Below are 121,896 nucleotides of genomic sequence, written 5' to 3'. Positions count from 1 at the left end.
TGTATTTGAACTGTGGGTGGGCCCTGGCTATTTGCAAACTTTGCATTAGATTAAGAACAGGTAAAAGAGAAACTGGAGCAAGGTGAAAGAATAAAACACAAAACGTGTGTGTAAATTGCTACTACTGAGGGAAGCGTTAAAAAAGGCTGTTGCGGGCTTTAGCATTTAATTCCCTTAGGCTAGTTTTGCCTTCTAGAAACCCAGCTAAACCCTCAGGGGCTAGAAGGCTCCAGCGTGTGCTTACATAGAACTAAAAGAGCCAGCTGTACCTCTGAAAAAGAATACATTTGTTCCCGATTCATGTGCCACCTGCTGGCAATGTAGAGCAGTGTCCAGCAATCCGCACAGCATTAAAGCCCCTAATCAGAATATACAGAATATCCCACACCCTCACAGGACTTGTCCAGGCCCAGGCACCAAAGGAGGTGGGCCTTCCTACACAAAGAGCTGATCCAGGGGTCCCTCAGCTGCCATGTGACATTTGTTCAACTTTAGAGTATTGCCAGCGGAAAAAGACTTGAATAAATTCAATCACTGCCAAAGAACCTACATTTTGCACACTCTAAATCAAGAGACAGATATCCACGATGAGAAGTATGTGACAACACCAGCTGCTACTGCTGTGACAACACAGTGACCCTTGAAAATGGATTTTTAGTTTATTTTTAAAGGGATAAGTAATACACACGAACAGGAGTTACGTTACTATTGGAGCTTCAAGCTAGACAGGAGTTAGATAGTAGGTGCACTGATAAGGTGTAACGTATCAGCCCTCAGCCAACATAGAGAAACTTCCAACTTCCCTGAATTCACATGGAACATAGAGGGATTACTGCCTCCTCTTGCGTTCCCTGAATACTGAAGGCAGAGAGAAGCTTCATGAGTTTATTTTCCACACAGACAGTTAAAAATACATTTTAGTAACGTTTCTCATAGAAATCGTATCAACATCGCAGTAGTGAAATCAGTGCAACCAAATTAAAAGGACAGGAAGGGTTATTTACAGTCATATGGTATTGTATTAAAGTTGCAAGATCAGAAATTCTAAAGTGCAAAGGTGACTATACCCTACACAGATACAGGTATCTGTTCTCTTGCTTATACTATGAACCAGCACCATCATTACAGACACACTACTTAATCATGCTGAACCATCAGGTGAACAAATATCACCCCTAGGCTGACAGGCAAAACTCCTCTATTGAATTCAGTTGGAGGTGGGCATCAGCATCTGAGGGCCAAATGCAGTCCTTCAGTTTTAGGAGTCTCACATGCTGGGTGGAGATTAACTACTCTCAACCCAAAAACATGGAAGAAGCATATTAGAGGTATTTAAATATAAGTCTTACAAATAGCTTAGCAGTTTGATTTATAGAAGATTAAAGACCATCAATACATTCTAAAAGGGTGAAGTAGAGGGCCCAGCACTCAGTATGTTATTCAGCTGCAGTTCTGTCCTATCTCAGACGGAGCGCAAGTTTGTAAAGACTATTTACACCAACATCGTTTGAAGGCTTAACCAGCAGAGCTTCTAAGCCAGAGAGCAGCCACATAAAGAGGCTCTTGCAGCAAAAGAGTATTAAAAAGTCATCTTTCAAAATACCTCACTCTTAAAAACTACGAAAGGAAATCATAATTGAAGGAACACAGCTGCTAAGCTTCTAAATTTCCTGAAACTCTCAGTCACAGAATCACAGAATCACAGAATGACCCGGGTTGGAAGGGACCTCAAGGATCATGTAGTTCCAACCCCCCTGCCTAGCAGGGCCACCAAACATACGCCTATACTAGATCAGGTTGCCCAGAGCCCCGTCCAACCTGGTCTTGAACACCTCCAAGGACGGGGCATCCACAACCTCCCTGGGCAGCCTGTTCCAGTCAATTCACCTATATCCTTGAGCACATTCAACAGGCAATCTATGTATTATTTACAGTAATTCTTGCCATCATCCAACAAAATCAAAGAGAGAACTGCTCACTGACTGACCACACTCTGCACACGAAGCAGTCTCCAGTTACTTATTCTTGGGCAAAACTATCCAATGTTCACCATAGGATTTTAACTACAAGTAAACAAAGCTTGTCTTGAAAAGCAACACATGTTAAGTGAATTAGTTTGTTCCATTAGCCTATTTTTAAGCTACTGCATCATATTTACCAAAACAGCTATGGCATAAGAAGCTACACGGCTCGGCTTAAGTAATGCCATAATCTGACACAACCCACTTGGTTATGCCCTGAACTATTTACAGTGAACTTGAATCAAACAAACCACTTGGTTGAAGAAAAAGTCCAAAGAATTAAGAATTACAAGGCCTTAAAATAATCCTCCCTAAGCATTTGTTTGGGAATGATTTAGTCATGATTTAGTCATGACTTGTTCATTTTAAGAGATTTATACACTGAAATACACCCATGGTCAAAGGCTCACTGGAAATGAGTCCTGGCATCTACATGTGCAATAGCAGACCAAGGTAAATCTGTGCCACAGAGCGTAGCAGATGGAGAAGGAGGGGAGAAGGAACAAACGGAATGCAGTATGTCTAAAAAGAAAACTGACTGGGTTGGGACACGTCAATATTGACACACACAGACTTCTTATGAACAATGAGCAACTGCAAAAATTCACTGTTCTGAAATGGAGTTTACTGCATCTTGAGCCTTAGCAGGAGCAGGTTAGGAAAACGCAGATGACTACAGCTGTAATAAGCTTTGTAGAAGGATTAAAAATCTGTTTTGGCAAAATTTGTTTTTAAACAACGCAAGATATCTGGAAACCTCAGCCAATCAGTCACAAACAGATCTGAATAACTCTTCATAAAATATACTCCCATTACTTCTACAGCATCGGAAGAAAACAGACCTATTTTGGACATAAATTCTTCTTGATAGTTATTATCTCTACCCACATAAGCCCTTAAAGAATAGAAACTTCTTCCAAAGAAGCAACTCGGTTGATTTTATGCATATTTTTGTGTACAGACCCGGCTGAAAGAAAAATCCATCACTGGAAGGTGCAAGTTCTGCATTTGATTCACCACGATAGCCAGTATTAGATCCTCTTTGCCTTTTACAGCAATGAATTCTGCGCTTTGGTCCAGTACCTTGGGAAGAGTCTTGAGGCTCATATTAATCCCATCACAAGGTTGTAGTTCCACAGGCCTTCAAGGAGCTATGCTCCAGCCCTATAAACTAAATAAGTTACACCGGTCCAATGGAATGTTGGAAATAAAATACTGAATTACACCACAGTGGAAAGAGAACCAATCCAGACAGTACAATGCAAAGAACATTTTTACAGCATACATCACCTGAATTGCACATGCCATCATGTTTTCCTGAAATGGGAACATTCTCAAGCTTAATTTCCTTCCCAGGTAGAGTTAAATGCAGTAACTAGTACCTAGAGACTGCAAGGCTCTCACTTCAATACATGCACTGTATTTCCCTCTCCCCCCCCTTACAACAAATTGGAAAGTTACAGTTTTGTTGACATGGGTGGTGTTGAGTGCTCAGTACTAAAGAATGCTTTCACATTTTCCACAGTAGGCAGATACAGAAAAAGCAAGTTCTGCAAAATACTTTCTCAGTCTTGACTGAGCTCGGTTTCAGCAAGACCTCTTCAAAAGGAGCTGATTTCAGAGCACTACTGCAAAAGCTGAGATATAGCAGTTTTCAAACAGCATTAAGGAAATCTAGAGCTTGGTCTCACTGTTGTTCTTTCAGCAATTTATCTAATCTCACCTGTTACCCTAACAGCTTCTTTTAGACATTACTTAGACAGAAACACAGCATCTTAGTTACCATTCTACTGCCTTATGCATTACAACTTCATATATTCAAACTGAGCTTTTCTAGTGTCAGGAGATTTCAAATATCTGCTGCTTTCAAAGTTACCAGCTCTTTAAAATTCCAAAAGCTATGAATGAATGATGTTGCAATGCATCACTTTCAAGCATTTCCTTATTACTTGCTGCATTACTTCCACGTACAATGTGCTAGTATAGGATTTTAATTTAAGGACAGACAAGCTAAAGTGCCTCACCACAAATTCTTATACAAGAACCTTAATCTAGAGAGGAAAGAACGGAGGCCCATAGTTTCAGAAGAATATACATTGTGCTCCAATTATGCAAAACTTAAGGTTTTCCAAGTCCTGTGAAATACCACCGGATACCAACCTACACTTTCTTCACTCACTACAATTAAGTGAATTATAACGCGTCAAGATGCTAAGCCTGTATGACAAACCCTTTATAAATATAACCCCTCGTGCAAACTTCCGTTTGCAGAACGTGACGTTAAATAGCATATATTATAATGGAAAATCCTCAAGCATAACAATCATGATATTTCCTTTGCTACTTGTGGGTAGAAACCCACAAAAAGAAACTCTCTAGAGGCACAATAGGAACATTTAAGCTCATTCATTCTATGATACCCCACCAAAACCAAAATAAGTCAGATATAAATAAACTGCTAGAAATGTGTCACATCCTTAAGCAATACAGATGCATACTAACAAAAGTAAGCTATCATAGTCTTCTAAATTAAAAAAGAAGAACCAGAAAAAGGGAGATCGGGAATAAAAGCCCCGGAGTCCAATTAATACAGTTTTAACGTGAATTCAAAGCACCTATGGCACTTAAGAAATCTGGCATCCACTGTCTTTTTGAGGCTTTATATCTGGCTCCTTCAGAGGCTTTACTTCTTCATCTGGTTTTGGTTTAGCCTGCGAACAAGAAAAAAAGAAATTAAATACCACAAGTACAAACCACTGGGCCTCCACTGCATTCAAGCAGCGCTAACTTACATATCCTCATCTAACAGCTCTCCCTCTTTTCAAGGCTAAGGACTTTGAGCAAGGACAAGGGAAAAAAGCCAAATGCTGACTATTTCAATAATACATTTTCTTAAGAGGATCTTTCTATAGCATTCTGTCCCGTATCATCTCAGTGTCTTATATGCATTCAAGAATTTCTTCTTATTCAGGATTTAGAAAAATATAACCCCTATTCTCCAGTCGCTGATAGTACAGCAGAGGGATTAACCAACTTGTCTCCTTGCACAGGGGAAACGTGAGCTCAGGAGGTAGCTGCACATCTAAGTCTCTTTCTACTGACAAGGGAAACATTATACAAGACTAAAATACTAATTCATTATAGATAGAATAACGTTAACAGGAAAGAAAAATATATAAGATTTTCTTACAGTGTCATCCTTTGGTCTCTTGGAGAGATCAAATGCAGCAAGCGCTTCAGGAGTCCAGTGTGCATTCAAGGCAGGAAATTCAAAAGGAACAGGCTCCACTAAGCCATAGTTTGCTTTCAGTTCCAGCTGGGGAGCCTCCGTGGGCACCTTCTGAAAATAGCTGTGGTAGAATACAGTAACAAATTGAAAACAACACACTCTCTCTGGAAGTTTCATTTGCAATTCTAAAGAAAACCAATCCAGGTTTTCACAGCACTACACTCATTCTGCTTCACGAAGGCACCATCCAGCATGCATTCTGTCAGCAAGATCTGCAACACAAGCAGTTCCTACTTGGTATTGTTCAACCCCAAAGAGCCAGGTGGATTCTTTCCTGCTTTGCACCCATCATTCCCAGTACCTCAATGAGAAGAACACCTTTGTCCAGAAAAATATATATCTGAAAACACTTCCCAGGAAAAATGAAGAGGGCAGCTCTTTTTCCTCCACTATTGCAAGACCAACCTTCATGTGCCAGACTGCATATTAGCAGCAACACTCACAAAGACTTGATACAACATAAAGCCTGAATGAGGGTATAAAACTCCCCTAGGCAAACTAACAATAGTTGAAAACTGACTATTACTAATACATACTACCTTAGTTCCTGTGCTGTGACAGAGCTCTGTGGCAGGCATATCACCCCCAGCAGCCTCCTGATTATCTAGTTTCCTTTTCTGTTTGCTTGGCATACTTGACAATCCTTTTCATTTAGTCAATTCCCCTACCACACTGGTGTTCAAATACTGTAAAAAGGAGAACAATCCCACTGTAGAACACCATGTTTATAAAAGCAGAGAAAAGGAGAAAGAAGTCATCAAGAGAATTCTAAAGTCAAACTTCTTGCTATTTTAAACCACTACCAAACTCTTTCTTGGAAGGAGCATGAGCTGACAGTCTTTAGAGTTCTAAAGCTCCTAATATCTTAAGTATATTCTTCATGGAAGACAGGACTGTTTCGTCTTCCATCTGTTTTCTTCTACTAGATACCATCACAAGGGAAAAGGGTACTAAAGCAACACAGCAACTGCTGCACGAGTTTCTCCAGCGTAGAAGACAAAGGAACAAAGTGGCTGTGGCACAAAGGAAGGAAACAGCTTAACCTCTCCACTATCAGTCCAACCTATACAGAGAGAGTGGTAGCACAGACTCATACGAGTCCAGTCAGAGGAAAAAAAAACACCTGCAATTCTGTAAACTATATCTTACGCTCTATCACAGTGTAAGAATTAGTAAATGTTATTTTCCATCTCATCCTGAAAAACAACAGCAAAAAAAAAACCAACAACAAAAAACCCAGCAGATAGGATACTAACAGGCTATACAGAGTCTTGTACCAATCCCAAATTACTTACATGAATCCATTCTCTCTCTGGCATTTTTCAAGTGTGTTCTTAATCAAACTTCCCAATTTCCTAAAGAAGAGATGCCCAGAAGGTTTGGCAGTAGTCCCAGGCCCTTTGGTTTCTCCATATTCTTTGCACAATGCCTCAGCCTTAGCAAAAACTGCAAGAAAGAAATGTAATAAAAGTCAATTAAACAAGTCTGTTAAGTGACAGTTCTGATCTACACTGCTTGAGCTTTAAGAGACATCAGGCTCTCTTCAGTCGTCTAACTTCTCAGAAACAAAAATAAACTAAAAGGCAGCACTTCCAGCCAAGATTTACTGCATCCAAAAAATGACTAAGAACAGAAAAATAAAGAAGTTTTTTGAGTAGAGAGAAAGGGAAATATTCTTAATTTTGGGGCAAAATGCAACGGTAAGCTTGAAAACTGTGCAACACCGTAGAGAACGAGAATAGAAATGAAGGTATCCATGCAGAGCTGCCATTCAAAAATAAACAATACTTAATATGGAGTTGGAAAAGAAGCACTCATCTCTAAACAGCAGGCACAATAAAAAACACAGTATCTGTTTTACCACAAGTAATCCAATACAGTTTGCTCTTACTCTTCTTTCTTTTTTTTACTATTTTTAAAAGTCTTTAATTGGATTATTTGAGCATTTTTACACGTTGTGGTAAAGTTGAGCAGTACAGGCTGCTGGGATACAAAAGAAAAAGCCACCTGTCTCTACACAATACAGTATGAACAGTAACTCTGTTTTTGTGTGCCGGATTTTAACCAGGTAAAGAATAAAAGCTTAAGTTAAGAAGCAAAACCACCCGCAATATAGCAAAATAAAGAGGGCATGCCATCAGATCCTATGATCCAGTCTCAGTCACACTTACATTTTTCTGATTCTTGGAGAGATCTAATCGCTTCCCCACACTTATCACTGGCCAATAAAGTTTGACCGTGGTAACAGTATGCCTAATGAGAGGACAAAATCGTTATCAGCATCACCAGGCACTTCCCAAATCAATTCACTTCTGTCCTTCCTTACATTAGTTGGCTGTCTTTGAAGCTGCCATCCCCTGCAGACAGCTGACAGTTTGGGAACGCAAGACAAAGCAGCACTCGCTGATGACTAAGTACATTTACTTTAACCAACACAGTTCAGCACAAAAAAATGAGCTGGGTCTAAAGCAAGATGTCTCACATCTAGCCATGAGCATCCTGGAGCTTCATGAAGGCTTTCAAATCACAAGTAGCAGTATACAGTCTAGTTCAGATCTGTTTCGCTGTATCAACATGCAGTATTAAACCCCACCCCAGAGTGAGCAGGAACTCCAGGAAGTTTACAGAGACTCTCAGAACTTTTGACTCCAACTCTACATCCAGATCAATGGCTGTGATAGGCTACAGGAAGTAACTGACACATTGAGCAGCTGAGGACCTGAGTGCTACTATAATAGCAGATAGTCACGTCAAAGAGGACAGCACTTGGAACGGCATTTAACATTCGATGCAGTTTCCTTCAGGACTTTCAGAAAAGATGAGCAGCTCTGAATTATGCCTAGAACCAGATTTTGATACATATAATGGAAAATGAGTACTACGCTCAACCTGATTCAAGCTCCACACTGAGGAAATTCCACCAGGCTCGGCAGAAACACTTCAAACGTGACCAACACTGCAGAGTGTCTTCACAGCAAGGAAATAAAGTCAAGGCAATACGTAAATCCCACTCTCAATCCAGCCCACAGACACACTAAAAACTGCGAGTTAGATCAACGAAGTACTTACATAAGCCATATAGAAACAGGACTTCAAGTTTAAGTACTTCCTCCATTTACCTGCATAGGTTGGATCCAAACTGGATAATGTTTGATCTGAAAATATGTAGGTAAAGTTAGAGTTTAAAACATTAAAAAGGAAATACCCCCTAATTCCACTCAAAGATCAACACTCATAAACTTAGCAACAGATCCTAACCACAAAGTAGCTGGAAATCAATGACATAAATAATTCCTGCAGAAGCACAGAGAAGCTATGAGAAAAATAGAAGCACGCAGTTTACTGAGCTATCGTGCAATTATTCCTAGGATCCCTGAAAGAGCTGTCCACTGAGCTTGGAAGGTTAATTTTACTAAGAACCTTTAGGCAGCACTTCAAAGTTGGCACCCAGCTCAATTCTAAGGAGTGACCTACAGGTACATTACAGTATTCTCCCTCTCATATCAGCTTACACTTCTGTACTTTTGCCAGCCACCCTCGCAAGGCCACAGGTCAGCTTGCTCATCTGAATGGATGTACACAATTATTCCACTACAGGGTTGACTGTCAGCATCATACTTCGCTGCCCAAAGACAGCTGAGCTCAGCTCACTTCCATCAACCATTTGTTTGCTGTTACTGCATATTGTCACCATTCTGTCTTCTCTCCACTCACCAGTATATCCCCACCACTGGCTACAGAAAAACACTCCCCCCAAAATAAAAGGTCTTATCAGAATGCATTTGTTACAGCACTACCTGAATCCATTGATGCACTGAATAGAAAACCAAATACGCAAAGCATATCCACTGAGAAATAGCATTGATTTTGCAATTAACAAGAGGTTGAGGCATGTCTGCTGGCAATAACACACACACACACCAGGTCACTAAGGATACAAAACAAGACACTTACCAGCTTTTTGGTAGAAGTTAGCCGTCTCATAAGCAAGGGCAGCTATTAGGCCTGGATTGTGCTTCAGCTCAATAGCCCGAGCAATTGTCACTGAAAAAAGAATCCCACACTATGGTATAAAGCCTAATTGAAAACATCACTCCATGTTAGTGGATGCATTCAGCATTTCAAAACCCCTATACGAGCAGAAAACAAATATTACGTTCAAGCTGCAGGATGAAGATGGCCTGTTTCTTGAGCAGATCAGCTTCAAAAACTATTAGTCTAAAGACTAACCAGTGAGCTACAAATATTTTGAAGAAAAAGGACAAGGAATTCATGTTAGACAAGCACAGAAGAGACCACATGAAAGATGAGAAAAAGAAGGAAGCAATGTTGCATGTAAGTTCCACCAAATTAGTTAAACTTGTAGTATCAAACTGATTTGGGGCATTTCCGCCTATAATTGTAACTCATGCTCCATTAAAAGCGAGCCTCCTCATTAAGCCAAAGAGCTTCAGTAGAAGGAAAAAAACAGCACTGCTGCAAAACAGACCTTGCATGACATCACAGAAACCCACAGACAAAGGCTGTCACTTCCCACCCCAATAAGAATATATTTGAAGATACCTTCTTGAGCTTCGGCTTGGCACTGGATGATGTAAGAATCTATAAGTCGAGCTTCCAAATCTCTTCCTTTTTCTACAGGTGTAATCAATTTTGGAATATGACATTCCTAAGTACAAAGCAAGCCTCTAAGTCAGTTTAGGCTCAATATCATTGTTGTCAATACAAAACACATCCTTTATTCCTAGAACAACAGATCACTCAGTGAAGGCCCCAAACCAGCTGGCTGCACTGTTGTAGGTACTAGTGGGTAGACAGACTGACTACTCTTCCATTGGGAAGGAAGGGATTGAACGACAGCAGAATATATTAACATGCTTCTCTTCCCTGAATCATTCAGGCAGCCCTAGGTATTTGCTTACTCTGTAACTGCATCAGAAAAGCAAAGACTTTTCTAAGACGAAACGTACTCAGAGACAAAGAATGGACAACAACCACAGTCATTCTACCTTCAAATGCTTAAAAATCCCAGCTGCTATCTTCAGGCTTCTGTGAACATCTTTTGCTTCATCTTCTGTTATGCTAAGAAAGGACAAAATATAGAACAAATCACTCACATTTTAGTTGGAAAGAACCTAAGTGTCATTTAGTGCCACCTCCAGCTTTTGAATTGGACTATGGCCAACAGTTGATTAGGTCAGTTATGGCTTTGTCTAGCTGAATCTGGAAACTGGCATGGAAAGCACCCTGCTTCTCTGAGTAACTTGCTCCAGTGCTGTGATGCTCTCATACCAAAAAGCTCTGTATAGCATTCAAACATTACAAAAACAAATAGAACTCACTTGAAAAAAAGAAAAAAAAAGAAAAAAAAAGAAAAAGAAAGAAAAAGAAAGATATGACTTGTAAGTAGAAGGGAGCCTTAATGTTAAAAGACAAAGCATTTAAAACCTGTGGGGCTGAGAGTCAGCAGAGCTATGATTTTAATAACCTGAACTTCATACGTAGGTATCTAGAGCAGCAAGGATGAAGGGCTTACACAGAATTTACACTTTCTCTACACCATGGTGTATGATATTAACACTATTTGTTCATCAACAGAAGAAGAGCATTTTGATGTTAAAAGCATGTGAATGAAGATGAACTATCTTCTTGAACTCCTCTTGTCTCCACTGCACATGCACTACAGCAGTCTAAATTCTGAACCTGCTGAGACTTCTGGAATATTGCTGCAATACAATTACTAAGAAAAGAAAACCACTTACTCTTCTTTTCCAGCAAGTCTTGATGCATATTTTGTGTACCACAATGCTACATTAAAACCCATGGAAACCAGTTCAAATACTGCATCCTGCTGGGCACTACAGAAAGAGAGAAAAATAAAAAGAATAACCCCCTCAAACAATGTAATGCTTTCCATTTTGTTCTGACAAACTCTCTCTCTCTCCTGATAATTTGCAGCAGAGGTAGGCATTTCTCTCCAACAAGCCAACAATTCCCAATTCAGACATTTCTACTTGCTGAACTGCCTAGAAGACACTTCAGCTTTTACTTATTCCCTCTAAGAGTTCATAGTTCTAACTTTCCATGTCCAGATGCCTACCAGTACCACATGGGAACTTTTATTTTTAAACAGTAACTTGAGATTTGTTTAGTTTTGGGTGTGGCTGACATTTTTTCTTTTTTTTCTTTTTTTTTTTTTTTAATTGCACATTTTGTGGAAAGTTCTGGAATGTCTACTTTAAAAGTTGTAACTGCTAAGTTAATAAGTCAGAGTCTATTACATCTCTTTCCAGTGAGTATGCTATTGCAAGTACTTATATAACTGCAGTCAACTGGCATGCACAACTAACAGGAAGTTTCTAAAGCTAAAAACACAGAATCATAGAATCACAGAATGGTTTGGGACCTTTAAGGCCACCTCATTCCAACCCCTCTGCTGTAGGCAGGGACACCTCCCTCTAGACCAGGTTGCTCACAGCCCCATCCAGCCTGGCCTTGAATTCCTCCAGGGAAGGGACATTCAAAACACCTCTGGGCAACCTGTGCCAGTGTCTCACCACCCTCAACGTGGCCTTTGAAAAGACTGCGACCTGCAGTCCTAAATTCAATACAGTTTAGGCATTAAAAAGAAAGGTGTGAGGGTGGGGAGAATAATACTGGCACCAGAACAAATGCTTACATCCATGACAAAACCATGACCAGCAGAGTATCTCTCAAGGGCAATGGAAGCTTTGGGGAAGTAAAGCACAACTTTTAATAAAGCATGACAGATTTGTAAGCGTGGCTAAACAACTTGATTGCCTACGACACCAAGAGGTGATTGAGTAATCCAGGGGGCTCTCTCCAGATCTACATTCCTACTTAAAACAGCTGCTTTGTTTGTTTGCACTAGGAATATATATACTAGGAGTTTCAGAAGAAAAGATCAAGTCAGTCCTTGATCATCATCCGGACTTCAATAAAAAAATTTAGAAGACAGCAGTGCCAAATGAAAAAGTTTGATATTGCAGTAAACTACGCTTTCATACTGAAGCTCTTTTTTGCACTGCATTAGCCAACTGCAGATATAGTCTGTAAACAAACTAAAGCACTGTAGGGTCTTTCATCATTAACAAGCACTACCATGCCTCTACATAAAGCCAACAGATGCTGCAGAACACTTACTACAGCATGGCAATTAAGAAAAAATGCAAAGCAACACGTTGTTGGAAACTACTTTATGTTCAAAATTCTGTTACATGTTCAAAGTTTAATACATCCGTGCTGTCATATGTGCACACATGTAATGGACAAAAAGGAAATAACTGCATACCACGCAATCACAAAAGCATACACACCATGGCACATGTCCCTGTAATGTGTCTGTCCACTTGAAGTTCTGGATATATCGCAGTTTGCATTCTTGGGAAGAGTCATCCAGTGAAAGGATAAAACCTGTAGAATAAAAGAAGATAATTAAAAGAAAAAACCAAAGCAGCACTGACAGCCAATTTCAATAAAGAACAGAAAGAAGGAACGAAGGAACAAGAATTGGTGAGAACGCAGATAAAGGAATATTTGTTACTGTCCTGCTCAAAACATGTTACCTCCTGAGACTTTTATTCTTCACCATCTTGAGAATAAGACTTGAAAAACACAAACTGGCTACCAGGAGAAAATCTTTCCACACCATGTTACCAGCTTATAGAATTAGGAAATGTTTGGGTTGGAGATCTTCAAAATATCACCTTGTCCAGTCCCATACTGTGAGCAAGGGCATCTTTCATTAGCTCAGTTTGTAGGTCTGCAAGCCTTCATTAGCTCAGGAAAAGCCTGGCATGTACCACATGATGACCAGCTGGGAATTTGACCCAACTAGGTACAAGACGCTTATGGCTGCTCCCTGTTACTGTAACATTGGTAAGTCAAGTCCAGGAAAAGCTGTCTGGTCAACAGGGAGAGAGAAAAGGACTTACAAGCATGGATTTACCTAATTACCAGCTACCCTGTCTCCCAGGCTACAAGAAATTGTTTCTTTGTGCCCACAACTGCCCAGAGATGGACCTTGTAGCAATGGGACAGAACAATACAACAGAAAAGGCATTACAACAAAGGTGTGATGACAAAAGGACTGCTACAATAGAGAGGTGCTATAAGGGAAGGGAAGAAGACTGCTCACTCATATCTGAAGATTCCAGGTCTGCAGGGCAAAGTTTAACCGAGGAGGGATCTCCAGAAAGAGATACTTCCCCTGAAAGCAGCCCTTAAATGGGATCTCAGAGAGGTGCAGCCAAGCTCCACACCTTTCACTCACACAGCTGAACTGCCTTCACCTGTACTGCCAGGACTGACCGTGTCCTTTCCCAGTGGTTCAGGCTGTGACTGAACATGCCAACTACTGAAAATAAGAACCTAGGGATATACCTAAGATAAAGAGCAGAAGCATAAGTCTGCAACAAGTTCTATTGCCTAGTAATAGATAAACCAGGAGTTTACACTGAAGAGTGACCCTTATTAACTAAGGCATAGATTCAATTTATGCTTCAGGAGCAACTCACTGGTGTAAGAAATGACACTTTCTCCTCTAACAGAAAGCACAATGAGGGTATGAGCAACAGGATAAGACAGCCAGTGCTTTCTACTGAGGGTGAAACAGGACATGGAAACATGCACAGAAGGCAAGTGTCTGTGACTGGCATTAAGCACAGAACCCACAAAAATACTCTCCTTCCTGAGAAGTGCAGAGTTTCATATAGGATTAGTTCAACACATGTTCAGAGAAGCATTATTAAAACACAAACTACATACTTGATTTATTAGCCATTCTGTACATTCCTACCTTGCAAGAGTGAAAAGTACAAGTCAGCTGCATTCTTCATCATCTCTGGGTTACAGCTCAAGTCTGTAAAGAGCTCCAGCAGTCGTGTTCGAGATAATCTCAAGTCACTGCATGGGGAAGAGAAAAAGAATAAGAAAACTAAGAAGCTTTACCTAAGAGCATGCTGTTGAATCCACCTACGTTACCACCATTCTATGGGCTAAGGAAGTTAAAATCAGCGTTCGATTCAGCTACCCTAACATAAGGAAGGTACACTGAAAGGAAGATGCCAAATAAACACAGAAAAATCTTCCTTTCATCTCTGGATACATAAGGTTGATTTTCTTTGTTAAAAGCACAATATGTTATGGATAGATAACAATGATTAACAGGAAATAAATTAACGGTTATCTATAGATTTTATAACAGACTAAAATGAATATTCATTTATCTACCACAGGATAGGTGCAGGTAGAGGAAAGAGCAGTAAGAAGCAGGAGCATTCATCAGCGTAAGAATGGGGTGAGCATACGAAGAGATAAGAACAGATCTGAAAATAAAGCGTGGTCTCTCTTCGTTATATATCTGACTACAATAAAACATTTACGTCTTACTCACTTACAGAGTAACCTTTTGCAGAGGAATGCACAGTCACCAGAAAGACAAAGAAATGTTTAGTCTTTGGCCTCTGTATTATTACAATAGGTCTTACTTTACACTAAGAAACTTGAAAACTGGATAATTCATTCTTTGTAACTAAGCATTCAGCGCTATCAGCATTTCATTGTCTCTCAGCCTACACACTTCTAGTTATCTTCAAAACAAAATCAGAAGAATAGCCATCACTTTTAACAGCATCCTCCAAACAGAGACAGGCTGAAGTTGATTACAAGCACACTCACTTGCAAATCTTCGATGAAGCTGGAGTGGTAGCTACTCCATAATAATTGAATTGAACAGGAGCTGTAGCCTTCAAAGGGTTGCGATGAAACCAGTGAGTCATTTTCCTCCCGTAATATTGTTTACACCAAATCTGAAGCGTGGAAAGAAATGAGCAGCTGTAAGAACACAAACAGCTGAGGCGCTTCTCCGTTCGCATATTAAAATAATTTGAAAAGTCACATATATTATTATGCTAACTGTATTTTTCTCTCTTTGAAACACTAAGCCTTCACCACCCATACGCTTAGTTTTAGAATTTCCTTCTCTTGCAGTACCTATTTGCTATGTTGCAACTATTTCTATGAGAGCAAAAAAACGCTATGCCTGTGTTATATATTACTGCATACTGTTCTACTTAAAACAGTTTTTACCTCCTGTGCAAGCTTAAATATTTCCCACGTCATTTACAGGTTGCATGGTAACTGTTGAGTCACGGCCTGAACCACAGATTGAGTACCTGGCAAAAAGACCCAGTCAGCCCTGGGAACACAGGTGAAGGTGTGACTGGAAGGCGTGGAGCCTGGCCGCACCTCTCTTAGACCCCATTTACTAAGGAATGATATCTGGTTGGAGATTCCTTCCTTGTGGAGTTTTTCCTGAAGGCCTGAATTTTTAGAGGTGGCTGAATGCTTTTCCTTTGTAACACTTTTCATTGCACTGGTCCCTTTGCCATTACATCTCCTGTATCACCATTCTGCTGTGTTGATCTTTCTAGTCGTTACGCAGATGTATCTCAATTCACTGATGTCACTATATTGGAGGTGTTAAAGAGACAGGGATGCATTACACTGAAGGACATGGGTTATAGGTTTTCAAGATCTCAGGAGGTTTTCAGGACCTAGCAGGCTGAAGCCCTGAGCACCCTACTCTGACCCTACAGCCGATGTTGGACTGGAAACACCCTCAGAACCCCTCCAACCTGAACCCCCTATGATGAAGCAACTTCTTACTGTGCCTGCTAGAGCCCAGGCCTTATGGAATCACCAGGAAGTTCCTTGTCCGCGACCTGCTTGTTGGTTACCTCGGCCCCCACCTCGGGGGTCACCCAACCCCACAGCGGCCGTTCCAGCGCAGTCAGGCCGTGCGCGCTGCCCAGCCCCTCACCAGGTGCTCTCGGTCAGAAACGCGCTCTGGGCACCAACCCCGCTCCTCAGACGCACGGCGGCCCGCCGGTAGAACTCCGTTGATTGTTCACCGCCCCAACGCTACCAGAGGCGTAGGGCCGGCCAGGCCGCACGCTCCGGCAGCAGGCCCGCGCCGTGACAGCCCCACCGCCGCATCCGCTAGAGTCTGTCGAAGGGCGGGAGACCTACGGGAGCCCCGCTACTCACCCGGAACGCTTCTGCCGGGAGCGGCGGGGCCCACAGGAGAGGATCGATCCCCGCCGGGCGCTACAGCCGAGTCTCAGCTGCGGCGGCGCCCTGCCCGAGCACGTGACCGCCGCCATGACACGTAGAGAGGCGGAAGCGGCCTCAGGCGGAGCTCCCGTGCCTCGGTAGCGATGGCGCGGGCGGGCGCGGCCGGCGCAGCCTCCCTCGCTGGGCGGCGCTGGCGGGAGGCGGCCGCCGCGTTTGGTTGTCGCGGCGGCTGGGCTGGGCTGGGCTGGGCCGGCGGCGGGCGTGGGGCTGGCGGGAGCGGCTGCCCGGCGCGGTGCCCCGGCCCGGGGTGAGCATGGTGCCCTAGTGCTGGGGCTATGTCGGAGGCGGCCCGGAGCCTCCTGCAGCGCTGGGGCGCCAGCTTCAGGAAAGGCACCGACTTCGACTCCTGGGGGCAACTGGTGGAGGCGATCGACGAGTACCAGATGTGAGTGCGGGCCCAGAGAAGGCGCGGAGACACGGGCGGGCGGCTCCCCGCAATGCTTCCCTACCGCCCGGCACGGCCTCGCCGGGCAGCCCGGGGCGGGGCGGGGCGGTTGGCTGCAGGGCCTATAGGCCGCGGCCCCCCCGGCCTTGCCGTCGGTGCCGTTATGTAACGCGGGACCGCCACGAGAGGCGAGGCGGGATGCGGGACCCCGGCTGAGGGGCAGCCCCCTGGGATACGGGTGGGCGCACGCTGCGGGGATCCCCTGAGCGTTGGTGGGAACCTGAGCGAGTACCTGAGAGCTGTGGGGTGAGCGCGGTCCGTGTGGGCTGGGCGCTCCAGGCTGAGGTTCTTGTGGCGGGCGTCTGGAAGAAGTCCCGAGCGTTCTCCCCTAGTAGAATATCAGCCGAAGGGGCAACGCCGGAGAAGTCTTCTACAGCTGCTCAGGGCTGGAGGTGCCGCTGCCCTGGCTCCTAGCTGAGTGCCGTTACCGGGTGGACGCTGCATCATGAGGTGCTCATCTCCTCAGTGCGGTCCCTCAGCGGGTAGGATGATGTACAGTCAGTTATCTGCTGTTTGCTGGTGGGCTGCAGCTCAGGAAAAGCTGTTACTACGCACGTCCATGAGGAGGGCACTATGACCCTAACGCTGCAATCCCCATAGGCAGTATTCGGGGTTAGTTTCCTTCAAGGAATTCCCCTCAGAACAGGAAGTCTTCAGTCTTCTCCTTCAGAGCTTGCTTTGCTGAGAAGCTCACTTAATGACTGCAGCCAGAATGGTGGAAGAGCTGAGGCATGATTTTCATTCCCTTTCTTTTGTGTCTAATAATAACTGAGGTGATCTTGGTGCCTGTGCTTTATTCCGACTTAACAGCAGCATGATATATTTGTAAGAAAGCTCTTCTGGGTAGCACCATTGTGAGGTACCCTTGTAAGCTTTACCACTGAGCCTCTGAATAGAGGAGCAGTCAGCAGATGAGCTCTGTGGCCCCAGGAGGGAGAAGATCAAAGGATGACAGGGATTTCCTGGGGAGGAGCAGAACCTTTTCAGTCTGCTTATCCACTTCCCTTAGATGTAGCAGGTAGACCAACAACAGCTTTGATCCATAGGATAGAAACAGGAGTTAAGAAGCATAGGGTGACATACCAGCCTCTAACACTGGAGAAACATCCCATCATGACTTCATGCTACTTGCTGCCTTTTTAAATGGAAGTTTGATCACGCTGGTGCAGCTGGTTTAGATGCTGTTAGCAACTGACCAGGTCTGTACAGATCAGTGTAGGAAGAATGGTAATAAACTATGGTGAGCTTGCTTACACTGAGAAAGATCTTTCTAGTCTATGTGAGTTCAATTCAGGGTTTGAATGGCTCCTGGCACAACTGCTCGCCTCCCTTATCCGGGGGCTTACATCTGCTCAGGTCTTTGTGTTGCTCCTGGAAGTTTCATGCCAAGACTGACCCATGCTGGTGTGTGAGCCCTCAGCCACCAGCAGCACCTCCCACACTGGACAATGCCACCTGTAGGACTTGGCCTGGTCCAACCTTGCACAGGCATCGGGTGGAACACCCGATTTGGTGCTGGATTATTTGGATTAGAGTGCTTTTTGGTGGTTGTTTTGTATTAGTGACAAAAGCAAAGAGCATTGTCGCTGTTGCTCACAGAGGTGTTAATGCTAAGATGCTGTCTGCTGTGGGCAGTGTATTGCTGCTGTGATTACTTGTTTTCTGAAATTGCTTTTTAAATGCCCAAGTGATGTATATACGCAGCTTTCTGTTTATCACTTGTGCTGTACCACTGGGGAAGGGGTGACCATATGTTTGGGTTCAAGTGTCTGTGCTTTTGGCTTTTACTGCCACCATTTTCTCCCATTACAAGGGAGGATGATGTAACTAAGCTGTTGCTATCGTGTCCTGTTGGGTTGGTTCTTTGCTGCTTAGAGCTGATAGCTATAGTGGCTTCAATCCTTGTGCCTTATTAATTGCTCTTATTTTAGGAGGAGCAAAGGAACATTCGAGTTCTACAGTTTGCTCCTTTCACAGGCTTTGGCTGTTAAATCTTTCTGTCACTGTGTCTGGTTTCACTCCCTCAGGAATAAAAGCAGGCTCGTGCCCATGCACCCACGGCAAGAAGCTTGATTCCTTTAAGAGCACAAAACTACAAAGAGATTGTGCTGAGGTGTCCACAGTGCTGTTGTTGTCTTAGGTTTTCCCCTCAACCCCTCTCTCTACTGCCCTTAAATATGTGTATATATTCATAGAGAACGGCAGCAATTGCGGTTTCCAATCGCATGGTTTCTCTTGTTTAATTTTCTCCTTCCTCCCTAGACAGAAACTGTAACTCTTCCCATAGATTCCCTTTAGCTTCCTTTCGCTTTCATGAGCTGTTTGCTTGCTGTTACTTCCCAAACCCCTTGACACTGGTCTCCGTGGTGGTAATGGGTGGAGCTGCAGCTCTGTGTATGATGCTGACAGGCGCAAATGGGAACTGCTGCACCCTGGGCGCCTCAGCCACAATGTCCCCATCTCCCTCAGTGGAAGAGTGTGTGGCCATTCCCTGGGCTACCTGCTGCTCGTCTGTCTGCACCCATTACTCTTGGCAATCAGATTCCCCATGAGAAACATAGCGCTTGGATCTCAGTGGGTCCTTTCTGCAGGCAGTGTGATTTATGATAGTTTGATTAAAAAAAATAAATAAAAATGGATGGGGAACGAAAAAAGGTCAGTGCTTATAGGAGGGGCTGTTGGCTAGAAGGACCTTCATACCTATTCTGACACACTATAGGTAGCTTTTCCTGCATAATACTTCTGTTTGTTTGTATTTGGTGTGGCCTACTGTGGCTATAGAAGTATTTGTGAAGAAGCAGCTGCTTGGAGCAGCAGTCTGTGGTATGTTTTCTGGAGACTGTGGCAGTGGTGATGGGGTTCTGCATTGTCCTCTCACTGTAGAATTTTCTCCCCTTCTCCTCCAGATTAGCGAGACATCTCCAAAAAGAAGCACAGTCTCAGCACAACAACTCAGAATTCACAGAAGATCAAAAGGTGAGCATTGCTGCTGGTGTAGTCAAGGAATGTGTCTCACAGATGTTGTTCTTGTGTCTGGCAGACCGGAGCTTTATGATACCTCTTTTCCTCTCTCAATATGCAATAACAGAAGCAGAGCCCAGTGTGGCTGAAACTGCTACTGTCATTAGATGTGACAGATGCTCTGCTGTGTAATATGTCTAATCTCTTACATGCTGGTCAGAGTCCTTCATAATTTGAGTGTTTCTTTTTTTCTGGGTAACCTTTTAATAACTTGCTTTATACAACATTAGCATGATTTATGTTATGAAGACTGAATACAAAATGTCTTGAGCTGTAAATGCCTAGGGTGAGTGTGGAGGACCTTAGCCTAATATGTAATGCCTGACTGGAAAGGATCATAGCTGCATATTCCTTACTAGTTTCAATGTTATTTATTTATAGCCCTTCAAACTACTGAGCTGTCTTTACTCTTTCCTCCCTTCTCTCAGCTGAAAAGTCTGTATTTTGTCTGAGTATTGTTGCAATTCTGTGACATGTTTTAGGAGGAGTATGTGTGTTGAAGTCCAACACACGCAAGCATCTTCAGCAGAACACAAGATCTGGGATATGAGGTCTTGCCATTTTGTAGTACCTTGCATAAAGTATAGGCATACTATATTAGAGAAAAGCTGTATTTCCAGACTAGTAAATCATGAGATCCCTTGTTTGAGCAGTGACATTTCCTATCTTAGAATCCTGTATATGCTCAAAGGGTGCTAGAGTAACAGAGTCTATGTTTGTTAACGTCAGTCCTGAAAACAAGCTCTGGCTACAGAAATTGGAGATGAACTCGATCATTTATCACTAAGAAATACACCTCTATATGCAATCTGACAGTGGTCTGAAAATGTTTTCTTGCCATCAAAAAGAGCAAAGAACTGGCCTTTTCTATTGCCCTTCTGTGAAGTAGAGGATAAGGCTTATAATAGTCTTAAACTGAGTCAGAATCTTGGAGTGGGGCTGGGACTACCTTTCCTGAGCTGGAGGATCCTTGTTAACATTGGACAGATGCTTATTCATTCATTACTTCTGCTCTCTATCCCTTCCTGATATCTTTCTCCATAGTTCTCAGCTATTATCATTTTTACTGTACATTTCTCCTCTGTGGAGACTTTTGAAAATAGGATTGGTGAGTATCATTCACTCAGTGTACAGGAGCAGAGTTTAGTGCACTTCTGGGTTTTCAGTCAGTTTAGTTAACTAGAAGTATATCTTCTCTCTTGCTACCTCTCAAAAATGCCCATAGCTGAGCAGCTAGTTTTACTGAAGTACGTTCCTGTCAAGGCATCCACCCTGCTCTTTCATCTCACGTCTGGGAAGTTACTCATTTCCTAATTTCTTGTCTTTTCTAGTTACTATTTTTTTATGTAAGAACAACTTGTTTATCTGAATTCATATTTGTTTGTTTGCTTATCTGATGCCGTGGTCCAAGCTGTGCATAAAATTTCATTGACCAGAAAAGGCAAGTTTGTGAAACTAATTATGATTTCCAGTTGCTTGGTCTGCCCTTCTTCCAGTCTTTGTCTGGATTTACAGCTAGCTGTTTTCTAAAGGACCACAAATAGTACTGAGAATTACAGTGGGATTGTCACCGTTTCTTACTTGACATACCATGTGGAACAGATGGATTTCAGCAATGGTTCCTCTGTACCAAGGAAGTAGTACTGGAACTACTGGCTTTGCAACCACAGGGAAGGAACGCTGCTAAGTTAAAGTTCTCGACCCCAACTGTGTGTATAAACTTAACATGTTTGGGCTTATTTCATGCATCACAGGTGGTGTTACAGTCCAGATGTGGCCACATCATAACTGATGGTGTGCCACTTGCTAATATAATTGTACAGTCCTGTCATTTAACAACACTTTGTAGATACCACCAGTTTCTTTCATAGATGTAGTGTGAGCAGTTATCATTTACCTGCTAATGAAGATAGAAAGTTAGGTAAGAATTCAGACATTTCAATATTCATACACCTTGCCTTTTTGCTAGTGATCTGGAGCGTGTTTTGGAGGATGTCATGTGTCTTCATTTGATAGGAAAAATCAGTCTCTAGAATTCATAGTTCGCCGGGTTTTCTGTCTTCCATTGGCTGCTGCATGTCATTCGGGAGTTTCAGTACTTATATAAAGCCTCTGTCTTGATTTGCAAAAATGATGGTGCTGTAATACTCATTAATGATTATGGATTTTGTTGAAAACTAAGATGTTTAATTGCTTTGCAGCAGTCTTAAGGAGGCTGTGCAGCAGTTTTGTCACTTAGAAGCTGTGAATGTTGGATATCATCAGCTGTTGTCTGATGGGCTGACCTCGCTCTTAACATCTGCATTCTGCTGTTGGCTTTTACTTTCTCTAAAACTCTGTCTTTGTTCGTGGTCAACTGCTACGTTTTGCTGAGCTGATCCAGTTGGGTTTGGCTGTAACTGTCAGTTTTCCTCCAGCTATGGCTACTTGCTCAGTTCTCCATGCAGTCAATTTGACCTTTAAAGCCCTCTGCTGACCTCAGTTGTTGTTTCTCGTGTGCCTTTATTACTGCAGTTTTGGAAAACCATGCTTTTTGTGCAGTGGTAGCTTACTGCAGTAAGAGCACTGTCACACAGTCATAGCATGATTCATTAAACTAGTGGTCTCCTAACAGCCTAGGCTCCTCTTTAAAGCCAAACTGCTCTGGCTCTGTATTTATGCAAACATCTTTGACTGCTTTACAGTTAGCACAGTCATTACTCACACAACTGCACTGAAGAAACCTTGACTACGAGATCAACTGACTTTATTCCCTTTCTAATCACTAGTTTACATAAAACTGCAACTTCACAACTTTAAACTAGCAAAATTAATAATGACTTCAGGCTTTTTAATGAGATGCAGAATGTTTTCCCTGCTGCAAAAGTGAGTCTTTGCATGGGATAGTTGCAGCTGAAAATGATAGCAGTGTTTAGCTGCATTTTTAACTTTTGGGTTGGGTGTGGTCCCTTAAAAAAATAGTTATGAATAATGCCTGCTGGGAGCTTGCCATGTTTCAATAGATTCCATATAAAACCTATTCTTTACTATGTTAAGAATCCCAAACTCTCTTCAATTAATCTGTTTCTAGAGGCACTTTTGCCCTTCAGCCCCCAGGAGCCAGAGGGCATGCATTTGAAAGCTGTTTATCCTGCTACAAGGTCTCTAGTTCAGGCAGTGTTAAGAATAAAGTATCTGTGGGATTGGAAATGGTGGCGTTGCTGAGCTTCTCAGTGAATCAGTGATGCTGAGCTATCTCTGTGAGATAGGAGAGAGATGAGCAGCGTTTCTTGAGACCTAAATTATGGTGTGGGCTTTGTGCTCTGTACACAAGACAGTGAGAAGAGCCACATGTAAATCCATTCACAAGTTTTGATTCCATAGTGGAGGCTGTGAGCTGGCACTCTGCAAAGTCACTTGTAACTCTTTTTCTGGTGCAGTTGGAGGATGTTTGATCTAATGTGGAGCTGGCATGCTCTTTGCTCAGAGATTTCCTTTCCTTGGGGAATCTATGCATTCCTGTCTTTTATCCTTTATTTCACACCTTTCTCTTCTTTGAGATTCTGCCCGTGCAAACGTATCTTTCCAGATGTTCTCTTAGAAAAAGGAATTCCATGTGTTATGCTGCAGCTGTAGTGTGTTCTTTCCCTGGGGAGCGGAATCTGCTTCAGTAGCACTACCTGATCTCTTCTCGCCCAATCTGTGTATGTAAATCCATAGAACCTGAATGTGGGACTGAATGTGTTAAAATGAACCCAGGATTGTGTGTGCTCCTTTCCAGTCCAGAAATGTCTTTCCCATCTCTGCTGGAGAAGCAGCTGTGAATCTCTGTTAAATAACATAATTTGTTTTGGGGAGGTAGAAGTGTGTTGACTGAACCTACGCTGTGAGATGGACCTCCACAGAAACGATGGTATTTGAATTCTGCCATGTTGCATGCAAATATACTGTCGAGTTTGGGAGTTACGATACAGAGCAGCAGCACAGTGCTGCATGTGCTGCAGGTCCAAGAGAGCTGAGAACTGTGCAGATAAACTTGAGTTTTTCTATACTAAAACATTTTTGTTAATTAACGAAACTGTGGTGGTCAAAAAGAATACAAATAAACCATGCAGGTACGCCCGCTTGACATACTACACAAGTCTGAATTGCTCTTGATGCTGTTCAGCTGGTAGTAATAGTAACAACTGTAATGGCTGCTCCTGCTTCTTATTTTGTGAGGCGTAAAAGTTTCAGTAGTGCTGTCCTAAAAGTACAGCTGCTAGTGGAGGGCCGTTTTGAAGCTCTTCCCTTCTGTGTTTTAAAATCAGAATGGTAAATTATTAGTGGTTTTGCTTGGGGATATTTTAGGCAGCTGGCAGGTTTGAATCAAATCAAATCTGTTTCACACTTCTCTCCGACTTGAAATGCGTTAGCAAATTACAGAAATTAGAATAGGTGAAAACCAGAAATTTGATCTACCCTTGTGCTTCTTCTGATGGTTTTGGAGGGAGATGATGAACCACAATTTGTCTGAGCTGACGTTCTAGGCATCTGATGTCTGAGGAGGGCTGGCTTGGTCTGCTGAGACTAAGCTAAAGCAAATGTAAGCATGGCTCCCAAGAGGGGCACATTGCAGCAAACCACCCAAGTTCTCAGAAGGTACAAACATTGCTTGTTTGGATTGCCTTTTTTTTTTTGGCTCTCTCCTATCACTTCAGAATAGTTGAGTTTATAAACAGTCTGTGATGTGGGAGGCATTGTGACAGTTTCTGCTAAGTGAACGACCCCCATCTGTACTGATGAGCTGTGGAAGAGAAGGTAAATGGCAGATGTTTCATGTATTGCGCTTTGAGAAAATCTTGCTTGTGTACTGAAGAGCTTTTGATGCTGGATGATCTGATACTGAGGAGTAGATCTGAACTCTTTGTAACTACTGTTAACGTGCTTTTAATATAAATAAGAACATGGATTAATGCAGTTTCAATACTTACTTATTTACGCTTTTATTTTCAGAAAACCCTAGCTAAAATTGCAACATGCTTGGAACTGAGAAGTGCAGCTTTACAGGTACCGTTCTCTTTTCCATGTGATTTTGTACTTGGTGGTAGGCAGCTTTAATGCTGTCTTCAGACATAGCCAAAACTTTTGGAAGCAGAATGAATAGCTCCTTGAACACTTGGACTTTCCAGGTCGTCAGTGTGATGCCCCAGGCAGCTCCCTAAGACCCTTTAACTGCTTGTGTGAGAATGTATTAGGATTTTTACAGGGGTTTAACTTCAGGTTGTGTCTCTGGTTGCTTGCCTCGTTTGCAACCTGCGTGTGAGGGTAAAGAGACCCTCAGAGTCACCCTTGCAATAAGCTGTCCGCTTTATAGATCATAATGGAGTAGGGAGGGATGAACTGGTAAATTGGGTAATTTGAGTTATTGGATTAACTGTTTCCCAGTCAAGAGTGGTGACAGGGAATTTTTGCGTCAAGTTACTAATAGCAGCACTTCTGAATGCTTCATGTTGGTGTAAATAGTGCAGCAGTGCCTTTGTGCTGCCTTCAGCTCTCTGAGAGCTTTCAATACATTGCAAATTCAGTCAGTACGGCATTCTGGAGCTGAGAATGAGAGTGAGGTGTGAGCAGACTAGTCCAGATGCTAGGCAGCACTCAGAATTATTTCATTAGCTCTCCTGTCTTTCTGTTTTGATCCTACCTGGGCTGTTTGAACAGCATTGTGTTTGTTATGTGTCACAGTGATTTTGTGATAAGGGCACGTGTGTTACTTTGTAGGTTGGTTTCATAGGTCAAATCACTTCTCAGAACAGAAGATACAGAAATGTGAGTGGCTGTTGAACTGAAGGGAGGATGTCTTGCAAGAATAGTTTTCCTTGCAGTTGGTTCTTCAGCAGTAATTCCAGGATTTCAGAACCTAGTGAGAGGATACTGCAACTTCTCACCTACTTGCTTCAGAGTGTATTTCACATGCTGCAGTTTTGTTGCCATTTCTTAGTGGAGAATAATGAGCATGGCCATCAGCTCTTCTCCAGACAGTCTGGTTATAGCAGCTTTACTGTCTTTCTGCAGACTTCTTAGGTCCCTGCTTATGCTTGAGCAAGAAAACCATGACAATGATCAGGCCTTAAGGAAACATTGAAATGATGGGTAATCTTAACAGATACCTTGAGTGCAGTGACACAGTAGTTAAGATCTGATTCTCTACCTAAAAGGGGTTGTCCAATGTCAATCCTCTTACTTAACTTTTCTTTTATTAACTCTGTCACATAACTCAGAAGTTGCTAGTTCAGCTTGACAAACTGAACTAACTTGGAATAAAAGAAATAAGGAAAAACTTCTCTGAGTTAGTAAGTGAATCAGCTTGCTGAGAGAAGCAGATGTGCTACAAGCCAGGTGAAGAAGCCGTATTATCACAGTTGGAGAAAGAGATGAGAATCCCTGTGGCGAGCTCTTAGGTCAGCTGAGTTGTTTTGTCAAGCTCATTCGGTAATTTCTGCCAGTGTTATAATGCTCCAAGGATGTCTTGAACTGTGTGGGCTCCTTTTGGAGCATTGCTTTACAGTTTTAGAGGTGATCTTGCTTCAGTACAACTTGACCGGGGAAGAATTAAAACAAGTCTCTTTGTCCTAATGTGCCTGTTTGTGATGGGAATGAAAGCTTGATGAGCTGCTTGTAATCTCTTTATCATATGTTGGAACATGGGTACATTTTCTGTCAACAAATGATAAGATGCCTATTTTCTGCCTCGTCTATGAATGTAGCCTTCAGTCAAGGAGTTTTGTGGAGCTTTTTGTTTAAGACATAGTTTAGAAGTAACAGTGTACTCGAAGAAAGGAACACCTCACATGCTTACTTTGAAATGTATTAGCTTTGTCTGAGGGGAAGATACAGACAAGATTAATTCTTTCTTTAATTCCTAGTCCACTCAGTCACAGGATGAATTTAAGCTTGAGGATCTGAAGAAGTTGGAACCAAGTAAGTAATATCTTTGTACTATAAGTGACTTTCATAATTGCAGTGAAAAAATATACCAGCAACACGAATGCTGATCACTGTGTGGTTTGACCGCGCTATTGTTTTTAGGTAGCTCTTTCAGATGTCTGTTACCACGTAAACAAAAGGTGATGTGTATTAAGGAATGTAATGGGGGTAATTTTGAAGTGTAGCAGCCCTATAATGTTTCAGATGATGCATTAAGCTTTTTTTTTCCTAGTGCTTTGGATACTGCTAACTTTGCACAGAACAGTGACATGAGCTATCGGCAGTGCATTATATATTCAGCTGGAAAATTTACCTGCACGTAACTTATTTAAATAGAATTCTAGAACTTCCTGCCTGTAGTATTGAATGTGTTTTTCTTCTGAAATATTTAACTTGTGCTTATGGTAGCCAGTCACTTGCCACTGTAATGCTGTGAGACTAATGAAGTTGAAGCCTTGGAAGGGTTCTGCATGCTGTTGCTTTTCCCCACCTGATCCTGGGTCAGTTTTTGGTATGTTTATCCAGGAAATAAACACTGTTTTTCATTTAGGAATTACTTTTTTATCTGCTACATATTCCTTTCAATAGCACTGACTGACTTATTCTCAAAGCATCTTTCCGATCAGAGCTTCCATATCTAAGCAATATCATCATCAATGCCAACATTTCTGTTACTCTTGGAGAACAGGAGGTATGGAAGGTCTGTTTTCAGGAGGTGGGGGGGAAATGGGTTGGGTTTGTTCTTTTCACATCTCTATCATTTAGGGAGATACTGAGGATAATTGTGATGGGCACGCAGTGTTGCCACTTTGAGTAAGTTGAATTTCTCTACATTATGGCTCTCTAAGTGACTAGCACAGCATCATACAGAAAAGGTGGTGGGGAAGGAGGATGTGGAGCTGAGGTCCAAGTGCTTTTAATGGAGGTACTTTACGAGACTGCTAGGTCTGTGAGGACCATACACACAGGAAAGGCTTTAACTCTGTGTTAAAACTGTTAGGTCTCTCTTGCTCTGCATGCTGCACGTCTTGCCTCTGCATCCTCTGGTTTGGTATTATTTCATACAGATACTCCTGCTGTCTATTTACAAAGTATTTAAAGTGCTGGAGTGGTTTAGTGACTGCAGATCTTAGACTCCATTAGGTAATGACTGATGAGTGACTAGCTGGTAGAAGAGGAGTCCTGTTTTAATTGATCACACTGTTCTACAAATCAAAGGAAGTGAATACTGAAGGTTAAAACTTCCATTGAGATGCCTGCTTTTCTAAAAAGCCCACATTTCAATTGCAGCGTTGTGGCTTATCTTGCCCTTCTGAGAATTGATTTCTATCTGTCAAAACACAGTTCAGCAGCGTGAAGCCCATTCAACCCACACTTCATACAAATGACTATATTAAAGCTGGGGGGTGATTGTGTGACCATCAGTCTTCAAAGACACTGAGTTATTTTCCTTGGAAGAGAATGGTTGCTTCTGCAGCAACAATTGAACGCTGATGTTCTCGATGTTGCTGTCTGATTCGGATTGTTCTGGTCTTTTTCTATGTGAATTGTGTCTTTGTTGTGGGTTTTTGGGTGTATCTTGAATAGGGTAAATCTGAATTAGGCCAACACTGGCTGTTTCATAAAATACACCACTAAGTGGTTTAATTTGTCTGCTGTTAATTTTCTCTTTTTTCCCATCAGAAAAGGTTAAAAATTAAATAAAAATGGTCAGGCAATGGAAATAAGCAGTTCCTTTGTCAGGCTAAGCAGTGTTGTTAGGGTGAAATGAAAGTAGCTGTTACCTGACGCTGTCAAAACGGGTGGCAAATCTTGAATGTGTTTTTTTTTACACAATCCTTAGATTCAGCGTTGTTGTTTTTACCTGTGCTGTCAATTTCTCCCTCCTCTTACTTGTTATGCCCGTATTTCACACTGAGGAAGATGACTGGTTTTCTTTCTTTGTGGGATTTCTCACTGAATCTCTTGTGCTGGGATAACACGCAGGAGGGTCTGTACATACAGATGGTGGTTTTGAGACTATGCTGTGTGAAATCACTGCTCACACACTGGAACTTGCAAATTCTCTTTGTGAGAGCTCATACCAGTGTTACAGTACACTGTAGAAGCGGATGGGCTGTGTGCATGTGCTGCCATTTGTGCATAGATGAGATGAAGCGGATCAGGAAATGTTCTGGCTGAAAACCAGTGGCTTTTGGTGGGTTGGTTTGGTGACCTCCTGAGGTGTGTGGTCAATATACCTGATGTTATAACTGAAGTTATTTACTGTTGGTGATTAGGCAGAATTGAATGCATTTTAAAAACTTGGTTTCAAAACTGCTGTGCTGTAAAAGCAAGAGAGTTTGGGTGGTATTTCCAGAAACGTTTCTGATCCGAGCATTCTGTGTATCATTTCTCTTACTAACACTGCCAGGATTTTGGAGAGGAATAAACTGTCATAAGCAGGGCTGATACCAACTTGTACACATGAAGATATGGCTCTGTGGCAGAAGTGTGTATCCTTAACTCCGCATTTGGGCTGCATCAAGGTTTCAGATGCTGTAAAGCTGTTCACCTCTTCCTTACAGTGCTGGTATCACTGGAGTTACTTTATGCCCTCTAGTGATAACTGAGGTTATTTGCAAGAAGGCTTTTCCAGGGGATCTTCTTGCGGGAGAAACCAGTTACTGGGAAGAGGGAAAAATCTCACACACACCAAACTTGGGAAAAAGGAGGGAGAACAACTGCAGGGTTGTTTTTCTGCTTCTGCTTAATGTGCGCATGATCAGAACGAGATTCTACTTCATTGGGGTTTTGCTGTTTGGGGCAGTTTCACTTTCTATCTCATTATGATGCTTCTCTCCAAGAGTAAGAGAACTCTTTTCCTGAACCTCAGCTGTGCTGGAAGGCTGCCCAGCCTGGGTTCCTCACTGCCTGTCTCTGAAAGCTTTCTTCTCCTTGTAGGCCTGTTAGCCATCATGAAATGTTTGTTTATATGCTTCTGGAAATACCTACTCTTACTAGTTAAGGTACCATTGCCCCAGGGGCCTGTCACTATTCCTTATGATGCTTTTGTCACTGTGTTTAATACCCCCATCTAGATAAATACGTGGTGATGAAGTTCTACAGTCACAGTTGCAAGTCTGAAAGTTGTAGTGATATGCCTTTCATCAGGACTGTATTCATGTTTAAAGTATGAGCTTGGCAGGTTTTTTTGTTATTATTTTTTACTCTAATCTTAAAGTGTTACATGCTTCTTTATGGATAGAGATTCTTACTGGCTTTGCTTTTTTTCCTTCTCTGCAGTCTTAAAGAATATCCTCACTTACAATAAGGAGTTCCCCTTTGATGTTCAGCCTGTCCCACTCAGGTAAGAGAGAGAACTGCATCACTGTATGGCGTGCATCTGAGACATGAGAATATCTTAGAGCTGCCTACTTGCTGCCTTGCATTGGATAAGAAGGTGGGAAAAAAAAGAAGTTTTGAAATCTAGCTTTCCAGTTACTGCTAAAATTGAAGTAAAATGTTGGTAAAATCAGTAATTGGGAGGTCCTACATCTCTGTAGATCTCCTGGTTTTAGACTCCGCTATATGTAGTAGGAAGCTTTCTACAGTAGTAGCTAATCAGAAAAGTGAAATGACATTGAAATATGGTGCTCCTGCTTTATACTCAGATGCTGCTGTGCAAGTTGAAAATCAGAGAGGATGAATGATGTTTGGTCACAGTCATCTTTTTGGCATTTACAGGAAGATATTAGCACCAGGAGAAGAGGAACATTTGGAGTTTGAGGAGGATGATGAGGAAGGAGGAGCTGGAGCAGGGTCTCCAGACTCTTTTCCTGCTAGAGTTCCAGGTAGGAACACCAGCTTTCCATTACCAACCTATACAGTGTGTGTAAATTCTGTCTCCGAGAAGCCCTTTTCTCCATCTTGATTTTAAAAATTTGGATGAAGAGCAGCAATCTGTATTGGAAATTCTAGTATTGTCCTGTCTTGCTAGAGACGTGAGGAGCTATTGCTCATTAATCCTTTGTTGCATCAGCTTGTAAAACAGTAAAGCCAAGCTGGAGGAGAAGAGGGGTAGCTTTGTCTGTACTAGCTGAAGTCCTTGTCCACATAAAGGCATTTTAGGAATGGATATACCTGCAGATTTGACGGAGCACTGGAACAGGCTGCCGGGGGGGTTGTGGAGTCTCATTCTCTGGAGATATTCAAGACCCTCCTGGACGTCTACCTGTGCAACCTGGTGTAGGGAACCTGCTTTGGCAGAGGGTTGGACTCGATGATCTCTGGAGGTCCCTTCCAACCCCTGTGATTCTGAGATTCTAGAGGTCTTCCTTCAACCTCAACTTTTGAGAGTTTAGCAGTAAAGGAATAAAATGTTTCCAATAGAGGGATTTGAGGTGTTGTTTGTTTGTTTTTTCTTTCCTTCATGATGTAGTTTCTTTGAAGAAGAAACAAGTTCGTAGCTTTGGGGCAGAGTGGAAAACTTCCTATTTCAAGGAGATAATAAATAGGGGAACTAGAACTGGAATTAAGGTTGAAAGAGCTGAGAAGTTTCAATATTTAGGCAACAATAATTATATGAGTAATAACTGGCTGTTGTTTAGGAAGAAAATGTTTCTGTCATTGGGTTCAAGACTGTGTGCTACTGAACGTAGTCCCTGCAACTTGTATTAGTGTAGACACACACAGTCCAGTCTATAGCTGTTTATGCTAGGCATGCAGACAGGCTATAATGTATGGGCATATTGTTTTGCTGACATACTGCTGTCTTGATCTTTGCTATCCACTGTGATAAATCTGTTTATTAAGATAGAATGTATCTATTTTAAGTGCGACAATCTATCACAAGATTCATTTAAGCTTCCTCTGGGTGTGTATATGGTACATATCAATCTCAGGTTTCTTTTGGATTGTGTAAACGTACTCAATTCTAGATTTTCTGAGTGGTTTAAGTATTCTGCTCTTTGACGTCTCCGGGTAACTAGAGAAATGTCAAGTTTAAGTAAGAGGGATACTTCTGGGTTTGTTTTGTTTATACCTTTCAGCGCACTGTTTATGCATGGTTTAAGCTGAGGAAAGAAGTGAGAGACACTTGGAGTAAGTAACTCTTGGTGTGCTGGCGAACCAAGAAGTTATAACTATTACTGTAGTTCTCTGTGCAAGCTAATGGAGCGTCTACATACAGTCGGCAGAGAAACTGTTCATGTGCTTAAGAAAGAATCTAAGCTGACTGTAAGAAGGTTGTGTTTACAGCTAAATCATTCAGAATAATTCAGAAAGAAGAATTGAGAAAGAAGAGAGCTGAGGGGCATGTACCTTCTTACACATTTACTTCTTTGTAAAATGTTGCTGTTTGAGAAGTTGCTCACACCTCTGTTTCTTACTGATGTTTTCCATTGTCATCTACTCCACAGTCTATCTGACTTTTTGGAAACTTCTGTATTAAGTTAAACCTCCTTGTATATTAATCTGAAGCCCTAAGGTGGTTCTGTGTGACTGGAGCACAGGCTCTTGTTTTCCCGTTGAATTTGTGTGGTGTTTCTGACCTGTTTGGATGTTAATTGGTTGCTCTCTCTGTGGGCAGAGAGGCTTACGCAAATGCAGTTCGCAGCCTTTTAAGTGGACTTTCCATGCTGAATTAAGAGTACTTCGTGTCCATTTTTGGGCCCCCCAGTTCAAGAAAGATAGGGAACATCTAGAGAGAGTCCAGCAGAGGGCAATGAAGATGATGAGGGCCTGGAGCATCTCCTGAATGAGGAAAGGCTGAGGGGAGAGGAGGGGGCTGTTCAGACTGGAGGAGAGGAGACTGAGTGGGGATCGTAGCAAAGCTTATAAGTATCTAATGGGTGGGAGCCAAATGGATGGGGCCCGGCTCATTTTGGTGGTGATGCCCAGTGACAGGTCAAGGAGCAATGGACATAAACTGGAACATGGGCAGTTCCATACAAATGTGAGGAAGAACTTCTCTAGTTTGAGAGTGGTAGAGCCCTGGAACAGGCTTCTTAGAATGGTTGTCTCCTCCAGAGATACTTGCAACTTGCCTGGACACTTTCCTGTGCAACCTGCTATAGGGAACCTGCTTTAGCAGAGGGGTTGGACCAGGTGGTCTCTAGAGGTCCCTTCCAACCACCACTATTCTTTGTTTCTGTAATTGTGTTGCACTCTGCTTTTAGTATGCCTTTGATCCATAGTGCATAATTGTATTGTCTAACTGTCTTGTCTTCTACATGCATGGCTTCATCATTATCACAATGCACCATTCATCTAATCCAGGAGCCAGTGAAGGTATGATAACATTTTAGTATATACTGTTATTTCTCTGATCTTGGTCCTGTAACTGTGATGTTCATCATTCAGCTCTTAGTTCCAAAGCTCAAATCTTGGGGGTAATGATCACATTACTCGGTGTCAGGGTGGTTAGTCTTAATTTCCCTTCAGCACCAGAAACGGAGGAAGTCCTATTTGGTGTCACATGTAGCTCTCTAGAAGTCTTAATGTGCTCCTCAAGATGTGCTGACTTGCAGTGTAGCCAAAGGTAGTATTTTCTTTTGTGGAATGCACATTCAAAGAGGAAATCTTGCATTACAAGTATGCTTGTAGTTATACTTCCGGGCTGCGTGAAGATGATCTGAGCAATGACTTGCAGTCTCTTAACTTCAAAGGTTTCCTCTCTGCCTTTCTCCTGTTTATAGTACCTCTATTAGAGTTCTGTGCTGGCAGTAGGTCCTTCTGTCATCTATTTTGGTTTTGAACCCAGCAGGAGACCTGTTGCTTTCTCTTTGAATTGGGAGCTAGGGATGGAGTGACTGGGCACCCTGTCCTGGTGTTAGTGAGCCTTTAGGTTGCTTCACTCCTGTATAGTATATCTGACATGCACACTAAGAATGCATTTGTGGATGTTCTCCTCCATCTCTGGGAATGACTCCTTTCAGTTGTGTTGGAAACAGCTGATATTTTTCCCATGAAAAGCCTTACTAGAGACTGATAAAGGTTCATGGGTCCAAGCTATAGCACTGCAGTGGCCAGCCCTAGTAATGTTATACCTTAAGCTACTGTTAGGTAATGGCCTCAGTGTGAAGTGACTACAGTAAAAGACCTGCCTGGATGATTGTGGCTTGTATGGGACAGGTCGGCCAGCTGCTTTAGCCAGTCTGTGGTGTGACTAGTCCTTCAGCTGTGGCAGCAGTGAGACCCTGTTCCTTAGGGACCATCTGTCTACTATCCTCTTACCTGCTGGAAGTGAGCCCAACTTTCCTGTTTGTCATAATTCCATGACTTCATATATTCTGGAAAGCATTTTTCAAGAGCAGAAAGCTTTTCTAAAGCCAGAATGTTTATACTAAGTACTGGAGTCTGACGTATTTCATAGGTGATTCTTGTGTGTTGGGTATACTGTCATTTAGAGAAAGATAGGGAAAATGAAGTTACAGTTGTTCTTGACAAGGCATGTTCCTTTTTGGAGACAACTGAATCAGAGTTTTGTGCCCAAGAGAAGAAAGGTTTTGATTTACGTTCCTTTAGATTGGAATAAAAAGTGGCTTCAAACATCTCTTCAGGAGGTAGCAGCAAGATGAACTAGAGTGTGGATGCTTCTTGATAGAAATAAATGCTTTCTAATCAATTGAAACATTCTTTCTGTTATGATCAGAAGCACATCCCATTGCTTCAGATGTGTGGGTCAGATACTACCATGATATGTTGCCAGGCGTGCTGTATGTCTGGGACGTGGCTCTGCCAGGACAGGAAGGTACAGATGTGAATTCAGGCCTTGCTGATCCTTGCCCTGAAAGAGGGGACTGGGTGTGGGAATGCCATGAAATCTCACTGTAGTTCTGCAGCAGAACACACGGCTCCCTCTTATAGAGCTAGTCCCTCCAACATGACAAAAACACCTCAGATCTCCAACTCTTCAAGGGGATCAAAGGAAAAAAGGGATGAAGGAAAACCCAGCTGGAACTTGCCAAAGGAAACTAATACTTTATTTACATTTCAAGCCTAGGAATAACTTTCTTTTTACTAGAAAACCAAAACTTGAATTTAAACTTGCTTGTGAGTCTAAGCATTTTCTGCCTTCATGCTTATTCATCTAATATGGGATACAGAGTTGAAGCCTGACAGTTTTCTTTAAAATCAGCATGAAGAAACCTACCCTGTTGTTGGTTACAGACCCTCACAGATGTTACCAAGTTTGGACAGTTTGGGTTTCCTGTCAGATGTGTCTTTCTCGGCTCTCCACAGATTTACCTACATTTTGTCCACAGTGTGTGGCCACAAATTCCCCAACTCTGAACTTCCTTCATGCAGAGCTAGGAACTCCTTCCTTAATGCTCTCATTTAAGTACAGACCCGTAGAACTCAGAAAGTTAAGAGTCTCTCTTCTGGTTCCCCTGCATCCAGTGGGATTTGCAACAATGCCACTTTCCTCCTTGTTTTCCCAGCTTTAAGTGTTCAGCATGAAGCCAAGTCATGTTCGGTGGGGTGGGTGCTCCCGATGAAGTGCCTGAACTTCCTGCAGCTGCAGATTGAATCCAGCTTCCCAAATTTAATCCTTAAAAACTATATAAATGGAATTCCACGCATGAGTTACTCTGCATGAGGGCAAGAAAGAACGCTTTAAACAAAGCTCTTCTCTGTTCTTAGGACATCAGTGGGTTTGGTTTTTCATATGAATTCATTTGTCTTGAAGCAATCCTGGATTTCTTGGTGCAGACTTTGAGATCTGTCAAACTGTGCGTGGCTGTGCATGCGTTCCTGTAGCGCTGTGTGCTGTTGGGTTAAGATCTGTGGGTTCGGATCTCCCGTTGGAGAGCGCCCTTCTCCAGAGGTGTTGGGATGCACGTGGCCTCTGCTGGAAGGTGACTCAAAGGGTTAACAATGTGCTTTACTCTTTTCAGGTACTTTATTACCCAGATTGCCATCTGAACCCGGGATGACGTTACTCACCATCAACATAGAGAAAATTGGTCTGAAAGATGCTGGGCAGTGCATTGATCCTTACATCACAGTCAGTGTGAAGGGTAATGATTTCTGTTCCTGGCTCCTCGTATCCAGTTTGGGAAAAGCATGTGTTTCCTGAAAGCTGTATGGATTTTATTGTTATATTCTGTCTGCAGGGAATAGCATTTGTTCTTATGGGCATTTTACGTTGTGGACTTCAGGCTGATTCAAGGGTGGCAAAGATCTGTATTTAGGAGACAGTGGGAGGCAAATCACTGCACTGAGGGATGCTGCCCCTGAGCTGCGAGCTGAGTAACAGTGACTTGGCTGGCTGCTCTTATCTATTTCAGCTTCTTTAGCTGATTCTTAAGTGTAAGTGCTTGGATTCCTTGTACTCCCCAACACTTACTGGTCTCTGGGCTTCCTGGAGACAGTAAACCACAGCTCAATGGCTCCATTCTTGCCCTATCATTAAACCAATTATTTCTGTAGAACAAAGATCTTCTTACTAAGGTTTGAGCTTTTAGAGGAATGAATATGAAGCTGGGAAGGAATGGTTGAAAGCGAAACAAAACATATATTTAGCTTTGGCACTAAAATGCTTCAGCTGGCCTGGTGGGCTGACTGCCCCTTCTTGGAGAGTTATTGTGAGTCTGAAAGAATCAATGCCTCTGTCAGCTGCAGATACACAGTTTTTAGATAATAACATGGTTGATGGCTTATGTTTGAGAGCAAGATTTTTGGTATTCAGAGCCTCATGAGCAGGAGCATCTGCCCCTTTCCTATCCATCAGCAGGAAGCAATCGCTTACCTTTAACTCACCCTGTTTGACTTCTGCTCGTCTTCACAATTATTGGAAGCAAATGATTTTTCTTTATCAGATGAAAGCTGGTAGTTGAGCCAAAAGCCTCTGCTCAGCTGTGGGAGTGACTTGTGTTTGTCCTTTAGATGTGCTCTTAGATTCCAAAGGTAGTGCTGAAGTACTTATTAGGTGTATGATCGGGCTGCTTCATCTCCTGGCAGAGTTCTCTGACAGGCACAAGGGACACAGTACTAAATGTCAGTCAGATCCCAGGATGTTCTCGAATGTTACTTGTCAAAACATACAGGCAGAAAGCTTTATCTAACCCTGCTTTGTCTGATGGTTTTTCAGCGGTGAAGCTGAAATGTGACTGACAGAAGGAAGGCGAGACTCTTAAAAACATGCAGTACTTGTGTTTTCAGCATTGCAGCATTATTTTTAGCCTGTGTAACTATTCTTCAAGGCTGCATTTCTCCAGTCATTGTGGATCTTTCTTTGCTTCCTGAATGCCAGCAAGCTGAGGGATGGGTTCCTTCAGTGGTGGGGCTAACTGGATGGATGTGGTTTAATCAAAGTCTGTTCTTTCCTGCTGAGTTTCTCTTGGCCAACAGGAAAACAGCAGCACTAACAGAGTTCTCAGATCAAATCCTGGCAAAGAATTTGTAAAGCAGAGATTTGTTGTTCCTTCCCCTCGGTGTTTGCCTTTCTTAAATTATTGCATGTTGTTAAAACTTGCTTGCCTTCAGAGCTGGCTTTCGTTTCCTTTCTGGAGCTGAGGAAGACTGTATATTTCTAGGCTCGCATCTCCAACAAGGCTTTGTGTTGACATGATGCTCTGCTTGCAAGCTGAGAGGTTGTGATGTAGCACAGGTGGTCAGAAAGTGTATGTGGGACGGGCCTATCCCCTGCTCAACTGATTGTGATTCAATTCTTCATTCCTCAAGATTTTTTGGGAGCAGAAGCTTCGTGAGAAATGCTGTCTGTGGTGGCTGGTGCTGATAGCTGGAGTCCAGCCCAGGTCCATCTGAAGATCCAGCAGAGATAACACACTCTGCATCTGGGCAGCAAAGCAGGGCCTGCAGGCAGCACCTCTCCCATTCTCATGCTATTTCTTTCTCACAGATTTGAATGGAATAGATCTGACTCCTGTGCAAGATACTCCCGTGGCTTTGAGGAAAGAGGACACGTATGTCCATTTTAATGTGGACATTGAGATTCAGAAACATGTTGAAAAACTAACTAAAGGTATGTGGTAGCAGATAGCAGAAATGGGGTTGGGGAGCTTGGAAAATGTAGACACGGGTTGCTCCTGATCTAACAAACAGGCTGAGCCTGAGTTGCTGCTGCAGGGCTGAAGTTCCAGATGAAGGTTAAAAATAATACCTCTGCATCGTGTTGTTTTCAAATCAGTCATTGCAGTGAGTTGAAGGTGGGCGAGGAATGAATGAAACCAAATAAGAAGCAGCAGTCTGCTCTGCTACGTGGGGGGTGTTTCTTTGCGACCTTCCCAGTGGCTGGACAGTTCCCTGGATGTGAATCTTGAGTGAAGAGTACAAACTCTTGTGAGTGCAATGAGAGTTGTGAGAACACGGTGTCTCTTGGAAGTAAATTACCGAAGTGTTGGAGATGACTCCATCCAGCTTGCACAGAGCATATTAATGGCACTTAAACTTTCTGATGAGCGTTGGCCATAATTGCTAATGTTTCTCTTCTCCCATTTTCCACTCTAGGTGCAGCTATTTTCTTTGAATTCAAACACTACAAGCCTAAGAAAAGGTTTACTAGCACCAAGTGCTTTGCTTTCATGGAGATGGATGAAATTAAACCTGGGGCAATTGTTATAGAACTGTAAGTTGCTGACAATTACAGAGGAAATGAATTATACTTCAGTTAGAATGCGTAGATTGTTGTGTCGTGGAAGGTTCCATAAACTCATTGCACTGAGTTTCATAAGGAATATTCTATTTTTAATAGGAAGGGACGATAACATGCTTTTAGACAGATGAAATGGCTGGAGACCCTTCTCAAAAGCGAGACTATTTCCAGCGGAAATGCTGGTGTTTGAACTGAATTTTATGTGAAGCTGATATGAACAAGATCTACAGGGAAGACTTTTGTTTTGCCAGCAGCTTGATCAGCTGCATTTAAAAAATGAATGTGATCTCCCACGATCTCCTGGTCCAGGACTGCTGTAAAGAAAATCTGAGGCCAATTTGAAATATCTTTATGAGCATTTCAAAGCTTTGTTAGGTGATAGTAGTGCTTCTTGTTTGTTTTTCTCTCTGTCTGCTTTGAATCGATCGGCCTGTTACTCTGCAGTGCTTATGATGCGAGTTTTAATGCTACTGTGTGGATGAAGGACTATTGAGCGAGGGATTTTGAGGTTTTCTTTCAGGAAGAAAGTGAGCCTTGCAGTTCTCTTCTGTGGGAAGGGTGCTGAACTGGATCTGTGCTAGCTGGGGTTCTTTTTTTGTTTCTTCCTGTAAATCTATTCATTATTGTTCCAGTCAATCTTATCTGTTGTATTTAAAAGATGATGGTAATAGGATCTGGATGGGACAAGCTTTCTAGCATGCTTTCATCTTTCTCATGGCCTTTAGCGCTTGCATTAACTCACTTTCTTGTGGTTACAGGTACAAAAAGCCCACTGACTTTAAAAGGAAGAAATTGCAACTGTTGACCAAGAAACCACTTTACCTTCACCTCCATCAAACATTGCACAAGGAATGACCCTATTTGTGAGACTTCTGTGAACTGAACCTCAAGTCATGGTAGCTGTGTGTAGTAGCCTTAGGCTTCGAAGGGCAGGAAAATGACTGTATTCATGCCAGTAGGTCAAACGGGACCATCACACACTGCACAGCACTACTTCAGGGTCAGAGGCAAGCCTACCATCCAAGTGCAAAATTTTTCAGTACCTTCCAGATGCAGGTTTTTCTGAGAGCCCTGAAATATTTTGACTGCTTTTCCTAATTTTGCTGTTCATCACCTTTATCTTAACCATTATTATCCTTTTGCCTCTAACTCCACCAAAGGTCGGAGACTGCCCTTTTGCCAGACCTGTAGCAATAAAGATGTGGCAGGCCTACTAACCTGTTTACACTTGCTGTGCTATTGTAGTTCCTCTCATCTGCATTTCAGAGTCCTGGGTAGCAGGCTGGGTGGCAGAAGAGCAGGAGGAAGAGAAGGTGGGGTGGGAAGGAGCTTGAGCTGCTGGAAGCGATGGTGAAGCGAGTGGGAGGAGGATGGGTCGAGTGAGGTGGCCACAGAAGAGCTCTTCGGCCAGCTGTTGTGCTTTGCTTGGGCCAGGAAGAGGGTGACTGCAGATGAGAAAGCTGAACTATGATTTTAACAGCTGAGTCTTAGTTCTTAGCTTTGCCTGATCCACTCTTACCAAGTTTTGGATGCAGTACGTATCACAGTCCTTTAAATCACAGCTACTCCCTGGAGCTGATTAATCTGTATGTTGTCACAGAATGATTTGTGAAGATGGGTGGGGGAAGGAGGAAAGCTTTCTTTGAGGCTTCATCCTCATGGTAGTGGGTATTTCTCCGTTACAGTGGTAGCAGGACGGGCCCCTCAGTGTTCAACAGTCAGTTTTTCAGAGCTATTTTGAAGTAGATCTGGCTAGCGGGTTGGACCCCCCCCTCCTTTTACAAGAAACTGCTGTTCTTATGGAAACTGATCGTATGCAGTTTTCTGCATGTTTTGTGCAAGTCTGGAAACTTACTCCAAAAACTCCCTTTTTATGTTAGTAGATAGGATTACCATTTATTTTCTGTATTTTTGGTTCAGTGTGTGATAAGCTGCAGGACATTGGCTTATGATGACACACTTGCATTCACCTTTTGACCTAATAAAGGGACAGAAGTAGACCCCAGTCAAGTCTTTCATATATTTAATACAGTACGTTAATGTTTGATATACTTCTTATGTATCTAACTAGTGCCTAACTACTCTGCTATGCTAACAAAAGACCCAGCTCCCCAGCTAGTGCCAAACACAAGCTTTATTTCAGACAGTCTGGATGCAGGTGTCCCACCAGTTTCTTTTCTCTGTCCCATAGCCCCGATGTTGCAGTTTGCTTTACAGGGACGGGGTGTTACTTTTCCTTGTCTGTCTGTATCGATGTATTATGAGGATAAGAAGCTATTTTTGAATGTGCCGATTTTTTTTCTCACCTTCCCTCGGTTCTGGCTCAAGTAGGGATAAATTTCCCTCAGTTTTCCTCACTGAATAACTGGTGAGCTATTACTAGAAAAGCCAGCAGTGCTTCTTCAGATACTACCAGTAGTTGGAGGTCGTTGGTTTTTTCTCTTAAAGGAAGAACAAGTGCAATTGAATTTTCCTGTTTACGGGTCTCTGGTACCCCAATGGTATTGCACCGCGATAACATCCGAATATCAAGCCTGGGAAAAGATCGTGTGAGCTGCAGAAACCTCTGGATGAAGCATTGTAAATAGCACACAAAAGGAGCATACCTGAATTAGGGTGTTTTTTTCTTTTTTAAATCCTTCACATTCTGCTAAAGGAGAGAGCAGAGGCATTGGTTTAACCTCTATGGCTGCAAATAAACCTGAGCTGGGGCAATAGCTGGGTTAATTGCCGACAGTCCTTGGCTGGCTCAGGTCTCTTTCTGACCAAGGAATGTGGAGTGCCAAGCCTTAGCGTCTCCCTCTGCAGGCACCAGCCCTGGCTCTGTCCCTGCCATCCTCTCGCTTCTGGCGTCACTCAATGCCCAGTGAAAGCACTGAAGTAAGTCATGCATTGCTTCTGCCTGTGACTGACAGCACACTCAGCGCACTCGGCCTCCTCCTGGTGCTCCCAGAGGATGATTCCTTCTGGCTTTAGGGTGTCTTAACTAAGGCTCGCTGGGTGAGGAAGGGAAGAGACATCGAACATCACAGAGCTTGGTTTGGGGAAGATCCCGACTTGTGTCACATGTATGTAATTACCCGCTATTCACATTGAATGTTCTCACTTAAAATTCCAAACCCATTGTTTCAGCTCCTTACCGTGACTCCTCTCCAGCCTCTGTGTGTCCCTATTAACTCCAGTTATAGCAAATGTCAACTGGGAGGTGTTTTTGTTAAATACACGAGTAGAGCTTTGTATTTAACTCATTGTGAATTAATGGCCGTAAGCGGGAAATGCCATTTTTGAAGTTGCTTTTTCTTTTTCCTGTGAACTGTTACTCACGGAAAGGACTACTACCCCTCACACCACAAGCTCCTACCTGTATTGTTTTATGCTTTAGTGATGTTCTGCCTATCTTCGTCTTAAATCTGAAGCTTAATACTTTTGTACTGTAAGACTGTGTAACACCTCCATGGCAACTTTAATGGCTGCTTGTACTCTGGCAGTAAAGCCGTAATGGCCTTCATTAGATTTTTATTATTCCTAGTTTTCTCTTCCCTTTGTTTTTTCACCTTGCTGTTAAAACCCTGCAAAGTGGGCCTGCTGTGCTGCCTACTGCAGCATCCACTGCAACATCCTTGTGGTGTTTGACTTTTACATTCCTGGACTTTTGAACATCTCTAAGCATAAGGTATGTTTATAAAGCTGTCCAGTGTTCTGTGTGGATAAACTGATTGAAAGAATATACATAAAACCACTTTGCTTTGGCAAAAGGTAGATTCTATTGTATAAATATCAAGTACTTAGTGCTGAGGAAGCTGAATTACTCTTTGATACTGAGACGCAAACTGACCTCCCCACCCTTGCTTAGAGTGCTGCAGGTCAGTATTGGAAGTGGTTGTTAAATCTCATTTCTTGAGTTCTGGAGCACTAACCTTTCTGTCCTACCTGTCACCATGGAGCTCAAGAGTCCTCAAGGCATCCATACAGCTTCCAGCTCCCTCCTGCCTTCAGCAGAGCTCCGTATCCCTTGGTGTGCGAAGCAAGCCAGCCTTCTGCTGGGCTATCAGTCTGGCAAGTTCCTCACTCAGCCCTAAACCTTGTGACATCTGCAGTCCCTCAGCTGTGACTCAGTTCTTCAGCGTGGTCGTAGCTGTAGCTTTCTCTGCTTAAACGACTAAACACCAGTGCTCTTTCTGAACAAAAAAATGGCACTGAAACAAAGCCTTCAGGGTGTAGCAAAAGGAATTTTGCTTTTTATTCTATCTTTCCTTTGAATACAGTGTCATCTGTGCTTCTGATCTCTGACCAGACAGTTCTGCGTGTTTGGTTTTTTAAAAAGAAATATAAAAATCAAAGCACAGCTCCCAGTCCTCATGTAAACTCCTGGCCTACAACAACTGCGGCTTAATGACGTGATGGAGAAGGCAGGTAAGATGGCGTTTTACTTAAAAATTATTTCCACAGGAAATGATTTGATTTACATTTTTCAAGAAATTAATTCATTCACCGACTGGTAACGAAGGCTACATTTAATTCAAACTAGCCACACAGGTATTCCGTTCTATTGCACGTTTAGAGTAGATTCAAGTCCATCACAGAAAGGTTCTTGCAGCCCAAGAGGATGGATGAGTTTAAGGTGATCATAAATGCACGTAAGATGTTTGCAGCGACTGGATAAAAATCAATCCTGAAAAAACTGAGATATACTGAAATGAGACAAATGGCTTCAATTAGAGAACCGAGAACCGCTGCGGAACTTCCTGAGCGCAGGAAGCGCGCGGGAGGCCGTTCCATTGAGCTGCTGACCAACCAGGGCTGCAGTCAGGGCTTCTGCACAGGAGGCTGTGCGTAGTCTTTTGAGCCCGCCGGTGGCGGTGCGGGGCCTGCAGGGTAGTCTCTGGGTCCGGCTGGAGGCAAGTCTCTGCTCCGAGAAGGTGCGTAGTCCCTGGAGGCGGGCAGTGGTGGTGGTGGGCCTGGCGGGTAATCGTGTGGGATAGGAGGGCCTGGAGGCTGGAAGTGAGGGGGCCCACGTCTGTAGCCTCTGGGATCCGGAAGGGGCGGCAGCGGGCCAGGAGGCAGATCTCTCATTCCTAAGGGTGGGCCAGGTAAGAAATCTCTTGCAGCCGGTGGTGGTAAGGGAGCACCACAAACTGGAAGGAAAGGAGAAGGTGGAGTTAAATTTCACTTGGACCTGACTTGTTCATTTCTGAATTTGCTGGAGCAGCCACATGCAAGACTTCAGCAGTCGCTAATTCTATTCTAGTGCTTGTTGGCTGCTGGTTTCTGTTGCAGCCTAATCAAGGAAGAGCACCTTGATGTTACAGAGACTGGGGAAAAACCCACTCATCCAAACAGCCACAGCAAAAACAGCTAAACCTCATCAAGAATGGGGAAACTGTTGCTACCAGATGGTATTCTGTGTTTTAGTGTGCTTCTGAGAAGCTCAGTGGGAAAAGGTGTGTTTGAGCACAAGGCAATGCAACTGTACCTAGGGGCACAGGGAGAGGTCGAGGCCCAGGCCCATAGTGTCCAGGAAAGGGAGCTGGTGGTGGACCATAGTTAACAGGTGGTGCAGGTGGAGGTCCCATCACTGGAGAGTTCATGACAGGTGTCCCTGGGAAAGAAGGGGGGCCTTTGGGTCCAACGTTAACCTGTGTGAGATGAGGTAAATATTAATGCATGTTAGTCACTGCACTGGAGAAATACTGACACTGCTGAATGCTGCAACCGCTCACCACAGGCCAAGAGCTAGAGGGGGGGAAAAAAGAAGACATCCCAAAACTCATTAACCAAGTAGAACATAAGGAGGCACGTTGCACCATCATCCCCTCAACCACAACACTGTGCGCACTACCCAGGAGTGAACAGTTTGTGCATCCTCTCAGATGAGAAATATTTCAAGTACAGCTTTAGCTGAAGAGATTCATCACTCTTGTGAAGCATCCTCAAGTGGATGCCCCTTTGGTGAAGGGCCAGGAGCCTAAAGTTATATGTGGAACTGCAGTGAGATACTACAAGTAAGAATACTTAAGATTATCTTAGTCACACTGAAATGAAGCGTTTCCCTGCAGCCCTTAAAAGAAAGGTCTAATTAATTCCATTAGAAAAGAAAAACGACAGGAGCTGCTCATCATTAGAGAAACCTTTGGAGACAGAAGTATCAGCCTTTAGTTAGTTTTACAGAGCATTTTGTTACTGAGCAGTTCAGAACACCAAGCCTGTTATTCTTCTCCATGAAAGCAGTGCAACACCATGTTCAGCCTCTGAATACTCACTGTAGCTGGCTCAATAGATGAAGGTGAAGCAGTAGTTACACAGGGGGCTTCAGGCTCTCTGTGAGAGGGCTGCTTTTTTTGGGGAAAGGGGTAGACATCAAATAAAGTAGTGACAGGAAGACATAAGATAGAACATGACACAGTTAAAGCAGCAGCAGGAAGTACAGTGAATTGTGCATTAGAAATGTTTCCTGAAGGTTGTTTCCTTCTCAGCTTACCGCCCTATTCTTTGCTGTGGCAGGAGAGGAGGTTCTCGGTCCACCGCTCATCAGAGATGCTACAGCAGGACCAAGATCTGCAGAGAGAGACACAAAGGCAGGTCTTAGTCAGGCTTTGGGAAAAGGAATGTGGTTCTTCAAGATCCATTGCTGAAGTGAAAGATGAAGTGAGTACACTGTGCAATTGGTGGCAGGCCACATAACTTACCAGGAACAGACATCCTTCCAGGGAGCTCTGGTGGCCTCCGTGAAGCAGGAGGGCCATCTACCACTGTACCTTAAGAGAAACAACACCAGAGATTCTGATCAACACATGCCTGGGCTACTTCAAAATAAATCCATCTGTGTATTAACAGAGCAAATGTCAATACTTACATAACCCCTAGAACCACAATCAGACCTCAGCATTCTTGGGTTTGCAGCATGTAAGGTACACAAGACAGGAAGGAACCCTCTCTGCTTACCAAATTCAGCTCTTGAGCCTTCCCTCTGAGGAGCAGAAAGGGGCCTGCTGGGAACTTCCATCATCTGTGTGGGTGATGGATTTCCTCCACTTACAGGCGACGGACCAAAAGAACCATCTCTACTTAAGGGCCCTGCAGCAAGTAAGAACAATCAACAAAGAAAAGTAAAGCCCGTTGGCTTTGTTACTAGATCATCCATCGCTTTTGGGGTTATGGATGATTTTTTTAAGAATAGACTGATTTTGAGCCCACAGCTTTGGGACAAACAGGAGCGCTCACCTCGGCGTGGTGGGACCTGGCGATCAGGTCTGCCTGGAGTTGGCTTTACAATGAGCGGTCTTTGAAGCATGATGATTTTTTGGTTCACTTCCATTAATCTAAATACAACAAATTGTTTTTTAACTTAAAATTACATGTAAAGTATAATAACTTAAATATATGTATACATATACACATGTATATCTATACACTACATACATATAACATTATATATAATAATACATACACAAGAGTTGTATTTGTTGTATTACAAGTAACAATATCACAGCAACTACACTGTAAGATGTTTGAGCTTTTACCCACAAATCCTATTTTAACCATCAAAACAAGTTCAAAGCTTAAAGTTGTTATTCACATGTGCCCCACAGAGTCAGTATCCAAAGAGATCAAACCAACCTCTCCGTCTCCCATATTATACAGAAACAGGCTGACCATGCACCTTGCAGAATTTAAGCTCCTCCTTGCCTAAGAAACAGCATGATCCCAGGCAATAAAAGCAGCCTGTTCTGTACTCACTTCTGTCTCAGGTTGGCTGCTTCTCTCTTCTCTTCAGCCAGAGCTCTCTCAGCAGAACGGGCAATAAGCTGTCAGGGAAAGTTTTGCCGGCTGCATTAACTGCACCAGCCAGAAGCCAAATACAAGATGTTCATATCAAAAAGAGAAGAACGCTCTTACCCAGTTGTCGTGTGCTTTTTTCTCATGAGCAGCAATCTTGAGAAGAGAAGAAAAGAGGTATGTTAATTCTTTTCTTCTGACAACTTGAACTCCTAGAACTCATTACAGAGCATTAGAATGATGCAGAAAGTAGCAGCCAATTTACCTGGTTTTTATAAGATCTCTCTGTTTTCTGCAATTCCTCTTCCATATCTTGAATCCTCTGCCTTTATGAAAGAAAAACAAAAGAGAAGGGGGGGGAAGAGAGAAATTAAATGTGTTTTCTTCAGTAGCTGAAATACAGAGAAACAACAGCCTTCAGGAAACCAAAATTACTTGTAAACTTTCACTTCCTCGATAGCCAGCACGGCCTTTTCATCTGCAGCAGACAGCTTCTGCTCCTTCTCCTGGCGCTCATACTCTTCTTGTGTTAGCTTTCTACACAAGGAAAAACAAACAGATTAAAAAAGGTACTTCACCCATCCTGTGTCTCTTACGTGATAATTTTTCACACCCTTTTTAACCTTATTCTTCACTAACTGTACTGTTTGTGACATTGCTCTGCCTGTGCTGAGGAGGTTCCTAACATCTTCCTCTTACAAGAGCTATCCCCCAAAACTGAAGCCATTGAACTACTCACAAGTTCACTATTCCTAAGATACAGTTCAACTTACCTGGGGGAACAGTTTCCCAGAAAAAAATACAGGAAGCCCTAAACCCAAATCGAGACAGAGAAACAGGCAGTATAACTTCCTAAAAGGTTTGGAAGGAATATAAATCCTCCAGTTAGAGAGGTCAAAAGGATGGCTTCTTTCTTGAAATCCAGTATGTGTTTGTTACATCTGGATCCTGAGGTGATGAGATCAGAGGTTTTGGTACTGAGGTACTGCAGAACCTATTCACATTCTTCCAGTGCTGTTTCCTCCAACCCCACACACTTGTGCCTTATATCCTTCTACTGCTTCACCATCAGAACTTCAGTCTTACAACACACCATCGAGCTGAAAACATCCCCAAATCTTAGCTACTATTTTCCCCACTAAACTGAGACTGTATTACAGACATCTCAGTAAGAAAATAAAGGAATCCAAGAATGATCCATGCATCTGTATTCACAAGTAGTTCTTCAGTGCTAGTGATTCATTCACCTCAGCTATCAACATGAACTCAAACAATTTAGTGATCTCATGGAAGAGTAATTGCAGGCTTACTTCTGGAGCGCCATTTCTTTCTGCTGGTAAAGTTCACCGAGAATCTCCACTTTCTGCTGTAGTGTTTTACATTCATTTTCCAGCCGAGCTTTGGCTGATTGCAGCGAGGAGGAGTTGTGTTCTAATTTTTTTATTTGCTCTGTTGGAGAAGCAGAGGTAAGTGAGGAATTTGCAACTGGAACTGTTATGCAACTTAAGTGTTCTGGTTGTTTTTAAATCGCAAACAGCACTGCATTCTAAGCAATTGTTTTACTAAGTCTACCCACCCTCCAGCTCATGTCTCGCTGCTACTTCATCACTCAGCTTGGACTGCAGAGAATTTCTGTCTTCTTCAACTAGAGATAACATAGTTTTTACCTGGAGAAAAAAAGAATCAGCAGAAAGTTTACAATCTCAGGCATAGCAGTAATGTAACTGTATTTATTCACCATCTTGTATAGCGTACCCTGGAGGCATCCATCATCTGCTTAATCTGAGTCTTCATCTTCTCATTATCTAGAAGAGAAAAATGCATTTGTTTTCTCTGTTTCTTAACCCCAATTTCCTGGACTCTACAGCTGTTAAAAACACCATTCCCCACCTTTCAATGTGGGACAGGTCCAAAGGAAAAAAGACAGGGAGTTGTATAAGAAATGCAACAAAACACAATAGCAACTCACTGCCCAGCACAAGGGAACTGGCAGAGTTACTCCAAAGGCACTCCAGAAGATTGCTCCTTGCAGCTTTTCTTTCTAGCCACCGCTATAATATTAGTGTGAGCAGTGTCCATTACTGGACGCAGTTTATGAAATTCAAGCCATGAGAATTTTCAGCCTAATTATGCTGTAGGATTAGAAGAACTCAGGAGGCTGGAGGGAGGGAATCAGAGACATAACAGAAGTGCCCCAGAATCACAGACACTGTGAATGTGTCCATTATCAAGGAAGATCAACTTCCTAAACAGTTTTGCCAATTTCTGTTTCAGTCTTTCAGATTCAAAGACACCATTACCTAAAGGTATCCTGAGATAACCACGATTCTTGACTACAAACTCATACTAAACATAAATGTAGCACAATGACAGGGCAGAGACTTTTAGCTTTCAGAAAGGTCTTAATTGCTAGCTTCCATACAGTTAATCTTTAGAACTGTCATTACACCTACAAGAGTGAAGTAAAAACGATTACAGGCCATTGAAGCATTTCTCCATTCAGTACTTTGTGTTGTCCGAAGACTGCATGCACTTGCTATACTTGCAGCACAATCAGCTGCACACGTTATTCTCCTTGTTCCCCATGAGACGTACAAATCACCTGATACGCTTTAGCTGCTACGTGCATCAGCCAGCAGGTCGGACTACTGTACCTGGCAACTCTCCGTTGGCCAGATCGTCTCTTGTGCTCCATTCAAGCCCTTCACCGTCATTCTTGGCCTCAGATGCTGAATCTGTGTCAAGCTGCTTCAGCTGCATAATGCAGTTGGTTAAAACCTAGTACAGAAATTAAAGGATCACTGAAAAGAGATTTGCTCTGCATTTTGTAGAGCATACCGAAGCATTTCACAACACATAATGTTTAAAGCTTGTAACAAGGAACCTACTTCGATTTCGTTTTCCTTGTAGGCAAGTGCTTCTTCTATGTCCTTCTGAGACTTCCGATACAGTTTGATCTGTTCAGTGAGCTCAGTGTGCCTCTCGCTCCAACCTTCGGCTTCTTTTAGCAGCTGTAAGAAACACAAAGGCCAGATAATGCTTTGGTTTGATTTTAGAATGTGTAACAGAAGCCTGTTTTACTACCAGCTCAGGTAAGAACTGATCATCACAGGACACAGATGAAGAGCAAACTTAACACTTATGGCACACACTGCCGGTCTACTGGCAGAACTGGATGCTTGGAGTCTTTCTGCAAGTCCTATCATTAGGTGGTTTTACAAATTTGAAGTTTTCACCTCTAATATTCCAACACCAGACACAAACTACTCCTACACATCAAATATTAGGAGCTAATTGCAACTCGGAGATAACCACACCACGTTAGAACAGCATTTATGCCACATACAGAAAAAGAAAACAGATACTTTCCATTACCCACAGAAGTGCTGTCATGACATTCCAGGGCTAAAGGGGATCTCCATTAGCACTGCTTTCAGAACTGATTTTTGGCTCTTTGCTATAACATCCTTCTGCCCTGACCCCAAGTAGCGATTTCTTGAGCACACAGCGACCACCGCATCGGTACAAACTTTTTGATAAGTTACTGACAAAAATCAAACCAATGGAACTGGCATTATTGAGATATGAGGTGTGTTTGCACAAACAGCTTGTGGGGATTCAGGGCTTTAAATTCAATCTTAATGTGAAATGTGAGATTCTGCTGGGTTAAGAAAATGAAGACACTGTGAGGATCTACTCCAGAAAACTGGGATTGAAGTGCCAGGGTTTAATCAAAAGAGAAACAACGCTGCCTCGCCTTGGCAGAACTTACTTGCTCTTTGCTCTTTTTCAGCCTAGCATTCTCTTCTTGCACATGCTGAAGCTCTGCTTTCACCTTTTCTTCACTTAGTTTAGATTCATTAAGGGCTATCTGCACCTATATATGAAACAGAAAGGAACAAAAAGAGGCATAAAAACCAAACTGTAATGGAGTAAAACCTATGTATTACCTGCTAACAGAAAAGAAAAAGGCATACGCATGCAAACAGCTGAAATCTGCCAAGCCAGCATTTTCTATCAGGTTCTAGCTATGAGTTTTCCTGGTACAGAACCGACACTTGTGACTGCTGAAAGGACAGAGATGATGCTTTACCTCAGACAGCTCTGCAGAATGCACGCTGAACGCCTCTTCAAATTTCTCCAAGGACTTCTGGGTTTCAGAGAGCTACGTAAGAAAAAGATGAACAGTGAGCGCGTATTGATCTGGGAGGGAGCTGAGCCCGACTTTGTTATTATTGTACTCGATGCAGTTTGGAAGCAAAGATGGAAATTGAGAGCACCAACACATTTCCATTCAAAGCAGCAATTAGACTAGAAGCAACACGGTGCTGCCTTATCAGTGAAGCAAGGAGCAGAAACACACTCTGCACATTAGAACCAACTTTCCCCTTTGACTCAGCCTGTGCATGGCAGGGAAAGCTCCCTTCATACCAACACAGCCTAGAACGAAAGTACCACGTGTTGCTGTCATTAGCAACAACCTTTGATCAAAACACCAAAGAACCTTTTGGAACTTACCATTATTACAGCAAATCAAGCTTTAAAAAAGGGAAGAAAAAAAATGAAGTGGTTTTTTTTGTTTCTTTTTCTTTTTTTAAATACCACCTCTGGATGTAAATTAGGGGCAGCTTAGAGACTCTCACATTTGTTACAGAACAAAATGTTTCCTCTAAGCACAAGAAAATCGCTCTTACCAACCTAAAACCTTCAGCCCATGCTGCTATGGGACTACCTGGCTTTGGCTCAAAATCCATTTATGTGTGAAAGCACAACCACAGAACTTGATAGAAATCTTGTAAGACAAAAGAAGTCGAGAGAATCTCCCGCTTGAACTTGGAATGAACCCTACGTTTAATTTCAGGTCTTTTTGAGGTGGTTCATCTCATTTTCTCTACCTCTCTGCTAACCAACAGACTGTGAGCAGTTAGTAGGGCACAATTAAGGTAAGGACAATGCAAGACATAGGTGTGACTGCTCTTACTTTTTTCTGTTTCTTCGCATTCTGTTTTCTCTCTGTGTCAAGCATTGTGCTCAGGCTTTTTATTTTGTCATCTAGCTGATGATTCGCTTCTTCTAGTCCTTTGACAGTGTCCTACACAAAAAGAGCACAAGATCAACTAAAGCAAGTTATCTGATTAACATTTCTGGTTTCAGTACAAAGACTATTAAGTGCTCCTTACCCTCAGCCCCGCAATTTCATCTGACAGAACGCTTTTTTGCTCTTGAGCCGCTTTCATCGATTCCTTTGCTTGCTTTATCTATGCACAAAAATAACCAACGAAATTGAGGACATTTGCAACATAACATCCAATAGGAATGGAAAATAAAAACATGCAAACTGTTGCACTGACTGTGCCATTAAAGCAATAAGAAAATCAGCAAGGAACAAGAACCCAGAATGATACCTTTTCATCACATTCTGAAAACTTGTCTAACATTTCTGTTTTTTCTTGTAGGAGGTTTTGAATCTTCTCAGCCAGTTGCTTTTCAGTCACTAGGAAGAGAAAGAAAGCTTACAATAACTGTACTTCAAACAAAATCAGAGCTATCACTTCAGGGCACATATACAAGAAAGGACTACAGCACAGACCAGGATAGTTGTCCATTTCCTGCCAATCAGCTCACTCTGCAGGAGTCTGAGCACTTCCAGCTTTCATTTAAAGTTAGGATTGAAAACAAGACAGTAAAGCTTATTAAACACTGATGCAACGCATTCGGCTCTTGTATCTGTTTGGTGGGAGCTGCTCACAAACGGCAAAGCTGAGCAGAGTGAGGTGCTACCTATACACAGAGGAGGTGCTTCAAAAGAAGTTACAGAATGCTGGAGAAGTCTCAGACTGCTGCTTTGGTATTCAAGGAGATGCAGCTGCCTTCCCTAAACAACAACATGTTTCTTTAATATTGAAACTGAGTGGGGTCAGCAAAAGTAATGCGATGAAAGCTCTGAAAGAACTCCAGTATACCCAAGGAGCCACATGCCTATCTAACAGACACTACTTCTGGACATCAAAAATGGCTGTGATCAAGCAACAGTTGTTTATACACGTATTTTGTTTCTCTCCAACCTCCCTTTAGGACACATTCTACATGACTGCAATAAAATAACTGAAGTGTAATACATTAAAGAATTGTCCAATTAGCATTACTTCATTGGAGCGCCCCAACCCCACGTGCTCCACAGCAAATCCTGCGGCACAAACAAGAAGCACCGGTTGTTCCAACCACATCCTACACAGTGTGATGGCAACTGCTGCTCCTCCCTCCCCTCCCCTCCCACACGGGGGCTCCTGGCAGAGGATCCTCAGACCTTCTGCTTGCAGGAGAGGAGGGCCGACAAGGGACTGCTGAGGTACAAAATGCTTCCCATGATCCAGGAAATGAGAGCTCTCTCTTATGCATTTTTGTCACCGCTAATGTTCTTCTATATATATAAAGATTTTTAGTAACATCCAATTCATCGTGCTTGAAAAACATTTATTTGCTCTTAGCTTTAGTAGTTGCTACATAGTATCATATGAGAAAATGTTTTCTGAGGAAAACAAGAGCTAGACCTGTGTTCTTCATGCTTTCAGAGAAGGCTGCTAAGTAATTTCTGTACCAGCAGTACAACAGCCTCTTTCCCTCTCCAAAAAACATCTGTATTTCAGCACTGAAATCTCCTTACAGATCTAAGACAGCCTTTTTCATCTCACCAACCTGCATGAACTGTACGAAAGAACTGCAGTGTAACTGAAATGAAACTACAGAGTACTGACAAGTAAGCAGTTTGGTTTGTGGGGAGGAAATAGGTAGACTTGGTGCAAAGACAGTTCTTCCACATTTTCATTTTGTATTCAAATACCAATTGCAGAAATTGCCCTACTTTGAAGGCTTTTTCTATTCAATACCCATCAGTTGTACACACTTCAAGCTACACCCATATTTGGATCTGCTTTTAGCAGGTCCCTTCCCAATTGCACAGCAGCCAGTTTGGGGCTCCCTGCAGCCCCCTAAATGGCAAGAGAGGCACCAAGGAAAAGAAAATTCACTGCAAGTCAGAAAAGCAAACATTCTCCCCCACTACAATCATACCAGTTAACCCACGGATCACATGCAGGTTGAACCACACAGAGCTTTTTCCTCGCCATCCTTTAACCCACAGGTGTGGGTCACACTGTTTCTTTTAACTTCACACATATTCAAAACCCTCAGACTCAGGTAGGCAGCCCAGCTGACCCCATAACCCTGAACTCAGTGCTCTCCTTGAAAGGAACTGAAGATTAACTCTCAGTCCTCTGAAACAACCATCCCAACTTTTAAGTGCCAAAATAGCAAGCACACTAAAAAGCACAGAGAAACTTACCTTGATACATTCTACTCTTTACCTACAGAAGAAAAAAGGAAAACAGCTGTAAGCAATACGTGAAAGGCACTAATATTTCCTATATAGCAAGTTACCATGTACACGCAGTTTAAAGCAGCACATGGAAAGTACATCCCTCCCTGCCAACTGGGGTTGAATAACACTACAAACAAGCTTAAGCTGTTTTCTAATAAAAGCTTCTAGGCTAATGACCTGTCCTAGAGCCTAAGCAAGTATCTGTTTACTCAGACACTACAAGGATAACAGTAAGTGGCCGCATCCCATGAGGCATAAAGAAAATTAAACTGCTTTGCAAAGAACAATCATGAATATGTTAATATAACAAAGCGTGCACCTCACTTCAATCCTGTCTTAAAGCAATGTATGTTTCACAGCAATTGCTCGTTTCAAAACACCAATACAGAAACTCAGACTCCCTCTTTTTTTATGCTGTTAAACTGCATTTCCCAGATTTCCAATGCACACCACTGGAAGGGATATCTATAAAATTAACAGTCCTAAGGGATCTTCACCCACCCGTTCCCTAAGAGACTCAGTGGTACAACTGAGAGCTACTGGTGGTAGCACAGAAGGTTATCTGTGTATGGAAGAGCAGTGCAATGCAGAGGAAGGAGCAGAGCATGGAAGGGCTCTGTGGTGAAAATTGTAATCAGGTTTTTTGGTTTCTAAGCATGGTGCAGCTGGGCAATATGAAGGGGGATTAACTGCTTGTTTTGGAGACCACCAGCAACTGGCTCAAGCACATGGAGAGTCTCTTACACCAAAGTTATGCTGACTCTTTCTTTCCTCAGCCTTTTAGGTTACACCACATTGTTCTATTTTAATTTGGAAATCACCACTCACAAGGAAATCTTCAATACATAACACAAAAGGAACACTTTCTTAGTGTAAGAAAAAAACCTACAAACTATTTTAGCAGCAAAGCCCAGCATTTAATTGATACTAACACTCTAAATGGAAAAGCATACTGCTTTGACATCCCTAATGCCAAAAAGGTTTGCTGACATAAACAACAGTCCCTGAAGGATCAGCAGACTCACGAGGTACACTCACCGAAAGGCAGGTTCTCCAGAAAATGATAGCAAGTGTGGCCATCCCCACTAAGGCAGTGACAATGACAGGCTCCCATGGAAGGCCGTGGAAATCGGGCCCAGGACGAATATCCTCAGGCAGGGTGGCAGCCAACTGAAAGCCAACAACAAGAACGGCAGTGAATACGACTCCATTAAGCGCTCAGGTAAAGCGAGCAGTAAAGGAAGGCCTGACAGGTGAAGTGAGCAGTCTGACAAGTGTTTCTATGCCCCTCGCAGAGCCTGAGTTGCATCTAGGGCCTGTATGCAATTCTGTACGAAACCAAAAGCCAGAGAGGCAGAAAACCACACGGCAGCTCGGCGCTTGTGTTTCTACTCAGAAGTGTGAGCATTTGAAAGACACCTGGCAACCCCCACCTGCTAGCAAAGCAAACATCCACACACACATCTTGCTCCAAAGCACCAGCAGCCATCCGATCCCTTTCCACACACAGCTGCAACGAGAAAAAAACACGGGGGAAAAAAAAAAAAACAAACCAACTTTGCAGCCGGGCGTTAGTTAAGAAAACAGCACCGACAGCTCTGTCACCACCGCTCACCCTTGTCACAGGGTCATATGCCATCTATCTCGTGATACGTCTGTCTCTACAGGCCGCGCTGAGCCGCACAGGCCGCGCTGTCTGCGCACGGCAGCCGACGGAAGGTCGGTGCGGCCCCCGGACCCACCACCGGCGCCCCGCCGCAGCCGTCAGCTGCCACGAGCGGCCCCCGCCGCGCTGCGGGATACCCCCCCGTCGGAGCCGCCCGTCGCTGAGGGGAAGGAGGCTGGTCAGCCAAGGCGCCGCCTGACGCAACCGCCCGCCCCGGTAACGGCCGTGCGCGCGCCCACCTTCAGCAGCCGTTGTTCCGGGGGCTCGGCGCCGCCCGTCGGCTCCATGGCGGCGCCCGCCGACTCGCAGGGCAGGCACACGTCAGCCCGCCGCTGTCCCCCCCCCCGCCCCGCGCTACGTCATCGCCGCGCGCCGCCGGCGGCCCGCCACTCACCTGGCGCAGCAAACGGCGCAACGCCCCGCTCGGCGCTGCCCCTGAGGCGCCGCCTCCTGGTGGCACGGCAACGGGATCTGCGGGGAGGGACGGCGGGACGCCCGGAACGTGGTCTGAAACACAACGGAACGTCTGAGCGCTTAGCCTCACCGGACCTTTAAAACATCGTCCGCGGTCTTTATAGGCAGGTTTCCCTCAGAAGCTGCTCGGTTGCGGGGGTGGCGCAGCACCTCACGAGGTACAAAGGCTAAGCGAGGTGTGCCTGCACTTTATCTGAGTGCTTGGGAAAACCTCGAAGTGGAATCAGAGGTGAATGCAGAACAGCAAAGCTGAGCTTAGCACAGCAAGCAAAACAGCGCGAGAGAAGGGGGCAGCAGCAGGATCCCTCCTTGGCACAGTGACCACACATGCTCCAGAAGGGCCAATTTCTCCCCCGTGGCAGAACCGAGTCAAATCTTTCACCTTCTCCAGCAGAATCTTAGCCAGAAATGACTGGACTGCCTGAACGAAGCTCGAGTTGCCCTGAAAAGTATTTCTGGAAGAGGAACAGCTGAGGGTTTAAAAGAACAGGGCAAGAGATGGTGGTTCTATAGCCCAATGGCTGGATCACCAACCCCTTCCACAAGTGAAGAAAACCTGGGCTGCCATCACTGCTCTCTTATCTGCTACCACCCTGACACAGCCCACCGGCCCCAGCAATGAGTTAGGATAATGGGGCTCACAAGAGAACGTTACTCTTCTTGTTTCCATAGAGCAAAAATACAGTAGAAAAATCTTTAGCAAGGCAAGCGGCAGTTACACAGCAGCACCACCAGAGGGGATGTCAGTGATTAGTAACAACTCAGGATTACACCAACGTTCAACAAAAACATCAGTGAACTCCCCTGCAATATCTCTCAGAGAACTATTCAGCCATACTCCTCTTTAGGAGCAAAATAACAAAGCGACCGAATTGCAGAAGGTTACCTGGAGCAGTATCTCCCTTGGCACTCCCTCCTGCATCAGCTGCCCCAAAGGAATCAGCCAGTGGCAATCCTCTTTCACTGCTGTACCCATCTTCAGCTTCTCTCTTATCCAAGGTGGCTCCCTCATCCTCAGGTGGAATATTAACAGCGGTTTCCTCCTCCTCCTCTTCCTCCATAGGAAGAAATGGCCTCTTGTCTTCAAGCTGCTGAAACTTCTGATTGCTCTCATCGGTGCCATGTAAGTTTCTGACAGGAGCTGTGTCATATTCAGCTTCTTTTGCAGCACCTGTGACAGAAAGACAAGAATTTAAGCACTGAAGTGATGCGCAGTTCTTGCTCACAGCTGCCTCAAGTGAAATACTGCATTTGACAAAGCTTTCTTGATACTTTTTGACACTCCAACTCGAATCTATATGAGTTTCAGTGCCATCTAATTAAATGTCTCTATAGAACTTACACAGAGTATCAACCACTGACCACACAGTGAGCTATTTGTACTGTTTTCAATGGCGCTTTATCAGAAATCACATACTGCATATGTACTGCTGTGAAAGAAGTCTTGCTAAGGGCACATCTTACCACCTTACATGTTAATTAGAAAACAGCAAGAGTGTAACAGACTCGAGGACTGGTTCCAACCCCACCAAAAAGATCAGTTTGTTCAGTATTTATGCTCACACACCTTTCTTTTTATGAACATGGACAAAAACAAGACGGTAGGAACACCTGAGTTGATATCTCCTCCTAGCCATATTCACCCTCAGATTCCCCTCTCTTACACAGAAAGCTTTTTTCGTGTACACAGTGTTGTTTGGGATATGGTTTTACTTCCATTTTATCGATCTAAATGCCAAGTCAGTTAACAATGATTTATTTTTCTTTTCGGTCTGCTTATGCACAACAGAAAGCTCTCTCAAACTCTCCACACACATGCATTCCGATATCTTACCTTGAGCATGCAGCTGATCTTCTTCCTGTTCTAGAAAAGAAGCAAGTGGAACACTCTCGCTAGCAGATGAGTATTTACTTCTTAAAGAGTATATTAATTCTTGAATATCGTCCATCAGTGCACTTTCTTCATCATACAAATCCATTTCTTTTACCACCTCCTCTTGATTTTCTGCCACCCTGGAATCCAGGACCCTTCCTACAACATCCATAATGCTCGAGTCTGAAGACTTAAGTATCTGATCCAAAGCTTTTTCGATTTCTTCATTGTTCTTGCTTGCCTTCCGAGCAAGCTCCATCTCTATCTTCATGTCCTGAAACATGGCTTCAATCCTAATCACATTTTGGAGCCCAAGGTACTTCTGCAGGCGTATCACACGCTTTTCATCAAGGAAATCTCTTGTGATTGTGAGTCGCTTCACAGACTCACTGTAGTCCGTTACATTGTCATTGGTGACTGCTGACATCTCAGCAGGGCTGGGGAAATGTGCGGAATGCTGGCGGGTGTTTCTTGTATCCTCTGAAATTTGAATTTCTTTTGAGTCTCCCGGTGAAATGCCCTCTAGCGGATGGTCTTTCCTTTGGTTAAAGTCATTGCTGTCCTGTCTATCAGGAAATCTGAAGTTATATTCATCCACAGCTGATGGTTTCTCAGCTTCAGAAGACTCTTTGTTGTCTTCCATGACACGTTCAATCTCATCGAATGTGGTATCTTCACTCACCGCTTTGTCAACCCCTTTGTTTCTGGCCTCATGTGCATCCTGCACCCTGCTTATTTTTTTAGCCTCCTCAGAAAATAAGTTTGTTTCCTCTCCCGTTTCATAAGTAGGATTTACAGTTCCTGTAACAGCTTCGCTCAGCACTCCTGATTCAGGATTTGTACTTCTAGTTGTCTGACCATCGGGCAACTGTACATTTGCAAGCCTTGCTTGCAACAGCTTTGCACTTGCAGCATTCTCATCTTCCAGTAGTTCTTCCTCTTGCTTCAAGTCAGGGTCTTCTTCAGCATCTGGCTCTTCGGACTGCAAATCTAGCCTTAGGGTTTTTTCTCCAGCTGAACTTGTGCCAAGATTTCTGTCTGAGCCTTCATTATCAGAACGAACAATTCCTTGCTGAGTAGAATTCTCCGCATCAGTATTCTGTGTAGCACTGCTTGACTTTTCTTCTGGGGAACTTTTCTCAATGCTTTCTTCAAGTATCGTCATCTTGCCAAGATTTCTTGAAAGCTCTTCTTTCACATCTGCCTCTGAATACTCAGTCTCATTTTCCCATGGCCTAAGTTGTTCAGCAGCTCCTCTACGGCTTGGGTCTCCCTCATCTGCAGAGGGTTCTTTCACGTTTCCCCTCTCTGTTTCAGGTTCTTTCTTAACAGAGATGGGCCTTTGATTTTCACGATCAGCCTCCCCTGTTTGTTTCAAATCTTCTTCCTGTCCTAGGATTTCTTTTTCCAGCACAGGCATTCCTTGCTCCAGTTTGTCTTTTAGAAGCTCAGTATCTCCTGCATCACTTTGTGATGCATTTTGTACATCTTCCACTGGTTTTGCAGGAATATCACCAGAAGGCTCATCCTTAGCTTTTCCTTTCTCCTTCATTTTCTCCCATAACTTTCTGTGCTTAATATTACTTTCTGAGCTCTCCTTCAAGGTATCACCCTCATCCTTCTCCTCTTCTTTCTCTATTTCAGCAAGTGGCACTCCTTCTGGACTTTGGTTCACATCACCAGCAGGTGGACTTAAAGCATCTTGCTTACTTTCAACAAATGATTTGAACTTCAGACCATCTCCTGGACTATGCAAAACACGAGGATCAGGCACAGTTGCACTCTTCAGCTCTTTAGGTTGCAACGCCGTTTCATCAGTTGTGAGCTGCTCTTCAAACTGTTCGGTTTTGTTTGTTTTTTCTTTTGAATCTGGGTCACTTGCACCTACAGGTTCCCCTGTAATGAGTTCTTTGGAGAGATCATCAAGTTGAGCTGCTGTTGGTGCTTCTCTCTTGCTAACAGGCATGGCTTCATCCCGCTTCTCTTTTGTTTGTTCAGATTCAAACATGTCCATATTTACACTATCACCCGACTTCTTGTTCTCACTGAAGGCATCTTTAGTAATTAATGCATCTGAATCACGTTCTTCCTCATTGTCTCTTTGGTTGTGTAGCTCTGTAGCACCATTTGCATATTCATCAAGTTTAAGATGTTTTGACTCAAAGCCATTGCTTTCATCAGCTTCTGAATCCACTGGGGACACGCTTTCTTCTTCTGACATAAATGACAGCAAAGGAATTTCTTCAAACTGATCTAGAGAGTCTGACTCCTCCTCTGCATCATAAGCATTATTGCTCAAATCTTCATTAAAATCATTTTCCATCGATGTAACGAGGCGAGTCACTTCATCATCTGATACAACAGCATCAGCAGTTGAGCCAAATTTTGTTTTCAAGTTCACAGAGAGCTCTCTGTTTAGAAGTGTATAGGCATTGACTTCTTCACCCTCTTTGTCAAGTTGATTAGTTTCACCCTGAGGAATACTAGAGTTTTTGGTATTTTCACTTTCTAGCCCTTTTAGATTCTCATTTAACATTCCTTGTAAGTGCTCATGTGCAATTTGTTCTCCCTGAGAGATTTCTTCATGATTATTAACAGTGGGGTTCATCCCAGCATTTTCAGTTCCTTCTTTAAGAAAACTGTCTACCTCCTCTGTCATGGCAAGGGCTTCCTTATCTTCCTTGGTCGCAAGTTCAAGATTGTCTGTCTCTAAAGCATCATGGAACTCTACCGTATCAACCTTTCCCTCCTCTTCATCCCTCTCATTTCTTCCAGCTGGTTTTGTCCCTGGATCTCTTAATTCAGTGTCCCTTTCATTTGCTATCGTCTCTTCTGATGACTTCAAAAGTTCATCCACGTTATAGTTATCAAAGTCATCTCTTCCATCTTGAAAGCAAACGAAGTCTGTTTCCTGAAATGAAAAACAGTATGTAGTCGTTATTACTTATTTATTTTACATTTTACAATGATGAGACCCAACCCTCTTGTTCAGCTACAGAAATATGGAGGTACAGCAGCAATGCTATTAATCATGCGGAATTCCTAACCAAAACTCTCTCTCAAATCAGTAGAACTTTTGCCAAAACTTAAATAAAAAGTAAATGGTTTGATCTCTTTTAAGACCTTCTAGTAAAGAACAAAAGAGAATACAGTAATGGACTCGACAGTATTCTAATTTAATCATCACATACATTCTGAATTAAGAACAATTCAGTTGCTGAATGTATGAAGGAGAAGAAAGCAAATGTCACTGTCCCAAGCGTTATTAACCGGTTTCTTCTCAACTGACCATGCCCTCTAAGCAGCAGCTGCCTGTCACACAGTTTCTGAAATAATAAACTGCAGCACAAGACACTGAATACAATTTTTTCAGGTTCTGAAGCTGCATCTGTAGTAGCAGTTCTGGAGTTACTAGCTATTACTACACGAGTGTCATCTGTGTAAGCCTTGAAGGATCATTTCTAACTCAAAAGACTAATAGCAGACGGGTTTTGCTTGTTTCTGATAGCACTTTCAGACTTCTGCAGTTGGGAAAATAAACAATTATGAATACATACCAGACAACTTACTTACACGTGAGCATTTCTAGCAGCATTTCTAGAACTCAATCAAAATACATTTTATTTACAAAAAAAAACATTATTCAAGAAGCGAAGCATCAGAGCCCAGAATTTGAGCTGGTGATTGCACATGCGTATCTATACAAACATATGTGAACAAATGTACTTAGCTGCTTACTGAAAAAAAAAAGAGTAACAGGATTGCTGACCACTCCCCATCCTCCTTCTCAGTGATTTTATTGAATGCTGACGTAGGAAACAGTAAGAAGTGCAATTAAAAAAGCAACAATAACATATAAGACTTACTTCTGTTGGTAACTCTAGCTCCTCATTGGTATAATTGTGATTTATTTCAAGTAAATCCTTTGGAAAATATCCAAAATCACTTCCAATCTGCCAGAAAACAAAGGCAAGCAAAGAAAAATTGCTGAAAAAAAAAGCTTCTGAAATCATGTGACTGTTAAGATCCTAATTACAGACAGCAGTAATAAACATGTCAATCTCATCCCCTAGTATTTCTAGACAAAACTTAACACAGTGAGCAGAAGAAAAAGATTAGCAATACCTTGTTCATACAGTAGTTTCCACTGATTTTATGTTCACATTTCACCACAGTTTTGTGAAGTTGCAAAGTTTTATGATTTATGTTTTAAAGGCCAATATACAGAATTAGCAGATTTGGGAGTGAATCCCAAGTACTCTGCCTCACATGTGTTTTAACTGCTATCGTATGCTCTCTCATCAGTGCCGTATTTGCATCAGAACTTCCTCAATTAGTAAGCATTAGAGTGCCCTTGTGCATGAATGTAAACCTTATTAGTCAATATTTCATGCCTGTAAATATATTCACTTTGAAGTTCAAGGCAAAAAAGTGGATGTTAGGAAAGCTCAAAACTGCCCCTGAGGTAATACAGTAGTCTATTTTAAAACCTGTATGGAAAATATGCCCCCTCTGCAATGTCATTGTTGATCTGCACTGAGCAACAACTAGTTACAGACATCTGCTCTAAAGAGAGGCAACACGCTACACCAAAGCAAATAGTGGAAGACATGAAACTCCCTTATCACTAACTGGATAAGATCTAGACATTACTGCTTGCTCGAGAGCTCTGACAACAGCTGTCAAGAAGCCAATATTAAAAGCATACTATCACTACACAGATTAGATAATTTGGGTAATTAGTGCCCGGTGGACACACCCAGAAAGGTACAGGGTTCCTAGAGGACCAAAAATCTGGAAGAAAGAAAAATGTTGGTCATTTCTTGGTTGTTGCTTTTGTTGTTGATGGAGGAGGAGAAAGAAGACAATTACCAATTTTCATGACGTTTCTTTGGGTAGACAGTCTTTGGGCGGACAGTTACAGATCAAATTTAAAGGGAAAAAAAAGGAAAGTAATTATGTTAAAATAGTTAGGAATACGCAGACAAGCGTTGCTACACTGACATTACTAAAAACAGGCTCAACAGGGCTGAAATTTTCTGAATCCACAAAGGCATAGAGAAGAGAAAGACCGTATCCAGCAGATAACACTTACTAACATTCTTCAAAACTATGGAAGCAAGGTACTGGTACATAGCAGGACTTCCTTTGTTAACTATTTCCCACCCAAAACCTCCTACCCATAGTTGAAACCACTAAGTTAGAGACAGGGGGGAAAATAAATCTATTACATCCCCAAACACACACACTTCTTTTGTGAACACACCACAGAGACAACTAATCGTGCTCTTACAGAAAAGATGCAGCCTTTTGTCCTTGTACTGCATAGTTCAGTTTTATTCCAATCTGACATATTTCTCTCCATGAACTTGTACTTCAGTTTTAAAACAAAAGCTTCAAAGTAGCCTTCTTACGGACTAATCTCAGTGACTCCCATTATAATTAGACATCACAATTTGAAACTCATTTGGCGTAATTCTAGCTGACCATACAACTCCTCTGCAGTGACCCAGTTTGCCTTTTATGTGGTTTATGAAATATACAGGATCTGCATGCCCAAAATTTTGTCTGTTCCTCTCCCTACAAATCCAGTCTTGTAAAGGAAAATAATGCTCCACTGTGCAAGTGAAGGAAACATTTCTCATTCTATACAGACATGATAGAGAAAAGGCATTAAGAACGCCGTGAAAAGAAGGCAGATGCACCTTTCAGATCACTATAAAAGACACTTTCACTCCCTTCCCAGATAAAATGCCCCGAGGGGACTAAACCATGCAGGAGTGTGTACAGCATCTGTCCCCTCCAATGCCCACATGCAACACCAGCTGCAGCAGCCTCAGCAAACACTGCTGACCACAAAGCCAGCCCCATACACTACTTTTACCTCCATGAGACAACAGTTAGCTGGAAAAACTGGATGCTCAAAACTTTTCCAATCTTAAAACCCTAAAGCGCTGACATCACAAGTACTCCAACCTGCCGAAAGAAGGAAGTAGATACGGTCTGCCCTTTCTAAACACTAACAACGTTAAGGAAATACAGAGATGACAGGAATAAATTTCCTCACCCTCTGGGTCCTGAGACATGCCAGCCTGGCTTACCTGAAATCTATATTTATCCTACCTTTCTTCCATCCTGCTACCCTATACAAGACACCGGGGGGAGCATGATCCACAGCAAAGTCTATTTCTTGTAATAGAAGGACAGAAATAGTTTTCTCAACATTGGATCAAAGCAAAAAATCTTTGTTGTAAGATGAAATAGCCTTTTGCAGCAAGAACTTAAAGCGTCTTTGCTGTAATGCCTTGCTAAAAAGGACCAGTCTTAACTTGAATTCCCTGTGTGGTTTTGGAGCTCTGGACTCTGGTAAAGATGAGGGCAGAGGGCAGGTGAACTACACAGGAGAAAAATCTACATTGCAAAACACAACACTGTAAACAGTGGGAGGTAAACACTAAAGAGAAGGATAGTAGTAGAGTAGGACGTGGTGCATGGGGCAGTGACAGTGACACACATGCTCCACCTTCTGGTTTTGGGAAAAACTCACATATTTTCTTAGAAGTGAGTTATTCGTGAAACTTGTAAAGTCACAAATAAATAATGTTTGTGGAATATTGCCCCCTAGCATTTGGCTTTGCTGTACTAATGCCAAAACCAGCCTGCCATGTCACGTGCAGAATACATACTAGGGTTGAGTTCCAGAAATTTTTCGCACGCAAAATACCAAAGTCAATGGAAATTCTGCAAGTAATAAAGTATACAAGGCTGGGATCATAAAATAAAGGCTCTATTTTGCTACAGTGCAGCATGTTTGCCAGCACAGGGCAAAAAATCAACAATAGCTTGAAAAGGGTGGAGTGAATTTTGCAACGGCAAATAAAGCCCAAACCCAACCGATGCAGATTGTTCACCTTTAGTGATTCTTTCCCTAAGGGATCATCTCCCTGCAGGTCAGAAATACTGCTGTAATTCTCATGGCTCCTTAAAAACAGCTCCAGGATTATAGTCTGTATTTCTATCTCGTTTGAAACAAACCCCAGCATGCAGTAATCCAAACTTCCCATGCACACATTCGCCTAACCTCTGCCCCCACCTGAAGGTCACAAAGTGAGAGTTGTCTCTTAAATTCATAGTTTCTGTTAGGTTCTAATAAATAATTTCCTCCAAAACTCCAGCAAATGGAAGAAGTCAGTAGGGTAAACACATGCGATCAAATGACACAAAGTCATGCGACAAGATACTAAACAGGCTGCGGCAGAAGGAATTTGTTTGAACACAGAGCCTGCTAGGTAGCTTGATTTTAATTAGCCAGAAAGAGCCTCCCCCTAGCTCCAAAACTGCACACAACAGACATGGCTGGTCACCATAAATCAAGCTGCCAAATCTGACCTAAGTCACGGTGCATGAGTGACCACAGCACAACCCACAAGTGCACGACTGCGGGGTCAGCAGCAGGGTCAGATGTGCCAGTCCCCTGCTGAATGTGCATGGGAAGGCACCTCTGCTCCCTTCACTGCATTTGCAAACTAGTTGCACCATCACCAGCTGAGCATCAGCAGGCAGGACCAGAGAAATGAGGAAAAAGTGGCTGAATTAGCCTGTTATCGTTTTAAGAAGCACAGAAAAGCACATAACACAATTTAAAATGACAGCAAACAAGTTTCATCGTACCTCTAGACCTGCCAACTTCAGCTTTTACTTGTTAAACTTAGAGAAAATAAAAAACCTTTTTAACTTGGAGACACACCTAACCACTGCATGAGCTTCCAGTTGGTGAATAGGGTTGAACTGCACATTAACGCAGCAATTACCTTAAAGCTGCTGTTTGATCTTACAGTCTGGACTACACCTTGTCACTAGGAGATGCACAGTCCACCCCATGTTACTACTCCTCATCTCAAGAACTGGCAGCCCTGGAAACCTCCACCATCTAATTAACCAGATTATTTATGGCCCAGTACATGTCAGAAGGGAATTACCAGCACGATGCAATTATGAACTCTTCTTTAACTGCCTGCTGCAGCTTTCTGTTCTCTTCTGTATTGTTCTAATTGGATTCAGCTCCTGCTGAGAGCTTGGCTGTCCACACCCAGCCTGAGCAGGTCAGGGAAAGCCATACCTCCTGCCCATCACCAAACCACTGGTCCCTCAGCACACAGCCAGGTGCAGCTTCCATCAGCCTGTGACACAGTGACAGACAACTGCCTTCCCTTGGCAGCAGGGCAGAGCAAGGAGTGAGGCTGAAATCAACACTTCAGACACAAGAAGAAGGTGCAGGGAGTAGCAAGGACAGGGGGCAACAGGGAGGTGGACTAAACAACCTCTCAGATTTTCAGTGGAAGCCCACAAACACATCTCTTCCTGTAGGGTATCTCAGCTCTGCTTCTACCAGACAAATAACATGCACATCATTATTAAATCCCAGAGCACTTTTTTGTTGCTGGTGGTTTATTTATTTTTTTTAAATAACTTTAAGCTCCCATCTAGAGAAGGGCGTGCTGCAGGAATGCTCCTTTCCCATTACCTGCTGCCTGCTCAGACTGCCCAAAGAAAATGACAACTCAGATATGGTCCCTGTCCTGCAAGCTGCTACAATGAGCCACCAAAGCTGAATGACAGAGACAGACCTCTTCAAGTCCAATTTACCGTGATTCTTCTTAGTCTAATTACTTTTTTTTCTTTCCAATTCTACATGCACCTTAGATTATATATTAAAAAAAAGAAGCCAAGATGGCAGCTGAATATTAAGAAGAGAAACGTAATTAAGACACATCTAAGGGACAATCTTTAGAAAGATTATACCGAGGCCAGGAAGACACCACCTCATGGATAAACACAAGTGCAGGTTTAAGCCTCACTAGATGGGATGGGAAGTTCAGCTTCCAGACAGCTCGTGAGCCACCAGTTCCAGTGCTGCAATGCAAGTCCTTCAACACAAAGAAAGCTTTCTAAAAGAAACAGTTTTTAAGCCCATGTTAGGATGCCTCGAGATCCATCCCATTTCACATCAGCCTCGAGATCAAATGGCATTCATCATCCAGGTGAAAAAACATGAGTTTTCTTGTACAAAGCAAAACAAACAAAACATTCTGACAGCAAATACCAAGAAAGGCAAGAGAACAAACGCTTTGCAGCACTTACGCTTCCAGCCCAAAGCTCAGTTGACATTCCTATTAGTTTGTAATACACGTATACTGTTTCTCCTTTCTTAAAATTTACAAAACGACAGTCCGGACCTTGAAAATCCTTCATTGCTTTCCCTCGGCACATTAGTTCTGTAGAGAGAAAATAAAGAGAGTATTACTTAAAATAATAACAATAAAAAAGTAACAGTTTTATGACAGGAGCCTTCCCTAATTGGCAGAAAATAAGACCTCGCTGCACTCACAGGGTGAATCTCAGGTCGACAGATGAAGGCGTAAGAGAAAATAGAAGACTGGAGATAAAATGCAAGCTCACCGATGGAGAGCTTGATAAAGCACTCGAGAATTGCATCCGAGAAGTGCTCTACGAGGCTAATTATTAATATTAAATAAGACGGGCTGAAACTCGTCTCGTAGAGAATAAGGCTCACGTTATGCAAAGCATAAAAATACCCGGACAGCACAGAAGAAAAGGAGCTGGTGGGCTCTGAAACTTGCTGCGCAGGATGAGCTCAGCGGGCGGTGCAGAACGCGTCCCGCTCGGAGCGGCTCTGCCCCATCCCCACGCCAACCCGCGGCCCCACGCGGGCTGAGAGAACGGAGAGCCCCCCCGCCGGAACTCAACGTTGGCACGCATCCCGCGGGCGACCGAACGCACCGCCGGCACCGCGGGGCCCTCCCAGAGGCAGCGACCACCCCGCGGGCGCGTTTTTGTGCCCAGCGCTGAGGAAAGGCAAGGCCCCCCCACCGCCCGCACCGCACCGCACCGCACCGCCCCACACGGCACTCACTGCTGCACTCGGGGTCGGCGCAGCGCTTGCGCTCGGTGAAGCGGCGGCTCAGCTCGGGCCCGGCGGCGCAGAGCGGGCCCGGCGGCGGCAGGAGCAGCAGCACGGCCAGGAGCAGCCGGGGGTCCGGCGGCGCCGATGCGGCCATGTTGGCGGGCGCCGGCGGCAGGGAGGGAGCAGACACGTCAGCAGCGCCGGCGGGAGGCGAGGTGGCGGAGGAGGGCCCTGCCGCGGGTGGAGGCAGCGGGCGGACCCTCCTTAGGAAAAGGAGCAGGAAAGGCGCAGAGCAGAGGGGTCGGTGCTGTAATGGAGTGTTACTGACGGGTTATCGAATGTCGGGGAGAAAATAAAACGCTCTTTCCAGTGGACAAAATGCCGAGGCCGCTCCAAAAACAAACGGGCGCTTGATAGAACTGACGGTCGCGTTGAAGGATTCTGTCCGCGTATGCAAAGGCATCTCCTGGCAGTTATGTGCAGTTTGTCTCCCTTGCACTTAAGAGCACCCTTAACGTTTGCTCTTTGGGGTTTGTCCTGCAATGGAAGCAGCTGATCGTTCCGCTGCACTTAATGCCAGCTCCCATCTCGGCACTCACCAATCACCGCTGCTAACTGCATTAGAACTACAGCTCGTGTTCTTACTGTGTCCTTGTGACTATTGAGTTTGCCTTTTGGCACGTTCATTTCCACAGCCTCATCGCACGGGGTCGAACGTAACCTTAAAAACACACAGAATAACGCCATAAAAACAGCTCAGGTTTAAAAGACTGGAAAGAACTACTGTATATGGAAGTGAGTATAGTCAACTTATGCTGTATGATGACTGAAGAATGAAAGGAAAGCCGGTTTTCCTTTGGCATTAATTTCCTTGTGACTTCTTTCCCAGCCTGGTCTCCAGCTCCACTTGCTTGTTTAGGCAGAGCTGTTTAACACTGTCAGTATAAGGTTATCAAGCATTAAAAGACCAAGATAAAGGTTAGCGGTGTCTGTAGTCGTAAAGACAAGGGCAAGAAAGGAAGATGTGAAGAGAAACAGCATTATGTGCTTCTTGCATAAGCCATCGTTTTTACTGTGCAATAATGAGTACCTTGCAGTCAATTGGTGCGTGTGACTTTCATCACTACAACCATGCAGCATTCCCTACATCTTCAGTTACTAACAATGTACCCGCAGCTTCTTCTAAACAAATGTAGGACTTGAAGAAATAAATCAGGGCAAGCAGGATAGTGAAAGTAGGATACTGATGTAATGAGAATAGAAACGTTGTGGGATGTGACACCACACTTTGTTCACAACAGTGATCAGTGAGACACTCATAGGAGGAACAAACTGTAAAGGACAAACAAATAAGATATAATTGGTTGAGAACCTGTGCTACAGACCAAAGGCAGTTTATGGTCATGTTAACTATCAGCAAATAATACCAACTATTTATGAACTGAAATTCAAAAACTAGAACACAAGACTAAAAAAAACAACAAAGCTTTAAAGGGACGCTTCTTTGAACAGCCCCCAGGTCTATTAAATATCATATTAAGGAATGATACTGAGAGTGTCGAGACACTACAGACGGCTGCTCTGCCACATACCTTTCCCCTTGACATCTGTTACTGACCGTGGATGAACCAGAACACCAGATGAGATGAACCCATAAATCGAGCCAGTTCATTATTTAATCATCCCCACATGGCTGAGTTTTTGTGGAAAACTGAGAAACCAGAACCAAGCAACCAACAGTGGAACCAACTTGCATTCTTACTTGGAAAACATCCCAAAGAACTCCACTGCGGTCAGCAGCTGAAGGAGTGAGTGAAACAGGTTCTACCACAAAGGTGTACGCAACATTGTGTAGACAGATCCCTAAAATCCAGGTACTCTGTGAAAGCACAGGCACTGTTATTACTCTACAGCACAGGAGATTTGGATTCACAGTCACGGGCAGATTGTGGTGATACAAGAGGGAATGGCTATAAATGAAAAGAGAGGGGATTTAGGCCAGATGTTAGGAGGACATTCTTTACTCAGAAGGCGGTGAGGCCCTGGCACTGCCCAGAGGAGCTGTGGTGCCCCATCCCTGGAGGAGCTCCAGGTCAGGTTGGATGGGACCGTGGGCAGCCTGAGGTGAGGGGACAGCCCTGCCCGCATCTGGGGTTGGACTGAGAGGGCTTTAAGGTCCCCTGCAACCCAACCTATCACAGAATAACAAAGAATCAACCTAGAAAACGGAAAAAGCGATCACAGGATCTAATCGGCCGTTATTTTTAGAGTAACCTTTGCCCCACGCTCGGTTCTGCGCTCCCTCGGCAGGAGCTGGGAATGCAGCAAAGCCCGGTACCCTTCCCTCAAGACGACGGAGCGACCCGCTGCCCTCAGCGCGCAGGCGCACGAGACGTTCCGCTCCCAACATGGCCGCCATTCTGCGCCGCGTCTCACAGAGCGCATGCGCTTTCTCTGTGCCTTCTCCACTCTGGCAGCTGAGGTGCCTCCCTGCCCTGCCGCTCCGACCGCTCGCTGTGGGGCCATGGAGGGTCTCCGGGCGGGGAGCGCCCTGCAGCCGACCCTGCACCTGCCCTTCTTGCCGCGGCACTTCTACCGAGCGGGTAAGGGCGCGGCTGCGCGGCGGGAGCCCCTCACGGCCGGTCTGTCTCCCTCACTGAGGAGAGCGGTTCCGGCGCGGCCGTTGGTCTGTTGCCGCTCCATGTTTCCAGTCTCGTTCGCCCCTGTAGAAAATAGGCGTGCTCAGCTTCTAAACCATGTAGCTTACCATCGTCTTATGTAGTGGCTCCTGTAAGAGGGATAACTGAAAGAGCAGGCAGTTTGTTACCCGGTGAATGCTCTGTTTGCTGGGTTTAGGTGACTTCTTCGTGTTTTGCTTTGTTTAGCGTCTTCCAAAGAGCACAGGTTAAACTTCTGGAAGAGCAAGGAGATGTGTTTGAATTACATCCAGGATGCGCTACTACAGAAGCAGTGGAGGAGAGCTGCGGAGTTCCTGACTTCCTACATCGAGGCACTGGAGAAAGACTTCTCTACAAAGTTCATGGGGCCTTCAGAGGTAAGCTGGGGTCCCTTAGCACAGTTCTGCAGCTGAAAAAATACTTGCAAGAATTGCCTATAACACTTCAGGGCAATTATTTTCTTTAACTGTCCATAAGCTTAATTAAAATTAAAAAAAAAAAAAAAAAAAAAAAAAAAAAAGTGTAACTTGAAAAGTTAGGAAACATTCAGAAGTTAAAATTAGCACATTTTAAAAATAAACTAATAATAGAAGCACTGGAGCTTGTAAAAGCAGCTAAGAAACCACTGGATGGTACATGGCAGGAGGAACAGCAGAATTCATCATTGGCAGTGCTGAAGGCAGCATGCTGTCCATTAAATGTCTGTCAGGCTGCCTTTGCACAAGTATGCCTTTGTGCTGGGAGGCTAACTAGTCTTGCTGGAGCGTGGATTTTGCTGAGATCTCCCTCTCAGAGGTGCTGTGAATCTACCATGTTCTTTGATGTATCGTTTCTGACTGTGCTCCTGAGAAGTTCTCTAGACTTGCAGGCTGGTATTTTGTTTGGAATGTCAGTTTAAAAAGAAGAAACAATGGAACACACTGATATGTGTGTAACTGTAACAGCAGACAAAACAATACTCATTTTTTATTTGCAGTGCAAAAGTACATTTTATTCACGTTACAGTAGCTGTAGGTTTGATAAGACTGCATATACGGTGACTGCTCCCATTTTCATACTAAGACTTCTTGCATCTTTTTTCCCCCCAAATCAACAGATGATTTGGAGAATAGGATCAGAAATCCTGTGCAATCATTCCCACAGAAACATGAGAGAGTTCAGCTCTTTCATAGAACAAATGAAATCTTTAGGAATAAAAAGGTATTTGAAGGTGAGTGTGCTAATGCTATCTTAACGGTTTTCCCACACATTTACCTGAACATCTATTTGAGTGTTATTGTTTCTGAAAGCTCTCTTGAAATGTTACTGACAGGAGTGTCAAAAAAGATAGTACAGCTGAGTTACCAGTTGCGTGATGTTTCAGGGGCTGTTCCATAGCTGACCACATCTCATTTGGTCGATACATTTTTGTCTGCTTTCAGTAACTCTTAGATTCTTTAATTGCTCTTAAAACTGTTAGATTCATTTTCATACATGCCCCATTGACAGTTAATTACATGTTAAGACCTGTGAAGTCTTGTTTTCAGTCCTTAATTTGACCCCTGTGCTCCTGGTCAAACAGTTGTAGTTAAACTTTGCTTGCTTTTCAAGTAGCTGATTTGTATATAAAGTAGTAAAGCTTATTCAGCGGACGCCTGTATCACTCAGAACACATCATTCAGTTCTTTTCCTATGGTGACTTATTCAGACATATTGTTTTGGTTTCCTTCACTGTTTCTGATTCCTGATTTTTCTATCTTCTAATCTATTGTATTTTTTCAAGGTCTCCAACACTAGTTCCATGCAAGAGTTTACTAACTCAAAGTCTAGACTCTCATCCGATGCCTAATCAGTATGGTAGCATAGTAGGGCATTCTTTTTTCAGGTGTTTGGCAGTTGCATGGCAAATTGAAACTCAGCGTAACCCTACTGCAGTTCTTCAGGTCATTTCTAGCTCTTCTAAAATAGATTCAGCATTTACTAATGATAAGCAAGGTTTTGAGCCATGTGCTTTCAGCTGCCTTGATAATAATTACAGCTGAATGTTTACTACCTTATTGATGGCTTTCACCCACACAGACTTCAAGAACCCTTTAATAATCTTTCTTTACCATCTTCAAACAGGAAAAAATTACTTAAGTTCTTGGTGCACGCTTCAGTCTCCTATTGCCACTTGCCTTCTCCCACACTTGCTTTTTATTGTCAAAGCTCTCTATGAATACAGTTTGAATAAAACAATACCTGTAAAACCTGCTTCAAATAGAAATATTTTGCATGGTTGCTTTTTTATTTTTTATCTTGATGTCAGTAATGAGTGTCTCTTCCCTTTCACTTCCATGCAGGTGTTTGCTATATTATTGAGATTCTTTCTGTTTATGATGTGAAACACTGTGGTATGGACTGCTTGAATTGCAGGTTTGTTTAGAGCATGCCTTTCATCTCCTTTGTAATGGACTGATAGATGAAGCCTACCGAAACCTGTCCCTGGCAGAGAGTTGGAGGTTTGGAGAACTAACAGTTGTTCAGGATAAGGAAATGAAACTGATTCAGGCTTACAGGGGACTGCTGGACTACTATACCTGGTCCAATCAGAAGAACATACTGTTAGAGTATGGTAAGTCCAAATACTGCTTTTGTATTGAGCTGTAAACTTCTTGCAGGCATCACTGTTTGCTGCAGTCATATTTCCACATAAGCTACTCTTCTGTCTGCATTTACATATGAATGCACCAAAAGGAAGTACTAGCCTTCAAAAGCTGAGGATGTTGATGGTATGCAGATAATCCTGCAACAATGGTGGTGCCAAAATAGAATACTAACCTGTCTTTTTTTCTTAAAAGTATTGATTGGAGCCCTTTGCAAATTGTGATCGCCTTGTAGGAACACTGCTTCTTCAAGATACTTCTTAACTAGGAAAGCTAACTCTGTGGCATTCTTTCATGTTTTCATAGGGAAGGATGGATTTGAAGACTCGTCTGTTGAACAGGAAATGCATAGTTGCTTTCGGAAGGCAGCGGTGAGCTTAAAGGAGATCATTAAAATACCTGGAGTCTGGGATCTCTTTGTGAAAGCCTATGTGGATGTAAGAGTGTATTTTATAGGTCTCTTCTTTTTGTGTTTGCCTGTCTAATTTTCGTTTAGATACAAGTCTGTAGTTCAGCTATGTGTGTGGATGACAAGTAGTTTAAAAACAACATATGTAATGATATCCCTCTGGCTTCGATTTAGGCATGTTTGTAGGACTGCAGGGCCTGCATAGTGTACAAAAAGGGCTTTATCTGTGAGCTGCCAAGGAAAAGAGACAACCAACTTGCACATTCTGTTTTCCTGGTGCTAGCGGAGAAATTGGAGCACAGCTGCTTTGTTTAAATTGAAAGCAAGTTCTCTTTTTGGCAGGGCGATGTTTTTCTGGTGGTACTAAATCTTAGACGCCAAACATGCAGAACTTCTGGTGTTTTGGTGTTGTTTTTTAAATATCTGCTGACAAATTTTAACTAAGAAGTTAATCTTAAAGTTGGAAAGGTTCACTCTAAGTGCAGATACACTCTGACTTCTTCCAGTGTTTCTTACGGAATTTTACTAGATGCTGACAGCTGCCAAGTTCTCCGAGTTCTCTTCAAAGACGTGGCAGTCTGCTTCAGTTTTTTTTTCCAGTGAGGAATGATGGTAATTCGTTAACAACCAAGGAAGTGCTAATGTGATTTTTTCTTCTGTAGCTGCTTCTGTGTGTAAATTTTTAGTTACTTATGTTAAGGGTAACCAGTCAAATTAAAATGCTTCATTATAACTGGCATCCAGTTTGCTACGCTGCTAGATACAAATGGTGCTGTTGGGTAGTTGTGTAGCAGCCTAGAATGAACTGTAAGAGTTTAATTGCTAATGTGAAGCAAACTAATGACAGGCTTAACTTCTTAGCTGTTGGAATTCTATGGAGACCACCAAGAAGCTCGTGAAGTATTAACGGATTATGCTTACAACTCAAAGTTTCCCACAAATCCCAATGCTCACGTTTACTTCTGTCAGTTCCTAAAGAGACATGGTGCACCAAAGAAATCGCTCATATCTGCACTCAAGGTACATATAACATATATATGCAGCCTGTGGTTGTTCATTTGGCATAGTGCTCTGTTGGTTCAGTTGTCTCCTGTTGTAGTATTTACCTTATAGTATTTTTTTTATGGGAAGCAGAGGGTTGGGGTGTTCTAATGGGCAGAGCAAATAGGATCCCTTGCTGTCTATATTCTACATTTGTAATTGATGCACCGTAAGGTCAGTAAACAAGCTCAGATCCATTTTCCATGGCTCAGGAAGTACATGTAGGTAAACATGCATTAATTTCCATTGTAGTTTGATCTTTAGAGAGTTGAATAAATGATGAGGTGCTTGCTTTTTTTCACATACCAATCCCACCTAGCAGTTAGTTTCATTGTTCTCAAGAAACAGTTAACTTAAGGTTCAGTATTAGTTTACTTCTGCTGACTGTTAGATAAAGCCCTGCTGCATCATTGCCCTTTGTATAGCTGCTTTAGATTCCCCCTTTAGTTGCCCTTGTGCACTGATACTTTTTCCAGTAATGTTTTTGAATCTCTTTTGCCACTTGATGGCACTAAAATGCTTTTGTTTGGGTAAATGGTTTTAAAACAGCTTCATTAAGTTTAGACTTGGATAGTGGCCGTTATATGTAAAGTTTCACCTTCACGGTGTGTTATATATATATATATATATTTTGCATTAATTTTATAGGCTTAATTTTATAAGATAGTGGCAAATCTGAGAACTGGTCTGATACTTCCTGCAAATGCACAAAGCAGATGGGAGCCAGGAGCTGGGCTAGGAATGAAATGATGTTGCTTTCTGAAAAGAAGGCACTGGATATGGGCTGCTTCGGGAAATGTTGCATTTGTTTCAGGGTTTTTCATTAGTCATGAGGGCATTTCATCTGTTGTGTCACCGAACAATGTTACAGATGCGCAGAATAGCTTTTGATAGTCATTCTTTGCATCAAGACGATTGGGTACCTGATTGAAGTTTCCCTACAGTACTAAAGAACTCTGAAGACATTGCTGCTTTGGATTTGGTGGAAGCCTTCAGAAGCTTTTACATCATTTCAATGTATGTTTTGGGTGTTGTTTTTTTTCCAGATCTTGCATGATATTGTTCCCTCTCATGAACTAATGATAGATTTTAATACAATGCTTCAGAAATCAAGTAAGTCTTTAAGTATATTTGCTCTTTTCTGTTATGTTAATCTAGAATATTATGAAATTGTTCTAATTTGTACTGAAGTAGTTGTACGTATTAAAAGAAAAATCCCAACGTGACTTTCTGATCACAGGAACCTTCAGTGCAGATGAGTTAAGTAGGTGTTTACAGGCTTGTGTAAACAAATACCTGTTGAAGTTTAAATGCTGACCAAGCAGCAGGTTGTAATGCACAGTCAGGACCTCAAAAATGATTTGTTTGGAGGTACACTATTCTGAATGCTCATTTCACTATTCCTGAGGTACACCGATCTAAACACTAAATTCAATATTTCCATTATGGGGCCTCTTCTGTTTTCTGGAGGAGTTGAGATGGATTTATGCATTGGTTTGTTATTTATTGAAAGAACAGCATCTTAAGTGAATTTTATCTTCAAGCTGGTGGAAAAATCTCCTCATTTGGAGGCTGATTTTCCGTGCTGATCAATTGCTTTCCAAAATGGGCATCTTCTTGCAACCTGGTATGTTCTAGCAAGTCAGCAGATGGATGGAATATCTTGGAATCAAATTTATCCTCTTCCGTTGTTCCTCTTTGTGAGAAATAAAGATCCTTTTGGCTGAAACCTCCCTTTTTCTATTCACACATGACATGTTTGTGAAATTCCTGTAGCTCTTGAAGACAATCTGATTTTTGAAGTAGTAATTTATACTGGTAAAGATTTCCAGCTTTTATGTGCTGTGGTAGGTCATTTTTAAGAACGCCTTTGGTATATTGGCTGCTGTTGTGAAATACCTGTTTTATTCATATCAGTCCAATTTCTTCGTTTTGATATCTCAGGACTCGAAATGTTCCAGGGCGCTGTGTTCTCTTCCCACAGGAAGAACATGTTGAACAACAGCGCCGGCTGGAAGCACTGATTACAACAGCAGCAACTGTTGTAAGGAAGGCAGTGTGGGTTAAGTGAGTGGTCTTGTGTGCCTCTTTGAGTCAGCAGCATTTAAGGAGGGTCTTTGCTGTGAATTGTGCTCTAGACCCATGGACACTTCCTTAACATTTTCTCTTGGAAGAGGCAGAAAGCAGTGGGGGGAGCGCTCAGTAATAGGGAGTAATAGCAGCGGTATGTGGGAAGACAGTTTGGAGAATGTTTTACCTGTTGCTTACTAGTAAGTTCGTATTAATCCAACTGATTCATTTATCAGCCTGATTTCTTTCCAGAGAAACGAAAAAGACGGCGACTGGGGCTAGAAGTTATTTTTGCAGTCTTGGATTATGCTGGCTGGAAGGAAAATGTAAAAGCATGGAGTTGTTTGGCAAGACAGGTGAAACAAATTGTAATGTAAGTGTAACTGCTGTAAGGTGCTAAAAAAGGATGTATGTGTCAAATTGTGGGCAGTTGACAAAGTGACTCTTCTGTAGTCTTTGTCTTTCATGCTGGCAAGTGGAAGAATGGGCTGTACCGAGTTCTGTGGCTGTGCTTGGCTGCAGCATGCTTTCAGTGGCTGGAAAGAAGAAATTATTACTGAGAGAAATTCTTAAATTTCCAGTATTATCATTAGCTGAATTACCAGGTTATGTGTTTATGCAGAAAATGCTGTTCAAATGTTTGGATAACATTTACTGCCTGTCACTATTCTCCTTCCAGGAGAGAAAAAAACAAACAAACATTGTTTGGTCTTCTGCTATTAAACATACATTGGTTGTAGCGGGTTTGAGGATCAGTGTGCTGCAAAAGGGGTGCAGTGCATTGTGTTCTCCTTTGGTAACTTTGATGGTAACCTTTTCATAATACAGTGTGTTCTTGAAAGCCAAGTCAGAGTGCCTGGGGGCTGATAAATACTTGCTTGTTGCTGGGAGGAGGACTCTGTTTTCAGGAGCTCCATCTCCAGGCAATCCATGCTCAGAAGGTCTCTAATGTCTGTTTTTCCTTTTTCCCAAAAATAGAGGTTTTAATTTTTCTTCTAAGCCTTGTATGTTTACAGTGAATCACTTTAGTACCGCTTGACCCATTTTGCTGTTTTACTGCTGCCTCTACCTACACAGAAGACCCAAAAGTTAATGGATTAAAACTGAGAGTGTTGTTGCGTACAGTTAGGAAAAATGGTACAGTACTTCAACTTTGCCTGCAGTTTTGTTTTTGAGGACACAACTTCAGAGTACCTTGAAATATACGGGGCATCCTAATTGCTTCATAGGAATATCACTTCCTTGTTGTATAGATAGTTTCCATTTGTAAAATACTGTAAGATCTCCACTGCCTGAGTTAATGGAGTAAGGTAAGTATTTGAAATATGGTAGTGTTTAATTATGCATAGATTTACCCTAAGTTTTTCTTTTAAAAAGAATATTGCTGCTTAAATACTTCAGTCTGCAGTGTAGTGTCAAAGTCTGCCAGCACACCAAGCTGACTATAAAACTCAGTGCCTCCTCTTCACTATTTCATCTCAAATTTTCTTGTTTTACCTTTTTGCAGTTCTGAGAAGCATCTTAACTGGATTAAGCAGGAGTGGAACTCCAGAAGGGACTGGTGGCCAGCCTTCCATTTTAGCCGCTACTTAGCGAAGAGGAATTGGCAGGAAAATGAAAGCCTTTCATATGAAAAAGCTCTGGTGGCTGGAGTTCTACTAGGAAAGGGTAATACTAAATGTTCTTTCACACTATGTACACTAGAAATAACATCTAGTTCTAGCCCTAATGAGATAAGATGCAGCTGGTCTACTCCCTGGAAGAATGCTGTTTCTTTCTTCTAGGAAAGACTGTGGTCTTTGAAGTTAAATGGGAGAAAAACGTTTAAAATGGTTTGATATTCCTCATTAAGAGACATACTTTGCATAACTTGCCTTATCCTGGGTTTGAGTTCAATTTTATTTGGCCTTGTTGAGCAGTCACAATACTACAAACTGTTTATAGCTTTGAAACCATAATTTCAAAAATATACGGCAGGCTCCTGAGTGAATGTTGTGAGGGCTACGGAAAGTTTGCTCACTGAGCTACAGTCTAAACAGTGTCTTAGCAAATACTGAGGATGAGGTGATCCTTAAGGACCTTGTGTGTGATGAAGCATAGAAAAGAGGAGGAAGGAGGTCTTGAGTGAAAATAGTCAATGTTCAATAAAAAAAAGAAAGGTCGGGACTTCTATGGTGGTGTTCATTGAAACGTTGATGAAATCAAGAAGTGGTGGCAAAGTTAAGAATGAGAATATGGTGTGGAGAGCGTAACTTATCTATTAAGTTTGGGCCTTTAGTTAATTAGAGGATTTATTCTTTCAGTTCTTCTATACCTTCCAGACTCTGTAGAACAGCTCCTTGAGTTGAAAGCCTGTTTAGATCTCAGTAATTTGATGCTGCAATTATGTTGATAATGTGTATGTCTTTGATTGTTTTATTACCTTTTTTAGTAGGTAATTGCATGCTTGTGTGTTACTTAAAAAGTAGAAGTGTTTTGTTTGCTTGTATGGCAAAGCTGACATGGCTTTTTCTTCTCTTGCTTAGATTGCAAGTACTTTAAATACGTGTCACGCCAAGGCTGCAAAGCTCAGGTGAAAAAGTTTCGGACACTCAAGAAATTTGTGACTAAGCACAGCAGTGCCTACCTGAGCATATCTGGTCTTTGAGCTTCCTCTGTACAACTGTGATTAAAAGGTGTCCTCGAGGGTTTTGCTGCATTTTTTTTTCCCCCTTGTGAAACTGGCTTTTTTTCATTGGCATTGGTCTAAAACCTGCTCTAAAGAGATGAGCTGTCAACACTAGTAGATTTTTTTTTATATATCTATTTCTGTTAAAAGCATTTGGTTTGTATTTATTTTGTAATAAAATTATGTAAAGCAACAGATGATGCTGAAGAATTTCTTTTAATATCAGTTTTAGATTTCTCTGAAATGCAAACAGTCAGTAATTTCAAGCATACCTTGAACTACTTGGTAATTATAGTATAGAATCTCTGTTGATGATACTGTTGAGTGGATCTTATGTTCAGTTGTATGGATGCTGAATTAAATGGCTGCTGAAACGTGACTCAAAATCCTCTCAGGACTGGATGTGGCAATCATAATTAGTAGGCTGTCTTGACCTATGAACAGCATGAAAGCAAGTTTCTCACTATACATGTTGCATAACTTACTGCTTATGATCAATTTCCTGAAATACGTGGAAATTTGAGGAGCCTGTACTTCATTCTTTGCTTTGTATATTGATTTATAGGCCATGAAGGTATACTGCAACCTCTTCACATAGCTAAGATGTTTCAACATACCTCAAGTCAGTTTCATAGAATCATAGAATCACAAGGTTTGAAAGGACCTACAAGATCATCTCGTCCAACCATCTTCCCATTACCGTAGGTACAGCAAACCACTAAGCAATCTCTCATAGCTCCTCATCCAGATGCCTCTTGAGCACTGCCAGGGACGGTGACTCCACCACCTCCCTGGGCAGCCACTCCAGCACCTGACCACTCTCTGAGAGGAAAAGTTCCTCCTTATGTCTAGTCTAAATTTCTTCTGGTACAATTTGAATCCGTTTCCTCAGGTTCTGTTTGTTGCCTGGGAGAAGAGACCAAACCCCTCCTCATCACAACCTCCCTTCAGGAAGTTGTAGAGTGCAGTGAGGTCTCCCCTGAGCTTCCTCTTCTCCATGCTAAACAACCCCAGCTCATAAGACTTGTGCTCCAGACACCTCACCAGTTTTGTTGCCCTTCTCTGGACATGTTCCAGGGCCTTGATGTCTTTCTTGTAGAGAGGAGCCCAAAAGTGAACACGGTACTCAAGATGCAGCCTCACCAGTGCTGAGTACAGGGGGATGATCACCTCTCTGCTCCTGCTGGCCACGCTGTTTCTTATGCAGGCCAGGATGCTGTTGGGCTTGGCTGCCTGAGCACTGTCAGCTGATGTTCAGCTGAGCATTGACCAACACCCCTCCCTGGTCCTTTTTCTCTTCAGTCATCCAGCAACTCAACCCTAAGCCTATAGCATTGCATGGGGTTATTGTGGCCAATGTGCAGGACTTGGCACTTGGCCTTGTTGAACCTCATCCCATTCACCTTGGCCCAGAGATCCAGCCTATCCAGATCCCTTGAAGGGTCTCCCTACCCTCAGGCAGATCGACACCACCTCCCAACTTGGTGTCATGTGCAGACTTACAGAGGATACACTCAATCCCCTCATCTAGGTCATCAGTGAAGATATTAAACAAGATGGACCCCAGTACCAACCCCCGGGTGACACCACTTAACTCCATTAACCACCACCTGCTGGGCATGGACCTCTAACCAGTTCCTTACCCAAAGGAGGGTGTATGTGTCCAAGCTTCCATGCACTGTATTCGTGGCTTGTGTCCAGTTTAGGGAATGTCTTCACATTGTTGGTGGGATTGCTGCTGTATTGTGGTGACAAGGGAAAGCCTGCAAAGAGGTTTGCTAGAACCTCTTTTTCAGTCCTGCCTGTGAGTTGAAATGAACACTGTTGCTGTGTTTGGAAAGCAGATGTTAATGTGTTGTCACAAACCAGCATGCCAGTTCATTTAAAAACAACAACAAAAGTCTTTCCAAGTGCTACTACTGCTTTAATGACAGGTCTGTAGAATTCAGTTGGGTGGCCAGCTTGAGGCACCACTGGGAGTGAATAAAGATGTCTTTATTATAAAGATGTCTAGTACCACAGCATAGCACTATATGGATAAGTTCAGCTGTGCTTTTAATAGATGAGTGTTTATCTGGGAGTTTAGTCTAGGCTGGTGTTGGGTCTTGTGATGTGCTCTGAGTATTTAAACTGTGCAAACTCCTTTCCATAACTGCTTCTTTATTTCTGCCTTCACAAGAAGGCTACTGCCTTGTTTTGAGACGATCTACTGTTTTGTTATGGTCTTAAGCTGAATTTAGATTGTTTTAATTTAGACTGCCATTTCAAAATGCTCTGCTTCTACTGAAGTATCCCTCACCTCTAGGAAGCAGCTCCCTTTAGTCCAAAGAGTGATCCAGATTGATGTGTGCAGTGATGGGTTTTGTGCATGGACACTGGGGACTAAAGCTTTCCTGGGACAGCCCTGGGAGGCAACCGGACAGGGTGCCCCTTCCTTGGAGTCCTTCATTTGGATTTCTGCCTGACACTGTTCCTCTGGGCTTCAGAGTCAGGCCTTTGATAGAGCAGATGACTCCCTTGAGATGTGCGTAGGTGTGGTTTCATGGTATTTGTCTTCTGTGCCACTTTCCCTCATCTCTGTGCCGGTGTGCAGATGAGTAGATATCGTGCAACTTGACATAGGAGAGCAACCAAACTAGATGCTCATTCCCCTTAGGTCCCTTTAGCTGCATGTGGGAAACCCTTTCAATAAAGAGGAGATAAAAATGTGAGAGAGCAGCAGAGATCTGTGTGGCACTAAGGAGAATGTGAGAACAAGAAGGAGCCTGACGTCTTTGAAACATCTGTTAATCCACTGTGCTCACAGCTTTCTCCTGTGACCTTCTCTAGAAACAGGATTGCTGCCAGGGATCGTGTTCTATGACAGGAGGGAGCTGCAGAGCTGCTGTCAGCAGTGGAAGATGAGCACGGTACGAGTTTTTCACATGACAACCTTGAGTATTATTTTCATGTCTTATGGGAAATCCCAAGTTTCTTTACATGGAGGACTTGCACCTGAAAAAAGCCCAAACCTGTAGATCTCAAGTCCTGAGTGGAATTTCCTGTTCATACTATTGAATGCCATACTGTGTTTTCAAGCCTGCGCATCATACCTGGAATATGCTAACTCCTAGAGCATTGGAATATTCTGCCTTGGCTCTGAGTTCTGTGGTCAAGGTTTGCTTTTCTTCTGAATTAACTCCTCATCCTGTGTACAAAACTTCTGTGACGTATTTCCATGAAGCAAATAGCATATCTTTCCTTTACTCGTTTATGGTGAGGCAAGGAACTCGCTAAGGGAATCCAAATGTCCGCACACCCAGTGTGTTGTCCTCCTCCTGTTCTGGAATTTTTAATATTCAAACTGAATGGGACAACTTCACAAAAACACAATTCATTTCAGCTCTGCCCTCACCTTCCATGTTGTTTTGTTCATGTTTGTGATGCTTCCGCTTTCCTTTTTTAAGAGTAAGACCCCACTGAAGGTTAAGAAAAGCAAAATGATGAGATGGCAGCTGCTTTTAAAGTGTTGGCCTGCTGTGTTTTGATGTCTCCCTCCCCTCTTGCCCACCAGGTTCTGTGTTGTAGGCAGCTGATACTAGAAACTTACCCGAGACTTGGATTTGCATTTGGAGCACTGTAGACAATGTTTTCAGCACCAGACAGGTGTCAGCACTAAGCAGGTGTATACCTTACCCTCACACTAGTCCCTGCTGAGTCAGTGTTGGTGTGCTTTATAGTGCTTTGAATTTTGAGTCCTTTAGGGCTTTCCATAGTTGATCTTATCTGTGTTGGTAAATGGGAAATTCCACTTGGTCCTGTCTTGTTGCATTTAGAGTGAAGTGAGGTGGTGTGTTTGCAGTGAGCTGTCTTTTTTCTTCAGCTAAGAATGCTTGGATAAAGTGAGCAGTAGGCTTGGTGGGACGTTGTGTTCTGTCCTTATCTAAATGTGAGTAAAACTGTTATGGCTTTCTCACCTCATCATGGAAGCAGTGAGGTGTGTTGCCTCTGCTGTTGTGTGTTAACTTGGAAGTGAAGTTCTCTGCGTGTGTAAATATTCGGGTTATTTTGTCTGCAGATGGCATATCTCTAGGAAAGGAACAGGGAGGTTTAAGTTCTAACAGGAAAGGTTTATGCTGGTGGATAAGGTTGGTTAACACAAAGAACTCAGTGCTGAAGAAATGGGAAATGGAGTGAGGCAAGTGTTGTCCTCAGAATGCCAGGCTGAGGGCTGTGTGTGCAAGCACAGCGCACCTGCATGTGCAGCTGATGCTGTACTTCTCCAGCCAGCTGGACGAGCTGCTGCACGTTCTTTACAAGAGAGAAAAGTGGACGAAAATTCAATGTGATGTTAAACTATTTTCAAGATGCATCACTAAAATCAATCAGCTTAAGTACACAATTGCCACATAATGTTACAGTCAGTTTCAGGTTCTGTTACCTTAGGTTTGTTTTCTCCTTCACTCTTTCTTGAATATCTTTTCATGTTAATTCCCCACTAGGTTTGTGGGTAACAGCAGTACCTCTGTGCAATGTTTTTGTCCTGGAATGACTTGTACATATGGTCAGCTACTGCCTCAGTTTGGTTCTAAATTATTACTTACCCCTGTTCAGTCCTTATGAAACAAGATTCAAAGCGATAGCAATTGGAAACTATTCATCTCCTGTTTTGCAAGTGGGGAGAGGTTATCCTGTTCTGTGTATGGCAGTCACATGTTACACTTTCATGTTCTTATTTCCTGGGGAATGATTTCTCAGTCAGTTTAACTAAGCTGTAGGGATTAGATTTGTGAGTGCTCCTAGGGACATGAGAAATGTCCGGGGAGGGGAGGGTTCAGCCATGTGACGTGTGAAATACCAAAGGGGCAGGCTGGAAGGTTTCTCTCCAGCCAAATAGTAAACTTCAGAGAAAAAGGGAGAGAGAATGTAAGCAAACCTGAGCGAGTGAGTGTTGAGCTCTGTGGCTGGCAGTTAATAAAGCAGAGAGAATGAATGAACCAGAGGTCCAAAGTTTCCATACATCTGACCTCAGGAAGCCTATACTGAAGAGAGTGAATGTTTGGCCAGGCGCTGGAAGGAGAAGCAGCAGCTCTAGAGCTTCCTATTCTTGCCCACATGTCTTTCTTTGTCTCTCCTTGTTCTGCTGGATAGGCAGTCTTCTGGGGCATCCCCAGTGCCTGGATTATGGGCCACCTTTCCAGCCTCCCTTTCACCTGGAATTCTGCTCTGCCTATGAAAACTTTGGCTGCTGTGACCGGGAGAGAGATAATAGCATTGCAGCAAAATACCATGAGATCCTGGATTATCTTGATCCTCAGGGGCATAAGCTGTGTGGAACGTATATCAAAGATATTCTCTGTCAGGTAGGGTGGAAAATCCATAGCTTTGTCCTATGCTTTGGGCTTACTTGGGGTCAGTTGTAGTTGTGATAGTCTGTCATGGCTGTCCTGCTGGGAGAAGAGGTGTGGGAGCAGGGGTGAAGTAGGTGGACAGAGTAATGGTTTCAGATCTGCAGCGTGCATTTAGCAAAGTGCTTTGGCAAGATATAGTGCCATTTGATAGCAATAATGATTCACAAAAGCGTTGCCCGATTCAGGAGATGATGGGAATCCTGCTGCTCTGCTAGTTTTCCTGTAACAAGCTATAGATCAATATTTTATTTTCTGCTTGCAGTTAGTAGGTTCCGGGTTACAAATTCTACAGGATGAAGTGATACAAGAACCGTCAGACAAAGCACTTAGATCCCTGGATCACAAGAAGGAGACATCTTGGTTATGATCCTGCTGCTGAGGATGCTTCGGATGTTGTGGTGGTTAGAAGTACAGCAGTTTATTAGGAAGTGGTTTCATGCAGCTGCAGCAAAATCCCGAGTCTTCATCTGCTGTGTTTCTATTGGTGCTGTCTGTGTGATGTCTACCTGCCTCACAGAAACAGGCATTGTGCAGTGACAAAAGACCAAAGGCAATGCTCTGTTCTCCCTGTGTGCTCTGTCTCCATCCCCCTAATTAAAGAACAGATCTGAGCTCCTTTTTAACAACTCTTAGTCACGCAGAGCAGTGCTTACTGCATGCCAAAACATCAACCAGCCAAAAGCCACACTTCTTACTAAGAACACATAAAACTATTCTAGTTAAAAATTCCTTTTCCTTAAAACATTATCTGTGTACCAAAATCTTACCGCCCTTTCAGATGCTGGCAAGGTGCTGGCATTTGCATGGGGGATGAGAAACCTTTCAGCATTAGGGCTGAGTAGAGTAACAGCAGGGTTCTGTTTGTCACTTTACAGTCAGTAAACCAGCAAGCAGTGCATGGCAGGTCCTGGCAGGATGGCCGGTGTTGGTGTTAGGAATGTTTACTGCATGATCCAAGTAGAAAAGAAACACTGTAAAACTGTGGCTATTTCCTCTTTAGATTTAGGCTGTTTGTTCTGTAGGGCACAATTTCCTTTTGTGTTTGTTATAAACATATTTTGTAGCAACAGCCCTTCTCCCCAGTTGATACTTTTCAAAGTAATAAGTTACGACTTTATTTTTACAGAATTCAGTTGTTGTTCAGCATTTTTCAGTTGTTGTTGATGAGGAGTAACTGGGGTTTGTGTTATGTCTTGTTGTTCCTGTTAAGTTTGTTCTTGTGTGTGCTGTCACAACCTTGTTGGGTTGTTTGGCAAATGTTATTTGGCTGTTGAAATAGCGGAGAAGCAAAGAGTGATTTCACTTAAGTGATGTCATTTTGCTGGATCAAATTGTTACTCATGATCTCATCTGAAGGGGATGGAAAATAGCTTTTATTCTACCACTTCCACAATACGACAATAATTAGTAATCACCACAGCAGTCTCAGTGGTCCTGCAGAGGCCAGGCACCCTGCTACAGACTGCATTCTACCTCTGCAATGAGCTGTGTGTTTCTTTGCAGACAGAAGAGGATTCAATGAGGATGTGCTCAGGATCATCAATTTCCTGCTGTAACTCTAAACCTGGTTTGTTTCTCTTGATAAGTGGCTTGGGGAGGTTTCCAAGCAGGCTATATCTTTGCTGGTAGAGCTGCTTCATCTTGTGGTGGTTCTGCTAGCTAAGCTGATGTAGGCGTTGGTAGCTTTGGAGTCTGACGCTCAGCTGTGTAGTTTGAGGATTTAGCCCAAAAATGGAAAATGAAACTGAGAACTGCCTGTAATGTTCTTAAGATGGTGCTGTTCAAGTTGCAAGGCTGAGAAATCTCCCTGGATGCAGATCCTGCTCCATTTGCTAGAACAGCTGTTTGGCTGCTGGCTGAGAGGATGTGTCCCTGCTTGGGAAGCTGCTAAAGGAGAGGCTAAAAAAAGCAAAGCCAAAAAGTAAACCAAAAGCAAAATAAGCCTTTTTAAAGCTGATCAAAAGCCATGAGTATGGAATAGGAAAGCATAGCATGGGATAGGAAGTGCAGACAATCATCATATTTCTAAAGGGAGTTTTAAATCTCAGGCCTTGCTTTATTGCTGAATGCATACTCTTTTTGCAGGCAAGCTATTAGAAAATAGCAAAGAGTTGTTAATGTTATTCCAGCAGCTTCTGCTGATTCTGCTCTATAGTGTAGCTGGATTAGTTGTATTGTTTCATACACGCTTGAGCAAAATGAAGGCAGACTCACAGTAACTACTTCAAGGCCACCTCTAATTCCTGGAGTTTTTGCAGAGCCTAAGGATTGCTGAATTTTTCTTTAAGCAGGTTTATTTAATGTAGCAGTAAAAATACTATATAGCAGTTCTCCTTTCTTGGGCTTGTCTGTGTAGTTACCTTCAGGTGTAGGGTTTGGAATACAAGTATTATGGGGAGCAGCTGAGGGAACTGGGGTTGTTCAGTGTGGAGAAGAGGAGGCTCAAGGTAGACCATATTGCTATCTAAAGCTCCTGAAAGGATGTTGTGGTGAGTAGCCAAAAGCTGCTGGAGGAGTATGTAACAACCGGTGTGTATCTTTAACAACTGCAATTTCCTCTGGCAAAGAAAGCGTTTTGCTTCCTTTTCCAACTTGTTTCCTGCTAACCTTATCTGATGCTCCCTCATTTTTATTCTGGGGGAGAGGACGAACAAGCAACCCCCATTCATCTTTTCAATGTCACACGACTCTTACAGACCTCTGTCACACTGTCCACCTGCTCCTGCACAGCTCTTCAGAACTGCTCACTGTCAGCTTGTTCTGTGCTTCTGTCCTTGTGGCTTTTTGCCTGTGGGGGAGCAGAGCTGCACACAGTGCTGAAAGTGCAGGTAAACCTGCATCTGCTTTGTTTTTTTTTTCTTACCTAATCCTAGGCTTAATGGTGTGTAAAGTGGCTTAATGAAGTAAAACCTTAAATACATCTGCAAGAGGCAGTTATGCTGGTTGACTGAAAGGATATGTCCAAATTTGGGACTGCTGATCCAGGGAAGTCTCAAGTATGAAGGCTAATTTCTCCGTAGTGCAAAAGATCCCTACAGCAAGGTAGCAAACATAACCTGCTTTCAACAGACAGAGAATAAAATACCCAGCTTAAAATCTAGCAGAGGAAACAAAGGGAGATTTCTAATAGCGAAGGTCAGAGTAGATTGATAGGAAAGTCTCCTAAATCCATAGAAGCAAAGGAGATTCCACAGCATAAATTGATGTCCTTCTTTTGGGTGTAATTGAGGTGTAGCTGATGGTGCCTTGCTGAAGGAAACTGCTACTGAGCTCCGAGTTCCTTTTAGCCATATATTGAGTGACTTTCTGCTACTCCAGAGATGACTCGTTGTGCTCTCTACCTTATTAATTTTTCATTTAACTGCTTTGCTTCTACAAAGAGGAGCCCTGGCTTTTCCTGGATGTGTGCACAGCTGCATTCTTTTACTTTCTAGGAATGTTCTCCATATGCCGCACATCTCTATGATGCTGAAAACCCGCGGACACCTCTCAGAAACCTTCCAGGACTTTGTTTCGACTATTGCTCTGAGTTTCATTTCAGTTGCCATTCTGCCATCAGCTTGCTCACTAGTGATAAGCACATTCAAGAATGCTGTGAGACGAATAAGACTCGCTTCTGCAACCTGCTTCGCCTGCATGACGAGGACTACTGCTTCCCCAATGTGCTGAGGAACACAGCCCTCAACCACAACCTGGGCTCGGTGGTGGAGGACCGCAGAGGCTGCCTCCAGCTCTGCCTTACTGAGGTTGCCAATGGCCTGAGGAACCCCGTCCTCATGCTGCATGCCAACGACCATACCCACCGTATGTTTGTTGCTGAGCAGGTGGGGGTCATCTGGGTCTACCTGCCTGATGGCAGCCGGCTGGAGGAGCCATTTCTGGATATTAAAAGTATCGTACTGGCAACACCATGGATAGGGGATGAGAGAGGCTTTTTGGGGATGGCTTTCCACCCCGACTACAAGAACAATGGGAAATTTTATATCTATTACTCATATATGGATAAGAAACAAGTGGAAAAGATCAGAATCAGTGAATTGAAGGTTTTGGCCTCTGATGCCAACAAAGCAGATCCACGCTCAGAGAGGTAAAGTTTATGTTGAATGCCACTGTGCGCCATGGTAAGAAATTCTCTCTGTTCCTGTCTTTCCCTGTTGCAGAACCTGCACTGTTCCCATGTTGAGTGGGTCTGTTAAAAAGCTACTGGGGTGAGGTGGCTGAAGTCTGGACAGCAAACTAAAAAGACATGAAAATAGAACCCAGGATCCAGAGTTTTGAATCATCTCTTTCTGTTTTATACTCTTGTCTTTTAAAAGAGCAGTAATAACTTTAAGCCTTAAAGCTTATAAAGCACAACATTCCTTGAAAGTTTATTGTGCTCTGGGAGAACAGGGATGTTTCAGTACAGTAATATACATTCATTCGATCTGATGTTTCCTCACCCCCCTGCCAAAGCTAATCCTCAGTTATAGAGAAGAGCTTATTAATAGACTTATTTTCTTTCAAGTTTTGCAGTCACCGTACGAGACTCCAAAGATGGTGCTGAAGCCCTCAGAACCACCAACTGCTTCTCATATAAGAAAGCAGAACCCAGCTTCCACAGTCAGAGTTCACAGGGCAACAACTCTTCACTGTAGATGAATGCATTGTATATTTGTGCTTGTGTTTGCAAGTGAGCTGTGACACTGCTCTGCCTGTGGTGCTGGGTGAGCATTGCAGCTACTGCAAGAGGTATTAAAGTAGTGCAGGTTAAAGTTGTAGTACACGGGGCAGGAATGTGCTGTGTGGCTTGTGGTCATCATCGTTCATCAAGGGATGCCATACGATGCTCTGCTATGAGGCACGAAGCCTGCCTTAAACTGCAGGCTGGAAATGGGATGTAGCTCAGCCCTTGTGTTATATCTGAGGTATCTGCACAGCTGGGAAATTTCGCTTGCTTCTGTAGTAGGGATGCACTACTTCTGTGGCCTGCCTTGAACGGTCAGTTCTTTTCAGTAACTACAACTGGATTTTATTGGTTTTGTTTTCTTTCAGGAATCTTTTGGAACTTGAAGAACCAGCTGCAAATCATAATGGTGGACAACTGCTCTTCGGTGTGGACGGCTATCTGTATCTATTCATAGGGGACGGAGGGAAAGCTGGAGACCCTTTTGGGAAATTTGGGAATGCTCAGAACAAGTAAGTAGGGAGCGCAGACAAAAACCTTGAGCTTGTCCACCAAATCACAGGGCTTGGAAAGGAGGCAGTGTGAAAGAGTAAGGTAATAGTGCTTCTGGGAAACGCTTGTTCATAATTTCAAAACATAGTTAAAATTTTGTGTTTGGAAAGTTGAAGGGACCCAGTTCACTGAGAAGAGTGGAAGAGTCTTCTGTGCTTTAGTGGCAAAGCATACCAGCTGTTATTTTAATAACAGATAAACATGAAATAAAATGAACAGATAATTTTTCCTTTGGAAAGGGGAAGGAGGGAGGAAACTGTCCATATTCTCACTTGTTTCTCACACTTGTGTTTGTAAATCTGCCTATCTGTTGCTCTCTTTAGGAGTGTTTTGCTGGGGAAAGTCTTGAGGATTGATGTGGATGGAAGAGGTCCTGATGGCAAGCCTTATCGCATCCCTCCTGATAACCCTTTTGTATCTGATCCCGAGGCTCGTCCTGAGGTTTATGCGTATGGGGTCAGGAATATGTGGCGCTGTGCCGTTGACCGGGGGGATCCTGCTACGAGAAAGGGAAGAGGGAGGATATTCTGTGGGGATGTTGGACAGAACAGGTTTGAAGAAGTCGACATAATTGTTAAAGGAGGAAACTATGGCTGGAGAGCAAAAGAGGGATTTGAATGCTATGATACAAAGCTTTGCCATAATTCCTCCTTGGGTAAGGAAGAAGCTTCTTGTAGAGGCTTACTTTATTTATACTACTTCTATTTAGTGTTGGCTATAGTATTACTTTTCCATGTAGCTAAATGTGTTGTGTGTTAAATGGAGACTGTTTACTTAAAAGTAGAAATCTCTTCTTCCCAGACCTGAAGTGTTGATATGAAATGCTGATCACCTCCTTCAGGGAGGGAATTCCTTGTCCTGCACTGAAGATGAAACTTAGGGACAAAGCCTGTGGCTTTTCCAGACTGCTTTCCTGGGAAACCCAACAGATTGGGCTAACATACAAAACTGATGCTCTGCTTCCTTCAGGGCTTTCTTCAGAAGCTCTGAGCCATAGCTATGGCAAAAGCAGGGCAACCAGGCTGATGCTGGGACTATGAAACAAATCTTACAGAAGAGCCAGTGTATCCCAGTGAGTAGAGTGCTGCAGCAGAAGGCATACTCTGTGCTCTGGATCATAACGTGGGTGTGACCAAACAAACTCAGTTCATTTGGCTTCCTTCAACAAAGAATGGATACTGGTGGTCTGTGGAAAGCATGGTAGTAGGAACGGGTATTATGTCATATAATGTTCCTTCAGTTCTCGGAGGAGAACATCTGGTCTCAAGCTCAGATGGATGTTTCTGAAACATCTGCCTGAGCAAACTTGCCTTTATAGAGTATTTGTCATCAACATCTCTCATAGGATTGTACTCATATGGCTCTTTTTAAAATAAACCAAATCAACAAACAAAAATGTTATTTTTTTAACAATGGCCCAAGCCTTAATTGACAACACACCTGCTTTAGATTTTGCCTTTATTTTTTAATCAGATGCATTTGTGATCTGTATCCTCATTAAGATCAAAGATGAAATATGCAGGCTGGGGGAAAAAGTGAAGACGGGACTATAAATTTGTAGGATCTGATTCTGGGCTTCAAGAAAGTGTTGAACTCAGTGTTAACGTTGCCAGCAACAAAGCATTTATCTTTAGAAATCTTACGACAGAAGTTGTCTGTAGGTTGTATATTCATGCATGTTCTGTTCTGAGAATGGCAGCAAGCCTACGAAGATGCCGAGCTGACTTGCAATTGTTTGATTCTATCGTCTTCTGTAGAAGTACAGTAACTATGCCATTTATTCAGCTCCATCACTCCTTTATGTCACTCTGTGCCCATCAGTGTTACTAAACAATTGCTTTTTGATTCTCTCTGGATATACAGTTTCTCTGTTTCCATGTTTCTGTGTTTAACAGATGATGTTCTTCCAATATTTGCTTATGGCCGGAATGTGGGGAAGTCGGTCACTGGAGGTTATGTGTACAGAGGATGTGAATCGCCCAATCTGAATGGCCTCTATATCTTTGGTGATTTCATGAATGGGTGAGATGAGTCCTTTTCTCTGCATCTCCCTTTCTGCCTATGTATGGATCTTAACACTATCAGATCATCCTGAGTCCTTTTGAGCTGGAGTAAATGAGAACTCAGTATGCTTGTGTATTAGATTAAGGGCTTTCAGGATCTAAGCTTCTTCCTAGTTAAGTCCTTAGGATGAGTTTGCTTTTGTTCAGGCTTTTTTTTTCTGAAAGACATCAAAACTAGTCAACGGTCGGGGTCTTAACTGACACTGATGTCAGTAATGCATGATTTTGGCAGGAACAAATCTTGATAACCAAAATATAAGGGCTTTATTTTTCATCTAGTCGACTTATGGCTTTACGGGAAGATGAGAAGACAAAAAGGTGGAAGAAGCAAGATATCTGCATTGGTAGCACAAAAGCTTGTGCTTTCCCCAGGATGATCAGATCTTACAGTAAATTCATCATCTCATTTGCTGAGGATGAAGCAGGTAGAGTATTTTGCCGGTCCTACCTTTATTGGAAACGGTGCTGTCAGTTTTGTGTTCCGGGGCAAACAATGAAATTCTGCTGCCTCTCACAAATGTTGCTAAAAGAGCAAGCACTACAAGACAGGTTTGTAGCAATTTCGGTGTGGCAGGTAGGGCATTCAGAAACGTCTTGTGCCCTGTGAGGCTGTTGCAGGCTGGCTTTGTGGCGCTCAGGAATCATATCCTCAAGTGCACTTTGCTTGGAATACTCCAGGTTCCTACAGAGTTTGTACTGCTGTTGATTTTATGATTCACCTTCTTTTTTTTTTGTTAGTTTCATTAATGAACAGGCTACATCAAGGCAGTTTGTTCCTTCATTGTAACAATTCACTTAGAATTTAGTGTCTAGTTCCGTGCTTCCCAGTTCAAAAATGACAGGGATCTCCTAGGAGTCAAGCAGAGGGCCACAAAGGTGATAAAGGGCCTGGAGTGTCTCCCCTATGAGGAAAGGCTGAGTGAATGGGGTCTGTTCAGCCTGGGGAAAAGAAGACTGAGAGGGGATCTGATAAGTGTTTATAAATGTGTAATAGGGGGTGGGAGGCAAATAGATGAGACCGAGCTCTTCACCATGATATGTAGCAATAGGACAAAGAGTAATGGCCTAAAACTTGAACATAGGAAGTTCTGTAAGGGTTATGGAGCACTGGAACAGGCTGTCTAGAGAGGTTGTGGAGTCTCCTACGGCAACATTCAAGATCCTTCTGGACACCTGGTTGTGAGACCCATTGTAGGTTACCTGCTTTGTCAGGAGAATTGGATTCTACCATCTCTTGAAGTCCATTTCAACCCATGTGATTCCATGATTCATTCTTGCTTGAGTTCTTATCATTTATCTGAATCTCATCCTCTTCATTAGTTTAAATTCCTCCATCTATTCAAAGCAACAGAACTTCCTATTGGGATTACAGACCAAGATTTTATTTGGCAATGAAAACAAACTCTAGTTTCAAAGTTTAGTGGAAATATCTCAGTGCACAGAGTTATTGTGGTCACGGTGAGAAGACTTTCACAGAGACAAAATACATACTTTACTTCTGCATAGTCTCCTGACAAAGGTCTATGCAATGTACAAAGCGAGAGCAAATTTACTGGAGAATTCAGATCTGCTTTAGAGAGATATTCCATGATTTAGTTGAAAGGAGCTTTGCTTGTCAGAAAAAGATCCTAGGTCATTTGTCTGGTGTGTTTTGTCAGATTTATTGTGCTTTATCATAAAGTACGTACGATTTTTAATTGTTCTATCTACGTGTGGGGCGAGTGGGTGTTAAATGTCTCTTCTACTTGTTGCTCTTCAAAAACTAATTAAATTAAAATTAACTAATTAAAATTAAGCTGTAATTTGAAATGCTACAATAGATTTTTCTTGCTTACAAGCTGCTATGATTTGCCTGCATATTATTTTAGTGGGTGCTGAAGGAAAGACATCAAGTCCAGTTGCTCTCCTTGGCAGCCATACAGTAATAAGAAGCTTCCGTCATGTGTGGATAGCCAGTTTAGATCCTTTGCATGCTTTTTTTTTGTACCTCTGAGAGATGGCTAAATATTTTTGAGGTTTTCCCCTTTAATTTCTAGCTTCCAGATGCTTCTTTGGTTAAAAACAAGTTTAAAAAGCATGTCTTTAGACATGGGAAACTAACTATGTGGAAGGCCGTCTTCATGAAGGCCCTGTTCATGCTCTGCGTTTGGTTGTGGGCTGCATTTCTTGTGTGAGACTGCTGCAACCAGGAGATTGCTTGTTGTCCCCAGAAGTCAGCTTACAACAGGGCAGGGTGAAGTAAGACACAACAGTGAGAGTGACCAAAGGGCTTTATTTTCTGACCGTGTTAACTAATGAAGAAACAGGAAACAGGGAAAAGTGGAAGTGGGTATCAGTTTGGACACTTGAATCTGAAACTGCTTTTTCTTTCTTCACTTCCATTTAGGTGAGCTGTATTTTATGTCTACATCTTATCCCAGCGCCTTTGCGCCACACGGATCTCTTTACAAATTTGTTGACCCTGCAAGGTTAGTAACTAAAGATGTTTTTAATGTCAAATTCTTCTGTAATCACCACACATTCTCCAACTATCACAGGAGACAGAATTCAAAGTACTTCTGAAGCGTAATCTCACTAACCTCTACTTCCAGACCTTGATTTCTGTTGACCCACTGTACATCTGGTACAGCTTTTCAGTTTCAGTGAACTTGTTTCTCACTTATCATATCTGTGTACCCAGGAGTGGACTAAGTTCTGGTAACTTTAAGGTCTGGGACAGTGAGGATCAACAGATATCCTCCTGATATCTCCTTGTTTGTGCCTTTAAAGTATAACACAGTCGTTATTTAAATGCACCTTCAAGGTTATGAGAGGGGAACATTTTGGTTACACGTCAACCAGATATCTTGTAAATTAAAGAAAATTGATTTGATAACAGCAAGGAGACTTTTGTTTTTGGATTTTACTTTGGGCTGGCTATCATGTTCCTTTCCATATTGAAAGGGTAGTCAGAAAATGAATTGATAAGCCATCAAGTAGTAAAACACAGTAAAAGGCTGATGATATGGATCAAGGCTCTTGGCCCATCTCATAAATGCAAACCTAGCCTAAGCTGTGAAGGGTTGAATGTATTTCCATTTACTAGCAAATTAAAAGTGCAAATCAATTGTCTTACCAAGCATCTTACCAGGGCTTGTTTTCTCTAACTCAGATCTGTCTGGCACGGTTCATCTGTGAGAGGAAAAAAAGACACTGCCAACTCTCATAGCACCCAATTTCTGTATGTGAAGGACTGTGTTACCTTGCATGGTCACAGCAGTGTTGTCTGCTCCCCACTGCTAAAGCAGTCTAAATGGAAAACAGATGAACACTCTACTGAGGCCAAGGCTCTTGTGAACTGTGCTGTTACATGTTGACGCTGATGCAGTTTAACAAGATCAGCTATGAACATTCCCTTGGACATTTAACAGTGACCTTTTTCTGATTATTATATAATTGAAAAGTACTGGTAGTCTGATTCTTCCATGTCTTACTGCACCTTTTGACTTGGCACAAGAGCTGCAGGGATGTCTGTCCCTCATTTTATGCAAGGAAAACTGGCTTGCAGCAGTCAACCTCATGTGCCCTTAAGAACTACCACATGGAAGGCAGACAGTTTTGAATCTTGTTTAATTTTCCATGTGAAAATCCTCCTCTCCACATGAACTGGAGGAATATCAAACCTGATGAGGCAAAGGGGAAAACAGGTTGCAGAATCATCCCTAGCAGGTTAAGCACCCAATTCTCCCTGAAATCAGCAGGGATTAGTTGTCTAATGGAGAAATCCCCAAAAAAAAGGGTACTAGCACTTAGAGTCTGGAAGGGACAGCAGATATTTGTGATGTACTTTGAGTTTTCTTATTAAATAAAAATGAGAATGCAGTCCCAAGGTTTGGCTGCAGTTCCTCTTAACAAAGAGAAGCGCAACCTGGCGGATAATGCAGCGTTCAAACAGTTGGAGTGTGAACCTGAGTTCTCCAAGCAAAATGTTTTTTCCACATTACGTAATTACCCCTGCAGAAGTCTGTTTTTATGATGAGTTTATGCAACTTTTTCCAGTCTTTTGGGATAAAAAACTATACTGTTGTGAAGATCCATAAACATGGACTGTTTTGGATATGCTCCATTTCTTCTTGCGTTCCCTATAACATGAAGACTGTGATAAGTCCTCTCCTTTCTCCTGCTGTAAGGGGAGAATTGTGGCCTTCTGTTTCCCTGAGGGAGCCTCTCCAGGAGACCTCCTGCCCAGGACCTGCTATGCAGTAATGCACTGCATTAGGATAGGTCCATGGGAGCAGCAAGCCCCTGCCAGGAGCACGATCCTTACACTGCTCTGAAAGGCTTGCTGGAAACAAGCCAGTTCTGTACTGTGCTTTTGGAGCTTCATATCCATCATTTCTATGTGGATCACTGGAATGTATTCTTGTATTTTCTGGTTCCCCTTAAGGCTGAATGCAGAACTGCACAGCTTTGCCCTGGCCTATCAGGTTGAGCACTTGGCAAGTTTGTCTGGGGTGTGCAAAGCATGGCTCTGGACCATACCCCAAGTGGTGATTCTTTTCCCCCCATCCTCCTTTGCAATTTCACGCTTTTTATGGGATTATTCTGTTTCTACCCCATGTGGCTTAGCATGCTTCTACCTGGATTGGCACCAAACCCCTCAGTCAGGAGTAGATGAGGAAAAGGTGTTAGAGCATGCTTTAAAAGTTGGGGAGGAGAGAGAAACAAAAGCCACTGCCAAGCCTGTGCTACAAGCTTTTAATTGTGGTGTGGAGAAAGCACTCACTTGGCTGTTGCAGGTGTCTCAAAGAGAATGCTGATGACAACAAAATGCTTTGCCTGAAGTCATGCTCTGCTTTGCTCTGTGCTTAAAAGCATGCCAAATCGAAAGGGCTTGTTCTTATTTGTCATTTGGCCCTTCTCCTGGTGGAGAACAGAAAACATAAGCAAATTTAAGTCTGTTGCTCTGCATAGTCCCTTCGGTTACGTCCAAAGCAGCACCCTTTGAACGTCACACCAAATTCTGTGGGGCTGGCTGGAGCTCCTTATGCTGTACTGTCAGTGGGCAAAAAGTGCTCTGTCACTCACTTGTGATCAGCAGCCCTGCTCACTGCAGGGGGTTGGGACTTGGTGATCTTATAAACTTCCAGTTTCTCAGATATCTGTGCATTTCTCTCTCTCTCTTTTTCTTTTCAAGGAGAGCTCCACCAGGGAAATGTAAATACAAGCCTGTGACAGTGAAAATAAAGAGCAAACAGATAGCGTTTGTTCCACGTGCAAGTAAGTTGTGCTTTAATTTTACCAAGAAACAAAGCAGTCAGCGGTCTTGCATGTATGTGATTGATGTAGTGAGCTTAAAAGCCAAAGCGTTGAGCAGGACCTACCTTGAAGTCAGGTAATCACATTTACTGCGTGCTTCTGTTGGCTGCCAGATGCAGTGTCTTTTAATCTTGGTCTCTGAATTTTCCTGAATGTTGTGCATCAACAGTACACGCAGGCATCACAGGGGAATCGACGGCTCTGCCTAGGCATTGGCTTTGGTAAATTCAAGCTCCTTGGGTCAAATAACATCATTCTTCCCTTGTAAATTTAAGGGAGTCATCTTTCCTTCCTTCTGTTTGGCTTTTTTCTTTCCCCCCTGTCCTAGGTCCTATTGGAGCACAGCAGAGGTTACATGGTGTTATTAAGCAGAAACAACACTGAGCGAGCTGGAACTGCCTTATCTGGGATTTCCAGATACTGGTGTAATGTGAAAGATCTGTAACCTTAAGTTGGCCAGAGAGAAGCGTGTGAGGCTTTCTTACATTCTTTCAGGACTTATTTCCCTAAATAGACCCCCATCATTATTAAGATTAAACATATTTGTTTTCCAATAATGTGTTGATAGAAGACATGTATGCAGTCAGTTTCTTCTTTTTAGAAAGCCGGGTATTTTCCTAAGCTGTACTTCTAACAGGAGTTGGTGTCAGTATTTTTTCTATATTAGCCTTCTGCCTTAAAGCATCGGATAATGAAACATCTCAATTACTCCTCTCAGAGACTGTCCTTGAGTTCCTTAACGAACCTTCACCAACCAAACCTCCTCAGAAATCCTTGGCCCCTCCTGGAGCTTCTTCTAAGACATCTAACAAGGCGGCATCCTCCAAGATAAAAGCATCGACAGTGAAACCAGCTCCATCCAATAGAAAGACACTGAAAACCAAGGCTGGTGGTGAACACCACAAGCCAAAGCAAAAACAGCAGAAAGTTGTGAGGGTCCCCAGAACAACACCAGCACCTTCCTTGCCAAAAAGGAGGAGCTCCCAACTAACTGGAGCCCAGAAGCTTCTCCCAAAGAAAGCTGCACAAGCGAAGGGAGCACTGGGAAGGAGGAGGAAGGAGAGTAGATGAAGCAGCAGCTTTTGAACCTTACGGCCATCCCTCAAACAAGCACGTTTGGTTTAAGGTGGTGGAATGAGTGTCCTGAATTGATTCTTTCCTTCGGTTGCTCACTGTTGCTCTCGGGTGCTCCTCCCTTTCTGTCGGCGTTAGCAGCCTGTACGTGTTCTATTAAACCTCAATGGCACCAAGTGCATTTAACCATATTTCATTGAAGTTATGAGTGTTCCTGAGGGCTGGCTGCGGGCTGTAACAAAGCGCCATTTCTTTTCCCGGAGCGGTTTGCTTAACGGAGGCGCGAAGCAGCGGCGTGGCCGAGGCCGTGCCCGCACCGCACTCCCCTCAGCCGAAGTTGGAGCCGCAACGCGTGGCACCATTTTGCAGTTCGGCTCCGCTCGCCGCGTTGCGCTTCCCGCTGCTGCCACCTGCTGGCTGCAGGCCTGACACGAGGCCGGCCGCGAGCTGAGGCGCACAGCGCGGGGTGAGCTAACAGCAGGCGCTGGGGCCGAGCTGCATCCTCCGCGCGGCCGCGCGTGTTTTTTCCCAGTAGAGTGGGGAGGCGGTTCGGAACGGAACTATTCGATTGAAAAGAAAAAAAAAAAAACGAAAACACAGGCAAAAAGCACAGGAGGCCCCAGCGAGGATCGAACTCGCGACCCCTGGTTTACAAGACCAGTGCTCTAACCACTGAGCTATGGAGCCACCTATCAGTTGTGTCCCTGCCGATGCCTGCTGTAGCTGGGGGAAGTCGCGCGCCGCGCGGCCCCTCACGCGCCGGGCGCTGCAGCCTCCCGCCGCGTTTTGCCGCCTCCTCACCTGCAGCACGAGCCGTGTGAGGCCGGAGAACGGCAGGACACGCTTTGCCTCTGGCTTCAAGAATCTCCGGAGGCGATTTGCCTTGCGGGGCCCCGCAGCTGCTCCTCAGCCGGTTCTGCTGGAGGGAAATGCCGACGGAAGGTGAGTGCAAAAGTTGAGTCGTCGTCTGTGGGCAGCGGGTCGGCATGGCCGGCTTATCTACAGGGCGGTGAGTGCAGTTGTGTAAGCGTGGAATAAAGCAGCATTTACACCTGATAAAATATGCAAGAAGGATTCAGTGACGAAGGGAAGCTTACAGAAGGGTTTCTTCAGTGTTCTCTTAAGCCCACCAGAGTAACCTGCAATGCTTCAGGCTTCGTGAGGCAGGGCACGGTGTTTGTGCAGTGTGAGCTTCCCCCCCAAAATCACCACTGAGCCCAACCACCCCAGACAAAAGCAATGTGAACTGAGCGATTTAGCCGGTTTAATAGAACAGAACAGCAGGGTGAGCTGTACTCCGAGAACAGAACAGTATTGAAATCAAGTTTGCTGTGGTGGTGTTTCTCCTTGTCACCGTTGTCTTTTGAAGTGCAAAGTGCTGTAATACTACTGCTCCCAGGCTCCCTTTCCTGTCTTCTTAGAGCTCTCTGGGAGATGGAAGCAAATGTTGTGCAGCACGGTTTTTGTTAGGCACCCTGGGTGGGATTCAAGATGCGATGCAGATACCATCATATCAATAAAAGCTCCTTAGAGTGTCTTTTGAATGGAAATGAGGAAGTGAGACACTTCTAAGACATAATTCACCTCAACCGAAGGTAAATGTCTATTGACTGAATCACAGTCTAGTAAGTGCTTGTTTCTTGCTTGACTCTGAAGGGATCATGAGCTGAAAATGTTTTCAGGCTGAATATTAGGAAACACTTGTCAGAAAGAGCAGTGATGCAGTGGCACAGGCTGCCCAGGGAGGTGATGGAGTCACCGTCCATGGAGGTGTTGCAGAACTGTGTAATGTGACACTACTGTGTAGATGTGGATGCCCTGTCCCTGGAGGTGTTCAAGGCCAGGTTGGATGGGGCCCTGGGCAACCTGATCTAATAAACGTGGAAGTCTGGTGGCGCTGCCAGGCAGGGGGCTTGGAGCTTGATCCTTGAGGTCCAAATAAAGGCTGAGGGAGCTGTCGTTCATTCTGGAGAAGGTTCTGTGAAGAACTTATTGTAGCCTTCCAGTATTTTAAAGGAGCTTATAATCGGGAGCAAGAGTGACTTTTTATGGGAGAATGGCTTTTAAACTAAAAGGGAAGGGTTTTAAGTTAAGTGTGGAGGAAAATTCTTTACTCAGAGGGCGGTGAGGCCCTGGCACTGCCCAGAGAAGCTGTGGTGCCCCATCCCTGGAGGTACTCCAGGCCAGGTTGGATGGGGCTCTGGGCATCTGAGCTAGGGGGGGCAGCCCTGCCTACAGCTGGGGGTTGGACTGAGCGGGCTTTAAGGTCCCTTCCATTCCAACCTAAGCCCTTCTTTGATTATTTTGGTTTAGGTGTTTAAAACGGAGTAAATGTAGCTGAAGAATTCTTGTCAGAAGGCCAAGAGAAGCTTTAGGGAGATGGAAAGATAAATCAGATGTCTAAAGGAGAGTAAGATGAGTTCTACAAGTAAACACACATCTTGAAAATTAAGCATTCAGGCAATTAAACGTGTTTAGCCTTCTGTCTGACATTACTGCTGTTGGAAGCCACTAGGTGGAACCTAAGTACTGTGTGAAGGGACGGGGAGAATTCTCATGAATTAACGGACTCAAAATGCTGAGAAGTGGGATTTCTAACATGCATTAAAAACACCACCAACAAACAAACAAAACCCCCAAACCCAAATCTGTAGGACAGCTTACCTTTAAAGATGTGCCAAATGTGAAGGATCTTTGTTTATGTATGATCTGTAAAATATCTGCAATTGTGCAATAAGAGGGAACTTTTTATGTGTCCTCCTTACTGTATAAGACCTTCACCAGATGCTAATTCTATTCGTTTCAGTGCAATGCTGCTAATAGAAATAGGGGGGCAAATAGCAGTTGTTTAGTAAAAGCAGTGCGAAGGCAAGCAAGCAGGCCTTCTGCAAACTGCCTAATCAGCGTAACCCGTTTAGGGTTTTTCTGTTGTTAAGAGCAGTTTTGTAACAGGCTCTCCCCAGGTAAGGAGGAATGATGAAGGTCATTGAGAGCATCACACAGAAAAGTTTCCCTTCCCTGAGGAAAGCTGTTTAAAAGGAACAGGATTTGAAAGACAGCACTTAGACTTTTCAACTCCAAGCATTGGCATTGAGCTTGAAAATAAGGTGGCCGGTGTACAAACAGATATAGTCTTACCCTCGGTCTGGACCAAGGCCATCATTAATAAAATGAATTACTTGTTCCTGATCAGCTGCTTGAATATCCTTAACAGCCCCACTGAACAAATATGTGTTTAACTGTGTGTAAAGCTGGTGTCAATCTGCAGATGTCAACCATATTGCTGTGAATTTACATCCATCTCACTGTTATGAGCAGTGAGCCAATCTCGTGCATGTTCCATATCTTGTTGCCACATCTTGCATTCAGCTGCTAACAGGAGAAGTAAAACAAAGGAATAGCCCTTCAGACAGCTGGTTCATTATCCCTAGTAACTGTCTTACGCTCTGGTATTTTCTAAAGTCCTTTGCCTGGCTAGCCATTCAGCTCACCTCCCTCCTGAGCTCAGTTTTACTGGTATTTTGCAGGATTCCTTCCTTTATTGCACAGATAGCTTTGGGCAGCTTTGAACTGAGGTAAATAGCAGTGACAGTTTTCTCTGCAGATGTGCTGTGTCTCCTAACAGGTTGCCATGGCTTGCCTACCTGTGTCCTCTTCATGTCTGATGCTGTGTGTCCCGGGGGCAGCTGGGAGCAGCAGGGATTATCTCAGCATAGGTATGGATCAGCAGAGCTGGCATGCTTGCCTTTCCTCATCAACCTCTATGCGAAGGGACTTGTAGCACTGCCTCAGTCATTTTGTGAAACGTGATGTTCTGGGCCTCTGTGTTTTGACAGATTCAGTCAGCTGTTGGTTTTGTTTCTTAAAGAAACTCTATAGTAACCTAAGGTTGCTTCATGTGTTCCTTTTAATTAGCAAGTAGCAATGGATTACTTTGTTTTTTAATACAATGTAGTTTAGAGGAATGCTTCCAGCTGAGTTTGGGTGGCCTTGAAGCTGGCTGCAGGTTATTTTAAGCACTGGAGCATCTCAGCCTGTTGCTGAGTTCTGTGTTCTCTTCTGCATGTGAAGCTCAAAGTGCACGTAAGGAAAATGTAAAGACAGCTGTATTCTGTGTATTCCTATTTGCTCATTGGCTGGTACATCCAATGGGTGTTTTGGTGCTCATCGCTCATATTTGAGCACCACCACTTTGCTGAGTAGAAGCTATCACTATTCTCAAGTCATACTGCAGAGTAGCAGTTCTGTTTCTGGCTCATTGTAATGTATGCAGTGTTTTTTTTTCTTGAGGCTAATATGCATCTTATGGACTTACCTTAATGTGAGGGATTGAGGCAGAAGAGATGCTATCTAATCTGATTCTTTGTGCTACACAGTTATTTCTCCAGATCAGATTTGAAGCAGCTTGTTAAGATAATGTGTTTCTGATGGTGATGATTAAGATCATTGAAGAATAAAGGTGTCACTTGCTCGAAGCTGAACTGGCTGCAAGGGAACGATGTTTTTGTGACAGTTGTGTACCTTCATGAGGAGCTAGCCTGTTTCTTCTCTCCAGCTGTGGATTAAAAACAAGATGTGTTTCTTTACATTGTTATTAAAAATACTTGCTTCTTGTCAAAATTAGTCAGGAAAGCATCTTTGAATGAAGCTGAAGTCTTCAAAATGCAGTTGCCTATGTCTGCCTTTTCCTTGGAAAGAGACATTCCTGGAAACCCAATGGGAGGGACAGATAGAGAGCTTCACCTATTTAGGAGAGCAAGATGGCTTCCCTGGAGCCAGCAGAAGGATTGGCTGTGTTTGAGCAGGTGAAGGCAGTGCAGTAACATCTATATCTCACTGACTGTGCTTTTTTCCTCCCTGAACCTTGCTGAACCTACCCAGAGCTCCCTGCAGACTGTGCATGGCTGCATAGTGCCTTTCAGCCCTGGCATGCATGTCAGCTATGCCAGCTGCCCCAGAAAGACAGCACACTGAAAGCTGTGTGCTGCCATTACCCTGCTTCTTGTTCTCATATGTCACTTTATGGAACTCCACGAGGCAGGAAATAGCTTGTTCACAACTCTGCATATGCTGATCAGCCTGTCACTTGAAGTATATGTTTGTGCCTGTGTGTGTACATACATGCATGTGAATGTTTGTGCTGCCTGGCTGCCTAGAAGAGTATACAGCAGCTGAGTTCTGCCTGTCTGGGGACACGAACCTGGTGGTCTCTGCTGTAGAACTGCCAAAAGGTGAGGAATGTAGGGCTGTCTCTGAGGGTGTTAATCCTCTCAAGTTTGGCTGAAACCAGTTCACAGGTTTGAAGGTTACTTGGAATGGGGTTGGCATACAGTGTGATTTCATGAAGCTTTTCCCAGGGAAAGCCATGCCCTGATCACATTTTCCAAGTGAGCTTTTGAATTCTTTGGAAAACCAACTGTTTGGGAATGAATGTGAGGCAGAAGAACCAAGGAGGTCTTGTCTCTCCCCATGCTCTGGTATGGATTCTGACTCTTATCTGCATGCCCTGTTTCCGTAGCTGTGCAGTATTTCCCTCTGACTTCCCAAAGGGATGGCAGATGTGTGTGTTTGTAGCACTGTAAAATAGATTTGGATGGTGTCAAGTGGGCTGTAGTGGAATCAGTGGAATCAAAGCATAGCAGCAGAATGGCCTGAAACTGCCCATCTCTGGAAAAAAAGGAGAAGAAAGAAAAATGAAAAGGGTTCATTTTTCTATTGCTGTTTTTAGATACACCGAACAACAGTTCTAAATCATGTTTAAAAACATTTTATGGCAGTTTCTTCCAAGAAGTTGTGTAGCTGTAGGTACGGAGATCCTTTGGAACTTCAGTGGGAAGTAGGAATGGGAATGTGTCCTAGCACTACTGGAGATCAGAGCCCGTTGTCTTAGTCATGGCCTTTTTGTAAGGGTTTGAGTATTTGGCTCAATGGAAGATGCCAAGCAAGAAACAAATGTGGGTCTGCTCTGAGTTTCCATTATCAGGGAAGGTGAAAAAGATTAACAAATGCTGTCACAATTATCAGTCACCTTTCTCAAGTTCCCTTTTCTATGAAACTCATTGGAGTCTCACAGGCAAAGGAAAAAACGTTCTGGAATTCTTTTATGGTAGATGGAGGGAAAATGCATGTATAATAAATAGTATATCAACTGTGAAATATAACTGTTGCTTAAGTTTGGACACAATAAGGAGAGCTAAGCGATTTGCTTTTTTTCTTCAGGGAAAAGCAAATGAACTGAAAATAACGTTTTGTTCCCAGCTCTATTTCTGATTTTGCCATATGTTTGCTGCTAGAGACAACAGTTTGAAAGTCAGAGCCACAAAAGTGGCTGTGTGTTATTCTCTTATGCAGTTAGTTCAGAATATTGTGACCCTGTTTTCTTGTGTGCCTGGAGGTATTCCTGCTCAGAGCTCCTGGTGTTCTGAGACCTGCCATCACCTCCTGGGCAGCCTGGGTGTTTGTGCTGAAGCAGAAACATGCTTTGGAGGAGTGACTGCAACAAGGTCGTTTAGTCCCCAAGGGCTACGAGGGAGCCTGGGCCACCAGTTGACCTTAATTATTGTTTCCACCTTTATTTGGGGTGGCCAGCAGGGTGAGGGAGGTGATTGTCTCCCTCTCCTCTACTCTAGTGATGGCTACGAAAGGTAATCAAAGGACTGGTGCACCTCTCCTACGGAGACAGACTGAAGGAGCTTGGGTTGTTCAGCTTGGTGTGCAGAGAAGGCTCTGAGGAGACCTTATAGCAGCCTTCTCGCCTACAGGTGTCCTGGGGAGGGACTCTTTATCTGATAGTATAGTGACAAGATAAGGAGCAACAGTATTCAACTAGAAAAGGGTAGATTTAGATTACATGTAAGGAAGAAATTCTTCATTATGAGGGTGGTGAGGCACTGGAAGAGGCTGCCTTGAGAAGTTGTGGCTGCCCCATCCCCAGAAGAGTTCAAGGCCAGGCTTCCTTCCTTAACACAAATCATTCTATGATTCTAAGATGTTGATCTTGAGGAGAGTCAGACATGTCACAGGTTCTGCTTTGACAGATGTAGGCTGAATCAGATTGAGAACAAATTAGAAGCTGTGTCTCCCAGATGACTAATGAGGGCATCAGACTGACGAGTTCTACCACATGTGCCAATGAGAAGTTGTGTTTCTCCAAGCTACTGTAAGTTCCTTTTCTGCTTCTAGGGTTAAGGTGGATGGTTGTACTTGCATGGTCTAAAGACAGGCCTATCAGTTGTTTTGTAGACAAAACACGTAGTTCAGCAGCTCTTCTCTCCTAGAACAATAAATTCATCCCTAGATACTGAGCTAGTTTAACATATGTCAAAGAACAAACTAAAATGAATGGTGGGCAAGAGGGCTCAGTATATTTCTCCCCCTCATGAATTTTCTTGTCATATTGAAGCCTCTCTCTGCAATCCAGTCCCTGGTTCCCATTGCTGGTCACCATTTTGAATAAGGATTGTGCAGGCAGCTGCAGTTCTGTTTTCTCTCTTTTTGTTTTCAGCTGTGAACTGCCAAGGGTCCTGCAGACACTCTGACCGAATTATGAATATCTATATTTTATGAGGTGAACAAGAATAGCAATAGTACTTAGGTAACCTGCAGCATCACAGTGAAAAAACTAATGCCTTTTTTTAGGATAGAAAACCATAAGAGTAGCTGTTCCTCAGATCTGGTTTCTGTTAGAAATGAGCTAGAAAAGGATCAGGGAAGTGAACAGCCCTGACTGCTGGGCAACTGTGATTCTCCCTCAAACCTTATGCTGCTAATTGGTGTAACCCCCTTCTCTCAAATCTGCTTCTGGAAAGCTTTCCTGAACCACAGGCTTGAAACTTTTGAGTGATCCGCTCTTCTGACTCTGTTTCCATAAGCCTGCTAACTGAGCACTGAAAATCTGACCTCTTTGTGTACTGATGCAGATGCTACTGCTTCAGAATTTGCTTTTGCTGACGAATGACAGGTTTTGTAGGTGTTGAGTAACTGGTTATTTCCAAATGCCTCCCTTACTTCTGATGGACCAAACTGGTGACCAAGCCTTGAACTTCCCTTCTTTTGAGTAAGTTTGGGATCACAGTTCAGCTTTGCACTTGGTTTTGTCTCCTTTGCCATTTCTCCTGCTTTTTCTTGGATAGGACAGGCTTCTTCAGGGCATGGGCAGTTTTCTTTGGCTTTCTGAAAGTAATGCATCATGCAGAGCTGAAAATCAATGGAGAAAAGAATGAATGGAATGTTTAGAATTCTGAAGACTTAGTTTAAGCTTTGTGTTAAGCTTTTGATTTGAGGCTTTTGTCTTTTAGATGAGCTCTGTAATAGTGCAGATATATCTATCACTGAGGTCCCAGCTAGCTAATGAAGGCTAAGGCAGGTGATACAACATCCCTCAGACACTTGCTACAATCTCAGCTTTAATGGCTTTGACAAATCCCCTCAAGCAGAATTGTCGAGCTGACTCCATGATCAGATGTGTCCAAAAGCTTTAAAAACACCACTAAGAATGTCAAATGAGACTGATGAAGTTAGATCCCATCTGCATGAGGGGATAAATTGTTCTTGAGTGTAATTCACAGCCTGAACATCAGACTGTTGTAATCAAAGTCCAAGTGAGCCTCTGTAGGGCATAAATATCAGCAGCTGCTCTTCATATATAGCAGATCCTTTTCAAAGCCTATGTATGCATATTAATTATTTTCCTAAATGAAATTTCTTTAAAGGATGCCTCAACCTGCCACAGATCAGAGAATAGATCTGAACATCTTGATTTATTTATCTAACTGATGTTTTAAGGCTTTTATTTTGTTTGGAAATGCTCTTTCTAATTTACTTAGCTATTATGTGAGTAAATTTAGAAGTGACTCACTTGTAACCTCCAATCAGGATTCATTGAAGGGCAGCAGATTTATCAAGCTCGTGATTTCCACAGCTTTAAGTAGAACCGAATCATAGTCTGTGGAAAGGCTAGTTCAATATTTATGCGTGGTTGGAGGTGGGAAGTGATTGGGGTCAGGAGACAAAAGTACTTTTGTCCAGTAAGTGAGAATCAGATCAGTCTGCAAGTTATACTGATAAATGCAGGACTTAATTTCCAGTGGGTTAAGTTGGAGCTGATGAGAAGTTTGTATGAATCTGAACCTGTCTAGATCAGCAGAATTTTGAAGTCCCTATCTGTGGTATTCAGAAACATGCTGAAATGCCTGGATAGTAACAGTCCATAGGCCTTTTCTCTGCCTTCTTGTGTGCCTTAATTTGTCAGATCTCATCATAGTATAACCATAAGGCATGGTCCATTAATAACCACCCAGTTCCAACCCTCCTGCCATGATCTGGGTTGTCACCCACCATATCAGGCTACCCAGGGCTCCATCCAGCCTGGCCTTGAACACCTCCAGAAGTAACATTTCAACCATGCAATTAAAAATAAATAAAAAAATACACACATTTATAACACCAGAATGTGTTCACAATAGTTTAATGATATCATATCATATTGCACAATATTCCTGAAGGTTATTTATTTATTTATTTATGTATTCAATGAGAAATAGTTTCAAAGCATAGTCAGCTAGCAGAAGTCAAATTATATAGAGATTGCATTATAAAATGCAGTGCAGTCTCTCTGGCCAGACCCGGTGCTGGAGCCCAGGAGGGGCCCAGCCCCAGAGGAAACCTCAGGCCACTGCATGGCCCCACACACTGCGTGCAGGAGAGTGTTGGTTATGTTGAACATCCTTTGCCTTTTATTTCCTAGGTCTTACAGTGCTTTATACTTTCAGGGCTATCAAATGCATCTTACCTGACAAGGTAGATAATAATTTAACCGTTTATCTATGAAACATTCTCAGTCTTCCAATTAAGACATCGGGCTTTCTGGGTATGCATTCTTGTTTTCCTGCTAGCATTTCTCCCACATGGTGGGAAAGCTCAGCATCAGTGTTCCAGAGAAATCACCAAGAGAAAGAACAAGTTGTTTCTTACGTACAGAGGACCAAGTTCTGGTGACCTTTCCACCAGTGCAACCATAGGAAAAATGTTGCTAAACATTACACTTAGCTGTTATCTAATTGGCTGTTCTTCTGATGGAAGCAATTCTGGCAGTGCAATAAATCTCCTGGCCAATGGTGGATTGCTGTTTTCCTGTCAGTTTTATAACTAACTTTTCATTTGGTTCTACAGTTAAAGTAGGGATGCTTCAAGGTTGAAGGCACTAATGCCCGTAATAACAAGAGATTACCATTCAGGATATTTTCTGGGGAAAAAATGGTCATAACTTCAACTAAATGAAAATTGCCCCATTCCTATTTCCGATAAATAAAGAATTATTATGTGGAGAAAACAGCACTAAAAAGAGAAATGCTTTTCAAGATTGAGATTCAGTTATTGTGATTTTATGTGACGAGTGACTGAAATTTGTTTGGGTTCTTCCCAGAACAAATATACACGCTTCTGAAGTCCTCTGAAGAACATAAAAAGCAGTGGTGGTCATATAGAAGTACCAGTTTAATCTCCAGTCCACTAGATGCTTTTGTGTTAGTGCGGAGAGTACACGGGCACTCCTGAACCATTCTTATGCCTATAATTAGCCATGTACCTTTGGAATGTTAACCTTTGGAATCCTTTTAGCCATGTTAACCTTTGGAATCCTTGAACATGTCTGTGAAGCCAGTGTAGGCAGACCCAAGCTGTTCTTTTAGTGCACTCAGCTAAGAAAAAAAAGGCAAAGAAGGAAGCTTGGATTCCTTTGTACCTATCCCCTTAGATGTATATTCGGACTGAGAGCTCTCTGGAAGGAGAGTTCTTGGTATATATTGTGGGAAATCTGGAAAACAGACAGTAATAAATACATCATTTTATATGGATGGCAGGTAATACAGTGTCTAAGAATGTGAATGAAGAACAAATCAGTCTGAAGAGACACTCTGTTCTTTGGTGTTCTTTCTCCATTGAATTTTCCTCAGCAGTCCCAGCAAGGGGGTATTTTTACAGGTGCTTTGCTGAAAATCTCTGATTTTACTGGCTCATGAGAATTCAGAACTGCAGGCTATGGAAGGCGGTTCATTGCAGCTTATGTTTGAAACAGTCAGTATCAAGTCCAGGTAATTACGTGTTTCAGCTGTTGTTTTAACTTGGGCTAATGGTCACTTGTTCTAAATCACTCTGGCTTGCTTGGGGAGGAGGCATAACACATTAGTGTCCCCTCTGAATTCCTGAATTTGCAGTAATAACCGTAGCACACCAATCTGGGTTTAATGTAATCTCCATTTGCCTCTTCCATGTTCATTTTAGGATTGTTTGCTCCCAGTGACCCCCTTCAGATTGCTGGCTGTGTTGCAGAGGGTTGTCAGGTTTGGGGAAAAGGAGAGAAGATTGTGAATAAAAAGAAGTCTGGTGTTCTTTCTCCACTAGATAACCCACAGGAGGTGGATATGATTGCAGTGCTCTGATTTAGTTAGTGCAGATTCCATTGCTAAACAAATAAATTTAATACAGTCTAGTAGGTGTTTGTTAATTAGTTTGTTTACAGAGGTACTAATAAAAACAATATGTTTCAGCAAGAGCAGATCAATCATGCTTTCTCTGAAGAAATCCCAGAGAGACCCTTTCCACCCGACCTACTAGGAGGCAGGTTAGAAAATGTCAATAACACCAGCTATTGGCTGCTGCCGTGTGCTTTTAGTGTCCTCTGTGTGCATTTGGGGGAAGCAGGGAGAGATTGGTTTTTCCACCTCAGTTAAAGCACTCATCCTTTTACAAGTACAGCTTTGCCAGGAGAAAAATACTGAAAACTTGCCAGTCTAATAAATGTGAAGATTATGTAGATGAAAATCCCAAAGCCCTTAGGTTCTGACCACAGTGTTGTTTAGATGAATTGGCAGAGCCTGAAAACCTTTATCTCATCTCTCTGACCTACGGTTATTCCCTTAAATGCCTTCTCCAGGCTCATTCTCCCAGTTCCCATTATAGCATTTCTCTCTTGTGAAGCAAAGCAAGGCAGGTCTAGGCTCATGTTCTCTTTCAGTGTTACTTGGAAAAGGATCATCACTAAGACTGATTTTCTTTCTGTGGATCAGTGTGCTTGCATCCCAGCTTGTACTGATGTTTACATGTTCTTCTGGCATGTGGTAGACAAAAGCAGCTTCAGAGGTAGGAACAGCATTTGTGAGAGTGCTTGTGATGCTGTTATCACCAGCTTAACGCACTGATGGGCACTGTCTGGTGCAAGGAATCCCATATTCATGGTATCCATCCTAACCAGTGGAAGTGACAAAGTTTGTCCTTGAGGAAGCATCTTCATCAAATGCTCCTTATGCTTGGGTGGAGCTGCCAATCTTTAGATGGTCACCTGATCTGACAGCAGCTGTTTTATAGGTCCCTGCAGGTGTATCCTAGATTCTGGGATCCTGCCAAACACTTCTCCTTTGTTAGGCCCAGGTGAAGGCACTCTGTGCTCAGCAGCCTGAATTATGCTACATTTTAAACGTGGAATCTCATACACAGAGTTAACGTGACAGATTGATCTCCTCAGTGCTCTTTGGGCTGATCACAAGTTCAAGCTTGGAACTACTGCCTGCATTAGAGGCAGAGCTATGGTACATCCAGGTGATGTACTTTCAGAGATGCAATTTATACAAGTCAGATAAGTCAAAGGTAGAAGTGAAGGATGTAAAGTTTCTTTCTTCTAGAGAGGCTCTCATGTACCATCTTCATGCTGTGAAGAACAGATCCTGCCTTATACTGTGCTGTTCTCATCTATGCTAGATGACAGTCTGAGCTTATGACAGTCTAGGCCTGCAGTTTTAAATGAGAGTTTTAGCTGTGTAATTCAGGATCTGGTCCTTGTTTTGAGGTGTGTATTTTTTTAAGCTACACTGCTTATGTTTAACATCCTTTCTGACCCTCATGAATGCTGCAGGATGGAAAAATCATTTGACTTGTGGGATGCTATTTAATAAAAATAATTCTTTATGGCTGAATTTATAAACTGTTATCTGTACCAATGGAGAAAACTGTAGGTGATCCCATCAGCAAAATCTCCATCAAGTGCTCCCCTCTGGTTTTCATTTTCATCTCAGATGCAGAGAGAAGAAACAGAGACCTTTTCAGAGCTGTAATCTGCAATTGTCCAGTGAAACTATGAGATGTGAATTACACACAGCGCTATGCAGGGAAGGAGCTGAAGGATGAGAGAAAGGCCCCACAGTGAGAGAGAGGAAGGGACTTCACAGAAACTGGGATATGGGCAATTAAAAGATAGTTTATGTAGCATTTGTTAAAAGAATTGGGATTGCAGACACTGGGTCTGGGATAACAAGGGGGATGAAGGCCATAAAGATAAGGGTGCTGAGAAACAGCCCAAGGTGTGAATACAGCCTGAGGACAGTGAGGTGATTAGACGTTCACAGGGCAAGCTGGAACCAGTTTAGGGGATGCCCCTTTCTCAGGGTTGAAAGTTTACAGTGAGGAGGACTACGAGCCTTCCTGAGGAAGACAATGAGCCTTCATCCCAAGACCACCCCCATGACTCACTGTGCATGGGCAAGGGAGGAGGGACCACATGCTAGTGGGGTCTCAGGGATGTAATGAATATGTATCCGAATTCCTAAGAACTATTGATTATGTGTTAGTTCAGCCTATACCTATAGCACGCTTTCTCCTAGCCGTGTGCAAGTTAGGAAGAGCGATCCCTCTTGCACCTGGCGTATGCACACTGCTGAAATAAATGTAACTGCTCTATATCTTTCGGGCTATAGAGTTGGATTTGGCACGTTAACATCATCTGCAACTGTCAGAGTTGGAATATAAAAAACTGCACTTAAGATAATTTGTCCAAAGTTATCGGAAAGAAAATAAGGGAGATGTCCATGTCAGCCAAAATGTTCCACCTTACAGGGATTCTCTGACTCCCATACTTCTCATAGGGCCAAATAAGTCTTCCCCCTATGCAGTCTCACCTGTCTTTTTCTAACACTCCAGCCAGGGCTGTGCGACTGATAATTTAGGGTGTAACTAAGGGAACCTTATCTCAGAATCATAAGTTATGCTGCCTCATAGATACATTCTATGCATCTATAGACAAACATTTCTACAGAAGGTTTTTTTTCCCACAAGCTTGGGGAGAGAGGGAGTACCAGAGGGTGAGAGTGGACTGGGAGCTGTGTAGGTTTTTTGGTAGAGCTTACAGGTGGGATGAGATCATGGGAGCTGAAAATGTGGAGCATAGGGATCTTGTGAGCAGTATTCAACACAGGTTGTGTGAGAAGATCCCAAATATGCATTAGAGAAACTGGAAAATTGTTTCAATGTTTGTCAAGCTTTGTGCAACTGCATGTGTAACACTAGAAAAAGTTCTAGTATCTATTGAATTCAATTACAAATTATCTGCATGGAAACAATGAATTTAATGCTCTTAGGCAGCTCAATGTATGGAGTCACTTGGGCATGAGTAAGGCCATACCAGGTCACTTCTCACCCCTGTAAACCTGCTAGTCTCGTACAGCAAAGCTGCAAGGAGAAACATGGGACCATGTTATGGAGGGTACAGTGACATTTCTGCTGATACAACTCCTACAATTCTTGTCGCTGCATCTGCCAACTTGAACAAAGTGTGATGGTGAATTTGTGATGCAGGAACTGGTAGGGAGCTCACACTTTATCCAGTCGTTCTATGACACAACATGTAAGTTATCTTGAGTTACTGTGGTCCAGCTCACGACTGATTCATGAGTGCTCATGTGGAACATAACCCAAGGAGGCATGCAGCCTCCCAGTGAGTGCTCCTCTTGCATCCCTGTGCACTTGCTAAGTCTGACATCCCAAATGTGGGCAGTTGTGTCATACCCTCCTTGCACTCAAAGAGAGCTTTACAACTTGCATTTAAGTTTGCATTGCATGTATGCATGTGAATTTTTTAAGTTTTGATCAGCCACATCTTCCCGGATTTAGAAGTTGCAAGGTCTTCTTGGTTTGCATTTTCAAGCTTGATACGGTTTCACTAAAGGCATACTTACTGACCTAAGTTCTGTTCTGGGATGCTAGGTAGACAGGATCTTTCACCCTGAAATCCTGCTACAGCCTGTCTGCTCTTGTACTCTGGTGTCAAATGTCTCACACTGTTCTTACAAACATGATTTCCATTCATTACACTTAATAAAATGCATAGTGTGAGATTTTCACTTGCTCTTAGGCATGGTGTGTTGTGCAGCACCCAGCTATTTAACTAGTAATGCTTAAGTCTTGCACAATGGGAGAAGATACTTTGTATGTGCCTTGTTAAATCACAAAAGAAAATTTGAAGTAGAAAAGAAACAATTACCCAACAGTTCGGTGATGCAGAGACTGAAGCTAATGTGTCAGGCTGTAATTTTTCCAGCTGAGCGTGGGCAGCAAATACAGTTCTCACCTGCACAGTTGTGTATTTTTCCCATCTGTTTGGCTGTTGAGCAGTGGTAAGTATGATACAGGTGTTGCCACATAGCAGACTCTTCCCTGAGCTGCTGGATCAAAACAGATTGCTACCTGCTTTGAAGCTCAGGCTGAAGAGGGGGCTAAAGTGGGCTGCAAGGTCAGTGTACGGGGTAAGAAGACAAGCTGCATGTATCTCTTATAGGCAGATAATACAATTTGAGGTGGCAATGCCATAATCACTTGTAGCCTGTCACTCTCACGTCTGCCTCTCTGATCATGCCACCAATTCATATAACCTGTGGGTTTTGTTTTTTCTGTTGGCTTTTCCCCAGATCTAGCACAGTTAGTCTTTTAATTAAAACATCCTTGGTTTTCACTCAGTTGTTTTGGAGAAATATGCAATATGCTTTATGTCTAGTGTACCTCAAGTTATTGGTAAGCACTCTCTCACATTTCCTCTGTTTCTATTTGGGGATCGTCTTACATGCTAAGCCTCTCTTTTCACTCCAGAGTAGAAAGAATACAAATGCGAGTGGTATGACTCAGGGATGGATAATCCTACTCTTAGTACCACCATACCCTTGTTGGTGTGATGGCTGACAAAGGGTAGTTAGGACTGTGTACTGGTGTGGTTCTATTTCCTGTTTTTCTCTCTCTCCCAGTTGTTCTCTACTCAGCTCTGCTGTTTTGAAGTGAGAATCACGAGCTTCTCTCCAGCAGGAGCTGTCTGTCTCTCCTGGTGTCAACAGCAAATTGTCTTCCAGAGCCTGGAAAATCATTGGGCTTTTGGAGCTGCTCCTTTAGGCTGATGATGGTACAGATGGAAAGCAAACAAAGGCAGAACAGAGTCAGTAATGAAAAAAAAAAAAAAAGAGGGCAACCCCAGTACATGCAGGGTTTTTTTAAACATCTTCTGAATGGAAAACAATATAGGAAAACCAAGGCAGATAATATCTTTCTGCAGAGTGGTTGTAACTGCAAGTCTTTGAGGAGTGTAGAGAGAATTAGTGTTTGCATGAAAAGAACTATGCACGCAAAGTGTTTGCCTCTGAGAAACCGAACCTATTTCATGATGGTTATCAACTATTTATCTTCTGTTCCTCTGCTATCTTGCATTATACACGGGTAAGGAGGCATTAGCAAGGGGTTCTGTTTGCTTCCCTTAATGGCTGATTCCTTTGCTCTTGGCTAAGAAATCATTATCCTTATTCAAAAGAAGGCTGTGCAGGTTTGTTTTGGAAAGCTTTTCAGAAATCTGTGGACAAATTGACTGAGCCCAGGGCATTTCCAGATTGTGTATCCTTAATTGTATTAAACACTTCAGAGCCATCTGACGGATTGTCTCACAGTTCAACCATCTGGTCATGAAATATAGGCAAGCTTTACTTTATGGAGGAATTTGGAATCACTCACACTGAAGTTTTGTTAGATGGCCCCTGGGCTGCCCTTTGATGGAGGAAGGCTAGTACAGTGTCACTGCTGATAGTATGCTGATTGAGAGAAACATAAGGTTTCAGGGGCTCATTAGTTCTGATTAATCAGGCTAAAGAAACATCTTTCTTGCCTTTCTTGTCCTTGCAAAAAGACAAGTTATTCCCCCCAGCCCAAATCCAAACCATAAACAGTTGGCATTGTTCTTTAGTTGCTTTGTTATTATAAATCTACAAAACCCACTCTGCTTTTAAAACAAATTTGTGTTGTCTTTTAGGTAGTTAAGATTCGATTAGCGTAGCACTTAAAAGCTTGCGACATCTGTGTGAGGAAGGGATGCATGGTTACATTGCAGCAGCAATGAGAGGATGTACAGAGATAAAGTCATGTTGGAGAAGTTGACTTACCTCTTCAGTACTGGCTTTTAGCCTTCTGGTTCCTGTGCTCTCTCTCTCTGAGATGGAAAAATGAAACATGAGGCTGCCGTTGTTCTCAGGCCAGGTGAACACATGGTATGTGTGGGCTCAAGAAAACTCCTCTTTTCGGTGGGGAGATGATTAAGGCCCTCTCCTAATGTGTTCTGTGTTCCCTGTGCTGGTCAGCCCAAAAGCTGTCAGGATAACAGCTTTCCTCACAGTGAAAGCTCAGCACTAGCTTTTCATTCTCTTTAGTATTGATGTTTACTCAGTGCCAGCAAGGGGAGGCAGGGTAACTGGTAGTGAAAGGAAAGAGAAGCAGTCAGAGAATGCTTTCAGTTATATGCTGAAGCCATTGCAGACTCAGTTTTCAAGATTTTTGCCAACAAAGCAAGTATTCCTATTTAAAATTGTTTAGAGACTAGAGATGCATTTGTGTACATGAATCTGGCAATTTCTTTATTTATTATAGTTTATTGATTTAGGCACAGAGTATTTCCCAGAAATGCTGTGGACTGCAGAAGATTCAACAAGCCTGATTCTCCAGAGTCACTTTTAAATTTACAAGAGAACCCTAAAATTGATTTGGTTTGAAATTTAATCCTGAACATTCCATGTCCTAAAAAGCTAAGTTTTATCGGGTGACTTATCTGGAGGCCATCCCATTCCTCCCAGTTCTAAGGTTTGAAGTCAGCGAGTCAAAATGAGCAATGAATTCTGCTGAGCTGGAACTTACACTCCACTGTCAGAAGATATATAGTAATAGTGCCATGGCAATAGTGCCAGGAGAGGGTGCCATGGGATGACAATTTGAGATTTGTTTAGTTCTGTAAGCTGAGAGTGGCTTGGCCCGTAGCTAAGGCATTGCTTTGTGATTGCATGCAGCAGTACCAGTAGTGGAGGGAGGAAGCCATGGACATTATGCTGAGCTGCTCACTCTGCTCACCTTCCTGTGGTGGGTGAACTGGAGAGCAAAGAGTTTATTCAGAGCTTTTCAGAAAAGGCACCAAAAGATGGTGTTCATGTGAGCTGTTTCCTTCAAAAGCTTAGCATTTGGGTTTGTTAAGAGTCTGGCTGCCAGTATTTGTTTAGAGGCATTTTGACAGAAAAATGTAGCATTTTGACTATGAAACAAAAACAAACAAACAATCAAACAAACAAAAAACCCCAACCATCTGATTACAAAGGGAACAAAAAAGAAACCATTTTTTTTTCTGGAAAAAACAAAACATTCAACCTAGACCTTATGATCGTCTCACTATTTGAGTGAACCATTTATGACCGAGTTGAAGCCTGTTCACTGAAGCTGTATAGTTTGTGCAATAAAAGGAATTTCCCATTACAGGGACATGTAACAGTGTTTAGTGCTTAATATTTATGCAGTGTGGAGTGGATCCCTGACTAAAACATCCTGTCTGAACATGAAGTATCAGCAGTGAACCAGGTAAGCGGTACATTGAACCCCTCTCAACTAGACATAACGTATGTTTAGTTGTCTGACGCACGTCACAGACATAGCGAAGTGGAAACTAATTGGCTACAGTCCCACAGTTGAGGGTATAATGTAAAGGCACCTCAGCGTTGCTGTAGGTTTCCTGTGGATCACAAGAGCAGCCTGCAGGAAGAACTAATGCTCCTGAGAAAAGATGAGTTGATGCTACAGACATAACATTTAATTTTAATAGCCTTGCTGCTTCAGTGAGGCATGTGTTGGCCATATCCATAAATGACTTCCTCTTCACGTTTAGAAGGAGAGATGGAGATGAACATAGCTGTGCCCTCTCTTTGCCCCACATGATTAGCATAGACTGCCTTCCTCATGGCTCCCAAGTGTGTTGCCTTTTCCCTTCCCTAAGGTCTAACTGCTTTTCCAAGGTGGACGTAGTGTGAACACTATAGCAAAGGTTATATAAAATTTGGATGTGTTCTCCAGCAACTACTGTGCTTGTTTCCATTTTCTTTTTGCAATTTTGGTACAAATGCAATAAGCAGATAGGTATGTTGCTGGACTGAAAGTAAGGAATCTTCTCATTTTCTACTTGAGAGAGCTTAGATTCACAAATAATTTTATTTCTAGTCTTTTTCCATGCTTTTTTCCCCTGAATTTTGTCTTTTACTCTCTTACCTCATGAGGATATTGCTGTTATAATGCATTGTCTCAAGTGAGAGGGAGGAATTGAGTTGCTGACCTAAATATTAGGGGTCTAATTGCTTTTTTTCCATAGAAATATGCATGCAGGAGACTGAGAAAGGATTAATTATTATTTTTTCTCTCAGTTCTTCATCCATGAGCAGTGGAAATATGTCCCTTCCAACCGAAATGAATAATTTCCTTCCAAAGTTCTCATGCAGATCCTGTAGTACTCTGAACAGGTCTGTGCCTGTTGTAAGGGTGGTGTGAGTTTTGGTCTAATTACTGGGTTCCTTGCTGTTCTGTTCAGGTCCTGCCAAAGCCAGTGGCAGAACCTTACAAGGACACATATTTAGGTCAGGCAGTGGAATGAGCCAGCCCTGTCTCTTCTGTGCTGTCCTCAGATCTGTGTTTTCTGTGAACTCAGGGAAGTGCAGGGAAAGCCATTCTGGTTTCTCAGGTGTAACTTCCTGACAATCAGATGCGTGATTTACTCTGAGGAGGAATGAATGGCAAGACTTTCAAGAAGAGGTGTGCAATGGACTTTAAGAATTCTAAGGATATTTCTTAGCAGCAAGAATTGGCTTGGCTTGTCTCCCTTTGCCTTTTACTCCCATGCAATGTAGGAGTTGAAGGCTATGCTGTGTACCCGGCTGCATTTTACTGAGGCTCAGAATCAAGTCCCGTGTTAGTTGGTGTTAATGAAGGACAAAAGAAGAGCTGCAAATAAATCTTTTACACCTGAAAGCCTATCCTGTGGGGTTAATAAGCCTGGAAAAGGGGAGTCGTTCCTGTTTTGTTTTGTTTTAGATGTTTTCGTTCAGTGCCTGGTGTCTTAAAATGGATGGAGGATAATGGACTACTGATCTGATTTTGTTTGAAAACTGTTCATCCGTGATGCAAATGAGATGTGAAAGTAACGTGTTGGTGTTGATTTTTTTCTTTTTCTTTTTAAGTCCTTAAAACACGGAACATACAGTCATCTTAATGCCAACAGGGAGAGAGGGAAGTGATATGAGATGCTCTCATGGAATGTGTTTTTATCATCTGTGCTTCTCGTTAGTTTGCTCTCTAAGGTACTTGCTCATTAAGGGAACCTATTAAAGCAACAGCTGAAGAAAAGAGATGTTAAGATGCACTCCGCTACAAAGCAGGGGAGAGATTTCCATCTCTCGATCTTAGTGCACTGGTAAGTTAGATGAACGCAGCATGTGATGGCTTTGTTTTCAGCCACTGCATCCCTCCTCCTTTCTCATTATGAAGAAAAAAGTGAATTTTTGGGAAGGTAGCCATGAATAAAAGGAAGATTCCTGAGCCAGGTGGCTGTCACATTCAGATTGTGTCATTATGGGATTAGATGGAGTCAGGCCTTTAGGGGAAAGCTATGAGGCTGCTGTTCAAGTCTACGAACAGTGTCAGGAAGCAGCAGGGGGAGTCTGTTCCCCAAAAAAGAACTGGGTAGAGGAACATGCTGGGAGATACAGGGTCCTTTCCAGCAAGGGTGCAGTCCCTCAACACCAGAGCAATGCCAGATTCATCCAAGAGCCCAGAGTCCAGACTGCTGGACAAAGATAGAGGCAGCCTGACGTGGAAATATGTATTAAATTAGAAGAATACCTAGAGACTAATTTCCTTACCCTCTCAACTCTTCTCTCTGTATTGCAATTCACGGAGGTCAGACATCTCTTTTCATACCACAAAACAAATACGGGCAGGTAGTAGTAGCAAGGCTACAGGAAAGCTTTTATATCCTTCCACAGCTCATGGAAATAGAGCTGTATTTGGCTACTGAGTGCTTGGTTTATAATAGAACTGCAATATCTCATGCCAACTCCATGTTGAGACTGTGTTTAAAATAACTAAAGGTCCGGAAGTACACAACTCAGGTTCCAGTTGCAGCTCTGACTCACAGTCCTGTTGAACATTCCTGGATTTAGTGTTTTCCCTTCCTGTTTAAGTGTATAAATGGATGGTACAGCATACACCTATTTTGGGACTTCTCCTTGTTCCCAGCAGAAAGCAGAAATGGAATAGAAATAGAGATTAGAAATAATTTTCTTAAAATTAGAATGAACAGAAAAAACAATGCTGGCTGCATCTAAACTTTGGTATGTTTGGAGTTTAAGTCTGGAGTGAACTTGGCTGTGACCCAACATGAATGAATATGGACATCATTTATATTGCATTGTTTTATCAGATGCTCCTTATCATGAAAAAACATTCAAACAAAACCAGAACTTAAATTGCTATTTGAACCCATTACTGGTAAACCTTCAAGAAAAGAGCAAATGTCGATGTTGCTGCAGTGCAGACATTTGGTTTAATTTGTTCTGATGTTTTATATGAACTTTTCATAACCATAGGCCAAGCTGTTATTTTTTATTGATATTGGTGGTTTCAGAAGGGGCTTCCACCTGTGTTCCTTTTTCCTATTTCCTCTTATTCCTAGCATAGTAAGTGGCTTATTTCAAAGGCAAAATCCAGCAGGCATTGCCGTACATTCATTCTGTAACTTCATGTTTTTGATGTCATTTTTTTGTTGTTGCTAAGAGGCAAACCTGCTTTTAAACTCAAACCTCCCGGTCAGAATTCCACTCTAGGACGTTTTTCTTTGTGTTGGTGAAAACCCACCGCAGACCTACCTCTGGATGCCAGCTTTTATGCCTGGCAGAAGTGGTGAATTTCTGTCAAGTATATATCTTTGCTTTTGTCAGGAACCATGCTGCACACTGATAAAGTACAGGCAAGATACTGGAATATCAGAGAGAAGTAGTCTGACAAGGAAGCTAGATAGGGCATGATCAGTACTACAGTGCAGGGAAAAGATTTCCTCTTTCACAGAATATATTCAACGTGTTGAACAGCATTGATTTGTAAAACTGCTTACCTGACAGGGATTTATCTCACAAAATGTCACGTTCACGGCTACTGTTTCTTAAGTATTTTTCATAATATACATTTTGAAAAATGACATATTTGGTCAGAGGAGCGATCTTCATCAGTTTCTTAGTTGCTGCTTCAGACAACTTGGAACTTTGCTCCCATTTACAGAGAAATATAAGTGTAAATGCCTACTTATATTAAAGAAAAAAAAAGTTCTTACTCCACAGAATCCAGTAGCGAATAAATGCTATAAATGCTTATATGATTTCCCCAAGTAACAAGTTATAACAACATCAGGTTTGGTCGCACATATTTCTGTTATACCCCCAAGTAAAGAAGAGTTTGTGTGTTGCAGAGGCGTTACTGGTATGGACAGCCGTTCCTGTGTGCTGCACACAGAATGCTTTGCCATTTCCTCAGGATCCCTTTTCAGCAGCAGTTAAGGCAATAAGCCACACGGCAGTAAAGGACCTTGTAATTTAGCAAGCCAACAAGGCAAAATACAGCCAGTGGAGGAAGTGTAGCATATGGCATATTGCTTCACAGGCAGTTGTAGTATTTTCTGTGCTGGAAATGTATCTGATCTTTCCACCGGTGCTACAGCTCTGTGAAAGACATGGTGTAAAGGAGGAAGAAAGCTTTAATTTCAAAGAGCAGCAAGAACTGTTTGTTTGTTTAGACTCTTATGTTTTGTCTGCCTCCCACAGAAGAAAAGATTTACAATGTTTGAAAGACATTTTGTTGTGTTAAATTATATGGTGTGGTTTGCCTTGCTAGATAAAGCTTGCTGTCAGCAGCAGGTAGGTTGCATGGTATGTATTGTGTTGTTGCCACATTGAAGAAAGTGCTACGTATCCTAAGATGTGACTGGGATACTGGCTCTGAGATGGAAAATGGGTTCAGTCCAAAAGATGGCCCCTAGAATTTTCCCCAAGTAAGAGGAAAACACATCACGAACATCAGGATGTGGGATCTGTCTCTCACTCAGGACCCATCCGGGCAAAGAGCAGGACATACTGTGGGTCAGAGAGGAACATGACCTTGCCCTTAGAGACCCTTGTGCCTACCCTGCACATTTGCTAGTTGGACCTTTTCGGGTTCTGCCTGTTTTGCAGCAATGCTGATGGAGCGTACAAACCTGGCACCCCTGGGACTTCTGCCTGACTGCAGCCCTTTCTTGGGCAGTTCAGCCACTGACTTTTGCTAGGAACAAGCCCTGAAACAACCCTGTCCCCAAGGAACTGCAACTCTTACCACCATGGGATTTCTCAAGAAGATGAATATGACCTTCTGACTGAGTTTGATGAGATTTATAAGTACTAACCCGGGTAAGTGCAGAGGTGGCCTTGTGTAATGTTGGGACATGCTCCAAACAAGTGCTGTTCCCTGTGCTTTTTCATCTTAGCACTGTATCGGAGCACTGGGGTTTTTACTGCAATTATTGACCCAATTTATTAAAATGTTAATACAAACTGCCTACTCTGCAGAAGAGTCTGGCAGTATCTGGAAAATGTCTCACAAAGAGCCATCACAG

At 43.0% G+C, this 121,896-nt stretch overlaps 5 protein-coding genes and 1 non-coding gene across 10 annotated transcripts; 3 read left to right on the top strand and 3 right to left on the bottom strand.

Annotated features, from left to right (window-relative positions):
• Positions 1–635: 635 nt before the first annotated feature.
• BROX (BRO1 domain and CAAX motif containing) lies at positions 636–16,517 on the bottom strand. The gene is made up of 13 exons (XM_072332172.1): positions 16,381–16,517; positions 15,010–15,140; positions 14,129–14,235; positions 12,648–12,744; positions 11,073–11,168; positions 10,320–10,392; positions 9,874–9,979; positions 9,265–9,354; positions 8,380–8,465; positions 7,482–7,563; positions 6,606–6,756; positions 5,212–5,371; positions 636–4,732 (listed from the first exon to the last, which is right to left on the bottom strand). Exons 2-13 carry the CDS (start codon positions 15,108–15,110, stop codon positions 4,646–4,648), a joined length of 1,236 nt encoding a protein of 411 aa, XP_072188273.1. The 5' UTR covers positions 15,111–15,140; positions 16,381–16,517; the 3' UTR covers positions 636–4,645.
• Positions 16,518–16,614: 97 nt separating this feature from the next.
• On the top strand, positions 16,615–41,999 carry AIDA (axin interactor, dorsalization associated). Of its 2 annotated transcripts, XM_072330931.1 has the most exons (11): positions 16,615–16,852; positions 19,819–19,888; positions 24,908–24,961; positions 26,818–26,872; positions 30,164–30,227; positions 30,605–30,711; positions 33,137–33,148; positions 35,758–35,880; positions 37,725–37,847; positions 38,333–38,450; positions 39,236–41,999. In XM_072330931.1, the coding sequence occupies exons 1-11, from the start codon at positions 16,743–16,745 to the stop codon at positions 39,330–39,332; spliced, it is 933 nt and encodes a 310-aa protein (XP_072187032.1). In that variant the 5' UTR covers positions 16,615–16,742; the 3' UTR covers positions 39,333–41,999. The 2 variants fall into 2 exon arrangements, with proteins under 2 accessions (XP_072187032.1, XP_072187033.1); XM_072330932.1 differs by lacking the exon at positions 33,137–33,148.
• A 687-nt stretch (positions 42,000–42,686) lies between these two features.
• On the bottom strand, positions 42,687–67,885 carry MIA3 (MIA SH3 domain ER export factor 3). Of its 3 annotated transcripts, XM_072330928.1 has the most exons (29): positions 67,579–67,885; positions 66,786–66,919; positions 61,511–61,597; positions 57,606–60,555; positions 56,658–56,942; positions 55,692–55,804; positions 54,670–54,801; positions 53,596–53,617; positions 51,659–51,747; positions 51,434–51,511; positions 51,235–51,345; positions 50,347–50,418; positions 50,026–50,130; positions 49,142–49,264; positions 48,908–49,031; positions 48,009–48,058; positions 47,830–47,920; positions 47,564–47,702; positions 46,689–46,790; positions 46,519–46,579; positions 46,374–46,409; positions 46,215–46,282; positions 45,699–45,796; positions 45,420–45,551; positions 45,164–45,232; positions 44,956–45,032; positions 44,738–44,809; positions 43,951–44,113; positions 42,687–43,612 (listed from the first exon to the last, which is right to left on the bottom strand). In XM_072330928.1, the coding sequence occupies exons 1-29, from the start codon at positions 67,721–67,723 to the stop codon at positions 43,284–43,286; spliced, it is 6,057 nt and encodes a 2,018-aa protein (XP_072187029.1). In that variant the 5' UTR covers positions 67,724–67,885; the 3' UTR covers positions 42,687–43,283. The 3 variants fall into 3 exon arrangements, with proteins under 3 accessions (XP_072187029.1, XP_072187027.1, XP_072187028.1); XM_072330926.1 differs by lacking the exon at positions 44,738–44,809 and having other exon boundaries at positions 67,579–67,790; XM_072330927.1 differs by lacking the exons at positions 42,687–43,612; positions 43,951–44,113 and adding an exon at positions 44,121–44,210 and having other exon boundaries at positions 67,579–67,791.
• A 2,007-nt stretch (positions 67,886–69,892) lies between these two features.
• Positions 69,893–79,441, top strand: TAF1A (TATA-box binding protein associated factor, RNA polymerase I subunit A). Its single transcript, XM_072332310.1, has 10 exons — positions 69,893–70,172; positions 70,455–70,624; positions 71,344–71,457; positions 72,642–72,840; positions 73,178–73,308; positions 74,142–74,300; positions 75,368–75,434; positions 76,644–76,764; positions 77,899–78,059; positions 78,917–79,441. The coding sequence occupies exons 1-10, from the start codon at positions 70,013–70,015 to the stop codon at positions 79,036–79,038; spliced, it is 1,404 nt and encodes a 467-aa protein (XP_072188411.1). The 5' UTR covers positions 69,893–70,012; the 3' UTR covers positions 79,039–79,441.
• A 4,522-nt stretch (positions 79,442–83,963) lies between these two features.
• On the top strand, positions 83,964–98,269 carry HHIPL2 (HHIP like 2). 2 transcript variants are annotated; one of them, XM_072332545.1, is made up of 9 exons: positions 83,964–84,401; positions 87,884–88,536; positions 89,484–89,627; positions 89,991–90,322; positions 91,563–91,689; positions 92,010–92,155; positions 94,117–94,198; positions 96,910–96,989; positions 97,747–98,269. In XM_072332545.1, the coding sequence occupies exons 1-9, from the start codon at positions 84,027–84,029 to the stop codon at positions 98,097–98,099; spliced, it is 2,292 nt and encodes a 763-aa protein (XP_072188646.1). In that variant the 5' UTR covers positions 83,964–84,026; the 3' UTR covers positions 98,100–98,269. The 2 variants fall into 2 exon arrangements, with proteins under 2 accessions (XP_072188646.1, XP_072188644.1); XM_072332543.1 differs by having other exon boundaries at positions 96,907–96,989.
• Positions 98,270–98,716: 447 nt separating this feature from the next.
• TRNAT-UGU (transfer RNA threonine (anticodon UGU)) lies at positions 98,717–98,789 on the bottom strand. Its single transcript has one exon. It is a non-coding gene; the product is annotated as a tRNA-Thr (tRNA).
• Between the last annotated feature and the right edge of the window lie 23,107 nt (positions 98,790–121,896).

This window comes from Excalfactoria chinensis, chromosome 3 (assembly GCF_039878825.1).
Source record: "Excalfactoria chinensis isolate bCotChi1 chromosome 3, bCotChi1.hap2, whole genome shotgun sequence".
Taxonomy (NCBI): domain Eukaryota; kingdom Metazoa; phylum Chordata; class Aves; order Galliformes; family Phasianidae; genus Excalfactoria; species Excalfactoria chinensis.
The sequence above is the reverse complement of the archived record's forward strand: the minus strand, read 5'-3'. Positions and strand labels throughout refer to the sequence as shown.

Coding starts and splice junctions, on each gene's coding strand:
- BROX (XM_072332172.1), bottom strand. CDS start 15,110: ATGACTCACTGGTTTCATCGCAACCCTTTGAAGGCTACAGCTCCTGTT. Junction 11,169..12,647: donor TTACAGGGACATGTGCCATG/GTGTGTATGCTT, acceptor CTCTTTCTGTAG/TGCCCAGCAGGATGCAGTAT. Junction 9,355..9,873: donor CCAAGCCGAAGCTCAAGAAG/GTATCTTCAAAT, acceptor TTCTTTTTTCAG/TGACAATTGCTCGGGCTATT.
- AIDA (XM_072330931.1), top strand. CDS start 16,743: ATGTCGGAGGCGGCCCGGAGCCTCCTGCAGCGCTGGGGCGCCAGCTTC. Junction 19,889..24,907: donor AATTCACAGAAGATCAAAAG/GTGAGCATTGCT, acceptor TTTTATTTTCAG/AAAACCCTAGCTAAAATTGC. Junction 35,881..37,724: donor CATCACAGTCAGTGTGAAGG/GTAATGATTTCT, acceptor TCTTTCTCACAG/ATTTGAATGGAATAGATCTG.
- MIA3 (XM_072330928.1), bottom strand. CDS start 67,723: ATGGCCGCATCGGCGCCGCCGGACCCCCGGCTGCTCCTGGCCGTGCTG. Junction 60,556..61,510: donor AGCTAGAGTTACCAACAGAA/GTAAGTCTTATA, acceptor TTTTCATTTCAG/GAAACAGACTTCGTTTGCTT. Junction 51,512..51,658: donor TTTCAGAATGTGATGAAAAG/GTATCATTCTGG, acceptor TTTTGTGCATAG/ATAAAGCAAGCAAAGGAATC.
- TAF1A (XM_072332310.1), top strand. CDS start 70,013: ATGCGCTTTCTCTGTGCCTTCTCCACTCTGGCAGCTGAGGTGCCTCCC. Junction 72,841..73,177: donor GAACATACTGTTAGAGTATG/GTAAGTCCAAAT, acceptor ATGTTTTCATAG/GGAAGGATGGATTTGAAGAC. Junction 78,060..78,916: donor TGGAGTTCTACTAGGAAAGG/GTAATACTAAAT, acceptor TCTCTTGCTTAG/ATTGCAAGTACTTTAAATAC.
- HHIPL2 (XM_072332543.1), top strand. CDS start 84,027: ATGAATGAACCAGAGGTCCAAAGTTTCCATACATCTGACCTCAGGAAG. Junction 88,537..89,483: donor GCAGATCCACGCTCAGAGAG/GTAAAGTTTATG, acceptor GTTTTCTTTCAG/GAATCTTTTGGAACTTGAAG. Junction 91,690..92,009: donor TTTGGTGATTTCATGAATGG/GTGAGATGAGTC, acceptor TTTTTCATCTAG/TCGACTTATGGCTTTACGGG.